Below are 117,072 nucleotides of genomic sequence, written 5' to 3'. Positions count from 1 at the left end.
TACTGAACTTCTTTGATGGGGAATTCACATGCTGCCGTTTCACATAACTGCCCTGAGTTTGGCTTGTAGAGCTGACACCATGTCTCACCACCTGTAATGATGGGATGCAGAAAACGGTCACCTTCAGCTTTCTTTCTGTCATTTATGTTCCTTTGTGAGCATTTATTTGACCTTCTTGGCCTTTGTGACATTTCAACATTGTTTCTAGTTCACTGAAGCTGATATTCAGCTCCACACAGGGTTCCCTGCTTGTAATCTGCTAGTTTCCATGGAGAACATGACTGAAACTACTTTGTGGCATGACAGCTGTGCATGGCCATCCAGAATACGGCTCATCTTTCACACTGCTGCTGCTGCCACTGCTGCAATGCATACACTCACTGTGCTCACATACACTGTTTGGTTTCCATCAATGTCCAACAAGGGTTGATGGATGTCCATGGGTGCTCCTTTCTCTACATGGAGGAACTCAGTTCTGCTTCATCTGCACTCCCATGTCAGACGCCATTCTGTCAGACTGCCCCTCTGCTGCCATCTGTCACGCAGCAACAACACGGAGGAGCATATGGGTGGGAAGGTTCCACCCCTACTGCCATCCCACCAACATCTGCCTCTGACATCAAGGGCCAACACAGTAACATAGGAGGCATTACTTTTGGAACACCCCTCATCTATACACCTAGGTTGTTCCACATGGTTCATTCAACACTTATATTCAATTTTTGCTTAAGTTAAATAAACTTGTACAAGGATAGGAAAACCACTGCATTCCTAAACTGTCAGGACACAGACAGACTAGAGCACAGCAAACACTCTATAAACATATACTTTGGCTGTGTTTGTTTAACTCTCCTTTCATCTGAGCCAGAACCACATCACTCCAGGCTGTTAAATGAAGAGCTGTGCATACCTAAAGCATTGGAACTGTGCACCTACTTAGCAGGCTAACCATTAGGTCACGAGGCTACTGTGACTACAAAGCTCACTCATCAGCTATGAGACTTTCCAGATAGCTCAGCAACATATGAAAAATACCCCTCTGTAAGAGGGCCATGTCTTATAAATGGTAGCATCAGCATTAACTTATTGGTAGTGAATAAGTTCAGCAGCCCAAGCTAGTGGGCTAAACAAGCACCTAAGATACGCTTAGCTTCATTATTACTCTTCACACTATACTGCTCTATTTTGTGTCTGCAACACCAGAGCGTAGTTTTGTTTATGTATGAACAGGAAAAGCTGCAGAAGGAATGCACTCTAGATTTTAAAGGTTTATTTGGTGCCTAAATCCCCTGCTCAGGCTACTATCACTCCTAACTTAGAAATGGAAATTCAGACATTTAACAAGTTATACACAGCCTTAAAATGTAACAGCTCATGCTTCTAATTTTATAGATATTCACGCCTCTATTCAGAGGCAATGGCTCCAATTAACAAGTAGCTTTCCTAAGTGTATGCATCAGAGTTAAAGAACAGCGATTGATTCCTCCCCTTAGGCAGTAAGTTTCTGAGCTTCCCCACAGTGAAAGCCTTGACAAAACTACCTGCAGCATACACAACTCAGCACAGCCCTATAAGTTCTGACAGGGAGGTGCTCTACGAATCACAAGCCTAGCAGACATGAAGCACGACAGGCCTGAATGCAACTGTGGCTACTGCCAGTGTGAGGATGCCCTGACATAACATCTGCTTTTGTCAAAGTTGTCTTGAGTGCCATAGTTAGGTCATCTACTACAAGGAAGTAAACCCATAAAGTTAAAAGAGCATCATCTGTTACCTTACAGACAGGCAACTTGGTACTTCCTCCTGCATGATTACAGATTCTGAGAATCTGGACAGTTCACTTCTTATGCTTTTAAAGGAATGAAATCGGGTCTGTGGGGCTGCACCAGCAATGCCTGAAACTGCTACCAGTAGCTGCTTACATTCGTTATCTTTTGTATAATTAGCGTTCAATGAGCTTGGATACACCAACAACCCAAGCACAAAGCAGGTTCAAATGCACTCCAGGCATGGAAGACGTTACTGGATAATTACTTCTGCCTTCACCTTATGTCTTAAATGTTTTATAAGCTTCTCAGGTGCTAAGTAAAGCTTTACTGCTAAGCAAGTACGGGCCTTCTGAGTTAAAAGAGTAAGTTGTGCGGATAATGCATTTCAACTACTGACAGTCAAACACATCACCCTATACTAAGCAGCTCAAGTCTCTGCAAATGCCCTTGAAACACTTGAGACAGCTACATCAGGTAGTTCACCATTAATTTTAGAATTCTTTCATATTCTTACAATAAATAAACAAGATCCCTGAAATACAGCTTTCCCCTTTATTACTACTACATTCAGGCAATGAATAGTGCAGAGGCAGCCCAGAACTCCAAGTGAAGTTCCAGCTAACATTCTCCTCAACCACACTTCTGAGATCAGTCCTTCCTTGCAACAGACACCTTTGTCCCTACAAGATTAAGGATGTCAGACATTCACTGCCAAGTGGATTTAGGCAATCCTGACTGGAGTTTCTTCCACACACTACTGAGAACAAACTCGAACTTCAAGTGAGACAGGATCTCTTCTTACCTTCCATTCAGATCTACAAGCTATTGCAGCCTCTTACAAAGCCTGGAATTACATTTACTGACCATGGAAGTAAATCAGACAAACATAAAACCGCTATATAGCTTTCCGTGAATGCTAAATCCTAGCAAGTCTGCTGCACTGACAACAAGTACCAGGAAACTGTTGAAATCAATACCTGCTTCAGTCAAAGAGGTGGAAGACGTGGCTGACAGCAGGGTTAATTAAGAAAGAATAGGTGTAGCTGTCACCCTCTTACTCCAAGTCCCCTTTTGCTTTCTTCTTAGACAAGAGACCAAGAACGTATCCAATAATTGCTAAGAAGGAAGATAAAACAGCCACTCACTAATGATACCTACTATCTTCAAGGATTTCATTGGGCAAATACAACCATATGTAGTAAGTGAAATGCAACTGCTTCACTTTGCCTTGCCAAGTTCCAATAACACCCAGGTTAGGTTATTTGTAGTTGTTTTGTTTCTTTGTTTTAAATAAACCAAAGATTTCTGCTATGGAATAATAATAATAATAATAATAATAATAATAATAATAATAATAATAATAATAATAATAATAATAATAATAATAATAATAATAATGTATATGTTTTTATGTTACGTTTATAACAAGGCTTTTAAAGAAAATAGTTACAGGTATTCGACTGCATCAGACTTCAAAAGAAAAAAAGATTACACGTACAATACAAAAATACAAAAAATATTTTTTTAGAACATACAAACTCAAAGGTCTACGTGGTCAGAGCTTTCCTAAAATTCAAATAAAAAAAGAAATACCACTTTAGATGCACTTTCCTTTCTGCGCTTGCAGGTTGAAATTGAGCGTGAAGAAAGGCTTTAGAGAAGGGATGAAAGCAATTAATATATCGAGTTCTACAGTCAGTTCCAGGTTAGAATGAAAGTAGCTGTTGATGCTATCAGGTATTGGAGTCCAGAAAGAACCTTAGGTTTTTTTCAAGCTCTTTTGTTGTTGTTGTAGCTGTTACTTCATCGTTTTTCCTAATTACTGCAAAAGGCAGACAGACAGGAAGAGGATGCCTTTTATTTCTAGTTGATACCACACGCATTAGCACTGCAAAACCATGGGTCTCAAACCCATGCAAGTCACAGGCATCGAGGCATTTTGTTTTACAGGGCAAGACAGGGAAAGTGCATCTTAAGGTTTTTCATACTTAAGCAGTGAGTTATTGATTTTTTGGTGTGGCTTTTATTCCTTCTAGGCATAGTAAAGAAAAAGATTTCAACCAAACGGGAAGCTTAACGTACATTATCTTGTCCTTTTGGTAGTGGCCTTTGTGTACCACTCATTACTGCATTTAATATTAGTCTCTATTTAATTCACAAGGAAATGCTAACAAGCACTACTCAAGGCTAATGACTTAAAGAGGAGCACATTGAAAATACTGATTTAACCTTGTAGTGAATATTCTTTACAGACTGTATCTAATATACAGACAAGGCCCATTTCCTCAGGATGAAAACAGGCCACAGAATGTTACACATCCTACATGAAGTTTTAAACAAAATTAGAGCTAAGTTACCAGAGCCACTCAGAGCAACATAATTCCTAGTTTGCAAAGACTTAACAAAAAATTAACTGCAAGGGGGGAGGGAGGGGGAAAAGAAATCCAGGTTCTTAATGTTTCCTGTTTAAGTTCTCATTCAAATTAATAGTCCAGTAACACTTCTAGCACAAGACAATGCTCACTCTTTAGCAGTATTCCCAGGAACCAACTGTTTCTCCTGTTAGGAAGAGGGAGCCAGAAATAAGAATGCAAGAGCACTCTATGTTAACCTGATTAAAGAGACAGTAACCTTTTTCCTCCATCTTAATCACTGACAAAAAATAAAAATTAAAAAAAAAAATCTAAAAAAGGTACCACTCCAATTTCTTTATTATCTGTAACCTTTTGAAACTAATCACATGGAACTACAAAATTAGCAAATGCCTTGAGATCTGTATACAAAACATAAATTACCTCTAATTTCAAACTCAGTTATTAGTGTACCACTCAAAATCTTAAAAAAGTGGCTCCAAAGATAGTCTTACACCATTCTTAAAAAAGGAGACTGTTCCTTTAATGTTACACCCTCCCCTCCCCCCAGACACCCAAATCTCAATCCACGTTGTTTAGTTATTCTCTTGGTCATGGATATTTCCAAGATGAGATTTTATATTTCGCTCCCATAGCTTCTGGTTGTCAGAAAACCCATGCTTTCCTTTATTGAAGGAATTTGGTCCGGCTGAGGTTGGTGTATCCCTGTGAAAAGCAAAACAGCATCAGTTGAGAAAGTCATTTTAACGACAGTAATTTGTGCAACGGGGCACTGAAAATATCAATTTCAAGTCCAACCTGCTGCCAGGAACTACCACACATTTCTTTATTTCAGTTATGTCAGGGGTCCTAACTATTAGCAACTGTTAGTTGGTGAAAAAAACTCATCTGTCTGTGGTACGTGATGGGGCAGCAGAGGGAGTGGAAAGGCAGCAACTGCTGCCAGCTGTGAAGAATTTGTGGTACAGGCCAAAAAGTCGAGGATCCAAATCTACTGTTGGAGAGAAAAATCCACTGAGCAGCAGTAAACCTGCACTTAGCAGTAAGTCAAGTCAGGGACCTGACTTAAAAAGCAATCTATATTGATGAACAACTTTAAAACATATATGCTCTAGATCAACCTCTTGCTTAAGCGAAGCCTTCCCTCTATTTAAGATAGACCCTAATGTGCCTCAAAGTGTCATGGTCACCCTTCTTCAAACCACAGTTCACAGCTGACCTACCTTCCAATGTTCTTCATACGCATCTTAGCTTCTGGAGGCATTTCTTCTGGTTCACTCTACAGTGGAAAAAGGAAAAAGGGAGTTCAGAGTGCAGCTGGCCACTGTCTTATGAACATTTCAATGCTATGTTATGAAATGCAGCCTTACAGGAAAGCAACATGATTTAGAAAAACAACACAAAACCAAACAATTCCTCTGATCATCTCTTGCAAGAAGCAATAGTAACACGACAATGAAACACTTAAGAAACCAAAAGGAGCGCAACTTCGCTTTGCCTGCCTTTTAGCAAGCCCAGAGAAAGCAACCAGTAATTCAAATGATGTGTATTTTGTTTTCAGGGAAAAGTCATTGGTATATTTAACCATTTCTTGAACCTGTGGAGTAGTACAGAATTGTACATCCTTAAACAGAATATAAGGAGATGCTTATAAGCTGAAAATCCCTGTCACTTACATTAAAAAAAAAAAATTAAACGACTTGCTATCTCCTCCTATGTCTGACCTGCACCAATGGGACTTTAAGTTGTGTTAATCACCAGCTTATTACTCACATCTTCATCTTCATTGAAAGCCGCTGCTACAGAAAGGGTTTTTGGAGCAAGGGTTGGAACGGGCTCTTTAGGCTTCTGAAAGAGATCAAATACATGAGTAAAGTAAGTCTACTAACTCAAAAATAAAGTAATAATAAAAAGAAAGCAAGCACCCATTGCATTCTCAATAACACGGTAAAACAAAGTCAAACATTTTCACTGGAACTGAAGGGGGCAACAAGGAGGAAAAGTATTTTATTCTGAATCAGAAGAGATGAAAGTTTCTCTCTAATGAAAAGGAAAATGGCTGCTCATCTATGCAAAAAACTCTCTGAAAAGCTGGTTGAGCCTTCTCAGATTACAGCTCCCCACAAGTAAATCTCAACTTACTGGCACACTGCAGGGACACACGGCCACTGGCGCATAACATGAACAATTAGATCAGAACCCAAATAAGCTGCTGTGTTCTGAATTTTACTACACTACTGTTTTCATTATTCTTTTGGAGTACTGTTATTCGTTAATGCCAGGAAGTTGAACACATTTATTTTCTTGTTTGTTTTTTTTTTCCCACAGATTAACAGCTTTCTGGCTTAGAACAATCTGAACTGTTTTAACCAGGATCACTCACACTATGAAGGCCTGAGCAGTATAAGGGTCCTCTGAAAAAGTAATCTTTAAATTTCTGGTAAATAACCTCCACTATTTCAAGCACATCAAGCTATTGAACTCATGACTGCCACACGTAATCGTGTTACTTCTGATGTCTTCTCTGCAAGACCACAAAGGAAGTGCTGAATTGTCAATAACAGCTTGCTTCAACAGCACTTTTATCTAAACCAATTATATGCAGTGCTCCATCCATCATCACTTTATCGGCTATTATTCTGTATACATTCACATTTTGGAAGCTGATACTGCAGAATAATGAGCCTACAGCTCATCCGATATCCTACAGTATATAAATATTGTGTCATCTTTAAATGTATCAGCTCCAGAAGAATGAGTAGCGTACGAAGAAAAAAGGAAAAAAACTAAACTCAAAGGAAATAGGCTGAGCTACAGCACTGTCAAAAATGCTGTCAATCACCCACTAAACTCAGTGAGCCAGAAATCCTGAGATAAATTTACTGCCACTGGAAATAGCTTCCTACATGAGAAATCTGAGTTTGCTAGTAGCTCCGAAGGCAGATTTGCCTATTTTTCAAAGTCTGATCTGATCTAATTGTGTTTATACCCTGGAATGCTACCAGCCCATGTCTCCTTCCCATGTGAAAATAACAGACCACTCTTTTCATCTTCTGCAGATCCGCACAATCCTGGCACTGCAGGTACAACCCTTTCATGATTACAGTCTGAACTTAATCCAGACAAGGATCTATAACCCATCCATCACAGTGGAATGTATAAAGTATAAGGGAAACACACGTGAACCATTTAATACAGAGAGAGCATCTGGCTTTTCCTTGCTTGAGCTAGTAGAGGTCTACTTTGTAGTAGGGAGAAGCATCAGGTTCTGATGCTGAGAAGCATAAGGGTTACCTTCACTGTTTATCACAGAGCATAAGAATTCTTAGAGACCTATGTAATTAGGTCTCATCTCTTGCCTATTATTTCTTTCCAAATCAATCCTTCAACAAGGTTACAAAAAATGCAGCAGCAAATGAATCACACTGACCTTGCAAGTAACAAGCTGAGTTACAAAAACAAACTATACTTCCCCATACAAAAACAAGATCTTCAGAGCGGATGACTTACTAGGCCACCTTGGAGAGCACTTGCTTTCATGAAGCTTTAAGCACCCCATGCAATGAAGCTCCCAGCTCTCATTTCAAAGCGACTTGTTGAGAGTCTTTAACGAGTCTGCTCATTTCCCTCAGGAAATTATTCCAGACTATCAAATTTCATTACAAAAATTCTTGTGAGTATTCAGAGATCTACAGTTAATTTCCACCAGGTCTTACGCTTCCTTAGACAACTGACCTGGTATTAATCACCTTGAAGTACTTACATGTGCATGACTAAGTGGCTCTGCAACGCTTTCTTAATCTTCATCCAAGTTACCCCCATTTCATTCAAGACTTGCCTTCTGCAAGGAAGCCTCCCCACAGTACATCCCCTTTTCCTTAAAATTAAAAGCCCTCAGACAACTTACATTTGCTGCTAGTTTGATGGATATTGCAGATGCCTTCTTTGATGTCTGACTGCCTATGGAAAATCCAAACTTGGACATTTTGGCAGGAGCAGGCTTTGTGGTGAAGTCTTCAGCTTCTTCATTAGCCGCCCGTTTCTCTGCGCTGCGACTCGAACTTTCCCCTCCATTACTGGAAGAAACAGTCTTAGTTTTCACAGGTTTTTCTGCCTCTTCTTCAGGTCCTGGTGAAGTCGAAACAACTTACCAAGATGAGCTATTTTTACTGAGCAGACTGATGGGAGCAGCAACCTCAAAAAGCATTATATACTTTGAGTGCAATAGGTTAGGTGCTTTTAGTGACAGCAGCTGTCACCAACGTACATTTAGTGGACAGCAAAACACAAAGAGCAGATGAAATCACAAGCACTCCACTATTAATACACAACTTCTCATGTACGAGCCAGGAAAACAATCTTGAAGCACAATCTATTTATTTAGTATGGAAGTCAAAGTTCACGTAGTAAATTAAGTGCAGATGACTAAATCTCTTTAGGGTTTAAGTTGTAATAGATAAAGTTTCACAACTAGAATCCCAATTCCAAAGCTAGAGCAGGTTATCTAAGTTAAAATTAATTCTACTGAACTTTTATTATATGTCCATGTCTCTTGGCCTGTCTGGCACAACTCTAAGACCAGGGAAGTGACTACAGTGAGGCCGGTTGTCTCAGTCATGTTTCAAGTCACTGCTTGTCCGCATCTCATCTGTAATAAATTTGCCAAGCTCTGCTTGAGGAAGGAATCAGCACTGAAAAAACATATATATATATAGATAGATAGATTTCATCTTTTCTATTCTTGCATAAAATCACAGAAGAACGCAGTAGTTGAACAGTGGTCCACAGAAGAATGACTTGAATCACATTTTCATTTTCTATAGACGCGGCTGCCTCAGCTACGCCAAGGGACAAAGGTGCCCTTGGAACACTCATAGTGAACATAGCAAACACTTCAGCAAAAATACATTTCTCTGCTGCTGCAATGAGCAAATCACTGCAGTAGCAGATGGGAGGGTAAAAAAAAATGCATTAAATAAAGGACAGGCAAGTGCTCATACTATCAGCCTAAGAAAAACTAGCAATGGTTTCTTGTTGTATCAAGTTGAGAAAAAGACTGTCCACAATCAGCAAACTCAGCCTGTGAGGGAAGAAAAGTTCTTGGTATTGCTCTCTAGCAATAAAAAGCAGGTAAATAAAGCAGAGCAATGGGGGAGAAGCTAGTCTGAACTTGGGGGTCACAAGAGCGTAGCTCTGAGATAAAAAAGAAAGAAAAAAGCAAAGAGTGTCAGGAGGAAGGAAAATTAAGGACATGAGGAAACCTTGAAGAGAAAAATGAAATAGGTATGCTCCAGTTTGGCAGGTATGTTGGGTCAGGTTGTGGTAGTGGTAGTTATTTATTTTGTTTTTAATTGCCTTAATTTTCACAGCTGCTCAATATTGACATCTTTCAGGCATCCATTCAGTACAATTACTACATATCTACCACCTCAGTATTGCTGTTTCCTAAATCACAAGCCTTGTCTCAGTGTATAGACTTTCAACCCTAATGTGCTAGTTGTCAAGACAGTGAGAGACAATGAAGACAAAAGAGAAACAGGCACCATTTTCAATAGCGACCTTGGGTTCTGGTGGCTGTCTTAGCACAGCTTTTCAACAGCACTCTCCAGCGCTATGAGAAGCTGTTTACAGCTTGTCCATGAAGCAGCATGAATAGAATATTCAATTACTAGTCTAATGTAGGTACATCGTAGCTTGTAAGGTGATGTGAGGGCAGGGAGCAAAAAGCTCTGGGATGGCTGATCTAGAAGCCTGCCTCTAAGACAACCACAACAGCCCAGACCTCAGGTCACACTGGACCATTCCAGGCTCCTAAGCTCATGCTGTCTTGAAGCTAAATCAAATTATGCTACAGCTTACTAATTTGACTGCAATTTCTAGAACATTATTAAGCAAAACATGAAGCCTGAGACCATCTAGAGTTGGCTGTACCAACTCCCACACACATTTTCTCACCCTTCTCCAGGGAATGTTAAATAGCCTCCCTCTCAAAAATCAGATCCTCCTGCCATTGCTTCAGGCAGGCTCTACTTAGGACAAACTGCAGAATGCTGGAAGAAATGGTTTCCTTACAAAAACTTGCTCCATGAAGTTCATGGCTCAACCATGAACCGTTGTACTCTTCTATTTCCAGAGGAAACAGAAATGAAGATGTAGATCATTCCTTAAACAGGTCTCTGTTATTTCCTTGGCCAATGCAGACATATTTTTAAAATGGTTTTTGCTATTTCCTAGAAATTTCTCGATGGTCCTGTTTCACCTTCCACAAGCACCATTGCTATTCAGAAATCTACTCTGAGCAGTGCTTTGTTCATGGGTCACAGGAGCAATACTCTCCCTGATGACAGCAACAGGATCCAAGGGATCAGTGTAGAGCTGTGTCAGGGGAGAGGCAGCTGGGGGTTAGAGACAGGTTGTGCACCAGAGGGCAGCGCTCTCAGACACAGGCTTTGAATTTTGGTTGATGCTGTGTGGAACTGTGTCCAGGTGTGGAGCCCTCGGTACAAAAAAGACATGGAGATTTTGGAAAGAGTCCAGAGGAGGGCCACAAAGATGATGCTGGAGCACCTGCCCTATGAGGACAGGATGAGGGAGTTGGGTTTGTTCAGCCTAGAGAAGAGAAGGTTGCGGGGTGACCTCATTGCAGCCTTTCAATACCTGAAGGGAACTTACTCCCAGGAGGGGAGTAAACTCTTCAAAGGGGTGACAATAGCAGGACACAGGGAAATGGTTTTAAGTTAAAAGAGGGAAGATTTAGGTTGGATGTTAGGGGGAAGTTCTTCACTAGGAGAGTGGTTAGGCCCTGGAACAGGCTGCCCAGGGAGGTTGTGGATGCCCCGTCCTTGGAGGTGTTCAAGGCCAGGTTGGACGGGGCCCTGGGCAACCTGATCTAGTTAATGTGTATGTTTGGAAGCCCTGCCAGGCAGGGGGGTTGGAACTACATGATCCTTGAGGTCCCTTCCAACCCGGGTCATTCTGTGATTCTGTGGAACCAGGAGTTGGACCTGATGATCCTTGTGAGCCCTTTCCATCTCAGGATACTCTATAATTCTACAATAAGAAGCCACACTGCTTCACATGGGAGTCTCCCTCACAAGCATCAACAAGCTGTGTGTACACATGTACATCTTTCACCATCTCGGTACTAGAAGTGACAAGCAAAACAAGGCTGGGTGCAGAGCATCTTACGATACCTCGCCCCAGGAGTGGGACCGAATGTCAACTATGTTAAGTCTGAGGTAAAATACATTGATTTTGGCAAAAACCAAAAGGCTCTAAATCGCTTTAAAATGTCACTTCCATTAAGGCCAATGTATCATAATTCATTAAGATCATGTTGCAGCACTCCAGAGAAGTAGGTGGTACAGTGTGGATATCAGACACAGTAATACTGGCCAGTTATAATACTGCACATAGAAAGGGAGAAATTAAATATATATGCATAAAAAGCAGAACATGAAAGAGTCCGGGGACCACCATTCATACTTTGGTGATTAGGCCTAATATTCATTCTTAATGCTCCTTATTTGGTTTACAAGCCAAATTAAATCTCCCAACGGATCAAATAAGGGCCCTCTGTTTCTAGTGATATTAATTCAAAACCAGGGAAGGAAAGCTTTAGCAAGTCACTGTTTTCTCAATTTTAAGTCATAGAAAAAAGAAATCAGGCAAGAAGGAAAGACATATGATTAAACATTCCAACACATGATAAGTAGTACATCTGCCTCTGAGGAGACAGGAAAATCTAAATAATATATAACTAAATAAAAACCTTGTAGGCTGCTGCGAAGCAAAAAAACGACAACAAAAAATACCCTGTGATGCTTAAGATGGCACACTGGGGATAGTCACTGTATCACTACTCCCCAGGTGCTACAGTTGTTAAAGCCAACGTTGAGGCGTTTCAATGGCAACCGTGAAATCTCTCTCAACACACGGCACAATTATTCCGTGTATTTTTCATTAAAACAAAATCAAGAAATAAGATAACGCTGCCAAAGCGAATTCGCCGGCTACAAGCGCTGCCATGAGGGCGAGGCGGCCCCACAAGCCGCACCCAGCCCAAGGCCTCCCCTCCCCTCCCGCTCAGCCCCTCATGCCCAGGCCGCCCCTCTCCCCACGGCCGGGCACACAGCGCAGCGCGGCCCAACCCACGCCGACCCGCCCGCCCGGGGGCGGCACACCAGCGCCCCCCACCCCCGGGGGACACCCCCGTTCCCAGCTCGTCCCACGGCCCCGCGGCGAGAGGCGCTGCACGTTCACCTCCTGCGGGCGGCGGCCGCCTCGCCTTCTCCCCCTCCGCTCTGCCGTCCGCCATTTTCCCCCGCCTCCACCTCCCGCGCTGCGCATGCGCGCCGCGATGCCGCGGCCCCAGCGCCTCCCGATCCTCCCACGGCCCTCCCTCCTGCTAACGTCACTGCCGCTTCCTCAAGGGAAAAAAATCAGAGGGCCCGGACACAAACCACTACGTGCTATCGGTAATTTGAAGCAGCAAGGTTGGCAACTGATGAAATCAAGAGGCTTTAACTGCGTGTGAAGGAATCCAGATGTTTCTCACAGTCATCAGTCACCCACTGACCCTGCAGACAAGAGTGTAAAGTGTTTTTTTTATCAGGCTCAAGAAACTTTCAGATATTCCATCCTAACTTTGGCTTCCTTTGTCCCAGAACAGTCAAAAACAAACCATGTAACTCCCACAACTCCCCACACTCACATTAAAATAGTAGAGAAGCATTAGCACAGGCTGCCCAGGGAGCTGGTAGGGTCACTATCCTTGGAAGTATCCAAGAACTGTGTGGATGTGGCACTGAGGAACTTGGAATATCAGCCCTATGAGGAGAGGCTGAGGGAGCTGGGACTGTTTAGTTTGGGGAAAAGGAGGCTGAGGGGAAACCTTATCACTCTCTTCCAGTACCTGAAAGGTGCTTACAGTGGGAGCAGAGCAAATCTCTTCTCACTGGTGACAAGTGACAGGACAAGGGGTAATGGCCTCAAGTTGCGCCAAGGTAATTTAGTTTGTACGTTAGGAAACACTTCTTTACAGAAAGGGAAGCTAAACACTGGAATAGGCTCCCCAGGGAGGTGGTTGAGTCACCATCCCTGGATGTGTTTGAGAGCCGTTTGGATGTGGTGCTTAGGGATATGATTTAGCAGAGGGTTGTTAGGGTACTATGGTTAGGCTGAGGATGGACTTGATGACCTTTGAGGTCTTTTCCATCCTGAGTAATTCTATGATTCTAAGACTGAACTGAACAGATTCATACTCTTTTTAACAGCATAATCTAATTTATCATGCTTAATTTCAAAAGTGCATGAGTAAATTCAAGCAGGCCCAATAACGCGGTCATTAAAAAGGAAAAACTCTATACAAGTGTTTTTGAACTAGTTTTTTTTAGTGGCAAATAGTAATTACAGAGTACAGTCCCAAAAGTCTCAAGAAACTGGTGCATTCAGGGCTATAGATTGCCTGTGAAATAATTCTCTATTTTTGTATTAGCCTCTTGGAGTAGTTGTTTGCAAACCGCTTTTGTAATTCTTCTGCTCTCTTTCCATGTTTAAGCATGTTGACCAAGTTTAAGGTTTTTTTTAGTTCGTGCAGAGGCTTGTTTACAAAGCCACAGTACTTCCTTCTTGGAACAAATTCCAGAGCCTTCTTCCAATCTCCAGTATCTTTCAAGGTTAATAAAATATGCATCATCTGATCCAGCGTGAGATTTTTAGCACCACAGTTCCAAAGCAAGTATTTCTCCAATGGAAGGGCCGCAGTCTCTAAGCCCAGTCGTTTTGCCTGTGCTAAAGAGACTCCTGTTTTTATACTCTTGTCAACCATAGAGCCAACGATGTAGATTTTGTCATGATCAAAAGTCTTCATTACTTTGGGAGAATCGGCAGTCAGATAGATAAGTTTATCCTTTGGAAAGATGTCTGTATAGCACTGGTCTGTCACAGTGATAAGCAGCTTGTCCCACGCTCCTCTGTAATGTTTGATAAATTCCTTATGATACAGACTGTCATCTTTGAAATTACAGAAGTGAATGTGGAATGGATCCGCAGACCTTCGATTGCAACCTTCACTTAATACCATCTGTTTCACTGCATTTGCTACTTCTCTGGCAGACATATACTTTTCATAAGACATATCGAACACCAGAGGCTGCCCAAAGATCATAGACTGAGCGACTCTCCAGTTGTACGCTCTATCCATTGAGCTGCCCCACAAACAAACAAACGAACTCTTCTTGGGCTTTTCACTTTCTGAAGCTCTCTCTTGTGCTTCCAGCCTCCTTTCCCTTTTCTCTTCCATCTTCCTTTTGTTATTTTTCTTGTGCTGTTCTTTAAGATGCAGATATTTTAAATACTTCTTTTGGGCTGATTTGGAAGGACATTCCATGAAAGCTTTCATCTGTTCATCAGTGATGTTTTCAGGAACAGGTCTACCAACTAACCTCCACAACTCCAAAGTCTCACGTGCAGCAGCCAAAGCCGAGAGCTCCTTAGGCTCAGAGACCGTCTCACTGACTTCTTGCAACCCAGACTTCATTACTTCCTTCCACGCATCTAAATCTACTTTTTCTGAGGAACTGCGTAAGTCGTCATCTTTCAGGCAAGGTGACAGAATCAGAGTTCTTCTAAGTGGAAACATATCCTGTTTCAGCCCATGTTGTATTGAAAATGAGAAGGCAGAACACCTTACGATTTTTTTCAGAAGCATATTAGCAGCCTGCATGCTTGAACATGTGCTCTGTTCAAACAGTTCTCTGCAGAAAAAAAAAGCACAAGAGGGGGAAGAACTTGTCAGGAGTCACGAAGAAAACACAGATGTTCATCCTTATAACTGCTCACAGACAGCAAGCTACATCCTGAGGAACACTAGGAATCCCTCCTTCCACTATTGCTTTTCTACTGTACTTAAAAACAACGTATATGACACTGTTTAGTTGTACTGCTTAAAACAGCTGGACCTAATGCAATACAAAATGCAGCCAGCCTCTCAGCGGCGTTTATTTTCATTTTGTCTACCATTTCATAAATACGACCTTTGCAACAAAAGCAAGCAAAACGCTGCATGGAGACTGAAAATAACATAAAACCACATAGAATCATTTAATTACCCAGGTTGGAAAAGACCTCGAAGATCATCAAGTCCAACCACAGCCTAACCAGTACCCTAACTCTAACAACCCTACACTAAATCATATCCCTAAGTACCACATCCAAACGGCTCTTAAACACAACCAGGGATGGCAATTCAACCACCTCCCTGGGGAGCCTATTCCAGTACCTAACTACTCTTTCTGTGAAGAAGTTCTTCCTAATATCCAACCTAAACTTGTCCTGGCGCAACTTGAGGCCATAACATCCAGATACCTAATTTTTTTTTTTTTATTTTAGTACTCAAGTTTTAATTCTTCTGTATAAAAGGACACTGAGCTACTGGAACTGCCACTGCTATAGTTTTGCAAAGCCAACAGTACTGCCAAGGAATGCTTATACCCCTTGAGACCCTTGTTCCTGGCTCTCTTAGCAGGGCAAGCACTCTGCACCACATGCTCCCAAGCCCAAATGAAAATCACAGCATCCCCCACCTAAGCGAGGCGGGCCTAGTTCACCGCTCCCAGCTCCGCACCCCCCGGTGTATGGCCCACCACAGAAAGGTTTCCTTCTCGCTCGCCCCTCAGCAGCCCGCACCTGCCCACACCGCGGCTCAGCCCCCACGATCTCCACCCGATTGCTCCTCTGAACTGCGCAGGAGAGCGCAGCTAACATTTATCACGCCCCGCCGAACCTCGCCGCCATCTCCTGCGCGCCCTGAAGGCAGGAAGGCCGCTCAGAGCGTGCGCGGGGAGGAGTCGGTCCGTTGCGCTTTCTTGCCCGGGTTCCGCTGGGGAATCTCGGTGTTGTGAGGGCTCTAACCAGACGTTCCGGCAATCATCTCCCCTAGATAACGCTCTGATCCCCGCGGCTGTTTCTCTTTGCACTTCTGGGCTCCCGCCGCGGGCGGGCTGGCTCGCTGATTTCATTTTGTCATCCTTTCTTTTGATCGTCAGGGGAGGGGGTCGGTGGAGGCTGCGCTCTGTCAGCATGAGTTTCCTGCTGCCCAAGCTGAGCTGTAAGAAGGAGGTGGATCAGGCCATAAAAAGCGTGGCGGAGAAGGTTTTGGTCCTCCGGTTCGGAAGAGATAACGATGCTGTCTGTCTGCAGCTCGATGATATTGTAAGAGCCTTTTTTTTTTTTTTTTTTTTTTTTTTTTTTAACCCCGATATAAGTAAATATACCTGTTTTACACAGGGGAATGCCATGGGTCGTGTTTGGGTGCCTGATGGAGATGGTGGTAGCGTTTGCAGCCGACACTTAAATGTAACACGAAATCATACCCTCAACAGTTTGACACTTAAGTGCATAGGCCGCTCTGTGTGTGTACAAAGTGTGCTGTGTGTGTGTACAAAGTGTGCTGTGTGTGTGTACAAAGTGCTGCAGGTAAATGGGACATTCCAACCCTGCTTAAATTGGGAGAATATAATAGAGATGGGCTTCATAAAGCTTGCTGCCTTTTTCTCCACTTCTGCCTCATTCCATTTTCTCCTTGTCTGCCTCATTCTTGCCAGCTTGCCAAGACAGCTCATGACCTAAGTAAGATGGCAGTCATCTACCTGGTGGATGTGAACAAGGTTCCTGTGTACACCCAATATTTTGACATCAGCTATATTCCATCCACAGTGTTTTTCTTCAATGGACAGCACATGAAGGTTGATTACGGGTATGTCATCCTGCCTGACATTGTCTGTTACATTTATAGTAATTTAACATCCTCTATGTTACCTTGTCTACAGCAGGTAATGCTTGAAAACTGTGTTGCTGTTGACAGAATCTGCATTGCTAACTGTGTGAGAAGGCAGCAGTACGTAACATTAAAAAATAGTTTGACAGATACTGACGTTTCAAGTAGCTGTGAAATACACCAGACTCTGCAAACAGAGTATGATTAAATCATTAAACACAACACTACACCTTTTTGGACTTTGGATATCAGCTCATAGTATAGTCCTGACTTGGTTATGCCATTATTGATGTGATTCTTTCAGAATCATCAAGTCAAAATCCTTAATTTCGTTATACTTTTCTTGTCTTTATTTTAAATGTTTCAATGTTACAATACTACTTTTCTTTTATGCTTATCTTTAGGTCTCCAGATCATACCAAATTTGTAGGAAGCTTCAAAACAAAGCAAGACTTCATAGATCTGATTGAAGTGATTTACCGTGGTGCCATGCGTGGAAAGCTTATTGTGAGAAGTCCTATTGATCCCAATAACATTCCTAAATATGACCTTCTTTACCAAGGAATTTAGCAGGCTGACCTGAGTTAAAGAACTACAGGAATGGCAGATATTCTTGATATGGTTTGTTTTTTGTTGTGGTTTTTTCCTGAGCATTTTTATCCACTGGTGATGCCATGGGATACTTCGAGCATTTATGGTGAAGGATCATATTGGTCTCCTTCTGAAGACAGACATTCTGTCACTTAGTACTTCTCCGACAAATAAAGCTACTTGTTAACATCTAGAATTTATGTAAGTGACTGTTCTTTGAGTTGCATGCTGACCAGCAGCTGTACAACAGACATGCTGCTTGTATGCACAATGATGGCATCAGCACAGTTTTCATAAGTGAACTAAACAGTTGGGTACTCTATTAAATGTCCAGTCAATGCTACTTTCATTCAAATATCAGCCAAGCTGTATTTAAAAAGCTGCAGTTGTTACTGAGAATACTAACCTCTCCGTGCCAACAGAATTTCATATTACTACCCATTGCTGAATAACGGTATGAAAGTTTTTTTAGTCAATGTATTACTAAAATCAGAACTAGGTGGAAATAATAATATAAAAGGAATTTACACTGATTTCTGTATCCAGAGTTACTGTTCAGCAATTATTTTTTTCTTAATAAGGTGGGGTCTGAAGATATAGGCCAAAATACTGGCACCTTTCAAAGCTGTTTCGCAGACATGGGCCACTTTTAAGTCCCACGCAATAAAACTGGAAATTCAGAACAGCTGTTTTTCTTACATATGTTTTTAAAACTATTTTGAATTCCTTGAATAAATTGCCAACCTTTAGCATGGACACTTAAACTGTTTCTATCAAAAAAATAAAGCAGCTGAGAGGAAACAGCTACACTATTCTCTTATATCAGTCTGATAACTGTAGGTTTCTAGCATATAACCCCAGCGGTTCACTCTGTGTAGCTTCACTGATTTTGTTGGATTTAAAATTGCAAATTTGCATACTTCGTGTATTCCAGAATTGTCCTTTTATGCACTTAAGAATTTAGAGCTTTGTTGATCATTTAGTCTAATTCCAAAGCTATCAATGCAGGAAGTCTAATTAAATATATATTTATATGTATATATATATATATGTGTGTGTGTTTATATATATAGATATATATACAGACAAGTGTTGATATACATTAACATCTTTATTTTGCATAGCTTTACATTTCACAGCTGGCTGAAGGGATATGTCTTAAAGCTTTCAAGAAGGCATTTTATTCCTCATGGTTCACTTGTATTTTTGTGTTTCTCAAAAACAAAGAGTCTTCAAACTTAAAACTGTAAGTCTCTCCATTGTGAAGGATCTTAGCTGCAGGGATGTTTATGAAGAGATTACTCTCAAACCCAAGTCAGTATACCTTCATTTACCAGCTTCCTTGTTTTTGCTGCTTCGAGTTGCAATAGGTGAACGCGTAAGGTCTGCTGTGTTCTTGGCTTTCAGTGTGCTGTTCAGGTACTTAAAGATGGAACGCAAGCAGTAGGAAGGTGCTAAGCTATAGTTTTCAGTTCCAGCAGAGACAGCTGGACAGTTCACTTTGACAAGGGAGCCCACAGCTGTACCTAGAGGCTTACTGTTTGATACCCATTCACGGCAGTGTTTCTGTATCCACCATTGTATTTGTGGATCATTTCTAGTCTGATGCTGTATATTGTGCATGGAATCGATGAATGCCACAGAGAAAACTTTATTCATCACTTCCCATTTTCTCTGCATGAGCAGATCAATAAACACCAAACCACCGTAGCCATGGGCAATGAAAGCCACGTTCTTGGCTGCACTTTTAGAAATGAAATGATCCCACACGTACATGGTATGTTCTTCAGGGTTACTGCTGCACCGCCTGGGGATCCACTGGCAGGAATGCTTAGAAATTGGTGATTCTTCTCTGGTAGAAAAGCTTAGATTCTCCCTTTCAGTCTTCAAATCAACGAGATTGTCATTGGGATTCAGTACAATCACTCCCCCATGGCTTTGAAGGGCCATTTTGATGAACGGTATTTGTGTTCCATGGTACAGGCCCTCCCTGATGATTGTCTTTTGCCCCCACTGGCCAGCATGAAAAACTCCACGGTCCTGAAGAAGGACAATGATGCTAGAAGAACTTGTTAGTGCTTTCTCACTCATAAAAAAGAAACTTCTTGGTTCATCCTCTGTAGCATCAGAAGGAATGTAAACTTTCTGCAGTGTGCAGACTCTTTCCAGGAGCTCATAAACATACTGGGTAATCATACGTCCCAAAACTTGATAGCGTTCGTGATTCTTCTCATGGGTGTTTTTGTAGTAATTGAAAACAAAGGGATCATTTGTATCCAGATGTCTCAGTTCCCCTCTTACATTAAAATTGTACTTCAGTTCCTCTTCATAATCTGAACCCTCTACTAGTTTCCTCAAGCTTAGTTCACATCCTGTTTGTAACCACTGCAAATTAAGAAAACTATGTCAGTGTAATTATAGACCACCATACAACAGTTACAAAAGGCATGCTGTATTGCAGTCAATATTTACAAGTGGTTACACACAAAGCATTCATTGCTTTTGGTGGGCCGTAGTAAACCAGCTGCTTGAAAAGCCAGATTCCATTTGCAAGCTTAATTAGTATTTGCACAGAACTTAACACATTATAAACATCACTGAAGTATAAATCACATAAATAATACCCTGTATGAGAGCTGCCATTCAATAGAGCTTATTCTAGTAAGACCAGACATTACCTACCGTATGTACTTCTGTAAAGTCTGCCATCATCACAGAAGAAAATCTTTCTGACTCAGCGACTGTAGGCAATTTCTCTGTGTGAAGAAAATAAGTTCCACGTAAGTTAAGGTTTCATTATTTTACATATATTAGTCCTGGGTATTTCTCTGAAATATATCATTTGCTAACAGCTAAGGTAATTTCAAACACTTCAGATAGTTCCAAGCTAACATCCTACATTTGTATTTTACACCTAAACAGAAGTTAAAGCTAAGACTGTTTTGCACATAACTAAACAATTTTTGCATATAACTAAACAATTGTTAAACCAGCTTTGCATAGACTCCTACTACTTGATATAAAGGTATTATGCTAACAAACAGAGAAAAGAGTTGTTTTTACTTCAGAAAACCACACACCAAACTTACAGTTCTAAAGCTGCTTTAGAAAGAAGATCTTTGTCTTTATATAAAAGGATTTTCAAGGCCACCAGCTGGAAATCATTGCATCAGCTGAGTTTGTTACCCTGCTGCATGCTGAGCTGGAGCCAGCCTACTCAGCTGCAGAAGTTTTTAGGTTTCAACAAAAAGGGGTGGCCAGCAGGGAGAGGGAGGTGATTGTCCCCCTCTACTCAGCTCTTGTGAGGCCCCACTTGGAGTACTCTGTCCATGCCTGGGGCCCCCAGCACAGGAAAAACACGGAGCTCTTGGAGCAGGTCCAGAGGAGGGCTATTAAGATGATAAGAGGGCTGGAGCACCTCTACTATGAGGAAAGGTTGAGGGAACTGAACTTGTTTTGTGTGGGAAACAGAAGGCTCCAGGGAGAGCTGGTGTTCCCGTACTTGAAGGGAGTGTATGAACAGAAGGGGGATATAGCTGTTTACAAGGGCGGACAGTGATAAGACAAGGGGGAATGGTTTTAAACTGAGACAGGAGAGGCTTATGTTGGATATTATGGGGAAGTTTTTCACTCAGAGGGTGGTGACGCACTGGAACAGGTTGCCCAAGGAGGCTGTGGATGCCCCATCCTTGGAGGCCTTCAAGGCCAGGCTGGATGTGGCTCTGGGCAGCCTGGTCTGCTGGTTGGTGACCCTGCACATAGCAGGGGGATGGAACTACATGATCATTGTGGTCCTTTTCAACCCTGGCTGTTCTGTGACATGGTATGATATAGGGCTATGAGAGTTCTGGCAATATATATGCGATACTTGGGGGAGAGGCAGTGCAAATTGAGGTGTATTGAAGCTCTTAATCCACCTTCAGGATTAATACAGACTGGGGGTCGGCGAGGTGCAATTTAAACTCCGTTTCGTTTGGTTAGAAATTACTGAAAAACAACCAGACAACTGACGTTTTCCGTAGCGTTCCCTCAGCGATCGGTTTCCCCTCCTTTAGCACTAGTTTCCTTCATCCCCGCTGTATTTACACACGCACTCTGGCCTCCACATGCTCTACACCACGCTTGCTTTCCCCTCTAGGTCCCTATAGGGCTAAAAGAGAAAGTTAAAGCCCGGCTCTGTCACATCTGCCGAGGGCGGGGCGCTGCTGTGGGCGGTCCTGGGGCTGGCCTTATGGGCAGCCATAGCCGAGCAGGCGGGGCCGGTTCGCCCGGCTCGGGCGGGCCCCTACCCGGAAGTAATCGGCGGTGTTGCGCAGGGGGCGGAACAGGCGTTAGCGAACGGCAGCAGCACCGGTAGCAACAACGAGGGCCACGGTACGGCTGTGGGTGCTGGGGAGGGCAGGCAGCGTGTGCTTGGCGCTGCCCTGCAGGCGGGGCACAAGGAGCTCTTTAATTGGTGGGGGGGGGGCTGGAGGGAAATAACGGAATCCGGTAGTGAGCCCCAGCACCGGTGGGTGGGTGTCTGCGTCATTCCCCCGTTCAGCGATCGCGAAACCGCGAGGGAGAAGGGCGGAGCGGTCGGCTTCGGGCGGTAGCGTTGTTACGCTTTGTTAAGGGCCGTTCTTCAGTCGGGAGCTGTCGGTATGGCGTTGGGCTAGGCGATGGCCGGGCCCTCTTATGTATGCTGCACATATCGCTCTTATCCAACTTAGGCTGAAAAGCTGTTGACCGAAACAAAACTGCCCATGCTTTAAGGGTGATCTAAGCTACTTGAGTTAGGTGTGAGGTCTTATGACCTCTCTGTGTCTCCGTACGGAGTATTTGTAAACAGAACAAGTGGCTTGGAATGCTTGAGGTTCTGAAGCTCAGTTCCTCTGATGAGAAAGAAGTTTATCAGTTAACAGATTGAATTATACTGAATCAAATTATATTACCTTACTACTGCAATTGTTATAGTGTTACAGATGTATTTCTGTGACTCTTTATAATCGAAGACTAACTTACGCTCAGGCAAGCAGGCAGCATAACTATACATACACTTCAGGGTAAATACTTTCCTTCAAGACAAGTTATGGTGAAAACTTGTTAGCGAGTCCACACACACACACTGATAATAGAGAGCCCTGCTGAAGCCCATGTCTCTTGCATTGTGGCTATCCATGAGCTTGTGTTGTGCTAGCTGCCTGAAAAGAGGTGTTTTTGATTTTGCTTGCTGCCTGCAATTCTAATTGCTTCTGAATAAATGAAATACAAATTACTAAGCTTGTTTTGCCTGTATGTGTATATAGTTATGTGTATGGGAAATTGGTAATCACAGCCTGAACCTCTGATTAATCAGCTGAGGCAAGTGTTGGGTCAGCTGTTGGAGCACAGGTGAGAGTAATTGAGCTGTGCTCCCGGAAGGGGTGGAGCTTGGCTCCACCTCCTCTAGACCTCATTTAAGGGCTGACCACCACTAAGGCAGCATCTCTTGGAGATTGCTCCTTGGTGGAGGTTGCCTCAGCAGTTCCCAACAGACCAAAGGCTTCCATGTGGGTGAGTTTTTCTTGTAAATAACCTTTTGGGTATTTACAACTACCATCTTTTCATTATTGTCACCATACAGTTGTGCCTTTCTTTTCTAGAGGAGAGAGTCATGGAAAGAAGATCGTCACTTTCAAGTCATGTCGGTGTAAGTCTTTTACAATTTACAACAAGTAGCTTTCAGGCTGTGGGGATGCTGAGGTGTTCTGGCTGTACTTATGTAACCAGTCATTCTCTAAGAGTCCTGCTTTCCCTTTGTTGGAACAGCTTTCTTGAGAACTACCTTATGCTAGCAGCAATCAATAGCAATATCTACTGCTGAACGTGTTATTACAATATAGGTTAACATTTAACATAAACTGAGTACTTTTCAAGGCCATATTAAGCCCTCAGTAACATTTAAATATTAATACTCAAGGGAATGAGCTGCGTAACTGATTAATCTTTGGTTGTCTACTGAGATGTGTGTAAGAATCCATATAGTAGTGCTTTTTTTTCTTCTTAAAATATCCATGTTAGCTGTAGTTTGGAGCAATGGAGGCACAAGTGAAAACAAACTGTAGGCATGTGATCCAGGTAAGGCCTGTCTGGTATTTTAGGAATGTTTCCAGCGCATTGTTCATTTGTATTCTTTGACTTTTGCTTCTACAAGTGTGAACTTCCAGATAGATTTCAAATACTACCGATTTAGATGAGGAATCTACAAAGCGCATATATGGGTTGATTCATCTGCTTTCTGTGAAGGGAAAGCTGATGCAGCTTGCATACACTGCACTTCATGTTCGTCCTGTATGTTAATTGCAGCTATTGCTAACCAACATTTTAATGAGTACAAACGAAATGAGGATATGGTGCACTGAGGTGGAAATCTTGCTGATGAAATGTATCTTATGCTTTTTCTCCCTCTGTCTTCTGATTGTCTGTTTCTGTTCTGTGAGTCTGACCTTATCTGTTCTCAGTGTTGTGTTATTACAGAAGTTGTCTGAAGCTCTGTGACACAAAACACTTATTTAAATTTTACACAACTCTGTGCTGTCAGGAGTTTTATAGTCTGCTTCTTACCTGGTGATTTCGGAGTGTTTTAGAAAGAGAAATCGGTAGCGCACCATTAATGTATGGGTTTGAAGAAAGCATCCTGATTGATTAAAATTTAAGTCATTTATCCAGACAACAACATACCTCTTCTTGCAGGCATTTTAAATGATAATAATTAAAAAAAAAAAAGGAGATACTTTTAGTAAAAGCATTGCCTGTATGTAACATTTGACCTTTATGACTCGAGGCATCTGGTATTGTATTTGTATTTAAACATTGAAAGGAGCTTGAGGTACTGTACAGAAATTCAGACCTAGAGAAAGACCTAGACATAGAGAAAAATAAGAGTAGTAGTGATTTAAGTTGAAAAATGGAAGGATTATCTAATTGGCGGTGCAATATGCTTCAGTTATGATCTGAAGGACTGCATACAGAGCTAATGAATGAAGCTTCTATGTTAATTAAGTTATTGACCTCACACTTTTCTAGAATACTGACTTGTGATTTCATCTTGCAAAGCAGTATATCAGGCAGTTTGCAAATAAAGCTCACAATGTGCTTTATAGTAGCTGTCATGTGAAATCTCTTTTACCTTTTTTCTTGGGCTTATGCAATTAATTAATTGAAAGATACCAGTACTGTGTTCCGTACCTACTGTGTTTGAATCTAGTCCCTTTTGCAGCTTATGATTTTGCTAATCAAGATGCCTGAAGAAATGTCTAGGTTTCCATTCTTAAGGTTATTTCTTGTACTGGCAGATTGCTAAGAATTACTAACAGCCCAGAGAAGCAGTGAATGCCCCATCACTGGAGATATTCAAGGTCAGGATGGAGGGGCTCTAAGCAACCTGATCTAGCTGTAGATGTCCCTACTCATTGCAGGGCTGTTGGATAGATGACCTTTAAAGGTCCTTTCCAACTCAAACAACTGTATGATTCTTTATTTTCAATACTTATTTTTGATAAGGTTGGTAATGACAACAGGTAATACTATTTTGTGGACATTAGAGTATGCTATTGCTAAATAATCATATTTAAACACTAGTACTATGATAAATGTTCTTTGTTTATTTTTGGAGAGCAAACAGCATAATTCAGCTGTTTTGTTTTTGAAGATTAAATTAGAGTTTTAGAAAGTTAGAGAGAGCCAAGAATATGGAGTAATAGTAGGTTGGTTTTGTTCTCACCTCTTGGACACATATTTGAGGTTGTTGTGAAATGAATGACGTAAGATTAGTTTTTTTTCTTGGTGTTCATCTGTTAAAACCAGCTCCTGATAGAATGACAGCAATTTATGGTGAAACATGAATGAGAATGCTTCTAAGTAACAGGTCAGTGCTTTGCTTGCAACTTTGTTTTACCTGATGATTATAGAAACTTTGCATCTGGCAGTATGAGCTCCTAGCACCAGAGGGTAATTTAGTTTTATCATGTGTGTAACGTCCTCTATTTTCAGTTTCGTATTCCAAAGAAGAAACCAAACAAGTCAGATGATGTTCAAGTTCAGTCCCCTTTGGCAAGGCTCCCAGGCTCTCAGCATTGGGACTACCCTCTAAGAGAGGTAAAGAGAAGTTCTCTGCAGTGTAAAGTGCATAGGAGAGTTCTATGGGATTTTTTTGGTTTGTTTGTTTTAACTTTTCTTTTTTAAGTACCAAGTGCTGCCTTGTACCTATTTGATCAGTACCTGACCCACCTTTCCTGGGAAGGTCAAGTGTGTAGATCTGAAATGTGTCTGCAAATGTTAGAGCTACGGTAAGGGAAATCTGTGCTGTATCACCAGGCTGTATCATTAAAAAGCAGAGCTGGTTCTCAGATATAGTTTGACAGGTTTCCATAGTAATCTCAGGTACTGAAGTTAACTTTTAACTGAAGAGTTTGAAGGCAAGTGTGTTTATGTGCAGTTTTTCTGTAGTTTGTGGTTTTTGGATTCCTGGACCTGCAGGTAATATTCAGTTTGCTTATCCAAATTGTTCTCACTATACTATGGAAGTAACTTTTTTGTTGAATTTTGGTTGTTATTTTGTATCTAAGAGCTGAAACTCTTAAGAATAGGTGAAAAAGAGCATGACTTTGTAGAATAATAATAATAGAATAACTCATTTTAATAGGTTAAAAGATTATACACGATCATTTATGCTAATGCTATTTAAGAACATCTCAGTCATGTGTAGAAATAAATATTTAGGGAATTTCAAGCAGATTTGTATGCTAAATGTTTTTAAAAGCCAAATCTTGGAAATGTGTTTTGTCATTCTTGACTGCTTCAATGCAGCTTGAAGTTTTTGCCAGTTTTGTTGCTTTCAGAACTGTAGGACAGGTCAAACAGGCTCCCCTACAGAGAAGGCTAGTGAGGGAAATTCTTTTGATTTGCAAGAGTGCTGACAGTGTGACCCATTTCTTATGGTAGGTCTGGACGTTTGATTGTTCTGCAATATAGACTTGCTGTATTATGTTCTTTACTAGTAAAGTGAGCAGAACATCCAGTTGAATTCCTGCTTTGAAGCAGGAGGCAGTGTAACCTTAAGTCACAAGCAGCAGCCTCTTGCTGAGCCAGGTAACATGTGTAGAACTCTGTCTTTCTCTCTGCCTCCATAAGAGCAATGACTGGACTAGATGTATTGGAGAATCACTTCTTACTTCCTGAATTTTGTCTTGCTTTCCATTTATTGTTTTTCTTACTGGTGTGTATATGACATTTTTCAATGCAGTTGAGGCCTTTTGAAACGCTGCCTAGTCTTCATACGCTCTTGCAAAAGAGAAAATTGAGGTGTGGACATGAATCTTTCAGATGCCCTTTCACAGCACACTTACACAGCATTGCATATATCTCTATGTGGTTTCAGACTGACTGATATCGTTTTCCAACCTCAGTTTGGTTTTGATGTGAGTTGAGAGTAGAAAGTAGTGGCAGGAGATAGATTTCTGGAATTGCAGAAACAGTTGTATGTTTTTGTGGAGTTTTTGTTTCTTTAATTTGAAAATACAATTACATTTTGTAAGGTAAGAGAACTGAAAGGGAAAGAAGAATTACTAGTTTTGTAAGTTTTGCTGTACTGTGCCGGTGTAAAGCCTTCAGATTCCTGTTGCTTTGCAGAATTGTGTGTTTTTTGAATGGAATATTGGTTAAATTCATGGCGTTAAATAAGAAGATATCTAACATTACTGTGGTTATCTGGAACAGACCTAATGTTTAAGTCTTCATTTGGGACAGTGCTACCTTAAATGCAGAAGTAATTAAATTGTCTTGTACTGTTGCAGAGGAAAAATGAAGCAAGTTCCTGGTAACCCCACTAGTACACACATAGTAAACAAATCCATATGTTACAGAATTGTTGTTCATATTCTTTGTGTCTCTGCTCTATCTGGTCAATTGCACTGTTTCAATGCCTGGCCTTGTTCCATTTTTCTTATGTAATGTCCAATATGACACTTAAGTGTGTTGCAGTGTTCCACTATTGTTTGTTTTATTTCAGTGGCGATTAAGTGCCAGCAACAGGGAGACTTCTACAACAGGAAGAAAGCAAAGGGACTGTGATAGATGCAGCTCTAATGATGAAGAATCAATTGGGTACGAAGTTATCTCAAAATGAATTATTCTGTTTGTATGTTCTGAAATTAATAACCTTTACTGATTTGGATATTTTTGGTCTTCAGTTAATTGGGTCCTTTGAAATGGTTTTCAAGGTTTTGACCCATCTTTAGATGTTCATGTTTGAGTGATTTATTGACCAATGAATTATGAAACAACCATGCTTTTTTTGTTGTTGTTTTTTGTCTGCTTAAATACAAGGCTGCAAAATCAGAATGAAAATGCAATACTGACTAGAGAAATTACTGCATGGAATCTTGAAAGGTGTTTGTTACTCTTTGTAAGTTATCATTTTAGCCCAAGGTATTTTAGTTCCTTAAGGCTTCCAGACTGTCCTTTGTATGTCACTCTGCTCTGCAGCCCATTCTTGTTAAGGATACTTCAACTGTTAAAACAAACAAACAGGTGTAATGATAAGTAGGAAAATTAAAAACAAACAACAAAAAATCCCAACCAAAATTAGAGGCATCTCACCTCTGTCTTCAAGGCACCTAAATGAATAAAGAACTGTTGAATGTGGTGCTTCTTAATACTCTGTTGTCAGAAGCAAATGTGTTGATTTCTTTGAGGTTGTGGCAGATTATTTAAAACTACCTTCTGTGAAGCTATCAGCTAGATAACAGTTTACCCAAAAAAGTTTAAAACTTTATTGCCTATGTAGTCAAATGAAAACGTAGGTTTATATTCACTGGCACTAGCTAGGAAATATATTGACTTCATAGTAAAATTAATTATATTCATGGTCATGAAGCAACCACAAATCATGCAAGTATAAGCAAGTAATCCTCTGCCTCATTTTCTGACTAGAACTTGATCAATGGTGATTTATTGGCAGTAGAGGCTGCTAGAAACAAAGTTTACAGGTTGTGAGAACGCTTAGTGGCATCTGTGATCAGTTACAAATATCCAACCTGAACTGAGGCCATTCCCTTTAGTCCTATCACTGTTACATGGGAGAAGAGGCTCACCCCACCTTACCACAACTTCCTTTCAGGTAGTTGTTGAGAGTGGTAATGTCTCCGCAAAGCCTCCTTTTCTCCAAACTAAGCAATCCCACTTCTCTTAGTCACTCCCTGTAAGAGTTTTGATCCTGACTGTTCACCTACTTTGCACTTCTCTGGATGTGCTCCATGGCTTCAATGTCTTTTTGTAGTGGGGTGCCCAAAACTGATCACAATATTTGAGCTGCAGCCTCACCAGTGCCGTGTACCTTCTGTAGTCCTGCTTGCTACAGTATTTCTGATGTGAGCTGGAATGCCCTTTACCTTCTTTGCCATGTGGTCACTTTGCTGGCTCATATTCAGCTGGCTGTCAACTCCTACCCTGTAAGGATAGGGGGCAGCAGGTACAGTTGCCTTTAACCAGTTTCAGATCACCCAAGAAAGGTAGTGGTCACAATCCAGTAATAAAGAAGAAATAGTTCAGCCTTTTCCAAGGATATGGGCTCACTGGAAACTCCCAGAGGAGGCAGTCTTCAAGTAGAGATGCTTCCCTTTTGGTTGCCAGCCCTTAAATGGGGTTAAGGAGGGGCGGACCAGGGGTCCCCCCCTTCTGGTTGCAGGGCTGGCCATACCCCTTCACCAGGTGCCCAATAATTGGTTCAGACCATAACCTAACAGCTCCTGTACATGCCCTCTGATACTTCTGTGTAGCTTTCTAGCCACTCTCCTGCCCCAACCCTGTAGTGTTGCATGGGGGATGTTGTGACCAAAGTGTAGGATTTGTTCACTTGGTCTTGTTAGAGCTCATATGAGTGGCATCAATCTTTCCAGTTTCTTCTGTATGGCCTCCTTACAGGCAGATCAATACGTCCTTTCAACTTGGTGTAATATGCAAACTTGGTGAGGGCGTACTCAGTCCCTTCACCCACATCATCAATAAAAGTATTAAACAGAACCAGCCTTTCCATCTGTGGCTTTTCCCTCATCCACTAGACAAGTTACCTGGTCATAAAAGGAAATGAGTTGTGTTGAGCAGGACCTGCCTTTCATCAGTCTGTGCTGGCTAGGCCTGGTACCTTAGTTGTCCAGCACATACTGTGTGATTGCACTCAATGTGATATCTGCTCCATGACCTCCCCTGGTAGTGAGGGTCAGGTATGCTACAAATCTTTCTAATGCAAAAGTTTATCTCTTCCTTCTTCCTAATGAGGACTCTTATTTATATTGAGAGGTAGGAAATAAGACTTAGTAACAAACTCTTAGCTCCTTATTTTTTCTTATAAAGTATAATTTTCTTCATTGATGGGAGCTAATATTAAATATTTAAGGAGTTATATTTCCTCTAAAGTATTACTTGAGCATTGTTATTGACTCTCTAATTTTAGTCAGAAGGGACTAGCTGAGTGCGTTAGAACAAACTCACGTTTGCTCACAGTCTAACTAAAATTCTGAATTGCAAAATTTGGTAGTTTCTTGCTTCTATCCCTCCTACTGTGAGAAAGGGCCACGAGGGTAGGAAGCTGTGTTGTAAACCATCATTTCTTACATTTGAACACCACAGCTCAGGACTTTGTGAAAAGTTGCTCTCAGGTGATTTGTTTGTGTTACCTAGACAGGGTTTGAAGGGAGTTCACTAGCCCTTCTCATATGTGGGTGGTCTCTTACATGTTGCTGTGATTGTGCTAAAACAGTTTAGGACTGTTACTAGATACAAACAGTCCAATTTATTAGCATCTTTGCAGAAAGATAGTAATCATATTTATGTAACTGGTCTATTAAAGTTTTGCATACCCTTTTTGTTTTTTACTTTTGAGGAAGGGAATGACCTGGTTTGTAGGTCACTGCTTGGAAGTGGAGCTTAGAGACATCCGCTTGTCTCAGCTGTGTTACTCTTGGGTTGTCCAAGAGGAAAATAAAAACAAATTAAAAAATCTAACAACAAAAGACTAAATAGAAAGGCATGATTCTTTCACACTGGTATTTTAAACATTAATTGTAATATATATCATAGCTGAATCAAGTGCTACCCTGAGACAGCCATTTACATACTCTTTCCCCCTTGCCCTGATCGAAGTGGTTGTAACTTCCAAGACCAGCAAAGCAATGTTCACTTTTGCTCTTAAAACATTGACTTGTAATGGAATGATGAAATATCAAGGCCTTGAAGTAGGAGGATAAGGACAACACACAGAAGTTCTCTTCTTTGAATGATATGGTTGTTGAATGTGGCAATGAAGTTCCCATTACCTGTTGATATTTGATTTATTCTTTGAGGCTCTTTAAGGGCCAAGGACCATGTGGGCTGTGTACAAACTGCAGAAGCTCGGATGGATGAATGCACAGCAAGATTGTCAAGTGGCTTTGTTTTGTAAACTCAGCTGTTATGGGACTTGAAGGGGGACCTTCCCATGGCATGTGGCATGCCACCATTAAAATACTTGTACAAAATTTGGGCTTATGAGTAGAAGAACGTAGGCAGTGAAAATAATTACCTAGGCAATTGCCATTAATTTACTCAAAAAAGAAGTCAGTAACTTCCAGGTCTGATTTTGATCTCTAATACAAACTTGAACAAACCAGAACTAGTGGTATACATACATATATATACATATATATGTAATCATTGAGATAGGAGCTGATTCTGGGAGCTCCAATTCCTTAGTGCAGTAGAAGTCAGACATTATCTCTCAGTTGATAGAAATAAACTATAGGTTTTGATCCTGTGCTTTGTAAGGTAGGATGGTGTTGTGGGGCCTTTTTCTTTGCCTGTGAAATGATTTAGGACTTAAGGGGAACAACCAGCAGCATTCTTCCTGTTGCTATTTTCTTTTTAATTGTCTTTTTAATTTTATTTTTTTTTTTCTGTTTTGTTGAAGTAGACAAGAGGGGTTAGGACAGGTGTTTGCATTAGAAACAAAAATATACGGTTTTGGTTTTCCTTCACAAGATGCCTCCAGTCTTATGTTGTACATGTTCCTTTTTGTGTCTGCCAGTGGAACATGGCTTTGGTGCATATTTTGCTTGCTTTTTTTCTGCTTTACATCAGTTTTTCCTTTGCAGTTTCTTTTGCATGGCTTGCTTGCATTATTCTGTGGACAGAATAATTCTGTGTGTTGTTTCTGTAGTGAAAGTGAAGAAACATCATCAGTTGAACCTTCAAAACTGTGAATTACATCTTATTTGATTCTATTTTACAGCAATATCGTATTCTGAATTTTAATATGGAAACCAATAGTATTTATGGTTCTAAAACAAGATGCCACAGCATGAATAGTTAATATTGTACCCTAAAAATACTCAAGCGTATATTTTTTTGAATAGTTTATAAGGCCATGATGATACTACTTATGACATTCTGTGTTAAGAAATGTTCACTGCAATTTCCTTGCCCCTGCACAGAAGGTTTACCACTTCAGAATCACTTATGGATCTATCAGTCACTGATACTAGCTTGAAGAAGAAACCCAGAAAGGATGTGCTGATAAGAGATGCAGTTATGATTCCTTCCTACAGAGAGAATTACTTTGTAAATTGCTGAGAAAATGATGTCAATACCATTGAAGATAAAAGATATGATGCAGAGACAGGGAACTCACGGAAAAGCTTTTTTTTTGCATTTGTGTGACTTAATAAGCTCTCAACACCCTATTATTAATTTGTTATTATATGCATGGCAGGCAACCCAAAGTTATCTTGACGAATGTCCTGAGGACGAAAATAGGAAGAAAGTACACACAGGCACAACCTATAACTGATGCTAATTTTTCTGATGCTGGCAAGCTGCAGTCAAATCAACCACCCTCATCATCTGTTGCCAGCCTAAAGATATGGCAAATTTTAAACCCTGCTCTCCACAGCCCTTTTCTGTCTAAAAGGTATGTTGTCTTTGCCTTACATCACTAAACAAAATCATTTTCCTTGCAGTTTTTTTTTCATGACAAAGTATTCTATCTTGTGTCACAGCTGTCTTGTTCATTTTTATTCAAATTCCTATATTATTTGACTTGATTGAATTCCACTGTATCTGCTCCCTTTTGATGATCTTTGGGAGAGATGGTGCTTGGTTCACTGTAATGAGATTTCTGATCAGATGGCTGGTCAGTGATCCTGTACTGTCAAGATCAATTCATTCTGTTTCAGTCATTAGAATCTCAAAAAGAAGTTTTTTTTTTTTTTTAAACTAATTGTGAAAAAAAGAACACACTTGTATTTAATGACCCTGTTTATCAGGCAAGGTTGCAAATGTATTGTCACTGTTTCAGACTACTCATGAAAATATGAAAACAGGCATAAAAATCAGAAGAGAAGCATATCAAGCCCAGTTTCTTTTAGTTGCAGATACCTAGGAAAATATATTGCTAAAGTTAATGTCTGTTTCACCAATGTTTCTCTCTGAGCTTCTGATGTTTAGGGAATTCCTTTATTGGAGTTTGCATCCAGACTGTGATATTCTTTTGCATCAGATTTCCATTATATCATATTTATAATAATAAGTCATTGCATATCACCTGTAGGCCTCTGCAACAGCTTGTCTTTAGTATAGCCTCCTGATTAAAATTAGGTTTACAACTCGGTGAAGGAACAGATCTGAGCACTCCCCTCTGTGGAGTCTATACTGGAGTGTGTTTTGTGAAGACAACAGATGTACTCAGTAGAGACCCAAAAGACAACATAGTTTGTCATGGCAAAAAATACCATGAGAATACATCATAATCCTAAATAACTTAGAATGGAGCAATTAAATCCCAGTTTGACAAATAAAAAGGGAATAAAAAGGCTATAAAGCAGTAAGTTGTGCTGCTGCTATGTTTGTGGTTGAGTGGATAGTTGCATATTCATAGTTTTAGTTAGCTTATATTTGTAATTCTCTTCTAACCCTTAGAGAAGATATTTTTTTTCCTGAGCCTTGCTTTTGCTATGTTGTACAGTGTCACCTGGGAGTTGAGGAAGGGAACAAAATCTCATGCTACCTTCTTGTGTATGTGCTGCTTCTTAACTATTGACTAATTGCTTGGGAGAGTTCAGTCTGTTTTACTGGAGGCTTCTTGTTCACAGGAAAATCAAGATTGCTTGCTCCAGAATTGAGAGAAATGTACACAGCTATTGCTACTTAGAGATAGACATGAGTTATTAAACTTTATTTTACTTTTATGATGCATTAGAGGTGATGTAGTGTGAATTGTATTTGGTTAAGTTGAAATTTTCTCACTGGCCTTTCACTGTATGGATTCTTACCTGTATGTTTTGTGCTTATCTGCTTACCCTGGATTTTAAGTTCCATAATGGGATTTTGTTTTATGTCTCCGACATAAATATTGAGATAATATTGAGAAAAGAGTAATGATGTTTGCTGATATGGGGCATCGTGCAGCTTCTAAGATGCATGAATTCAACATGAAACTTCTTTCCCTAGATCTCAGTGCAGTATTTATGATTTACTGTTATATATATGGCAGGCAACCTCAAGTTATCTTGACCAATGTCCTGAGGACGAGAATTGGAAGGAAATACATGGACAGTCACATATTAATTGATTCTAATTTATCTGATGCTGAGAAATTACAATTGGGTCAACTAGCTTCATCATCTGTTGCCAGCGCACAAACATGTCAAATATTAAGTTCTCCTCATGAAAGTTCTTTTCTGTCTGAAAGGTATGTTACTCCATGCTGATTTTTTTCAGTCTTCCTGAAATGATACAGCTTCACAATGGATAAGAATTGTCCTAAAACAATTATTATATTCCTGCCTTGAAGCATTTCAGTGTTCTTGAATGAAAACTAACGTCTCCAACAAACCAATTTAACATTGCATTTATTCTGATTTGTGCTGTACCTGATATTAATGGACTAGTTTTCTCTTGTAGAAATTTCCATTTTCAGTAGTGTTTTTGATTTGTGAGGGTTGCCATGCAATTCAAACATATTTTGCTCTTGCTTTGCTGCTGCTCTTAATATGTTCTTCCACAATTTCAATTAACATTGCAGTTTTGGCAGATTCCTCTTTGTTCATTTATTTTCTCATTCATCCACCAGAGGTCGCAATCTCATCAGCAGACTGGCACAGTTTAAGGACCATATGTGTGTGTATTTTGTTGCTTAGCAAATGCTTTCTTTCTCTTTCTTATGTTAATGTTGACTATCATAGCAAAGTTGGATGTGCTATACTAGCAGATAGTTGAATTACACAATGTTTGTTTCAGTACAGGGTGACATTTGAAGTTGAAGTAAGTTCTTGCCCTTTATGGCCTTTGCTCAGTAGCAAAGTATTCAAAACAAAAAAACAAAAAAACACCAAGAAGTTTATGGGGAAAAAAAACAGAATGAGAAAGGAAAAGAAGAATGACTGGTGGCTGCGGGAATAATCAACAGTTTCCAGCTTTAAGAAACCTTACACATTCTTGAGAAAATTAAGTCTTGTTCCTCATTCTGCTATATAAACTTGTTAGTGAGCCTGAATTAGTAGCAGCTGTTTTCTCTTTTACTGTTGGGATCTCTGTTACTATTTAAATTAATCTGACAAAGTTGCAATTTAAAGAAGAGATTTAGAACACTTCATTAAACTGTTAAGTGTCAATCTAGAATTATTGCATCTTTTCATAGTTTGGGATGGACTAAGTGTTAATAAGTTTGGAATTTTCTGTTGTTATTACTTTATTTTACAAAATATTTAAAATCTCTAATTTTTAGAATTCTATTTTTCTTCTTGGTATTCTTTTGGACAGGAGGAGTTAGTGCATTCATAGAGAGGAAAGCATAACCTTTTAAATATAATTCTCAAAATCTGAGGAAGCATTTTGCATAGTCTTTTATGATCACAGTTGAAGGCTGGCTGTCAGTTTTATCCTGATAACTGTTCTGCTTTATGTAACCCTTGGAGAGAATAATGCTCAATGACAGAAATGCATTAGAGATATACCAGTAAATTCAGACTTTTTAGGTAAGGGTGGAAGTAAATCTATATATTGATTAAAAAAAATATATCTATTTTTAGTTGACCTCTTTTCACTAAAAGGGGTCTGAATAATTTGTTTTAATGAGTAAGAGGAGTAATTTACTCCTCTTACTTTAGATTTGGTGTTGAAGGATTAATTTTCTAACACACTAATGTGTGAAGAGAAAAACTTGTTACTAGAAAGCAGGAATGTTAGGAGGATTTTGCACCTCTCCCTTTCTCTCACCCTCCCAGTGACCTCAGGGTATTAGTGTGAGTTTTAATAGCTACCACGTGGAAAATGGAGAACTTATGATTATTTCCAACAAAGACATTGATCCTTTTCACCTTTCAGAGGTTAATGTCTGTGTTTAGAATACACCTGGCATTGATTCTGTAGAGGTCTTTCCTCTCAGAGCAGTTTAAAAGCTCCCCCCTTGTGAATATACATACACGGCCGTATTGACATTCTCTGTTACCATCAAAATAGCTAGAATATGGATTCATCCATACTGAAAATTGTTCCTTTCTTGTACTATGGAAGTCACAAAGTAAATTCTCATCAAGAATTGTGTGTTATCAAAACAGGGTGGTAATAAGTTAACAGTTTTCTGTCAGCTAGAATTTAATGAGTTCCCTGATTCCTTTCTTGCTTTTAATGTTAAAGAATTAGTGGATTTTGCATTGCTTTTTCTGCAGCTAGTGTGAAATGCATTTGTTTAAGTCGTGGTCAGCATAATGAATTTAAGGTGTGTGTTAAATATAAAGAAATTCAGGGTTGTTGATAGATTTATTTCATACTCTTTTCTTATGGCTGTTGAGAACAACTGAAGTATCATCGTTCAAAGCAGTCAAATTAAATAGTAGTTCTGCATACAAACATTGAGAGATATGTTGGTTCCAGAATAAGTTTTCTACAGTAAGGCTATAGCTATTCCCTAACTAGAGCTGCCTCACCTATGGAAGACTTTGTCTTCTTCACTATACAGAGAGAATAATATTGCTTCTGTATGTTTACACATTTGGTGCATATGGACACGTTTGTGGTTCATCATGAAAGGAAAGAGAATTAGTAATTTCTTCATGGTACATATGTAGCATTCAGCACTGTAATATCAGAGCAGTTTGGACATCTTTATGTATCTTCACAGCATTCCCAAAGAGCTGTGATAATGCAGTTTACAGATATGGCACTGCAGATTAGGCACCTGCTCAAAAACAATTTTGACTGTCTAGTTAAAGATGTCGATAGTATTTTTTCCTGTGTTTCATGATGTTCTTGTCTGAACTCAGTTGTTAGTGATTTCAGCCATTATGGTAATCAGTTAGCTCTTTGTAGATTGGACTGCAAAATTCCAAGTTATAAAATTATTAACCCCAAATCATTTTGTACTGAAGGAAATGGCAGAAGGAGTAATGGAATGAGTTTTCCAGAGCAGCATTAAACTGCTTCATCTATGAAATCTTAAAATTGTTTTCTTACATTCCGATGCTCACGGCAAATAAAGGAGAGGTCACAAAGGTTAGTTTTCTATTAAATTTTCAGAAGAGAAGTCATATATACTGAATGTACTTAAATACATCCACCGTCCCTAAGAGCCATTTGGATGTGGTGCTCACAGACATGATTTAGCAGAGGGTTGTTATAGTTAGGATACTGTGGTTAGGCTGTGATTGGACTTATCTTTGAGTAATTTTATGATTCTATGAAGTTGTTCTAAGAAAATATCATATGAATATATAATTAAATATAGTATCTTAGTGCGTACACTAGAAACCAAAGCATAGTTACATAGACTTTTAAAATCTGTTTTTAATGTAATTTTAATCTTCCAGAGAAGTTGGAGGTGTATTTACAAGGTCCGGACGCAAATGTAGGGATGTCACACTGTTCAGACTATAGCACATCCTGAATAAATTCTCCAATTTATTAAAAACAAACATGCAATCAACAGTAAAAAACCAACTGATTACTTTCCTGGAAGTTTTTCTTTTTAGAAGGAGATTACAAACTCAGATGAACTCCTGTAGCTTTTCTAGTTTTCCACACTGTAGATCCTGCCTCTTTTCTGTTTATTCCTCATTTACATTCCTTCACCTCCCTTTACTCCCTTTCAGCATTACTGTTTCAGGCTCTTTCGAGCAGGAATTTCTATTTCAAGTCTCTTCTCATTGCAGGATCTTATCCAGTGGACTCTATTATCAGTTCTAAATCTAAATAAAAAGTATACTACTTTGCCTCATTCCTTCTGCATTCATGACAAAGGCAAGGATACAATCAGCTGACACATTCTCTTTAAAAAAATTTGTTTTATATTCTCGTGGCATTTATGCTTTGCAGCAAAATAATATTTCAGTGTCCAATATCAAAACATTTCAGATCTTCGTTCCTTGCATCCATTTCATTAGCAATGTCAGAGTATCTTAGTATTTTCATAATGGGAACTGGATTAGTTTGCATTTCATCTGCCAAGATCCACGTACTTATCGGAGAGGTAAAAGTTTCTCTGAATAAGTTGTTTCTGCTGAGATTTTTGTTCAGTATTCTTTCAGAATGAAAGATAAATTTTCATTAATGTTTTTCACAGGTCAGACCGTTGCTTGACAAAGTCAGATGGCAATATTTCTAAGGACCCAGAAAGAGGTAACATTGTCCTGGCTTTTAGAAGACGAAAGCTGGAGAAGAAAGGTTTGTAGTGAGCAATAATCTAGCATTTAAATATGAATTCTTGAGAGTTTTTTGGGAGTCTTTATTTAATCTAGTATTATGAAGACAGCAAAGAAATAATCTAATTGGGTTTTTTTGCATGAAGTATATATATTTCCTCAAAGCCAAGTTTTTACAAGTATGCTAAAATGTAGTAACTGTGTTTTTAAATAAGAATTGAGCAATGATGAATCAAATTTGTGAACAAAAGGAAACTGAGAGAAGCATAACTACACCATTAAATAATGATGGTGTGTTATAGGTGTGTTATAGGTGTGAAATCTTATATTAATTCTTGAATTGTGATCCCCACTGAAATTTCGTAAGTATTTGATTTTTCTTATTGAAAATAATGAGTTCTCTGCTGATTCTCTAGGAGGGATATGCAATCTTTTGAACACTGTTTAGTAGTATTTGCTGATTCAAGCAAGAATTGCAGAATGTTGTATCCAGCAGAAACGAAAAGAAAATCTGTGGAATGTAGAGTGCTGATCCATATGTGGGAATTCTAAATTTGGTTACATTCTCATCAATTCTTGTGGTAACAATCTTTACCATATTATGCTAGGTAATACATTCTGGCAAGCACACACAATTGTGAAAGGGAAGAACTCATCTCTTACGGAAGGTGTCTATTTCCATGCATTTAATATAAAACATAGCAAATATGAAGGTTTTTAAGGATAACCCCTTAAATTACTTATATTCTGACACAGAAAACAAGAGCTCTGATGAACTGGGTAAGAAGAGAAAAAACATGAACTCTACTAGTTGGAAGGGATCAAGCTCTTTGGATTCTGAGAAAAGGAAAAGAAGATTTAGTGGCCATACTTCTGATGATTGTAAAGAACACATTCCAGAAAAATCACTTCTACAGTCTGTAAGTTGTGTTTAATTTTAATGTTAATTTTAATGTGCACGTGCGCCCACACTAAATGCACGAGTGCTTCTGTAGCCACAGTAACATTCAAAATATGAGAGTTGTACTATTAAGTAGGGTGTCTAGCAATATTGTTACATTTTTGAGGGAAAGGATGATGTGATGCTTCAAGAAAAGTGAATGTAAGTTCTTCAGTTCACAATACCAGAATATGCTTTTTGAAGCAGAAAGGTCACAAAGGATGAAAGATTACATTTCCTTCAGACTGGAGCATGGAGGAAAACAAAATTGGATATAGGACACCTAGATAAGTTTCTTTCATGGATGGTATAGAACTGATTAGGAAACTTTGGTATAAGACCTCAAAAGTATACTCTGACTTACTGAAATTTTGTGGATGCCATATTCCTTTCTCCTCATCTTCTATCATGCCCCTCCCTAAAGTTTTCTTCTTTTCAGTCAATAAGATTTGGAGGAAAAAAGAAAAAAAAGGAAAAGATTTGGTCTGACTGAAACAGTCAAGTAAATGTTATGGTTTCTATTTAAGCATTTGAATACGATAAAGGTAGATCTGTGACTTTCTGATTTAAAAACCCACAGAAGTTGGACCAAAACACACCTTTGCAAAGTAACAAATGTTGCTGTTGCTTGATCTTTCCCTGTCAAATACTGGGAGAGATACTAAAAATCAGAAATAGTTTCTTGTTCAGTTTGAAGGGGTTTTGAGTTGGCTTTGAACAGGTTGTTTCCCCTGTCTATTTGTAGTAATAAATACAGGGAGAAAGAAATTACAGTTTTCAGCTCTAAGGGCAGTCTCCTTAAGCTATGATTATGTATTTTATCTAGAATGTATCAGATACTCAATTATTACTAATCTGAACCATCGTAGAAAGATTAAGGAATAAATAAATACCCTTTGATTCCTGTTTTCTAGAAAGAGCAAAGATTAAGTTCAACTCACTCTTCTGGCTGCAGAACTCCTTGTGAAGATGAACAAGATCACAGATCTAACCTGGTACAGGATTGCGTTGCTCAGACATTGGAGAGAGACTGTAAAGACCCTCCTACCAACAACCAATTAAGACCTGTTCACAGCTGTTCAGAGGAGGCTGGCTCTGAGTCTGCTCCCAGTAATTTGTCAGAAAAACAGCTTTTTACTACTATAGTTTCACCTCGAGTTAGTACGATCAAGAAGCTAAAGATGGACACATCACAGTACTCAAGCAAGTTGAGGAACAGAATCTCCAGGAGTAATCGGCCACTTGTTTCAATTGATCCAAGTATGTTCTGTATCTGTGTTGCTGGCATTTATTATTGGCATGCTTAGTCACTCATACATGGCTGACTAGTTGAAATATATACAACCAAAGATTGAGGACACATATTATGTTGTTTGTAATGTGTTCTGCAGATCAGAGAACAATGCCCAGTTTAGTCTAGCAGAGTATTTTGTACTTGATAAACAGAGCAGAGAGCAGCATTTTCAAATTCCAGACTGTATTCTGCAGCTGACTTTGAACCCATAGAAAAGCAATCTTGGATGTTTTCATAACCTTTAAATTAAGTAAAATACTTTTTTATTTGTTGAAGTAGGTATTTTGTGTCTTCTCACTTTTGGGAGTCAAGCAGTTTTGAAGAAGAGGTACAAAGTGATAGTAAATATATAAAACTACTTCTTACAGACACCTTCACACATACAGCTGTTGGCTAGCTGGGATAACATACTTCAGTATTATATACTGGAAGAGAAAGATCTTTTTGCTCATCTGAAATATGCAGTGAAATATTCTCAAGTCTGAATCCTGTAGTATATTTTTTTCATTCTCTAGTTGTCCTCTCCAGTGATGATGAAGATAGATCTTCTGAACCAAAGGCTGAAGAAGGACTTTCTGAACCAAAATGCATGGAACAAATGCAAGATAATATTGCTGATGTCCAAGAAATTGACCAAAAGTCTGATGACCATTTTTCTGAAGAGCTATTGGAAGACAATGTGGAAAGTCATACAGAGCAGGTAGTGCAGTTCTTGAGCTGTATATCATTATCTCAGACCATTTATTTATTCACTATTTATTTTTTCTTGACATTGGGACAACTGTGAAATGATTAGAGTAGGATATGACTAGTTGCAACCAAACAATAGCTATATTTCACAGTAGTTTCATTTGTTTTCTCGTCTTCTGTTCTAACTTTTGCTGCATGGAGAAGTTAAAATGTCTCTCTGGACAGCAGGAGGTGAGGTGAAGTTCCATTTCCAATGTGGCTTGCAGTAGAATTTGAATCTAAATCTAACTGTGACAGTTGTTGCCGCGTTTTGGACTTGATGAGCCTTGTTTTGTCTTTGTAATCCCAAAACAGGCCATGAGAGTCATCACTGTTTTGTCTCACAAATGCGTTGTTACTATAATAAGTATTGAATTGGATCTGTACCTTTGATATCAAAAAGGGAATATTTTCTGTTGCACCATTGTTTGAGTTTTTGCTTGGGTGTAGATGGCAAAGTGTCCAGGTTATGTCTTAGCATTGGGAAATGAGTGTAAGAATTTGTAAGACTACAGAATGGAAATAACTCATTTAAAGAAACTCATATACCACCCCATTTTTTTCCTCAGCTTTTAATAAAGTCAGATGAAGACAAATGTCCTACGAACTTGCCTTCTGGAACCATACGTAGTGAACAGGTGAAACCAGGATTAGATTTTGAATTTGATAGCCTATACATTGGGAAATTTAAGTGGTCATCAACAGGTCCTGTTAGGGTAAGTTTGTCTATTGTGGTTACATTTGAGAATATTTAAAAAACAAAATTCTGTTTAAATAAAGCCAGTGGAATTTAGTGTGGATGCACTTTCTGATTATCACTGCATCACACTGCTTTGGCTAAAATATATTTGTCTGTTTGGATTGCTGTCTGTAGAGAAGTTAACTGCAGTTTTGTATAGCTCTAGTTTTCAGAGGTAAAGATTCTGGTAAATGTTGTGTTGGGACAGAAATCATTCTGGGGCAGTTTTTAATGAATTGTAACAGCAAATAATGGCTGTGGTAGAGTAGATGTCAATGAGAAATGAAATCAGTTTTCTTAACAATAGTATAGATATTAGAGTAAGATAACCATAGTTCACATGTATAATATACATTAATCGACATTTAAACAGGACGTTGTTTGTTTTGTAGCTTCAAAGAGCTGTAAAACGATACTAAAAGCATTAATTGGCATAGGTAACATACTGCTCAACAGAGTGTAGAAATGTAAGTGAAGGTGGGAACTTAATATGGTTCCTATATTAAATGATAAAATAATTCTGTAGATGATTTGGAATAGAACACTTCTAGGTGGAAAGAGAAAGTTTTCCCTGGGGGACAAACAAGTTTATTCTTTGTGTATAATCAGATAAGGGAAGAGAAACCTCTCAGCACATATTACAACCTTCAGTAAAAGTGACAATAAAATGTTCTTTATTTAGCTAAGCTTTTCTAAAACAGTGACAATGAACATAGAAACTTTAAAGGCATTTTATTCAAAGATTAGTTTAAATACCAAGGTAATGTGCCAGTGTTCACATACATGACAAACATGACAGTTTACATAGCATCCTTTGTTCAAGTAGTGCAGCTGACAGTCTTTATCAAAGTATACTTCCTTAAATTCTTTAAGTGTTAGTCTTTCTTTATTTTTCTTTTTTTTAAGAATCTGAATGTAACTTAACATTCATAATATGCAATAAGGAACTTTGTTTTATGTGAAAGAGTCATATATCAAATTAGGCATATTATTTTCAGTTTATTTGGCTATAAGCAAGGGAGGTAATAAAACATTCAACCTGTAGAAAGTGAGCTCATTTATACTGTTTTTCTATCTTGTTTCAGTTTATGACCAAGTATATTACAATACCATTTCAAGGTAAGGCAAACTTTTATTTAGCCTTTTCTTAACTTTAATCTTTAGAGTATTACATGATACTCAACATATATTATTTTATTGATAATTTATAGTCTTTCACAAAGACACAAAAGACTTTTGAAATAAACATTTTTCAATAAATGGATGTAGCGTTATCTGTAGTATAAGCATTGACAACAGCTACTTTTTGCGCTTCTAAGGTGAACTTGCAGTTTTAGTGGCCTTGTTTGTGCATTCCTGCATATGGTGTTAAACTGTATTAAATGTCACTATTTCACGTATTTCAAACTAATCCTTTCATATCAGGGATTTTAGACCCTCAGATTTATTTAAAATGTATGAGTTGATTAAAACCAAGAGGAATGTAACTGTAGATTTGCATTCATTGTTTTCCCAAGATGATGCATGGTTTACTGTATCTCAGAGGAAAAGCTTTCTGAGCAGTTCTGAGTTGGATTGACTGAAAGAAAATAATACGTTTTTGGTGTTACGGTTTGATAACTTTGTTTTATGTAATTTAGATGATTTGAGTACTGAACTCTCAACACATTTTTATGTTAGTGTCAGGAATAAAATATACAAGTACAGTTTTAAAAAATTCTGATGATGTGTATATATCTTAGTATGTAGTAACTTTAACTATTTGTAATGTGACATGTGTAGGTTTCTCTTTTACAGACACAAATAGTTACTTTAAATCCTATTATCTTACAGTGGCACTTAATAAGAATATTAAGCTGACTGTGGATACCCTGGATGTGAGAAGATTTGGCTTGTGGAGAAACGATGATGATTGTTCTTCAGCTGTAATTTTCATTTGGTTGTCTGTGGATTATCTAGAAAAGATTGAAACCCAATTAGGAAAATGTCTTAACAGCGAACCATGTGAGTACTCTTGCCCTGTGTCCCAGCATGAGTGCCGTGCTCCTCAGCAGCAAACTCCTTCTATCCATAAGGCTCTAGCATCAACTCATCTGGATGGGATTCACACCTAGACTTGAAGCTCTCCTGGGACAGCCCTGGGAAGAGCCTAGATGGGGATGTTCCATTTTTCAAGTCCTCAATTATGGTTTTTGCCTGCCGTTGTGCCTTTGTGCTTCTCTGGGCTTGTGGAGTTGGGCTTCTGATGGGCTGATGGGCCTCTATGATGAACCCAGGAAGGATATTATTTGGGCTTCTGCTGTTGTTTCTCTGTGCTTCTTTGTGGGTGTGCGGATGAACTTTTGTCATACAGCTAAATTGTTAACAATATCCATTCTTTCCTTTTTCCAGCCAAATCTAGTGAATTTATTTTTCTTGAACTGTCCCAACCACTCACAGAAAAAGAATTCGCCAGACTGTCTGAATTAATTACAGAGATAAGCAAGAAGAACAGAGCACCAGATCTCCCTGAACTGTTGTCTTTTAAGCAAGCTTTACTCTTGTTTAAGGACTTGTCTCCTGAAGAGAGCTCTTTTATAAGTTCCAGTGAGGATCTGCTAAAGCAATGTGCATCAAAAGAGAGTATCTCATTTGCTCAAGAGCCTAAATTTCAGGTTAGTGAATAGGTTGCTTGATTCATCACCAGTTGTTGGTGTTCACATATTCCACTCAGTGCTGTATCAGACAGGTGCAGAAAACAAGTTTTGTATATCTCTAGTTAAAAAAAGAAAAACACAACAAAACACAGTTATGTTTCCTATTTATATCTTACAAAGGGGGACAATTTGTGATAAACTAGATGATATGTGTGAAGGGATAGTGTATAGAAACCTCATCAATAAGTGGCAAATACTCAAGCTTTTGATTGACTTATGACTGCTTATTCCCAGACCATGGGGATTCCCTGCCTTTGTGGTGTTGCCAGGGCAGCAAGTTAGGAGTTAGTCAAGTAAGAAGCAATGGAGCCATTTATCAGCTGAACTAGAAGTGAATGGTTGCAGTGGTGGAGGAACTGTGTGTATCTTGCCCATTCCAGACACCTCTTGACTTTCCTTGGGCCGCTCTGCAGCTTGAAATGCTGAATGATGTTGTGTGATACTTTTTCTCATTTTTTTCCTGATAGAAACCAAAACCAAAAGTGGCCAGGCCCAGTTATGCCCTTGCGAATAAGCAGAATAGTGGTTGCTATTGTATCTCTCTATCCTCTGCACCGAATGAAGAATGGAAAGAAGTAGGAGAAGCTGGAGCAGTTAAGAAGTATGTAATTTTCATTTCTAGTTGATTTCAGTGATGTGCTATAAATATAATATTGCTAGATATAAATGTAGTTATTCAAAATAGTTAACAGATGAGATGAGTGGATGAAATAGATACAGGATGAAATAGAATCTCAGAAATCAGGGCATACCTGTACTCATTAGAGAATGGGAACATGCAAATGTGTAATGCAGGTATTGTATGTTTAGTATGGCAAATATCAGTTGGAATAAATTGTTCTTAAAAACCTTTTGAGGGTATGTGCCCTAGTGTTTTCCCCAAGTTGTATAGTCATTCATCAGTTACTTTTATGAAAAGGAAAAAAGGGAGGAAAGGGTAAGAGTAAAAAAAATTCCTTTTCAGAAGCTTTCTCAAAATTCTAGTGTGCAGTGGGGGACATAAACACTCCTGTAAACATTCTTTTGCTGTTGAGTGCAAAGAACTTTTGAGATAGTTAAAGATTCTGAGAACGTGTACTTCACCAGGTTTTCTAGGAACTGTTTTCTATGTAGAATGACAGTATGAAGAAGTGTTGTGTAAAACATGGGTCTTTACTGTTATAACATGATTTGTGTTTTCTAGTCTGATTGTTTATCCACCTCCACCTGCAAAAGGAGGACTTGGAGTCACAAGAGAAGACCTAAAATGCTTAGAATACGGAGAGTTTCTTAATGATGTCATCATTGATTTCTATCTTAAGTAAGTAATCAAATGCTTACTTGTCCTCTTCTATCTGAGACTTGATCTGGACTTTGATGTAACTGTAAAAGTTGGTTGCTAGACATGGTATAATGACTTTAAAAATAACAGTATTATCAAGTTGCGTGTCTTTATTTAAAACTTTTTATACTCTGAAGCTTAATATGCTTAACTTACATTATTGTTGACCCTTAAAAGGGCTGTGATACACTCTGGAGATTATAGATCAAAAAGCTTTTGTGGGAAAAAAAGGCTGTGTGGGTGTCTCACAGAGCAGAAAGCGATGAGCAGTTTTCATCAGGTAGTTAAACAGAGAGATACTGGGTAGATTCTTTACTAGGTTTACTTGAAGTTGAGTATCTTCAACTATCAACTATTCTGTGTAAGAGTTCAGGGATTCTTCTGATATACGGCTCTTGCATAAAGCAACATAACAAACACTTTTGATGAAGGTGAGTTTACCTGCACTGTGCCATCCTACTAAGGTTGCTTGTGAAAGTAAGTGGTGTTAGAGGCATTCACTCTTTGTGCTGACTTAGACCTAAGTAGAATTCTGACTTTCTTTGAAGGTTAACTGCAGGAATTCCATTCAGCTTGTAATCAGCCATAGCTTCTGTAAACATGAGCAATAATGAGCCAGTTAAAACGTTCAGTCTAAATGAATGGGAAAGGAAACGGGTGTTTTCTTGTATTTTTACAACAAAACCCTTGTATGCTGTGCTAAACAACAGCAACAAAAATAATTCAGGGTAGCCCCTGTACTAACTGTAGCTCCTTTTTACCAGCAAAACAGGAAGTCTGAATACAGGAATTTAATGCAGTTATTGCAGAAACCCCCCCCTGCTGCTTAAATTTGTTGGACTTCTTCCCATAGTCTTGACTTTCATTGTGTTAACAGCTGTATGATACGTGACCGTGTTACATATTTCACGAAATGAAACTGGAGGCACCTTATGTAGTATTACTTAAATACTGAGAGCTTTGGACTTCTGAAGTGACAGAATTAAATACTCAAGCCATTGTTTATAGTAAAATGGTCAACAGTAAAATAATACTAAACGAGTATCTGTAGATACTCAACTTTCATGTGTCTAAATTGTAGAAGTCAAGTAGGCAATTTGAACTACTGACCTGTTTCATGCTTTTTATAAATAAAGAAGTATAACACTGCATAGTCTTATATTAGTCCTGGCTTTATTACAAGGCCTAGAAACATAGCTGTAAAAGTAAGGGTAGCAAAATTAATACTGTAGCACAAAGCTGAGATAAATGTATCTGTATTTTTAGTAGCTGTTTGGCCTTTTCAGTCTGTGATGATGTTCATCTGTGTAACCACATAATAAAATAGATAAAAAACAAAACAATTGTTAAGACAACTGATATTAAACATAATCTGAATATGCTAAGTCATTTAAATAATGGTTGTACTCTTCTTCGGTAAAGATACTTTCTAGAAAGGGAGTGTGCTGACTTCCATTTTTCTTTCTTTGATAGATACCTGTTGTTGGAGAAGGCACCAAAACATCTTGCTGAGCGTACACACATTTTTAGCAGCTTCTTCTATAAGTGCCTGACAAGGACAGAAAAATTCTCTGAGGAAGATCCCAAAGTTTCGTAAGTTCTTGTTAGATGACATAATGACCTTAATCAAGCTATTTGTTGCTGCTAGCACATAAAATATTTATCAGTGATCTCTAAAGGACTAGTGGTTAAATGTTGTAACTCACATTTGAAATATACTAATTAAAATCTGTGTGTTATTCAAACGGAATAGGAATAAAAGTGTGAAGTTGAAATTGTGGTTGTTGTGAACTTCTGTAGATCTGCTTTTACACTAACAGGTAGTTATATACAGTTTTTGCATTTGGTGTAGTAAATAATTAATAGTTACGTAATTGCAGCAAGTCCTTCAAATCAATGGATAGCTTACCAGATAAGTTTAAGATGGTTCAGAAATGGCTTGTTAGTTACTTGGGCTTAATGCTTTGCTGGTTTATTTTTTCTCTATCCAAAAATAAAGTCAAGAACAAATGAAAAACGCGGTGAGGTATTAGGAATATGTAGGAATACTAATCCTTATACATTAACAAACAAATCTTAATAGTAATTATCACTTTTTTTTTTTCAGAGTGGCACAAAGAAGACACAAAAGAGTAAGAACGTGGACTCGTCACATAAACATCTTCAGTAAAGATTATATTTTCGTACCTGTGAATGAGGAGTAAGTCTGTGTGTTTCAGACACCTTTTTTGATATTTAAAGATGTTAGTGTATGAATATTGTGGTGATCTTAAAGATTTATGGCTGGAGGCCATATGGCTGCTGGCTTGGATAATTGGAAATGAACACATTAGATTTTGAAATAGCAGCGAGGTATGGAACGAGGAAACTTGAAGTCTCTTCAAAGGTTAGTTTTCCTATTAATCAGTGCTGTTGTAAGTAAACTTTACATCTCTGTTCTTGGTTTTATCGAGAATTGCTTTTGTGTATTTCAGAATAGATTTTGTATCATGATGATTTCTATGCAAGTAATGCTTCTATAAAGAGTCTCAGTAACTCATGGGGTTAATGGTAAAAGGAGCAGGAGTAGCACTGTGACTGGGCCTGGCTGAGTAACTGACCTGCACATGGAAACTCCAGGAAAGCTGAAAAGTAATTGAGAATTACTGTTGAATACCTAAAAGAAGACATAAAGGCAGAGTCATGTTTAACTTGCAACCATATTCAAAGCTGGGATCACTGTTATTTGCAGTGGGATGGGTGGTAAGAGAGTGCTATAAATTGCTGTGGAAGGAATTTATACTTATTTCTGTTATGGCAGAATGTAAAGAAAAAAGTGAGTCAGAGAACTTATGTGTGATGCCGTGAGAGAACACTGCAGCAGCAGTTAACATGTAATTTATCAGTTGTCCACATGCCCTCAATGTTATAAAAAAACTTATATCCTTTTTAGAACCAAATGTTACAGAATTTTGACATTCTTCTTCCCCTTCTCCTCACTGTTGGACAGGTCTCATTGGTACATTGCAGTTATCTGTTTTCCTTGGTTAGAAGAAACTGTATATGAGGAGTGTCCCCACCAGACTTCATTTAATCTATCTCCGCTCCGGTCAGAGAACAAGAGTGAGGACTCTGTAGTTGGTTCAGTGTTGGCCTATCCTGAAGAAGAAACAGATGCAAACAGAACTTTATTCTCCAAAGGTAGATAATCTAAAAGAAAATTGTCAGTTCATACACAATTCTGATAGTTTACTAATCCTTGAAGGAGTGAAATAATGTATTAAAAGCGATTTCTTATCTTAAGTTGTAATATGTTTTTGTATTACTGTGCATAACAAGGACTGCACTGCATTGTTTGTTTGTTTTTTTCCCCACAACTCTGGAAAATAGTGGAAGAGATATAAAGCAGTGACCTATTTCCCATCAGGAGTTAAAGTTCTTGGATCTCATTAAGAGTATTATTAGGATGGTAGGCCCTATAAATCTGGTATTTGAATATTTAGAAGGGAAGGAAAATTCATTTATTTTTGAATGCTCATAATCACTAATTTGAAAATGAATATATTTCCGCTTTAAGGAAACTTTTCTTAATACTTAGTACATTTGTTCTTTTGTACTAGGTGGCAGTGAATCTGCTGCTTCTGCCTCGGTCCTGGATTCATGTTTTTCTAAAGTAAGTGCTTTTCTGTACTGACAGAGGATATGTATTGCTTCATTTCTGAAGGCTCTGAGACTTGAACAAATGATTGTATGTCATCTTTTTGCAGAAGCTGTCATTATTGATATGGTCTATGCAAGGCCATTTGAATTAGTCTGAAGTCCTCCTTTACCAGTTTACTTTGCTTTATGCTATTGTTTCACCTTTTAAAAGTTTTCATGTTGTTTTCTGTTTCTGCAAGGGAAGGCTATGGCTTTAAATCGGTAAAGACATTTCTTTTTATACTTGTAATTTTGTAAGGTTAATTTTATTTTCTCTTCTTCCAGATCTCCCTAAATAGTTCCAAAAGGCAAATCTGTAAAAGGTATGTTTCTGTTTTCATCTTATTTTTGTATCATTAAAGACCTTACTAAAATGATGATTGATTCAGGTATTTGTTGCATACGTGCAGCTGTAGGGACTTGTCTGTTTCCTTTCACATTTGTTTAGTTACTGATGCTCTTGTTAAGCTGTGCTAAAAGAAAAAATTGCTTCTATAGTGTTGGTAATGAAGGACTAAACTGACTTTGTTGTTGTTTACAGGCCTTGTATACTGATCTTAGATTCTTTGAAAGCTGGTTCTGTGCAGAAGACAGTTCAGGTTTTGAGAGAGTAAGTGACAACAGTTTCCATTTATTAGAAAGAAACACTGCTGGTCATATTTTGATGCTTAAAATACTTTTCTCTATGGAGTTGTACCTTTGTGTTGCAAAAGGGTAACTCACAAGCAGCCACAACTATTACTATAACAGCAATATAGAGGTTTGTGTGAGAAGTATGTCTTTGTTTTGCAGTCTAAGTGTAATGTAAAAGTTGTGAATTGGATGGTGAATTCACTTCTTTCTAAAGTTCAAAGTAAATAGTACTTGTATTTAAAATGAATACTTCAAAGTTGAAATGATACATTTTCCAAATGGCTGGCCTTCATTTTTTTTTTTTTATAGAGCTTTCAGAATTCCTGTGTTAAATCCACAGCAAAGTATGTACAAAAAACTAGAAACTACACTGATGCAGTCTACAAGTGTCATGTGGCAGGATAGTGAGATCAGAATGGTATTATATATTTTGAAAAGTGAGAGCCTTTTTTTCTGAAAAGGATGCAAGTTTTGGAAGAGTTCATGAAATTTACAGTTCTTTTATATACTCCTAATGACTTCAGTAGCTATCATAACATTTTTTAAAAGTTGCTAGTGTTCATTATTTGAAGATAAACAGAATTGATCTTTTTGTACTCTGTTGTATTCACTTCACTGGAAGAAGCAAAAATCTGTAAACCAGGTACTACACGGAAAAGATCCTTCTTGTCAACCAAAGGCATAGCCTTAGTAAAATCCAGAAAAAAATTTATCTGCTACCTTTCCTTCGTCCTGTGAGTGTGTGATCTTGTCATAAAACAATATCAAATTAGTGAGACAGAAATTTTTGTGTGAATCTTTGTTGATAAGACCTGATGACTGTGTTATTTTTGAATGCCTTTCAGTGACACCCAGGATAATCTTCTCAATAATCTTTTTCAATTACTGAAGTTAAACTAATGGGTTTGTGATTACCAGGGTCTTCTCTTTTACCCTTCTTGTAAACTGGAACAATGCTGGCTAGTTTCCAGTCAGAAAAGACCTCTCCAGATTCCGAGATCTTTTGTAGATAGTTGAGAAGATTCCTGAGTTCATTACAGTTTTAATAGCAACAAATAGAAAGTCACTGCTCCCCCAACTTACAGAACCGGGCAACAAAAAACCTGTCATTATTAAAGACCAGGGCAATCAAAACATTAAGTGCCTCTGCCTTTTCATTATCTCTATTCATAAAGTGACTAGCTTTACCCAGTAACATTCTAGTATTTTCCTTAGACTTTCTCTTGCTATTAGCATACTCTTAAAAGGACTGTTTTTGTTATCTGAAATGTTATTGGCCAATTTTAACTCTAGTTGAACCTTTCACATTTTCTTCCTGCGTATGCAAACTTCAGCTTTGTAATTTTCCTGTGTAGCCTGACCTAGCTTAAAGATCTGAATCCAAGTTAGTCAGACACTTGTGCCTTCAATCGCATTTTCAAAATCAGTAGTCAGTGAGCTACTACTGAAGCAAGAGAACAATATAAAAAAAGATGATAACAACTAAATTGAAATCATTAAAGAAATGATCCTTTTTTAACAAGTTATCCAACGCTTTATATCCTAATGGTCTCTGAGGGGTATAATGGTGTAATTATAGTTGAAGTTCAGAAAGTTAACTTAAAATTTTAACTTTAACAGCTTTCTAAATTTTTCACATTCTGAATTTTTTTGGCACAGAAAAGTACTGCTGGCTTTTTTGGATGAACACAATAATATCTGGGAAAGATCACTTGAACTCCTCCCCGATCTTAGGTTTAAAAATGATAAATAGCTTGAATAAACTCAATGCAGATGATGATAATCATTATTTTTAAATAATTTCATGTGTCTTTCCCACTTTGTGTATTGTATATTCTAAGACAGAACTGAATCTGTGTATGGTAGAATATCGGACAGTTGAAATTTTTACTTGTATGAATTTTTTTTATAGATTCTGTGAAATAAATTGGTTGAGGCCATCTTAATGTTTTGTCCAGCTCCAGAATAATAATAAGAAGCATCTCAAAATTCATTGAGCTTTGGAGTTATTTGAGTTATTTCTCAGATATTTAATCTATTCACTTTCTTTTATAGGTATCTCGAAGTGGAATGGGAAGCTAAAAGAAAAACGCATCGGGAATTTAGTAAATCAACGATGGTTGACTTTTATCCAAGAGTGCCTAAACAAGATAACAGTAGTGACTGTGGGGTGTATTTGCTACAATATGTGGAAAGCTTCTTCCAGGTAATAAAAGAATCTACTTTTCCTTTCCCCCAAAATCACCTCAAACCATTAACTGCTATTTCTGAGAGAAATACTCAGACAGAAAACTTGTGCTGCTTAGCATCTAACGTTGTCTAAGGTATTTGAGAAAGAGAGCATAAAAGCTGTTCTTTGTCTTGTGGCAGGAGGTCTTTGTATCTGAAACACAGACGTTTTTCTCCTCTGGGTTTCTTAGGCAGGCATTTCTAACCTTGTGGTTTAGTATTGCATTTACATTGACACATTCAAGGTCTGCAGCTGTATGGAGATTTATATATATATATTATGGATATATACTGTTTAGTTTATGCATTTCTGACCTACAGATGGTACAAAGACATGTTTTCTGTGTAGGTTCTCATGTTGCCTTTCAAGCTTTGTTCAGCTTTTCCTTTGGCCTTTGAATAGCATTGTCTGTGCAGGCAGCAGCTTCTGCAAAGAGATGGAAGTAGGATCCTTAAGAGACAATAAACAAAGCTAGGGGAAATTCTCTTACTTGTACTGAACATGTCATCTTCTTGATCCTTCCTCATACTAAATGTCATCTTCTTGATCCTTCCTCATGACCTACACTAGCAGCTCTGTGCCTTTCTTAAGCTGCAGGCCTCAGAGCTGAACACAGTGCTTCAGGTAGGATCTCATGAGCACTGAGTAGTGGGAGAGAATCAGCTCCTTTGATCTGCTAGCTACCCTTCTTTTGATTTAATCCATGGTAAAAAACAGAGCTGCAAGTGTCTGTTCTCAGTTCATGTCAAGCTTTTTGTCCCACAGTGCTCCCAAGTCCAGCAAAAGGCTCTGATCAACTAGCCTGCGATTGTGTGCAAGACCTTGCACCTAGCCTTGTTCAGTGGCAGTTAGTTTGCGTGGAGCCTACTAATCCCTCTGGAATCCCTCTGGATGGCATCCCATCCCTCCAACATGTCCATGGCACCTCTAAGCTTGGTGTCATCTGCAAAATTGCTGAGGGTGCACTAAATCCCCCTGTCCATATCACTGACAAAGATGTTAAATAGTACCAGTCCCAGTACCAATTCCTGAAGAACACCTCTTATCACTTATCTCCATTTGGACAGTGGAGCTGTTGACCGCAACTCTGTATGCAGCTCTCTAGCCAATTCTTTATTCACCAAGTGGTCTATCTATCAGATCCATGTCCCAGCAATTTAGAGTCAAAAATGTAGTGTGGGCTGTCTGCCCTATTTAGCCTTGCTTAAGTAGAGAGTTTGGTCTAGGTGACCTTCAGAATTCCCTTCCAGCCTCATCCATTCAGTGATTTTGTAATAGGGAGGTAGAAGAAGAATTTATTTGTTTTAATATTTGTACCAGTATTTTGAACTCCTCATTCTCTAACAATACAGAAGCGAGGTCAGGGTGAGGTCGTTTGTTGTTCTGAGCATACCAGGACTCATAGGCCATTCTCACCTTGCTTTTTGAATTTAACATGTGACTTTTCAAAGGAAGGGGAAGGTGAAAAGTAGGCATGGCAAAAGAATGATGGTAGGAGGAAGAAAAAAAAACTTGAGTTTTTTGTTTTGAGGCAGTTGAGATGTAGTGTTGTAATCTTATTGCCAGAACTAGCAATATCTCAGCCATTTGAATTTGCTTTCCTGTTTTGGTCCAAATTCTCCCCTCTCTATGTCCTGCTAGAATTGCTGGCAATACTCTTGCTTCTTTGTTGTCTTCTGTCAGACAGGTCAGGTCATGACAATAAAAATGTGCCTGAGACTTGCTTGCTTCCATGTGGTGTGATTGTACATGTGTGTTTTTTGACTGAAGTGCACTTGCCTCCTGTTAAGTATCAAGAGCATGTCAAACCGTATGAGAGTATGTAGAATCAACATTGAATATTAGCTTATATTAAAGTATCTTTAAGAGGAAGTGATGATAATCTGTTTTTTGTTTACCATGAGTAGCTCGCGTTATGTATGACTATAATTATAACAGAGGAACTGGAATTTAACTTAGATCTTGGCCATTGTATCTCGTGGTAACTTATTTATGCATGCTAGGTCTCAGCAGTATGGAAGGCGCTGGAATTCTGTTTGCAGGTTGTAATGGGAAATTCCTGCTGTAAATATTGTTTTTATTTCTTTCTCTTTTTACCAGAATCCCATAATTGACTTTGAACAGCCACTGCATCTGGAGAAGTGGTTTCCTCATCAGCTGATCAGAAGCAAAAGAGAAGAAATCCAAGACCTGATCTTGCAATTGCACTTTCAACAGCTCAGAGGCAGCAGAAGCTAATAAATCCCATCAGCCAGAACTGGCAAAGATGCTGTTGTATAAAGTACCTGGAACTCTGCTTAGCAGCATTTTGGCTCTGTCTGCCTTGTGTGGAAGAAAAAAGTGGTTTTTTTGTTTGTTTGTTCATTATGTATTTATGTAAATAATTATTTTACTTCGGATTTAGTGATGATAAAATGCCATGGGAAGGGGAGGAGGGAAGGGGTGGCGAAAGAGAAGATTGTAGATAAGTGTAAATATGTAAGTTAAAGCTCATACATGTGACTTGCTAATTGATTTTTTTTTTAACTTGGAATATGAGAATGCGTACAGGTATATGCAACGAAGATGTGAAAATATTTTGGACTTTTGGAGCCTGTTCTTTACAGTTCTATATAAACCTTACAGAGTTGGATGGGCACTTAGGAATCAGGCCCGAAGATGGGTTTTTGACCTTATACTGTGTCTCTTTCTACTTTGCAGTTCATACGGATAGAATGAATACTATGTATTGTTTTAATTTAAGGACATAATATTGATTCTCTCTAGAGATGCTTTTTTTGTTCTGTTTCTGATAATATACAGAAATAGTTTGCATTTATCAGAATATTCTGCTGGGATTTGACACTTCTGGGTTTTAATCCTTTTTCCTTTCTAGCATTTCCATCATAAAGATTAATTGGCTTGAGAGTGAATCTTGAAATCTTTTAAAGTCAGAAGTGGGCTCTTCTGAGTGTCCTTTATGATAACTCTTTTCTTATCAGATTTTAGAAATCTTGCTCTCAAAGTACGTGGTGGTACAGTACATGTAGGCAATAGATTTTTACTCCTAATTGCCTCATTTGGGGGAGTTACTCCTGTGAGTCTTAAAGGCATCATTTGCATTAGAAAAGCAAGTAAGTTGTGGCTCAATAAGATAAAGATATTTGAGAAATAAGGATGTTTTCATTTAGAAGGGATGTGGCTATATGTAATATATCTTTAAGATGTGTTACTTATATATGAGACATCCGGGATTTATACTTTATTTGGGAAGATTCAGTAAATGCACCCAAATATTTGAGTGTTTGAACTCAGGACTTACTGTGATAAACTCTAGTGCAAGTTTATCATAGTCTGTATATATATTTATTTAGTTTTTCTCAGACAGTTGCCATGGAAAAACTAATAACATTTTGATGTGTGCACCCTTTTTCCCATAGTTATAACCTGATAGATGGTGGCTGTTCTGAGAGGATGCTTTCTCCTGTTACACACAGGAAGAAGAACCCAGAGGAACCACATTGCAGATAGCCAGCAAAGCTATTTGTATTATAAGCAAAGCTGCAAAACTAGAGGTCTCAAAAGAGGTAGGTTAGAAAGTTGAAGTAAAAACTGAGGGCAACCCTAAAGATGTGGACAAATTTGTAGTGTTGCAGAATTCTCAGGGCCCCTTTCCTCATGGCAACTCTGATAACCTGGCATTTGGAAAATCCCGCCATTCCTTCAGGTTCTGCGCAGTTGTTCAAAAGTGAGAAAGAACAGCGTTGTTTCTCAAACCAGGGAGGAATCTTTCTGAAGAGCAGAAACTTCTCTCTGTGAAACATTTTTTGCTAAGTGCAGTTACTTTTTGTGTAACTGTGGGCAGCCTCGTGCATTTATCTTGAGGTTTTTTGCTTTGTTTCTAGTTCAACTCAGTAGTTTGTCACTGTTCCCACCAATATCCGTCACTCTCATCCCACAAATTGGTGTGACTTTCATCTCACAAACCTCATCACCACCATTTCTCCCTCCCAGGGATGATCTTTGTATTTATTGTAAGAGATAAATGGTACAATGCAGAAATGTGTGCTTTTTCTCTACACCTTTTTTTAATGGATGAAATATTTTCAATTTTCCCATATTAAAAATACTTTGGACTTTTTCTTACAGTAAAATTGGTTTATATCACAACACAATATTTATTCTCTTTTAGATTAACTGGTTTATATGTAGATATTTAAAAGTAAAAAGAGATGTATAAACTTTTCTAAATTGGTTTTATAACAGTAAAGGATTGACTTTGTAGGTTAATGTTAGTGATGTGCAATGGGGATGCCAATACATTTGATAATAAAAACCTCCAGAAGTAACTAAACATAATTGTCACCATTCTTTTTGCTTTTGCCACAGAGAACCGGTGAGCTGAATATGAGATAATCCATCTTCTTGCATTGAAAATATGTCCTCAGTCTCTTTTTCTTAACCCATTTTTTGATCAAAGCAATTAATTATTCTTCAGCCCATGCAGCTGTATTATAGCTTCTTGTGGCAAGCAAGATTACCTTTTGACTCAGCAGCCTTAGAGTTTTATCTAGTTGGGCTGAACAGTGTTGACAACCTGAATGACCAGCCTGGGAAATACCTGGGTCATGCAGCTGCAATCCACCCTGTTCCACCCATATCCATATAACAGACATGTGGTAAATGCTAGGAAGTGTTTGTGGATTAAGTTATGCTCCTGATATGGTGGAGAGGTGTGTTGCTTCAAAGCAAACCATTCTTTATAAGACCCTTTAACCTGTGCTCTGCAATTTGGTATCAAGGCATTGCATTGTGCTTATGGCATGCTAAACATGAAAGAAAATGCAATGTTCCAGCTCTGTGGGACTTGAAAATGGCTTCCATAAGGAAATCTGAGTCATGGAGATTGGTGCAAAGTGCTGTCGACAAACAAGAGACAAGAGAAAAATAACTTGTAGGATTTAGATCTTCCAAGAAAAAAAATTAAAAACCATTCTAACAGGAACTGGAAACTCCATTCAAAGATGAAGTAAGAGCACCAGGTTCATCTTTTACTGTTGAACAAGATATACTCACCTGAGGAGCAGTTCAGAAAAGGAGGAATGCAAGTGATAGATTCACATTACACATTATAGGCAGAGCAAAAAATTAAGTGTCTGATTAATTTGATCAGTCTCACTTTTCTGGTGTTTCTGTTTCCAAGTACTTTACAATGGTACATGATGGAAGATGACAGGCTGTGCTGGGCTGATACATTGGAAGGCTAGGTAGCCTCAGGCCTTGCTTAATGCATAATAAAATGGAAAATAAGAAAACTATTCAGGAAAGCTTTTTATTGGGTTTCATATTGTCACGGGTTACTTAGATTTACCTATGCCCGTGACAGGGGAAGCCACCCCGTGGCCCCCCCCCCGGGGCCCGGAAAGGAGGGGGAAAAGGGGAATGGAATAAAAACAGTGGCAATCTAAGGAGGAAAAACTTATTTTACTAAATATGATATCGAAATACAAGATAACACAATATAATATAATTGAGGCTAACAAATCCAACAAACAGAGAGAGAGAGAGAGTCCCCGAAAACCGAGAGGCCTACTGTGAACTCTAGGTAACACAGCTGGAACGCTTCCCACTCTCCGAGAAGTTCGAGAGAAGAAGGAGGGCACTCCAGCCTGGGAACGAGATTATACAGCGTCCTGGTCCTGTGACTTATTGTTACCCCTGTTGTTCTCTGGGATATGTAGTCTTCTTCTGTGGACTGCACATTCAATAGAAGTATCCATACTTTACATGATGTTATGATGTGGAATACTGATAGCAAAATTACAAAATTACAAAACCATGACACATATCTTGATGCTCATGCATTCTCTTCGCACTGGTGACAGGACGAGGGGAAATGGCCTCAAGTTGCGCCAAGGTAAGTTTAGGTTGGATGTTAGGAAGCATTTCTTTACAGAAAGGGTTGTGAAGTACTGGAATAGGCTCCCCAGGGAGGTGGTTGAGTTCACTGTCCCTGGATGTGTTTAAGAGCTGTTTGGATGTGGTGCTCAGAGATGTGTTTTAGCAGAGGGTTGTTAGAGTTAGGGTACTGTGGTTAGGCTGAGGTTTGGTCTTGATTATCCTTGAGGTCTTTTCCAACCTGAGTAATGTTATGATTCTGAGAATCTTCTCTAAATGCTGTTGCATTCATGAGGTAAGAGAGCCTTTGCCTTTGTAGGTTTGTATTTTGTTTCTTGTCTCTATTTGTTTGCATTCTTGCAGGTTAATGGAAGGAAGGCATTCATAGCATTGGAAGCTCCTGTGTCTGCAGAGAATGAAAAAAGTCTGGTCTATGTTTATCAATCTTGCATTATAGCATAGGCACCCAAACTGGTCTCAGAAGTGGCTCTCTTTGCCTACAGGTGCTCAGTAGGACTTGGAAGCAGTTTAAAGTAGAATCTTAGAATCATAGAATAGCCTGGGTTGAAAAGGATCTCAAAGATGATGTAGTTTCAACCCCCCTGTTATGTGCAGGGTCACCAACCAGCAGACCAGGCTGCCCAGAGCCACATCCAGCCTGGCCTTGAATGCCTCCAGGGATGGGGCATCCACAGCCTCCTTGGGCACAAGCGCAGCATTTCTGTGTGCTTCAGCTCCCCAGGATTGTTCAAGATACAGCTTCAGAGTGCTGCACTGCACACTTGCTGCTGCCAGCTGTGTAGTTACCTTGACAGAGCCAGCTGAGGTGAGGAGCGCTGGTCTGAGAACTCCAAAATGCAGCCTGTCAGAACAGCTCAGCGGTTTAATTTAAAGTGCAGTTTAGCAGTTTTGTGGGGAAAAAAAAAAAAAAGGCTTTGTTGTTTTGAAAATATTGACTGGAGTCTGTTACACATTAGAAGACAGAGAAGGAATAAAGGGTGGTTTTCTTTAACTCCTGTGAGTGTCCTGTTCTTAATATCCAGGATGTGCAAAGCAGTGAGCAGCAAGTCCTGAGCAGTGCCACCCATTAGGCAGCCCTGACATGGTTTTTCTTGTGGTCTGACTGCTGCCTGCCATTGCAGGCTGGCTTCCATACATGTATCTTCACTGAGCTGACTCCTGGAGAGGAGGGGAGCTGAGAATGCTGCTGTTTTCCTGCACCCTCTGTCCTGTCTGCAGCTCTCCTTAACCCACCATTTCTCCAGGTATCAGCACAAATCTGTTCTTAACGCTCATCTCAGATTACGTCTGAGCAGAGGTGAAAGAATCGCCATTTGCCCTGGTTTTATCCTGGGATGTGAAGGGCAGCGGTGTAGCGGCAGATCTGCTTTAGCTCAGACTCAAGCAGCAGGACTGTGTTACCTCTGTCACCAAATGACAACTACGGAATGATTGTTTCAGTCTTGCCTCTGTGCTCATCAGTGCTACAAGCAAGTCAGTGCATTCTTAGGTACATATATGAGTACAGACAGAAGGCAAAGCTCGTGGAGACCTTCCACTGGAGAGTAGTGTGCTCACACTGGTACTCTGTGGTCAGTGTGACTTTTAGAAACAGACAGAAATTGAAGGGCCTTTGAAAATACGTGGTTAATTAAGTGTGAAAGGTGCTGTCCTTGTTTGGACTGTCTGTTAATGGTATGACAAGCTGCAGTAAAGAGCTTAGCTGGCCAGATTAAAATTAAAAAATTGTCTCAGTCCATCTGGCAGCTCCGAGGCGTTTACTTCATCACCTTCCCTTGTTTCTTCACTGGGGTGGAATTCTTGCTTTGAAAAGATCATTTCCAGGATGTCTTGTTTGACTTTTTTAACCTAGTGTTTTATTTCCAAAGATAACTTGATGTGACGTCAAGACGTTTTCAAGAAGGGCGATGCTCTTGCTTGGCTTAAGGATACATTAAAGGCAACGACTCTCTTGCTGAAAAGGATTTTCTTTTTTTCTTGCCTATTGGTTTTTGGACACAAATAAATATGTTTGCCTTCCTTTGGAAAGCCTCTCTCTGCCTCTTGGTTTTGGGAATGCTTACAGGAGATCTTCAAGCAGTTGCAGGTAATGAAGACATCTTTCTTCTTTATATTCTTGTTTTCGGGGTTTTGCCTACAGTAGTGTGTAGGAAAAAAATGCCTCTTTGCCTTAATTAAAATGAAGGAGGCCAACACAAACATTTGGTCAAATCTGTGTTGTGATATCAGTGTTATAAATACAGAGTGATTTACGAGAAAGATTTGCTGTTGTTTTAAGAGCAGAATGTAGGCATGGGATGCAAGCGTTTCCAGCTTTGAAAGACATCAAATACTGATCAGCAAGCTTTTCCACTTGGTGGTTTTTGTTTTTTGTTTGTTTTTTTTTTCCTCTAGTAAGTTTGTATTAGATGACAAAATATATGTCTTCTGTATGGTCAATGAAAATGTGTCTGTTTGGGTAAAGATTGGTGTTTTGCCTTAGTGACCTTATTTGTTCCTTTCTCCCTCCAGTATATCATCTACTGTTGGCCTTCTGCTCTACAGCTATTATTAGCGTACCATCAGAATAGCCACGATCTTTATCCTTCAGTCATCAAAGTCAGAAATGCTATTGACTTTGAAGCTGCAGAATAAATTTACAATCTGTGGGGTAAAAAAAAAGAAAGAGCCATAAAACAATTACTGTTCCTTCTGTAATTAACAAAAAGCAATTACTGTTCCTTCTGTAATTAATTACTCATTTTGATTCTTCTTCATTTGTTTTCTGGGGAAATAGTGAAGGAAAAAAGTGGAATTAACTGATTTCAGATGAGCTGCCTGTGGAGGTTAGAGAATGACAGTCATACTAAAACCAAATAGATGCATTCTCCTCTTAGCTGTAAGTTGTTTGTTTCTTTGTTTTTCCAGAGGGATGTGGTACAACTCAGAGGAAATTAACAACAACAACAACAAAAAAAAGCAATAAGCTAAAGCTGAGACATCCTTTTTTTTTTTTTTTTTCTCTCTTTTTTTCCCCTCCTCCTGTCAGGGTGGGACCTGGTCTTTTAGTTCTAGAAAGGAAAGTTGCTAGTTGCCCATTCAGACAGCTTTCTTAAAGCATGGGACATAAATGTGGATAGAATGTATGGAATATAGGCACTTTAACTAATTACACTTTCTGTTCCTGGCCCAGAAAACTTCAAGCACATGATTATTGACGTGTATGGTCCCACTGACTTAAGCCAAATCCCAGAAGAGAAATCAAATACACAACATTAGCATTCACAGGGTCAGAGGTTTAATTTGATAACATGCTGTAAAAGAGGTTGAGTTTGTTTGTAATAGGACCATTACACAGAAAGGTTTAAGCTCGTTAACATAAAAAAAACCCACAACAGTTTGGTCCTCCACAGACCAGAGCAATGGCACTGAGATACATGTGACTGCATCTCTACTTCATCTGAGAACTTTATACGTGGTTTCAATTTTACAGCAGAAGAAAAACAGGCTACGGATGCTTCACCAACCCCTCAGCTCAGTGTCTGGCAGTTTGCAAGCCCCTCTCTGCCTCCTGAACTGAAAAAGCTTCATGGCATTGTGGAGGCTGAGCAATTCAACAGGCATTTGCTGCGTCGAAGGAAGCGCTCCATTCTGTTTCCCAGTGGAGTTAAGGTCTGCCCTGATGAATCTGTTGAACAGGCTATTGCCAACCATCTGAAGTACTTCAGGCTCAGAGGTAAGTGGGCACCAAGATCATAATCTCATGAGTAATTGATAACATTTATTTGTAAGTAAAAAATAATAGATGAAACTTTTAAATGTAATAGTACCATGCAACAGGAAATACACTGCTTCACAAGAAACTTAATTTCTTAGTGACAATCCTATGAGAGCTGTTCTGAGATTCTACTTTGATTTTATGTTCTTGAAATGCTGGTAGAATACAAAGAAGATGAGTAATGGCAGAAACATTGGACATCCGTGTGGCTTTTGGCTGTAGTTGTTTTTTTTCTCACCTAAAACAATCTCTTGCATGTGAGGCTGTGGTATAACAGCAATGAGGCCTTTGTATGAAGATGAAGAAGTTGGTGTAAATTAGCTTGCTCTGAAAATCTGAAATATACTCTGTAACAGCTTTGTCCATGCCTTGAAATATTACAGCAGTATGGTGTATTTTCACACTTGTATCTGACAGCATTGGAACGCATTGCTTTCTTCATTTATCATAGAATCATAGAAATGTTAAGGTTGGAAAAGATCACCAGGATTATCTAGTCCAACCATCAGCCCATTACTACCATAGGCCCGATAACCACATCCCTCCATGTCACATCTACATGGATGTTGAGCGCCTCCAGGAATGGTGACTCCACCACCTCCCTGGGCAGCCTGTTTACTGACATCCAACCTGTATTTCTGTACAGTTGCATTCAAACCCTTTATTGGGTGTTAGCATGTTCACCCAGAATCCATCAATGGAACAGGGAGAAGCTGCTCTCACTTAAGGAAGAAGGAAATGTCTTCAGAGACATATGCTCTTGCACTTCTAATTAACATTTATTAAGGAGTAACAAATGTAGCTTATTCAGAATTGAGAAGTCTTTTTCCAAGGCCTGTCGAGAATGAGAGGTTTGGCTTCACATAGTCTGAATCACGCATTTTGTATTTCTTCTCCCTTCAGAAAAAACAGTTACAGTCTGGAGCAGCTGAAAGTCTGTGTAAAAGTAAATACTACTAATGTATTTGGAGCACAAAAGAGAACTATGTGAGATCAGAGCTTCATCAAAATTGTTGACTTGTGCCAGCTTGAGAGAGGTGTTGACATTGATCACATAGTCTGACAGCTTTTGTGAGCTTCTTGTTTATGTCTGCTCAGTAGCACTCAGCTGGTATTTGTTTTGCTCCAAATTAATCCATATTATTCACTTTAACTGCAGCCATCCCTCAATTACACATGATACAGGAGCACAGGCAAACACCGAGTAAGCAAAAGTCTGAGTGAGAGTAAAGAAGAGACATCTGTAAGTTGTTTTGTAAAAGCTTATTTAGAACTTGATGATCTTAGCCTGAACCAAAGGCCCAATGAGTCCCTCTGCTTTCCTGTTCCACAGTCCCCTATGGCTTCTTGACCAGAGGTGCCATGGCCACCCTTAGCATCTTAGACTTTTGAAAAGGATCTCTGTAAGAAATAAGGATAACTTCAATTAGCTGCAAGTTAAGCATGGTCTGGTTTGAGCAACCTGTCATATTCATTCTGTTAGTGGCAATGCACTGCATCAAAACTATTTGGTGAGGTCTGGTTAATTACTTTCTGAGTAAATGCACCTGAAGCCACACTTTGAGTGCTGTGTTCAGTTTTGGGCATCTTGCTACAAGGAAGATATCGGGGCCCTGGAATGTGTTCAGAGAAGGGCAGTGAAGATGGTGAAGGGTCTGGAACACAAGTCTTATGAGGAGTGGCTGAGGGAGCTGGGATCGTTTGGTCTGGAGAAGAGGAGAACCAGGAGAGATCTCACTGCCCTCTAAAATTTTCTGAGAGGAGGATGAGTGAGGTAGGAGTCAGCCTTTTCTCCTTGGTAACAGAGACAGAATGGGAGGGAACTGCCTTGAGTTGTGCCAGTGGAGGTTTAGATTGGTTATTAGGAAACATTTCTTCTCAGGGTGGTGAAGCACTAGCGCAGGCTGCCCAGGGAGGTGGTGGATTCACCATCCCTGGAGGTGTTTCAAGAGCTGTGTAGTTGTGGCACTTAGGGACACAGTTGGTTACTGTTTTGATGTAAGAGCTTGTTAGAAAAAAAGATGCTTGCATGTTCTGGCTATGTGAGGTATATTTGCTCTATTTGTTATCTACCTAGGAAGGAAATGTGGGGATTTAATTACCTAGCTGTAGGTCCTCTTGCTTTACTTACTTTTGCTAGCTTGCTAAAGCTTTTACTAGTGTTAGGGACAGATGATCTAATTAATGATGTGGTTATTCACTACTAATTGTTACTGCTACTGCAGTAGTTAGAAACACCAGCCAAGAACAGAGCTGTTTGTGCCCGTTTCTCTATACCTACAGTCTAGAAGGCAGTTTTCTCATGCAATGATTTACTCCTACAGTCATTCGCACTGCAGAACAAACCAACATTTACGCTAGCGGTAGATACTATTTTTGGTCTGTTTTGAGCTGAGTCCAGGGTTATGGTTGTCTCTGCAGTCTCCAGTGTGATAAATAAATACTCTACACCTCCTGAAGCTGTGCATGGAAGTCACTGCTGTTGACCGCCCTTGTATTTCATTTCTTAGAGAATGTAGAGATGAAAATCAATCAGAGATGCATGTGGTTTGGGTACTACAGACCTGTGGTTTGGGTCTTTAATACATATCCTTTTAATAGGAGCAGTGATGCTGCTGGGAGGTCCGCGTAAATCTGATGGTGGTTCATAGCTGGATTGCTGTGATGAGCACAACATGTATCCAACAGACTGGAGGTTTCACAAAAGAGATTCAGTAGGAAATGAACTGTGGATTTCAGATAGCAAGTACGCCGAGTACAGTAATGTTGGAGTAATGTTTTTTACTCTTCACAAGCAGGCTATGGGCCAAGTCCCTGTTAACAGAAAATGATAATATTTGAAAAACAGTCATACCCACTTAGGCCAAAAGTCTGTCTTTTCCACTCTGGGCCATGAGACTGACCAGTCACTTTATGCTGACTGCCCATTTCCTTTGGTGTAAACTGTTAGTTGGCAGCTGAGAATGTAATAGACTTAAATGGCGGACTTGCCAGTGGAACAGAAACAAAGTAAGGGTCGCAAGGTTGATGGTATGTCCTGTTATCCCGGCACTGTACCTACCAACTGGGTAAAACAAAGGATGCTGGGTTTTGGCACTGTGGCTCAGGATTAGTACTGCTACTGTCCTTGGGATGGCTGAGATGTAGTTATTCCTGTGTCTATCATTCCTAATTTGCATTTGTGATTTTTCCTACTTTGATCCATGGCCTTCAGCAGTTCAGTGCATTGAGTTTCATGCAAGTAGATCAGATGGTGTCTCTGCCAGAACTGTTTTTGTCAGCCAGAGCTTCAGGTGAAGCTGAACATCTAAAGATAGCATTTAAAGATCCTGACCAGAGAATGAAGTAAACAGTGTTCTGGTGTGTCACAGCTAATGAGAGCCAAGAACATTTCAGTACTTTGGAAAGAATAAAATGAATTTCTCACAAATGAAGTTCTATTCATGATTATAATCAAGATTTGGTGATCTCAGGCAAAGGACTGAATTTATGACAGTAAAGATAGAATCCAAATTTTCTCCTCATTTCCTGAGTTGATTCAGATCTATTTACCGAAGCAGCAGAAATAATGATGTGATGCTCTGCACATGGATACAGCTAAGATTGGAGGTTCAATTTGATGTTGAAACGCTATGTGACATAAATTACGCAAATCTTGCTGAATAGTGATGAAAGCAAGAGGTCAAAATTCATGAAAGCTACCTGGCTGAAGCAGCATGCATTAAATCAAAGTACCTGTCCAAGTGGGCCTTTTCTCCTTGTTTTCCCCCCTTCCTTTTCACTCACCACACATAGCTCATACTCAGCCAATACATTTCTGAAGTTTATTTGTAAAAACTTCATTTCTGCCTCCCTCCACATTTGAATTATTAGATGCCAGCGTACACTCTCAAAATCTCAAGTGTTATCTTGAAAGACACACCTTTGTAGTTATTGAAATGTTGCCAGTGAGAATAGTTCTTGCTAGAGTTCAGTGTGTCAGCATTCATGGCAAACATCCTTAGTGTGGATTAGCTAACCGACTTTCAGCTATTTTAATTAAAAACCCTGGACTGCTACATGTGTTATTTAAAGGTTGTTGTGTTATAGCCTATAGACAACGGCATTTCAGCAACAGCTGAAGTGATTGCACTGCATGTGACTTTATTAGATTGTTTAGCAAGTTCTAATGAAATCTTTGCTGGAAAGATCTCCCCGTCAATCTCCTTCCTGCAATAGTCCTGATAAAAACCCACTGCCATTAAGTCTTCCAATTGTGGAGAAACTGCAAGGGAAGAGAAGGAATTGGCCTCAGGTTGCCTCAAAATAGAATATTCTGCCTGACTTGGTGCTCCTAGCCGCTGTACATGATTCAACGCTTAAGAAGCACTAATGGGATTTAACTGAGATTAAACTCCAGCGCTCTCCACTTACACAAATGGCCAGAAAGCCACCCTACCCCCCACTGGGTGCTGTCATGTGTTGCCTCTCCTATTAACCTCAGAAATCCCTGGGCACAGACTGAGATGTAATAGGCTAATTGTTTCTCATTTGAGAGATAAATGCATCCTGAATTGTAAAGCTAGAGCCAGAGAGGTGCTGTATGCTGCCCAGGTGCACGCGAGGTAGCCATATGGGAGAGTGTCAGACAGAGAGGTCGTCTCATCGTAGATCTTAGCTGGAGATTTTGAGAAGAACAATAAAGTCTTAAGAAAGTAAACTTCAATCACACCTTTTTTTTTTTTTTTCTCCACCCCCTTGCATATGTTTGTAGAACTGAAAAAAGCTTATGCCTACCTATTTGTTTTTTTGTTGTTGTTGAAACACAATTTGTTTTTGAGTTTTTCAAGATATTGTTTGTACGTGTTGAGTGTAAACACTAGATTTGGAGCAGATAAGCTCCAAGGGCTGGGCTTTTTGGCTTCTAGAGGAGAGATACTGAGATTCAGTGCCCTTGATATGTGTCCAGCTTTCTGAGAGGGCCGCTGGAACCTATTGTGGCCCTTAAAAATCAAAACTGTGCCTATAATACATTGCTCAAGTGGAAGTTTGCACAAGTGCATGGGCCAAATGTGCTGTTGCTCCAGTTTCCGGCCTTGGAAGGAAAATCTTTCACCTTGAAGATGAATATATTCCAGGGGTGAGTTAAGTGACTAAATTTCTGGGGACTTGTGTTATGCACATGCAGAATGTACACTGGGGAAAAAAAGAAATTGAAGATCAAGCCATCTGGTTTTCATTCTTTGTTTGAATTCTGATTCATCATGTCAGTCACACATCATCTATGTACTTGCTCACTCTTCTGAGGACAGCTGGAATGATCACATCTCTATAGTAGGGAGCTGTTATCTCATAAACGTACTTTTTTTTTTTATTATTATTATTATTTTTTTTTAGCAGATGAATTCTTCAGATGCAAATTGCAAAGCTGCTGAGCACTTAACACTAAAATGCAAGTTATTTATTACCAAGGCCATGGGATGAAGGAAGTTATTTCCTAGAGGAGCTTACCTTACCTTCCCACCCACGTGTAACTCCAAGGCTCTTAGCTCGTTGCCTTAAAAGATTGATCTCGATTTTATGATGGTTTTAATCAGTATTGTTTACCAGGGATTAGAGGCCGGATTGCAAATCCTGCCTTGTCCAGGGCCTGATGCTGCTAATGCTGTCCCATATACTCTGTGACTGTGGCTTCTCCTGCAGCAGGCCAGTGAAAGTACTGAGTGAGATGTAGTTGTAGGGATGGGCTCTCCTGTGCCCCGAGGGCTGCCCTGAAGTGACAGCACCACTGGGTCTGCTCAGAAGTTCCCTCGTAGTCCTGGCAGTGTTGTCTGGTTGGCTGCTTTGTTTTTAGGGTTCTGCAGCTAGTCTTCAAAACCCATCTCTGAGAAGATCGTAATGTAAGGCCTAAACACAAAAGTTCTTTTAATTAGCAGTTGGCAAGTCAGAAAGCATACAGGTAAACATGTGTTTTGACTAGATGCTTATTTTGTTTTCTGTTTTGGCTCAAAGAAGTTGGTATTTTACAGAATCACAGAGCTGTAGAGGTTAGAAGGGACTTCTGGAGAGTACTGAGTCCAACCCCCTTCCATAGCTGGTTCCCTACAGTTAGTTGCAGTAGGTTTATGAGATTTCAAATAATAGTTAAATGTTGCTTAATTTATGGTCATAATATGTAGATAGTACAAATGGCATGGGTAACACTGTGTTGCAGGAAGGTCATAAAGGAAAAACGGTGAATTATTTCTATGCAGTAAAATACAGCAGTTTCCTGAAGCTTCTACTCAAGTCAAATTAAACTTTATTTACTTATGACCTCAGGTTTTGCCTACATAATCTCAGCATACTTTTAACCGACTTATGAAAAACAAGGTTCTTCTTTCATGGGAGTTCTCAAAAATTTGTTGATAAGAACTTTGAACAACCTCCCTGGCCTGCAGGTAGTTGAACGCCTGCCACAGTGATGGGCTCCACCTTTAAACTGAAAGAAGGATATAAACACTTCTTATGGAACTGAATGCAACATGAGGGAGGTGTCTCTTCACTTCCTTGGGTGGTCACGTCAATAATGCCGTGGTAAGAACTCACTCTTACATCCTTCAAGGAATAGTTGGGAGATAGAATCATATTTGTTCTGTTCTTTATATAATATGAGTCATGTTGAAGAAACTGTGCCATTCTTTATCAGTGGCAACTTCCACTTAACTACTTAAACGTTGAAAAGGTATGTGAAAAAGAAAGACTAAAACAAAATCGGTTCTTTTTATAGTCAGGCTGTGGGTTTTCTCTTGAGCACCATTTAGATAAACATTCCTGGGAACGGTTCTTAGGTTGAGCCCCATGGAGTCTGGATTCATTGTCCTGCCAAGCAATCCCCTGCTTCCCAAATGGTCCAGTGGAATAAATGGGATGATGACAAGATGAGCTGTGTGTCAGAAAGGCTGGAACATGACATAGTATCAGTTTGTACCATTCTGTTTCATGTGTTACTGCTTTCACAGTGGAAATGGGAAGACAAGACAGAGGCTGTAGAGTACTCCTTAACCACATTCCCCTTTCATCCTTCTCTTGTAAATACAACCCTGTTCTGATAGCTTAGGTCTGATTAATGGGCTTGAAGCCCACAGATGGCACCAAAGCCTTTGGGTCTAGAATTCAATGGAGTGTCTAATTCCAAATGAAAGGGCACACAATAAAACTTTAATCTACTGGGAGCTGATTGGGGCAACTGTTCATACAGCAGCAGCTTGTATTCAGACAAGGCACACTCATCACATTCATTAATGAAAAGAAAAAAGAGATTAAACTACTTAATCTCAAGAGCAGTAAGGAAAACTGCCTACGATTATTACTGCTACTTACTACTTGCAGCTGTAAAGCCAGTCCTTTGCCTGCTGCCATTTGAAAATTAGGGTTAGACAGTGCCACAGCAGTGTGTTTGCGAGCTCTAGCCATAGTTTCATCTCTCACTGACAGTGTGCTGAAGGCTTGTCTAGCTACAGGGGATGATTACATTTCAGGGCTGTTGTTGTACACTATTGCACCTGGAGTACAAGGTCCATTAGTCAGAATGCAGGACATAAATTCCACCCAGAGAAGTCAGAGAAAGTGGTATCGCCTGGTATAGGCTTCTGGGTTTGAAACTAGATGTAGGTCTTTACTTGAACACACAACTCTTAGGAGTGGGATGGTAGAGGGGATACTACAGATGTCCTTCTGCTTCAGGAAGCTTATTAATACTCCAGCAGGATCCAGAAATCCTTGAGAAGGATTATGGGTTCATTGCCTGAGGTCTGTGCAGACTCTTATGGAAATGCAGCCTTTGCTTCTTCAGTTGCTGAGGCAGCCAGCATAACCTGAAGTGGGATGTGAGGGGACCAATTACTGTGCTTTACAGATAAAGATGTACAGATTACACCTGGAAGCTGGAGGGATGCTAGAGTAGTAATGTATTACAGAAAGTTAAATATGTAGAGTCTAAAGACCACATTCCTCACCATTCATACCTGTCAAGTGAGCAAGGCACCCCCATGTAGAAAAGCTGGCAGGAATGTGGTGCAGAAATCAGAAATACCTGTATATCTGTTGACAGTTCTACAGAGAGAATTGATCTCAGCTGCTATAATAAACTGAAATTGGAAGTGGAGAAAAGAGCTTTTTTTTTCCTGATGCCATCCAGCACCAAAATCAGCTGACCTTTTAGGTGTGACTGGGGACAGTTTCTTCAAGTTATTAATTATAAAGCTGTTGCATTTAAGAGAAATGCCCACCCCTTGGCTAGAAGAAGCAAAGTTTCAGTGTGGTTTAGGTGTTAAATTTAATCCATTTTGGAATTCACATTCACATGCATGTTTCAGAGTGTTACAGAGTACTGAGAGAAGAAGCAGTATTTTAAAAGATACCATTTTTGGTAGCCTAGATTGCAATTTAAAGCTTATTGGAAAAAATGAGTCTCTAAAGATAGATTCGCAGTCAGTCTCCTGTAGGGTTTTGCTTATGATGTCAAGACTTTCTCTGAATGCAGAGTGCACCTCTGCCAAACTATGCGTATATATTTAACTAGTGAAATCAGATTAAAGCTGAGAAGCAGGTTTGTTTGTGTGGTGCTACCCCAGGCTGGCACCTGCTGCAGCTGATTTTTAGAGCTGTTCTTCTTTTACTGTTGTTATCTTCCAGAATGCATGGAAAATCCTATATATCTTCATCTCCTCCACTTATTCTGGGTCACGGAGAGATTCTTGATTGAGCAAGTGGTGTGACCAACTGCTCTGACTGGCAAAGAGCACATTCAGGAGAGGGAGACTGAATCAGCTGGCACAAGATTATTCAACATTTAATTTGCAGGCTGTCTATTCAGTCACAGATCTTTCTCAGTGCATATATAGAGGAAAGTTAAGGACTGACTTCTTGCTCGACACGTTACATTGTTATGTTGTCATCATCCTGCCTTATTTTTCAGTGATTAATGCAATTATAATTTCTGAAATTTGTTTTAAATTATTTGTAATGTTGAATCCAAGGGACCTGTTACTGACTGAGCTTCTAAAGCTTTGTTCAGTGGAGCTACCAGTTTTTGGTCAAAGGCTATTCTTGTTGGTTGTCAGAAGATCAGTGATCTCACTTGGTCTCTACTTTTTCTTTAATAAAGTAATTACTTCAATAAAAATTCAGGATGTGAAGTAGTATGAGTAAGATCTACCAGATCTTCATTGTTGGTGCATTTTATGTCTTACACATTTACACATAGTGTGTATCATAGAATTGTTAGGGTTGGAGAAGACCACAAGGTCATTTAGTCCCACTGTCAGCCCCTCCCCACCATGTGCACTAACCAGATCTTTCAGTGCCACATCTACATGGCTGTTGAACACTTCTGGGGACAGTGACACACCACCACCTTCCTGGGCAGTATCTTCTAATGCCTCACCACCCTTGCTGAGAATAAATTATAAATGGATTAGCTCACAGATCTTTTCCAAAGAAGAGGATGTGATGTTTGGATGCTGATGAGAGAAAGATTTGGGCTGTGCTCTCTTTGGTGGGGCTCAGAACAAGAAGTTAACCTGAGCCCCTCACCCCCTGCACAACTTGAGACCATTCCCTCTCATTCCTACTGCTGATCACCATAATCAATATATTAATGTATTTAAAAGCATACAGCATTTGAGCAATATTGTGTTGACTACCTTTGCCACAGAAGGAAGCACTTCTGTTGTACTAACAGCAGACCTCTCTTATGCCTTCAGTGTGCCAGGAAACTGTCTGGGAGGTCTTCAAGACATTCTGGGATAGACTGCCAGAGCGTGAAGAGTATCACACCTGGATGAGCCTGTGTGAGGAAGGAACGATGAGCATCTTTGAAATGGGCATGAACTTCAGTCAATCTGAGGAGCACCGAAGTCTGATTGTGAAGGTGAGTGCAGCACCACGTCAGTGTTTTCTCCGAAGCAGGGGTATAATGTTCCATCACAAAAACCTGCTCGGCATATGGCAGGAGGTAATATGTGGGGGGCAGTTAAATTTTCTAGGTATCAATACTCCCAGCTTTTGGATCTATCATTCAGAGATCAGGCTGTCTTAAAGTGTATATTGGTTTATAGATTTTTCTTTAAAAATGATAATTTCTCCTGTTTTTGCAAACTAGATGAAACATAAGAGAAACCTTAAAAGTCTGATCAGAATCAGTAATGTTATGCTAGTATGGATGTGCTGTTGTTTTTCCTTTCTGGTGGACTCCTGTGCTAGGAATGTGCACTGAGGATATGAGTGTGGAAATCACTGTGGTTAATGGGGAGAGAATTTTTCTGATCCTGCACGCTACTCTTCACTGGTGGCTACTAGCCAAAGTTTGCCTCTGTGATGTTTTGTGGTACTGTTGTCCTTAGAAGACTTCGCAAAAAAGATGTGGACGCTTAAAAAGAACAGTGTGATATGTGAACAACTGGTTGACATGTCAGGCTCAAAGGATCAAATTAAACGGGGTTACATCAAACTGGTGGCCATTTACTAAGTGCAGTTCCCCAGGGCTCAGTTTTGAAGAGTACTGGCCCTGATGTTTTTATCAATGACTTGGATACATGGATTGAAGGTATATTGGGTAAATTTGTGGATTAGGAGGAGCTGTTGACTGCCTCAAAGGTAGAGAGGTCTTATGGAGAGATCTTGACAAATCAGAGGGCTGGTCAGTCACCATCTGCATGAAGTTTAACACAAGAAAGTGCTGGATTCTGCATCTGGGAAGGGCAGCCTTGGCTATATATAGTGACTGAGGAGTGATAGGCTGGAGAGGGGCTGTCTCACTCTGCTCTGCACTGTGCAGCCTCACTGAGAACACTGGGTGCAAGTGTGGGTGCCACAGTGTAAGAGGAACGTGAAACTATAGAGTGTCCAAAGGCAGGCTGCAAAGATGGGGGAGGGTCTGGAGAGTAAAAGGTGCATGGACTGAGCTGATGGAACACCAGTGTGTGCTAATGAGGATCTAATGCTGTCTCCGATATGTTTTATACAGAATATACCATATTTATCAGACAGCTTGAATGCAAACAAAAACAAAACCAAAAAAAGACAAAACAAAACAACAAAAGAAAAACACCCCATCAGCACCTCAATTTATATTTCAGCCAAACTGAAGGTGAGAGCACTCTGTCTCATCCCTGGCCAGACAGCTTCAAAAGGTCTCATGGTGTATTTTTTTTAATACAAATAGGTCAGTGTGGATTTAATTGCTATTCCTAGTACTGAGTCACTCTTTCTCATATGTGCTCATGCACAACTTGCTTGTCAGAGGGTGAAACCTCTTCAAAGCAGCTCTGAAAATATTAAGTCCAAACGGAGGCAGTGATACTGTTAAGGCAGTTTGTTTAAAAGCAAAAACAAACTCACAATATGCAGAATACACTCTAAGCATTCAGCTTATGTTGAAAGACACTGGTGGGTACTTTTTACCTTATTGCTATCTTGCAAATACTTTGATTGCTTATCTTTTTAATGGAGCCTCAAGTGATTTAACATTGGGAACCTGATGCATGTTTAATAGTATATATGGTAATTCAGCAAGAAATAATGACAGATCTTGTTATGAATATCCACGAATCCATAAATGTACTGCAATTACAAGTGGAGGAAAACTACATATTCTGGGGAAGAAAAAACAATCTTTACCAACTAATTATTATAAATGGATTAGCTCACAGATCTTTTCCAAAGAAGAGGATGTGATGTTTGGATGTTGATGAAAGATTTGGGCTGTGCTCTCTTTGGTGGGGCTCAGAACAAGAAGTTAAGCCAAGAGTTAGCCATAGAAAGGAGTTTGTAATACAGTTTTGTCTGAGAACCAACAGGCAGATAGGAAAGTGGAGAATCTCCAAGGTAGTGACAGGAGACAGCCACCAAAGTTCAGTTCAGAAAGCTCCCGGGCCAAGAAACAAAAGCTGTAGCTATGTGGACTCAGCAGCACACTTGTTTAGTATTGACCTTTCACAGTCTGTCAGCAGCTCTATCTGTTTTGGAGCATGGACTAGATGCTTCTGGATGCCACAGCAAAATGCCTCCTTAACATGCTGAAATGGGCACTGAACAATATCATTTGAGCTTGCCGGAATTCTGAGTTTCTTCAAAGTAATGAGCCAGCTACCCATTGCCATTTTTTAACCACTGCCTCCTATTTTTAACCTCTGATCATTTCATGCAGTAGGTGATTTTGTCTTCCTGTGAGGCAGAAAAACCTCTTCTGTCCATCTTCTGCCTATGCTGCATTCTTCCTTGTCAACATGTCCATCTCTGTTTAATCCAATGTCTTCATTACAGTTTTCAGTATATTTTGATAGCTAACTAATATAACTTTATATTTTTCTCCTTCAATAGTGTATCTCCAAGTTCTTCTACATCATAAAAAAGCAGATCCCTTCTACGCTTTCAGCACCTCCCCTTCCACTCTCTTTGCCTGCTTAAGGATACAAAAAACTTTCTTGCACTGCTCTCCTTAGAGCCGTTCTTTCAGATTTTCTTCATCCTCTTTCTTATCCCCACACTTATTGTTCTCCTATCCTCCTATTAACTCTGGCTCTTTTTGCATTGCAAGTCTTACACTTTTCTAATTTTAAACAAAACAAAGAAACTGAAACACTCAGAAAATGTCACCACGTGTTCAAATCAATAAACTCCAGTTCCTTCTCCAAGTCTTATTTCATCTTCCTCTCATCTCTTCAGCTCTTTCTGTGTGGATTCTCTCTCTGGTCATCCTCCTCCAGTTCCAGCCTAAATTTTCCTTTTTAATATCCCTTGACTGCAGACACAGCACAGAACCTGTCAGCCATGCGACCTGTGCTTACATCTTCAGGGCAGAGCTCAGAGTCAATACTTCATCCTCATCATCCTTGTCTGATCAGCTCTTCTACCTGGCAAATCTGCAGTTGTTCTTTGTTTTCTCTGTTTTGCAACTCAGTACTGCCTAAGACACACTGAGGAATCATTTCTGTCATGAGTGTTCACCTCTGCTTTAAAGTTAATTCCTCCTGGACAGACTTGACCTTCAGCTAATTTCTAACATTACATCATGGATCTCTAGTTTTTGCTTCCTAGTTGAATATGGCTAAAACATTTTCTGTTCCACCATGTTCCTCTGCTATCTTTCCTTTTTGCTCATTGTAGACCATCTTTGCACGTCAGCTGTCAGAGCATTGCTAACCATCCTGGCCTTTCCTACTAGCTTCCATTCTGGATTTTGTCATCCATCCCCCTGAATTCTCCCAGTGCCTCAGCCTTGCCCCTGAAGGAGGATGATTCTGTAATGCACTGTGGTGAGTGAGCAGGACAAGCAAAGAAGGAATATTTTCTTGGTATGACTTCCCTGTGGCAAGTAATGTGCACAGGTGAGTAGAATCACTTGGTACAATCCTACACAGATGGGATTAAACTAACATGAGTTTACTTAAGATTTCCTTGACATTCCCTCCACCTTTTTCTCCTGCTTGGAATTACCCCCAGGAAAGATATTTTGTCTACTGTGCATCAGGTTTGTCTCTTAGGATCAGGCAAAGGTATCCCATATAACTGCTTTTCAACAGTTCATGAGTTGAGAGCAGCTCATCCATCTGGTCAGTACTATGTGTGATTTACAGTGACTTACAGTTGGTCGTAGCCTGTGTATAATGCTATGGGCTGAATAATTTTTGATGGTTTTACGATACATAAAACTAACTGCAGGCTGTTGAGGAGGGTAAGCACCAGTGCAACTGACAAAAATTCATTTCCTAGCTTTAGAAGAATTGGTATGATAATGTTAGGAGATGACAGAGGCAGCTCCACTGAGCAAAGCCTTCCCTTGCAGTTGTGGTGTGGCTACTGCTGCTGTGTGTAGCTGCTTGTAGATAACTTCAAGTATTCAGTGGGTAAAGATATTAATCCCTGCAGGTTCCTTTGTGGTAGGTAGGAACATGTTTATAACACCCATCTTGCACATAATGGAACTGAGTCAGATAGGAGAGATGATTTGGCCTGGACTATTCTGTACTAAGTGAGAAACCAAGCCAGAAGGAGAGCTCCAGACTTCTAATTAGAGGGGAAAAGGTTTCTGTTTGCCATGAAATTCAAGTATTTGTCCTCACCCTAGACTGGAATGTAAATTTCTCATATAAAAGAGCAGAAAACAATCACTACAGAATGTTGCAGACTGTGCCAGCTTAGCCATAGAGGGATGCTTCATTTCCACATTCCAAGTTGGAAAAACAGAAAAACAACAAAAAACCCAACCTGAACATTTAATGTTACTCAAAAACAAGTCTTGTATTTCAGACTGGGTATTGAGATTATCCTTACCTTTTGAGTTTAGTGTAAAATGTCAGATTTTAAATGTGACAGAAAGCTGCAAGATGGCAACAATCCCTCTGCAAACTTTGTATTGGCATATGGGTTTTGAGGGATGCGTGATGTTTTATTGGCCAATCCATTTATAATTTACATTTAAGGTACAAAATTCTTCAGTCTTACTTAATTGCGCAAAAGATGTGGTGTGCTGTAAAGGGAACTGTTGATCACAGCCTGAACCTCTGATTAACCATCTGAAGCAAGCAATGAGTCAGCTGTGGGCGCACAGGTGAAGGTAATTCAGCTGTGCTCCTGGAAGGGGTGGAGCTTGACTCCATCTCTCCTAGATGCCATTTAAGGTCTGACCACCACTAAGGTAGCATCTCTTTCTGGAGAATGCTCCTTTGTGGAGTTTTTGTGGTGATCCTCAACATTTGCAAGCGTCCATCTCAACTGAAAGCCTTAGCACTGGTGAGTCTTTTCTTAAATACCTTCTGTCTATTTACCTTGTAATTACAACTATACACTTGTATTATTCCAACTATACATATACCGTGCAGAGAGAATATCCTGTTCTGAACTGGGTGAGTGAAGAAATAATCCAGCCATCATTCCCTTCATGCAGCACTAGGCTTTGCTAATTCACTACAAAACTAATGAAGACTGAGCTATTTGATACCTTTTAAAAAGGGAGATATGGAGACAAGATGTGTCATGTTTATTTGTTACAGAATCACAGAACTGTGGGGGCTGGTAGTGACCTAGAGGTCACTGAGTCTAACTTCCCTGCTAGACAGGTTGCCTACATCAGGCTGCATAGGAAAGCATCCAGACAGGGTAAGAATGTCGCCAAAGGAGACTCCACCACCTCTCTGGGCAGCCTGTGCACTGCTCCATCACCCTCACAGTACAGAAGTCCTTCTTGGTGTTTGTATGGGACTTCCTTTGTTCCAGTTTGTGCCTCTTGCTCCTTGTCCTGCAACTGGGTGCCACTGAAAAGAACCTGGCCCCATTCTAGGCCTTGGCCATCAGAATAATACTCAGGCATTTCATGCTTCATCATGAAATCATCCTTCTTATGGTTTATCAAACAGAAGATTTTTAATAGGAATTTGTTACCTGAGTGTAGAAAAGTGTGATGCCACCAGTTCCTTGGGGCACCGCGCCACAGAGCAGGGCCAGAGAGCCTCTTGTGGGGAGTCCTTCCTGCTCAACAAAATGATCAGGGTTATACTGACCTCTGCTGCCAAAGGCCTTTGTGGCTGGGCAAATGAAGCCTCTGGACACATACTATCCAGATGCAGAGCATCACCATTGTGCTTAGAAGAACATGGTTTTAAATCAACAGACAAGTAGCAGGAATAATGCATTTCTTAAGGTATCTTACTTGTAAAGGTCCTAGCTTCCACTGCAGTGAGAGATCATTGCTCCTGCAGGAAAAGGCAGAAAAGCAGAGCATCTTCTGCTGTACCTAGTGTTCTTACAGTCTCTGTTGTTGAGTTTCAGTTGTACTTTAGAAATGTAATATGCATTTTCAGCGAAGGCTTAATGAATAAATTCTGAACAAATTAACACAGAGTAAGTGAAAGATAATTGTTTTGGCATAGGAAAGAAACAGACATGAATTGTGTTTGAGCTTCTTTCCCTCTTATGTTTCAAATATAATTGGGGTTTGTTTGTTTGTTTTCCAGAAACTGTCCTATACAAAGGAAGCAATGGCTGGGTGAGTATGTTCCCTTAGTGTTTTAATCTGTCTGCAGTTAACAGCAGGGTTGAGTTGTGACATTTTGTGATGCTTTCTCTTTTTTCTTCTGTTTTTTTCTTGTCAGCTCCTGCACTGACTGGTCATGTGGGTAAGTCATTTTCCCTTTTTAAATAGGCTGCTGCTTAGTCCTTTCTCCAGTTCTTGTTGCTGCTGGAGTCGATGAGTGGAAGATGAACAGAGTTCACCTCTGTGCAAAATGGCTTATAGCAAAGCATGTTGTGTGGTGGAGAAATCCTGTGCTTCTTGCATGTGAGCCTCTCACAGGCTGTCCTAGCGTGCTTGGTGTGCTGAAAATATCTCAGCCAATCTGGGGCTTGCACTTTTGCTTAAGTATGTCATCACCTCATTGACAGTCAGACACGCAGGCAGGCAGTTGACCCGGAGAGGTTTAGTGGGGGAAATCTATTTTGGGAGAGTTGTATCCCCAGTTGCTTGTGTCAGTGTTCTGGCAGTCTTGTGAAACTTTTTCAAAGCTAGATCTGGTCATCAGTGTTAAAAAAAGAATACTTCTGAAATGCTTTTACAAAAAGGAAATCAAAATGAAAACTTGTCTGAATTCTGTCTTCTTTTTATCAAAGCTAAACACAATTTGAGCTATTATTTTCATATCTTTTCTTTTTGAAATGGAAGGAAAAGCTGTTCAGATTAGTACTACTGCGTTCTCATAGAACGTAATCTAAAACTGTTATTTTTAGAACAGCTCAAACCCAAACAACCTTGTGCTGAACTCCTCTGAAAACTCAGAAGATTGAATCCCCTGCTTTTACCAGCCATGTTAAAGCTATAATAAATGAGTGACTCATTTACGGGAGAGTGTTCACTTAACAGATTAAAACGAACAAACAAACACCACACCAAAAAAACCACCCAACGCTTAAGTTTACATTTAATCACCACAGTATTACACATTAAAATTAATAATGTGAGATGCGAAGGGCAAAGGTGATGCTTAAGAGGATTATTTTTTCTCTTTCCTTCTGAGCTGAACTTTCCTCTGACATGAGCACCCCTCTTAGCTCCTGTGTCAGTCTAGTAGTGTAAATCCATACAGAATTTAACACTGACCAAACTTTTATTGTGTTTTCTTTTTCAAAGAGAAAATATCAAAAATCAGGTGGATTTGCTCTGGATAATGGAGCATCAGAAAGAAATAAACATGATATAGTTTGAGGGTATTAAAAAAGTATCTCACTGGCATGCCATGGGTAGATGATGTCTCATCTAAATTTGGACATCCTCCATCAAGAGGAATGAGGGAGCAAGCTACCTCAGACCTGCCACCAGACAATGTTATTTCCTGCAAGAATATGTTAGACTTTCCAGTAGACATCAGAATAAATGGAAGACCTTTTTTACAAGTTTTCTTTAAGAAGTCAATGTATACAACTCAGGATCACCCAGTCCCCAAGGGGTGGCATGGGAAATGCAGCATCAAGACCCTCCTGCACAGGAAGAAATGTGAGTGCAGTTCTGCCATTTCCTGGGCAGTGCTGTAATTACCTATGAGATTTTCTGCAGCAGGTCTCACTGGGGCTGACCTACATGTACAGGACCTAGTGATCCTGTAGATATGTGTTCAGTGCAGGGAAATAAAGTGAATTGAATGTAGCTGTCTCACCACTTGGCTGTGATATCTCTGTCAGAATGGGGAATTGACCTGGTCTCATGTCTCAAGGGATGGAAGGACTATCCTAAAGAACCAGCTGTAGACATTTAAAGATGTTCAAATGAGGCTCCTCTAGTGCTTCCCCTGAAGATGCCTTGTGTGCTTTTGTCTATCCTCTAGACAAGAGTATCAAACTATGACTGTGATGAAATCTTTAAACAACTGAAGAATTGTGATTTCAAGCGTTTAATGTGCCCAATACAATCCTACCTATCAGTTCTGTGTTTTTATCTAGTTGGAAAAAGCTCGTTTCAGCTAGTTAAACACTAAGATAGTTTTGATGTAGCCTACAGAAAGGTGGCTTGCATTTGTGATTTATTTCCCAGAATAACTCACAATCCAGCATTACCGGCAATTACATAACAGCAGGATGAAAGTAGTTCCAGTAAGACTAACTCATGCACATAGGTTAAACACACAGCTAGCCTGGCTTTTTAAGGAAGTGAGGGATTAAACTAAATACCATGGTAAGAGAAAGCCTCAAAGGAAAGGTAATATATGGGAAACAATCTAGGTGTTTATAGAGCATCCCAGTGTAAATTTTATACATAACTTATAAATAAGTTTTTTTTCTTTGGTTGGAAGTGTGGGAACACTCCATCAACTACAGGCTTTTAATGATTTCTTTATTCATTAGGCCATTGCGACTCTGCATAATGAATTTCGCTCTTTTAATATTGGAGACTGCCACATATAGGACAGTTGTCCTGTCTAGTTCTTGGTGGGTCAAAAACCAGATTTTGAGAACCAACTGAAGGCAAAGAAGTAGCACAAAAATTCTGCAGTGAGAAGCCATTGCTTGTATGTCATAACCTTTCTCAAATGCTGTATGTGTAATAGCATCCTGTAGAAAACATAAGGAGTATGGGATAGTTGGGAAGGATGAACATAACACATGCTATTTTTTACTTCTTCTGACCTGCTTATTAATGTCAAATATAATGAAATAAGTAGGAACATTTGTTTCTACTTGCTGATTGTGGACTCACTGAAATTAGGCATTGGTTGTAGCAGCAATGGCTCATGACATATCAACTCAAATTTTGTACACTTTGCAAGCTTATTTAGCTCAATTAGTTACACTTCTGGTTAAAAGGTATTAGAAGAAGAAAATCAGATCACAAACATATATTCCTTTTTTCCTTTGAGAAAGTCTTTTTGAAGTGAGCATTGACACAATAATGTTTAAGAAATACTTGACAGCAATTTAGACTTTGGGACATTCAAATTGGTACATGAGCTGATGAATATTGAGAACTTGTAGTAGCGATCTGGAAGCAAACTTGTGCAGAAAGTTTGGTGACACCACAGTTTCTTAAAACAGCATTTTTATCCTCCTAAGATGAAAGTGATAGCTGTTACTGTGACCAAATTCAGTTCTTGACTGGTCTTCCTTGATTAGATTGATTAGGGTTACACGAGGCTTTGTTGAAGCCCTTGGCTTTTAATTTTCAGCCTAGTGTGAGGAAAAATTTGGTCAGAAAACCAGCTGTGCTTAGGGGACCTGTATTTGAAAGGTTGAAGGAGGACTAATGCTTTATGGTGGAGCAGGGGTTTCCTGAAGCTCATGGAGGACTTAGATAGGAGGAGGCAGATGTGTCCTCGGGAGCTGCAGCCCCTGGAGAGCCAGTGCTGAGTAGCAGAGTCAGGAAAGGAGGAGTGAAAATGGGCCTGGGAAGGGATGGAGAGAACAGTGGTGTTTTAATGTTTATCTGTTCCTCACTATGCAAATCTATTTTAATTAGCAGTAAACTAATTTAATCTCAGTCTGTTTTGCTTGTGATGGCAGTTGGTAAGCAATCTTCCTGTCTTTATCTCAAATGATCAACTTTCCCATCTTATTGCCTCCTCTGGCCTTTGTGAAGAGGGGGGGAGAGGGCCAGGGAATGGATGGGTGGGCATCTGACCCTTAGCCAGGCCTAACCCTGCACAAAGTTAGGTGCTCACTTGGGTGGGTTCAGTAGCCACTTGGGTCTTTGTGAGATGTCCCAAGATATAGAACACACCTGCAGAGAGCTGGCAGCTATAATGTAGGTTGAATCTGTGGGTGATTTGGTCAGAAAAGTCTGGAGGACTCTGTACGAAGTACCGATGTGTGGGTAGTGAACCAGAGTACTTCAGGTCTTGGGTTAAACTCTGAACCTGGTTAGTCAGCAAGTCACAATTCTGTCTGACCTCTTCTGAATAAATGGGGTTGATATGAGACTTTGTTGATGCATTTATATGAGTCTGAACACTTCAGAAGAACAGAATATTACAAGCCCTGTAGCAGAGTTGTTTCACTGCACATCACTGAGTCACAGAGTTTTTTTGGGGCTGGAAGGAACCTTATAAATGAACCTGTTTGACCCCCTGGTGAAGGGCAAGGGCATCTTTCTCTAGTAAGATTTGTCTTTCTACTCTTGGGAATCATTCCAATACATACTGAGGTTGCCAAAAAGCAGGAAGAGAGTTACCTTGTGCCGTGCTGGCTGAAAGCAGGTAGCAGTGTCCACGAGATGGAAGCAGACACAAATTCTTTGTGTACCTTTCAAAGCTTGCATAGTTTATAGGCTTTAGTTGTTTAAGAAAATGAAGCTACAGTTTAAATTCTTGAATCTGTGTTTTCTGCTTTGTTCGTCTGGAGATTATTTTACTTTTAGTTCATATTTTCTTTTTGTTACATAGGTTTCATTCTGGCAGCTTAATGTTTCTTGAACTTACTGTAGTGTGGCGTTTAGTCATTATGCACAAGATTAAGGCTGTGCCTCCCAGGAGAGGGTGGGTGAAAATGTTAATAGTTTAAATGGAAAATTGACCAGATTAATCTTATAGTCTGTTTATTGGTAAGTCTTGAACGTTTGAGAAAAGCAGGGGAAGAAGCAGTGTTTGAGGTTTTAGTTAATGGAAACTGTCACGTTTTGTCATATGCCTGTGCCCAGGCATCTCAGTATGCAACTTTGGGTATGTTTGGCTGGTACTGGAACCCTTTGTTTTTTGTGGAGATACAGTCTGGTTATAAATCTTGAAGAAGGCAAAATAGCCATCAACTGTGGTTTGAGTTTTGAGTACAGCCTGCAGGATCAATAATCTAGTCTAGTATGTGAATCAAAAATCAGACCTAGCAAGGCTAGGAAAGCATTGCTCAGGGAGTAAAGTAAGCACTCATGTGTGCAACAGTGAAGATTCACTGCTTCAGTATTTATTTTATGGTGCAAATATGTCCACCAATAACAATGAGTTCCTTTGGAAATGGAAGAAATATCTTAATACAATGAGCTTCACTGACCTTTAGAGCTCTTACTTTAGTGTTCAGTTTCTCTGCAGCACTTAAGTTACCAGTCTTACAAATTGAACTGTCTAGATTAAAATATATGACTAACTCAAAAAAATCAATTTTTCTTCATTCAGGAAGCACTTGTTTCTGTCAATATCTCTCACTTTTGGTAACTTGACAATTGCTCAGCGCTCGCTGAGTTGTCTCCAAGGAATTTAGTTTTACTCTTAGAGCAGTATCAGTTATTTGTTTTTCCTCAGACCAATGGTCTTCACAGTCTTCATCTGATTTTTGTTTGAAATACTTCTTCATATTTTGGCCTCGAGTTGGGAGTTGGTGGGTGTTTTTTTGGTGGGATTTTTCTTGGTGTGCATTTGTGTGTAAACGCAATAATTGGATTTGGGAGCTGGTACCTTTGAATGATGAGCATCTGCAAATGAGTAGAATTTATGATGAAATGCCCCATCATCTTGCAGTGATCTCAGTACAGCTAGGATGCTTTGGTGTGCTGCAGAGCATTTTTAAAATTGAAGTTTGTATAGGGCGCTACAGATATCTTTGTGTGGCCTTCACTTTTGCTTCATAGTAGGAACCACTGGAAGGCCAAATGCATTTTTTTGTGTGCTGGACTTCAGTTGAAATGAAAGAAGTTTTGTTGTCCTGGAGATGCAGTTGATGTATTGTGTGTTGCAAGTGACCTGATATCTAAGTTGCAGAAGATAAAAATTAAACTTTGCAATATTTCAGTTATGAAGATATCAGCAAAACACCACCATGAGAAGTTTCTTCTGCAAACATGCTTTTTGGTGCTGAAAGCAGAATTACAGAGAAAACAAAAACTGGTCATTTGCCTCACCATGCCCAACTTCAACATCTGGTTTTGTTTTTATTTAACAGTGGGACTCCAACTCCAGCTTCAGATGCTGATGTTACCACACTGAGAGGTCAGTTTTTATCTAAACCCCGTCAAAGCTGTTTTTTAATTACCTGAAGATGGAGTAATGTCTTGTGGATTTGTGAAAAAGCTGTGAATTTTTCCATCTCCAAATAATGCTGGTTCTGATCTGGTGTTCAGGGTGTGTGCTGACATTACTTTGTTACTAAATAAACTGTGAAAAATCCTACCTGAGAGATCAGTCCTGGGCAGTTTTTACTGCACTTACGTTGTGTTCCTAAAAATACTGCACTGCTTAGACAGCATATTAGCTTTTAATTCTGATTAGCATATCCAATACTTTTCCTGAGGCTCTTCAGGTGTTCCGTATATTGTTTTTCTCATGATGATGGAAATATGAATTAAGCGTTACTATTTGTGCTTGCTGAGCTCATGTGTGTATTTACATGTACATGAGAAAAAAATAAGTGCTTTTTTTTCAAATTCAGATGCAGCTGCCAATGTTCCTCCTCCTCATGAGGTATCAATTGAGAGTCCTCCAGGTGCTACCAGCCATGAGGTCGAAGATGCAGACACTACTGTGAGTATTTTTCTTTTTTTTTCAAGTTTCATTTGGTTTAGCATTCTCTTGCCTTTGCTAAAGAACATGGTGACCATTTTCATATTCTCGTACTTGAAGATGTTATGAAGCATAATGTGTTAACACAAAGAATTCATAAAAGCAGGGCATGAACCTTAGAAACTTATACATAACTTCCTGGGTAGGTATTATTCCATTTGCAGTGGTTTTGCAGCATGCCTTCTCAATCTGTGTGAGAGAATAAATGGGTTGTCAAACGAAGATTTTGTTGGTGATTAAACAGGACTAGATAGTGAGTGCTTATGGACTTTGAAAGCTCTGGGAAGGGTGTGTTGTTATTCCTATGGAAACATGATACACATTAAATTGCTGCCCTAGTGTTTGAAATGTCCAAGTAATGCAATTACCTTGGACTGTAGAGAGAGCCTGGGTAGCCTTGAAGATTCCTTCTAATTCTCCGTTCCTTTTCCTCTACTGCCATACGTGAATTTGTATTTTTTGTTTTAGAGTCACTCTTACCTTGATACCTAAAACACAACTCCCAATGCAGGGTAGCCTACAGCAAGTACTTTAAATGTATCTGTAAAAGCAAGCTGGCTTTCACAAGTGCTGACCACCAGACAGGTCCTGGGGGAGTATTTGCTTCCAGGAAAAAGCTCCTCTGGATTAAAACTTAAGCCCAAACTCTACATTCCAACTACAGAGTGCTCGAGCCTACCTGACCACCTCAGAAAATTTTTCGAAGTAGCCATATGAACCATCTGGCACTTGGTTTCCTATAAATGTGAAACTGTCACTGGATTTCCTGAGAAGCATACCAGGTTACATATGCTGCATATAATTGAAAGCTGATTTATGGTACCGGGCTTTAACTGTGCACCGTTTGGTAACCTAGTATGGCTGAGAAACAATGCCGGGCCAAACTCCAGACTTAATTCAAGAGCTTTCACGTGTGTCTGCTGAGCTCTGATATTGTGATTCCAGGAATAAACACAGAGTATAAAATAGACAGACAGCTTCTGACTCTGGTCCAGGGGCTGATTTTATATTTATATACCACAAACACTTGTCATGTGTGGTTTGGTCCCATGTACACCTTTTTTTTTTTTTTTTTTTTTTCCTGAAACAGAACTACCTGAGCAGAGAGTAGGACCACTCAGTAAATCAGAAAGAAATCAGAATTGGATTGCAGCTGCTATAGTGTTTTCACTCTCTACAGTTACCTCTCACCTCATCATTGCTCTGAGCAGCCAAAATGCACTGCAGATTACAAGACCAACAGTGAGCAAAGCTCATCTTCCACATTCATGAGTGTGCTTTTGTTTTTGGGGCACTGATAAATGATTGAAACTACATGGAGTTGCACACAGTCATGTAGCAGCAAAACATGTGCAAGCCAAGTATATATTTGTGAAATAATAGCTGGCTTTAAGCAGTGTACCCATCATTCTAGTTCTTAACAAAGTTATTTAGTCAAAAAGGGGTGGGTGAGGGAAGATAATTTAAGTAAAAAATCTAAGAGGGCCCTAAACAATATGCAAGTGCTCACTGGTGGCAGCCAAGCTTTCTGGAAGTGTTCCATTTCCTGCACCATACAGAGCACAGGCTGTGGTTTTGCCGAGAACGTCAGCTTTTCTGGCTCATTTTTAACTTTTTAGTAGGGAAAAGGCAACAGCTGCAAGTAAATAGCAAAATATGTTTTAATAAACGTAACCCAAATTTCAGACTTTTGTTCAAGAAACCATGAAACATGATCTGTTTTCCTTGTCATTCAGTATACCACAAGAAATATTATGCTGGTTGTAAAATAGTGGGGAATGCAATAGAAAGGGCTCTTCCTGTGTTGCTCATCGATTTAAGTTAGATGAATATTTGACTGGAATTCTCTGCTGCTCACAGCAGCTATGCTAGTTCCTGAAGCCAAATTATTGCTCAGGGTATCTGTACATGCTGTGCATGTAAAATGTAGAACTTGGTAAAGGTAAATTGTCTTCCAAGTGAGAAAGTAAGCAGAAGCCTTGTGATAAATGGGTAGATCAGCCCATTGCTGATTAGGCTCAGGTGAACCCTTGGTGCATCCACGGTTGCACTTCACATTGGCTCTGCTGGGCTTCTGTTTGTCAACTAGATAACCTTGCACTACGGCAAAGATGTGCAAGTGGAAAATAGAAGTAATAGCAATACAAAATACTAAATAAATATTCTGGCTCATTAGGTTTTCTTATTACCTTTCACTTGTGCCAGAAAGTCTCATGGACTCCTTTGTCGTGTATGGCAAAAGGTGTACTGATGGCTCAAGTCAGCACGCTCTGCTTTGGACTGCAGCTTCTGCATCATTAAGTACATTCATCGTGCCATCTGTCTGGCCTTCCAGTAGTGCCCTGAGATGTTCCTGTCCTTACAGCATTTATGAAGAGGGCTTATTTTTGTTTGCTACATCATGGGCCAGAGAACCCTCTGGGTCTGGGGAATTTTCTGGCCCTCACAAAAAAAAAAAAAAAAAAAGATGTTTGGACCCAGGCTGAGCAATGCAGTGTGCTGACAGCTGGCAGGACCAGATGTACATGCTGCCATATCTGGAGATGGTTTTCATGTGGAGTGAATCCAGGATAAGTAGGAATCTGGTCTGCAGTGGGTAAAAGGGATTTATTTCTTGGGAAAAAAGCCACAGTCAAGTGGGAAAATAAAAAGCACTAAATCACCTTTTGCTTTTCTCCCTTCTCTCTTTTCCTTCCAGATCAATAATGAGATAAAGAAGGAGGATGAGATTCCAGTGAGACCTGTAACTGAGCAGATGATTGAGTTCAGCATTGTGATTGCTGGAGAGAAGTACAGTGAGGAGCTGAGCGACCCAGACACTGCAAAGTATCAGCTGCTCTCTGAAGAATTTGTTTCTCAGGTGATTTACCTCCCCCGGATTCTTTTTCTTCTTGCTGGCTCCGCAGAGCAGTAGTAGCACATAGCATCTGTATTAGGACTGCTCTGCAGAACCAGCTTAGGACTTTTGTTGCCTGAGGCAGGCTGGAAAATATTCGTTATGTGAATGCTCTGCTTTTCTGACATGCTGCCTTTTTGAGATTGTAGGGTTGTGTCAGATATCACAGGTAGCACACCAGTTGCATAATGCTGACTTCAGTTTTCTACCCATGTTTCTTACGAAATAGCATGCTTTCATTTTTGCTAGCAAAAGAGGTAAAAGTAAGCTTCTGGGGAAATTATGCTGCACCCTGGATGGTTACTCCAAACAGAACAGCTTTCTGAGGCACTCCTTCCAACCCACTCTTTGTTTCAGAATTTTTAAACATCTCTTCCTGTCAGTGTTACAATAGTGGAGCTTTTGAAGTCATGCAGAAGTGACAAGATTCTTCATTGCCTCTTGATGCACCTTCATTAGTTCTTCAAGCTCTAAAACTTAAAAACCCTAACTTTTAAAGATATGTTTAGAATCATAGAATTTAACCTCTCTCTAGTGACCAATCTCTGTAGAGAATTTATTTCAGAGCTTGTTCAGGTTTGAATTCTTCCATCACATAGTTGATCTGAAACTCAGGAGTAAAAATATAGTTTGAGAGTGCTGGCAAACCAGTCTGCCCGTGCTCTTCAAATGACAGGACATGAATTGTCTGCAGCTCAGAGTCATCAGCCTGTGTAGGGGGCAGTGCTGGAAGGCAGCTCTAGTAATTCTAGTCCAGCACTGCAGAAGTATGAAGTGCCAGCAGAAGACAAACAGGTCCATCAGCATCTGCTCATGTGGGCATGCTCTGGGTGCCCTACAAAAGCTGAGCCCTTAAATGGGATTTAGAAATTCTTAATGATTACATAGTGTCCAGATTTTTGATTGCAGAAGTGAGTTGATAAGTGGGGAAGTCGCAAACAGCAGAACCACCTAGGAGCATTTCTTCCACCTAGGAGCAGCGTTTTGTTGAATGAATCATTCTACACTGCAGTGAGATGCTGTTTGAAATTTAGGCTACTGAGAAAACTCTTGTTCTTCATTAATGTCCATAATCAGCGGTGCATATGGACACATCTTTAAACCTTCCAACTTCAGAAAACTTCATGAACATGTGTTTAAATCCCACTGGATTCAGTGGAAATGAGCTGTAGTTTAGACTCTTAGAAGTGAGCTTCAAAGAAAAATACATTTGTGCTTGTATGTATGTATATACATATAAAAATGCAAATAACCATATATATATATATACACACACATATATGAATGATTTATTAAACCTTAATTTCAAGTTAATTTAATTTTGATTAAATTGAATGCTGTAATTTGTATACTAAATATAAAATTACCCACCAATATACAAAAATGTACTTAAGATACAATCTGCTACTGTCTCCTGAGTTACCGCTCCCTACTGTTTTCATTATTTTATTTATTTACTTTCCTTTTTATTTATAATGATGGCAGTCTTCTTGTCAACATTTTCTTGGGGCAGAGAGCTTGTCTTTCCTTTCTCCTGGGCAAAGCATCTGGGGTACTAAATGGTGGGATCATCTTTATTCTAGCTTTGTTTCCTTCTTAGTTTCATTTAGTTGGGGTTCTCTGTTGAATTCCTTTTACTGGGGCTAGCCCTGTGCCAGATCCTGGGCCAGATGGGAAAGAGATGTACTCTTCGACTTCAGCCAGGAAGCATCACCACAACTGTCACAAGTTGCTAGCCTAGGCTAGACATCTTAATTTTCCTAGTTGTGTGGCCAAGTAGCAATGCCACGGAGTGTGTGTGTGGAAGAAATGTCAGATGGGACAGAGTCCACCTGGCACATGGATGTTCCACTCCTTTGATCCCTAGCCTGGTTTTCTCTGTGCTTGGATGAAGAAGCTATTTAAAAAACAAAAAGAAAGAAAGTCAGCAGCACTCAGATTGTTTAAATCTCACCAGAGACTGTTTAAAAATAGGGAGACTAGGGAGGGGAAGAAGAATTTGAGGAGTAGAAAATAATTCTTGACTGACAAGGATCTTTTGGGAGGAAAAATACCAAAGCCAGCATGAACCTGTAGTATTCTGTTGCTTGCTTTTGTCAACACAATTAACTATTGAATTGGGCCTGGGCATGCTACCATTCTTCTGCTCTAGGTCTTCCTTTTTGAGTAGCACCACTAGTCACTCCTGAGCCCCGTCCGTATGTTTACAGCAGCAGAGACAAGCCATGTTTTGCACTGTGCTTTTGCATTTGGGCATCTTTGGAATCTGAGATCCCTGTACCTACAGTGGCTGTTACCACTTCCCTTGTATCTGGTTGCCAAGGTCCAAAGCATTTTTCCTGAATTTATTGAAATCCAAGGAGATTTAGGAGGTAATGGAATTTCTGGAAGCAAAAAAGGGTCTGTGGTGCATAAATAAGAGCGTGAATGTCATCTTTGCAGATGTTGTGCATATCTCTGCAGCATCTGTTTGAATTTTCCTCTCTTTTACTGTTTGCATACAATTCTTGGGGGATGCTTAGACGGTGTCCTTCACACTTCTGCTTTTCCTTTCATAATAATAAAACAGCACCAAAACTCTCCTGTAAAGAGTGTATTTAGAAATTATTATTTTTTCCCCCTATTAGAAATAGAATCTCAGATGTTTTTTTAGAATTTCAGAAAGTGTTGAAAATACTTTCCGATTTTTCACTACAAGGAGTAGATGGAGAAAACTTCTGTTAATCTTTTTTTTTCCCCTTCAAAATAGATCCAAAATGTTTTTGAAGGACTACCTGGATACAAAAATATCCATGTCCTGGAATTCAGGTAAGAAGATACAGATGTGAATGTTCTGGTTGAGACTCACCATGTCTGATGGTGCAGCACACTGGCACCACGCATAAAATCAGTGAGAGGGAATTTCTAGGGTGTGTTAATCAGAGAAAGAGGACTTCCATAATGATGTATGTGTACAGAGGTCAAAATAGACATATGGAATTGTATATAAATGCCTTAATCTCTTTTCTGCTCCTCACCCACTAGAGAACTTCACTTGACATGCTTGCTTTCATTTCAAGGCAAGTTATTTGGGAATCATACCTAAAATTAAAACAGATGTTTTCTAATTTCAAATCAATATCTGATGCTGTTGACATGTCCTGGTATTAAACAAGGAAGAACACGGAAATCCTTTTAGAAAATATGCTGTGTTTACTTTTCAACTTATTGATGTTAATTTGGGATGACTACAAAGATTGGTGCTTGAAGTATGTAACTTTGATTGAAGCAAAGGCAGGTGAATGCTTTAACTCTCTTTGGTCTCATAAATACTGTTTAACGAACTAGTTTTCTCAAATTGATTTATGATTCAGAATTATGCTTTAAGTTACTTTTGTGTATTATACATCAAACATCTGATTATGAGTTTTGATATATATACATATATATATCAAAAATTATGACTGCACTTGAATTGACTGGATATGACTTTCAGAATCCAGTGAGGCTTTTTGTGAATCAATCTAAATTGTGTTTTCTATGTGAGACTCTGTAAGCTGTATTCGTTAAAGTATTCCAGCCAACAAATTCTAACCAGAATACTTCCAGATAGCAAAACAGCTATAGTGAGGAAGTTTTTACGGTTGGAACCATATGGTTGGACACTGTTCCAATATTGTCAAAAAAAAGGATGGTATAGCAATCAAATTATGAAATGCTTGAAGCAACAAGGCAGGAATGTTCCCTGTGGATTGATGAACTCCACTTTGTTGTGGCTGTAAGACAATAATTACCTGACTTGATGAGATTGATTCATAGGTGTGTAGTAATTATCCCTGCATCTGCAAGGAAAACAGAATGACAGAATGTCTTCAGCCCTCACTGGAGCCCAAAGGCAGGTTTGTCTTTTCAGTTCCTCCTTTCACTTCTGGCTACGCTCACAACAAGCTGGGGCAATGACATGGGAAAACCCTGCTGAAGCTCTGCCTGGGAGGTTAAACCTTCCATCTCAGTGTTTGCAGTCTAATACATTTGCAAGCTCTCTCTTCATTTCAGAAGAAAAATCAAAGGCTGGTATTTCTGGCAGGGTACCAAAGCTGCTTTCTGTGCTTTGCTGTTCATGACGAGCAACATGTTTGTGAACTACCTTTGCACAGAACTGGGGAGCCTTGTTCCTTGCATTACTGGCAGAGCTATGGTTCTGCTCTGATACCTTGTGATCAATAGGAAGCATCTCAATTCAGTAAAAGCAGAGGAGTTTATAATGCAACTATGCAAATTTTCAAGTATGTGTGCCCTGCAGAATACAGAAGAGAATTTGGTAAAGTTAGACCTTAAGGAAATAATAACATTGATTTTTATTGTGTTTATTTCTCTGTTCAGCTCTCCTGAGGAGGACAGGTAAAGACAACATTTTTAATACATATTTGTATTATACGGATGAGAAGCACGTGTTAGCTGGAGGATGCTGTCTTGGGGATTTGTGGTTTTGGCTCCACCAAAGTCAGAAACCCAGCAAAAATACAGTGTGAGGGACTTCTACCAGAAACTACAAGTAACCACAGAATCACAGAATGACCCGGGTTGGAAGGGACCTCAGGGATCATGTAGTTCCAACCCCCCTGCCTGGCAGGGCCACCAAACATACACCTTTACTAGATCAGGTTGCCCAGGGCCCCGTCCAACCTGGCCTTGAACACCTCCAAGGACGGGGCATCCACAACCTCCCTGGGCAGCCTGTTCCAGGACCTAACCACTCTCCTAGTGAAGAACTTCCCCCTAACATCCAACCTAAATCTTCCCTCTTTTAACTTAAAACCATTTCCCTTAGTCCTGCTATTGTCAGCCCTTTCGAAGAGTTTACTCACCTCCTGGGAGTAAGTTCCCTTCAGGTATTGAAAGGCTGCAATGAGGTCACCCCACAACCTTCTCTTCTCTAGGCTGAACAAACCCAGCTCCCTCAGCCTGTCCTCATACCAATCTGGTTTGATTATGAATAAACATAATTTGCTTATTTAAAGGCTGCTTATCAGAAACTGCTTGAGGAAAACCCTTATAAACACAAGTCAGCCATTGGGCTGCCTTTTGTATAGAGACCTCTGGGGGAGAAAATAAAATTACTTAATGATTATTCACGGTCTTTCTAATTAGCAGTAAAATCTTAGGGAGACACGGGATGATTATTATTAGAGAAATTAAAATTGATAAGAAAGCCATAGTTTTCCAGCAAATGCAGTTGACTTAGCATTTTCAAGGCGATTGTTGCTGCACATCTTAGCAGTAATCTTGCACATGTTTCTTAGCAGAGTAACAGCATGAACAGCATGGACTTCTTTGGTAGACATGTCCAAGTTGAGCATCCAACATTTTCCTCTTTGATATTTGAGGAATTTTGCAGACAACAACAACAAAAAAATGAACCACAGCTTTAAATTACTAGTAGTATTACTTTATTCTGTGTATTCTTCAGCAAAGGTATTAGCAGTTTCCACAAACTGTTATATGGAGAATAAACATTCTAATTTAAGAATGGTACTGAGCAAATCTGATCACAATCAATACTGAGTGATAGCTATCCTCTGTTACTCTGCATTTCTGCAGAATAAGATGCATGCAACAATTCAGAAAGGTTGTGTTCCAAATACCAGACATTATAGCCGTTTCTAGATAGATGATGGTGTTGTTGTTATTAGCAGTTATTAACTGTAGCAGGTAATTAATACAACAGCAGTGTTGTATTAAATCTAAATGTTATTTTTTTACTAGAACACCGTATTCCATCTTTGCTTTGCTTCTTCACTACTGCAGTCCTTTTTCAATTACTCTACTGACACTCAGTACTCAGTGTGAGTCTACAGTGGGCTCATTTCAGTAACAGCTCCAGCAGCAAAACTTCATCAGGCTCCTGGTTTTAGTCAGTGTTTGCTGATTAAGTCTTTGTTGTGCCTGGCGCTGGGGCTTTAGAGACATCCCTGAACAGAGTTGTTACTTTAGCAATACAGTCCAGCTCTGTGGAATGAAGGAAACCTGTCTTTGGAGCACGTTTTCCTAGCACTTCATAGATTACTTCACTTTCTTGCTGTGGTCTCTGTACAGCCAAAGTATGCTGTATTTTCTAAGGCTCCCTTGAGCTTATGCTCAGTGTATGGTAAATCTGGTTGCTACCTAATTCTGTCACATAGAAGAGGACATCTAGGTGTATTTAGGCAAACACCAACAAGAAAATAGAAGAAAGTCAGTAGGAAAAAGCTAAGATGTTCACAGATATGAAACTTTCATAGAATAGCTTCAGTCAGAAGGGACCTTAAAGACTACCCATTTCCAGTCCCTTGGGTAGGGTTGCCATTCACTAGATCAGACTGTCCAGGGCCCCATCTTTGTTAGAGAGCAAATAATAATTCAGTCTAGAAAAACTTTCCCAATTACAAAGTGCATTAAATACCATCTAAGAGTGGCTAAAGGCATTATTTAATGCAGACTGACACTTCTCAGTGACAGTCATCAGGGCTTTTCTTACTTCAGAGCCATTCCTGTCATTGGCACAACCTTAAAAGAATCATTCACCATAGTCATGCTGTTGGGTCTACTGACATGCTAGCAGAGAGCCAATATTTTGGTCTCTTGATGATCCCTCTACCATCAGAAGTAGAAACACAGGGCTGGGACCAGACCAGATGTCATGCTTTGGTAATCTTTCCCTTGAGTACTTATCAGTGGTAGAAAACAGAGTCAGACAGATACAAGTGTGAAAAAAATTAAGTTATTTATAACATAGATTGCTTAAAAGCAGTACAATTAAATTATTATTTTTTTTTTTTCAAAGGGTACTGACACAGTTTCTGTGTCAAAAAAAGTATTGCATTTGCTATGCTTGAAAAACCTTGCAGTTCTCATCAGTGTTCTTTCTTTTTGTAAAACCAAAGTGGGGTGGAAGTTCACTATGCTGTTACATTTGATGGAGAAGCCATCAGCAATGCCACTTGGGACCTGATTAACCTTCATTCCAACAAGGTGGAGGACAACTCCTTTATGGGGATAGAAGATAATCCAACAGTTGTTTACACCATCAGTGATTTCCAAGATTATATTGCTGAAATCCTCCAGAAAAATGCCTTGCTTGAAAACCGTTCCTTGACATTAGACCCTAACTCTCTCCAGCTTATTAATGGTGAGTACTGTTTATGATTCATCAACCCTCTGAATAACTAAAAAGAAGCCATAAACACAAAGGTGTTGCAGTTTGTTTTGGTAACTCGGTCAAGTCATTAGGAGTAGTATCCCATGCTCAGTCCATTAGATTTGCCTTTTCAAATTCTTCTCTGACACCATTTGTAGAATGCAATTCCATTAATACTTCAGCAATTAACAGGAACAGAAAGGAGACGTAGTTCATGTGATGCATATTGCCTTCAACATGAAGATGACCTTCAGAAGAGTAATTTTGTATTTGCCTTGAGTAGCACGAAGGGAATACCTGGCTTATTGTTGAATACGAAATACGAAGATCCTGCCATAGCTGGTGGAGGATCGAGGGTGTCCCATCCTTCTGCTCTTTCTTTCTGTACTTCCTGTCAGTGATCTGGGGTTATTTCTAGAAACAAAATCTCTATGACAAACTTTCTGAAAAGGTCTCACAAATCAGTGATGAAAAATGGTTTTCCAGTCTAAACCAATTGTTCTAAAACATTTTCTCTTCACTACTACTGTGGTTTTTATAGTCTATGTGTTTATATTTTCCTAGTGAAAGAAATATTACACCCTACCCAAGAAGATCCATCCTGGATTACTGAGCATCCAACTGTGTTGGAGCATGTGGAGTTTGATGTGAGTATGGTTCTGAGCAGTGTCCTTTTAATTTGTCATCTGTCCTTGTCTCACATTCAGACAGCTGAATTAAGCAAGATGAAATTAAAACCAGTACTCAGAGCTTCTCTGTCTTATGGTTTATGTAAAGCATGCAGTTGGGAAAGCAAAACTTTCTGGTGAAATCTCCCATCTGATAATTTTCTATCTGTTGAACAACAGTTTCCTATGATCATCTTATATTACATAGCTGTCTAGCCATGACTTGCTCTTCAGGCTTCCTTTGTCTGTTTTTGCCATAATGTTTAGGCTGTAAATTGCTTTAAAGAAAAAATAAAATTGACTCACAGCACTACCTTCCTTTGGAAGTTGAGAAATAGTTGTAAGCACGAAAGCTGGCTGCTAGAAGAGGTAAAAGGGTAAGTTTTATATGCTACTTCTGTTACTGTTTTATTTTACCTGCAAGTTCTTTGTTCAGGTTTTAAAAGATGTCCATATCCTTGTTGCCAGTAAAGTGTCTTAGTTTCAGCTGGAATGGAACCGTTTTCTTCAGAAGGTCTAGTATGATGCTATGTTTTGTCCTAGGAGAAAAATAATGTTGATAACACACCATAACACGTCAGTGCTTACAGCTGCTGCTAAGCAGTGTTGTACAGAGCCAATTCTGCTCTCCATGAAGAGCCAAAGAAGTTGGGAGGGAACAGGATTAAGACAGCTGACTTAAACTGGCTAAGGGGATATTCCACACCATATGACATCATGCAGAAGGAGTTTTGAAGGGAGTGGGAGTTCTTCTGACTTGCTTCTGCTGCTTAGAGGCTAGCTGGGCATTCGGCAAGAGGTGGTGAGCAGTTGCTTGTACACCACTTGTCATGTACATCTATGTATGTAAATGATTATAGCTATTAGGTTTATCTTAACCCACAAGTTCCATTTGATTTATTTATTTATTTATTTTTGTTCTCACCCCCATCCCACTGAGAAAGGGGGCAGACAACTGAGTTGTATTGAGCTACCAGCGGACCACAGTGCAAAGAAAACTGAAAATTAGTAGGCACTGGTTTCTGGTCCTTCTTTTAAACATGTATAATTATCTCCTCTGAACACCTCTGGAACAATTCAGGACATAGACGAATGTTCCCTGTTGGACAGGAGAGTTAGTACTCCTGAACATGTCTGTACGACACATTGGGGCTTCAAGCAGAGATACCAAGTGAGGTGCCAGGGATGAAGAGATTCAATTAATTAATTCTGCTGGCAGCTGAATGTTGGGACATTGTCTGGGCCTAAGGATTTACCCAGTAGGTTTCTGCTCTGTTGTGTAACACACACATGCCTTCCAAAATTAAATGAGCACAACACAAGTTACAAAAAACAGGACCACCTATATTTACTGGTAGGTTTTCACTAAGCTCACTATGAGATGCTGTTATGAGCACAAACACACCTTATATCAGTCTGACTTCTGAAAAATTTATAGAAGCAAAATCCTTAGCAACTTCACAGAAGCCAGTGGTCACAGGTAGAATATCCTTAACTTTGTTGCCAGTTTTCCCTGATTTTTTTAAAACTATTAGTACTGAAAGTGCAAATTCATATGGATTTGCTGTACGTGGCTTAAACATGGCGTGGATTTAACTTTCAGGAAAGGGCTTTCTATTTACTAGATCTAACTTTATTGAAATGTTACGTATGTTTATTCTAGCAAGATGATTCTGCCATTTTTATACTGACATATACAGGCAAGAAGATTTTGTAGTAGAGGTGGTTCTGTGATGTCACTTAGTTTTAAACTAATTTTAGGGAATAGTATTTCTGGATGTGCACAGATAATCTAGGAAGTAATTTCAGATGAATTTAAGGAACTCATAAACTGCTTAAACAATAAACAAGGCTGAAATGATTAGTCAAGTATTTGCACAGATATCAAACTGCTGAGGTTCAAGTAGATATTGTTACGTAGAACTGTTACCTATGAAAAAGAGTTTGGCTATTACTTTTTGTGGCTGAATTGGGAATGAGTTGGATTTGTATAATCATACAGGGTCGTGACATAATATGGGACTATCATTACTTCATCTTATTGCTAGCAGATGGTACCAAGTAATCATTAATTCCTTTATTTGACTTTTACAAATCTCTTAAAAAATGAAGAAAAAAACAAGCCTAGCTTTTGAAAACCTGTATTTTCTTGTTATTTCAGTTGAGTTCCAACAGGTAGAATTCATTGGCTTATTGAACACAGTGTCTTTCTGGCAGCAGGAAATGGAAAATCAGGGAGGGTGTTCTGTGTTTGCAGTCATCTGTCATATTTGTAAGCCTTTCAAGACATTAGCAAAAAAGAACTTGCCAATATGATATTAAACTTGTTAATATAATATATAGCACTGTAACAAGAGTCTTTGAATAATGTTCGTTGTCATAGGAACATCTATCCACATTAAAATAAATGATGAAGTGCAATTTCTGGCAACGAATTGATGACATAAAAAATGTATTGAGCAGCTATTGCTGGTAGTCCTTTTTCATTCTTTATGGAATTTATATGTGTAATTTATTTCTAATCTTGCACAGTAACCTTTTTTCACGGTTTTATTTATAATAGTCAATTTTGCCAAGTAAGATAATTGCTGGAGCACATGTCTCTGTGGTGTATATGTTTTTCTACTGATTGTTACCATATACATTCAAAAATAAGAGAAGGCTGGGTGGCACAAGTGCCTATAAAAACCATTGTCAATTCTGGTAGACAAATAATTAGAGAGAAACACCTTCAATGCTTTATTCCTGAAGTGTTCAAATATAGTTTGAATGAAGATAAAAATTTAATTCACCTGCATCTCAACCAGGATTATAATTTCAGGACTGAGAAGTATTTAGGCTTCATTCATGCCAGAGAGAGATTAGAAGGGAACAGTGAGAGACAGAAATGTTTAAGTAGATAGTCTGGGATTTTTTTGTTTGTTTGTCTTGGACTGTCATATTTATTACCAAAACCTTTGTTAACTTTCTACTCAACTTTAGTAATCACCATCAGGAATTTGTTAATTCTCAGTAAGTTCTACTTTCTTCATTTGTCAGTTTTTCATACCTCAAGACTCTTTTGTTTGTCAGTTTCTGACTTATTGCACAGCATTCATAGCTGAACAGGTATCCGTGCAAAGCAGTAACTCCTGAGTTTAGGCAGGGAGCTTACTTTTGTAGCCTTGATTAAATAAGTTAATGTCTCCATTTATTCATTTATTGCAATATGTTTTCCTCATGAAACAACATGGGAGTGGATTAATCTTCAAGGACAAAATGTGCTCAGTATTATAACCAAATCATAACTGGGGTGTGGTCTTATAAGTAAATAGTGTGCAAATTGGAGGCTTCAAAATAAATTCTTTTCCTGCAGTTTATGTAATTGGCAAATTCCTTGTGCATACTCCTTGTTCATCATTACTGTTGATAGTTTTCTTTCCATATTGGCATCTCAACTTTGAGAGTGAAGTTATTCAAAGGTCTAAGCATTCTTGGTTACATTGTGATCAGTTTCCTTCCCAGGTTCTCAGACTCACAAATCAAAAGATAGTAATAAACAACCATAGGGCATATATACAGTCAAATTCAGTTTCTAAATGGGTTTTATACATACTAGCAACTATAATATCATAATTACTGTAATGATTATGAAGCTGATGAGTAATAGCTGTTAGGATCTCTTCATGCCTTCAGAAGGATGACAATATTGTGCGTATTTATCTTTGATTTAATTAGTAATGGACAGTTCAATTTATTCAGTAGGGAATATGTAAGGACACAGGGTGAGTATAGACTGTAAATCTCTAAGTACCATTACCTGAAGCTGCACCTGAAGAATTGGAATAACTTCTTTCCCTTTTTAGTGGTTATGACCAGATGCAAAATATGTGTCACAAGAATGTGCATTTTGCATGAACACTGAACCTTATTAGCAAAGAGTAGCAAAGAGTGCAAATTCTTCTAGTTGGGCCTCTCCTGCTGTTTTGCGTTACTTCCTCAGAGAAGCAAAAATACCAGATTTTGCTCCTGGTTAACACCTTCATATGTTCAGCCCAGTGTGGGCAGCCAATACTACCCCTGTAATAGAGGTTACGGTTTTGTTTCAGGATAACACCTTTTCAGCTGAACGGCCTTCAGCAGATGAATCAACTGTCAGCAATACCTTGCCCTTTGACTTCACCAAGCCAGATTCCACTTTAGATAGTGAAGAGTCCATTGACAACGAAATCCGACCAAGACCAGAAAGCTTTGACTCTGAAGTCAGTTTGATACCTGAAGCTCCACTTTCTTCAGAAGCTGATGTCACATCTTTGCCGGATGGGCTGAATTTAGAGGATGAGAATCAGATTCCTGCTTTGGTCACTGTACCGGTAATAGAGCATGATTCTTTGGACTCTCTGGAATGGCTTTCAGCCCCTGATTCTTCAGATGGTAAGGTCATTGACAGAAGTTTAAGTTTGTATATCAGTGTTTCTGAATACTCACTAAATATATAGTTTACCAAAATGGCTTTTCAGAAATGTCTATAAATTGGATATATTCCTCTAATTGTTTTTACCTTTACTGTGTACATGTATCCAAGAACAAGACACTATGATAACTTGCCTGTAACAACTGATAATACCTGTTTATCCCTCCAGCATGTTATGTGTACAAGATAATTCTTTAACTCAGCAGAAATATTTTCATATGGAGTATGTTTAGGTGATGCCATGCAAAGATAATTGATCTCTGAAACAGATATAGTTATCAGACAGTCTTCTAAGGACATGCTACACAGTACCTGCTTTATTGAGTACAGTCTTGATTTGGCTCATATAATATCAGAATGAAAAGAAGTGGAGAGGTCAACACACATCCTTTAGACTTCAGCATGCAAAGAGATCAGTATATATCACAGTAAACACAATGAATGCCTACCTACAGACAAAAAAAATGAACCATATTTTACTTTTTTGTATAAACAAAAAATAATTGAAAGCTCATTTTTATTTTTAGATTTTGAAGATACTGGACTATCTGATGACTTTCTTCTGCCTTCACGTCCCCCTTCTCACCTTGTGCCTGAAGATCCTCCATCTACAGATGATTACACAGCTCCCTTGCTTCCTGCACCAACAGTGGCCTCCTCATCTGTCATAGAGACGGATACAAAAAGAATAGTGACTGCTGAGAAGGAAGAAGTAACTCAGGGTAGTCCTGCAGACAGTAGCAATGCAGATTCTTTGTTGCATGACTCTGTGGAAGAAAGTCCTTTTCCCTTAGAAGTGCACCCAGAGGAAGGTGAAAATGATATTTATCTTGGAGGTAGAATTCTGTTTGATGATGGATCTGGTTCAGCTTTTGATGGTTCAGGAAAAGGAATGGAACCAAGCATTTGGCCTTGGGATGTGGCAACACTGGAACCAGTTTTCTATCCTGGTCCCGATAGCTGGCTTGATGATGATAATGATTCGTTGCTAATCAGAACTGAAGATATTCCTGAAGGTCTGATCTTAGATTATATTCTTAACTCTAGGAGTAAATTAGATGATGATACTTCCAAAGATGAGAATGAAGGTGTGGCCAGTATAAAAGAAGATTTCCTTGATGAGTCTGAAATATTTGTCTTTCCAGAGACTACAACTCAACAGGTACCTCTGCTACAGACAGGAGAACCGTTATTTGTGGAGCCATCTACACAGACAGAAACACTGAGCATGGATGATTCTTCTTTTGTTAAACCACCCTTTGTTTTGGAGCCATCAGAGGACTATTCCTTTGTAGACATGCCAACTGGAGAAGATCCTTCCTTAGCACACAGTACAGGTCTGCCAGTTGAAGACAGTCTCTTTACATCTACATTAACTCTTGGTATGGAGGATAGTCTCCTTACATCTACTGTAGCCCTCAGTGTAGAACAACCAGAAGAGTCCAGTGTAGGTCAGGAGATAATTTCTGTCGCAGTTGAACATCAAAGTGAAGACAGGCCAATAGTGGAAGAATTATTCACAGCAGGACAGTCAAATGTAGGTGAAGCCGCCACGGTACATTACTTGGACAAAAGCTCTTCAGAAACTGTTCTAACTGCAGAACCCTTTGAGGTACGCACTGATACTTCCACAGAAGAGCAGCAAACCCTAGATTCATCATTGGCAGGCGGAGACACCGGATTAGCAGTGAAGAAGCCATCTGATGTTTGGCCTACTGACAGGGTACTAGAGAAGACATTAGATCAGGCAATACAATCAGCAATACCAACTGCAGCTCAAGTTTCAACTACAGTTCCTTCTTTAATACATCCAGCCACTGCTCTAGAGGGCTTTGCTGGACAGGATGGTACAGAACATGACACACCTGTTTCCATGAGCATCAGCACCATTCTGGACTCCTACGTAACTGTAACAGCAGACACTGTTGAGCTTCCATCCCATCTCCCTCCCATGATGTCCACAGTATCATCATCAGTGGTTACCTCAGCAAAGCTGGGAGATGAAACAACAGGAGTCTTGGATGTGTCAGTGGACCTGGATCATGTGAGCATGGTCAGCTTTTCTCCTGAGCCAAGTGAGGAGGCAAAGAGCATGACTGACAGTCATGTGGAACTAACTACCCATGCCCACTCCACAGAGATGGCTGGTGTGGCTTGGCCTACGCATGAAAATCACAATAGCACTCCTGTTCCATCACGAGCTTTAGTTGTGTTTTTCAGTCTTCGGGTTACCAATATGATGTTTTCAGAAGATCTGTTCAATAAGAATTCCCCTGAATACAAAGCATTAGAGCAACGATTCTTGGAACTGGTAAGTATAATTTCTGTGCTAAATAACCATTTACATAGATAGAAATTGTTTGTAATTATGAGTTGGTCTGCAGTCCTTTGCAGAGAGTAACTCAAGACTGGTGTTTCCAGATGTTGTGTCCTTCTCTAGAAAAATGCTATCTGGAAACATGGGGGGAAGGGGACATCATCAGTTGTTTTTTGTTTTGTTTTCATTTTCTATTCAGTCAGTACTCTCTCTAATGATCTCATTATCTTAATTTTCTAGTGATACTGTCCAGATGTTCTGCTGGTGTCAGTAGATGCAGCAAATGTAGCTTAATTCAGTACAACGTTTCCTTAAATTGCTTGTGGTATGCTCTGAATTTAGTCTATGGGGAGAGAAGTAGTATATACACTGGGACTGTTGATAGCCTTTCTGCAACTCATTCAATCCATCCAAGTAAGAGGTAGTTTAGGGAAGTAAGATGTTTGTAAATTGACTGATCTCCTAAATAGTCAATGGCTAGCAAAGCCTCACAGAAGAAATACAGAAACAACTATCAAGTTTTAACCTGGAAATTCTCTTCTGTGTGTAATGAATATTTTCCTAAGGGAGACAGAGGGAATAAAGGAAAGAGATAGAAAAGGATAACATGCTTGAGGGAAATACCCTTTGAAATGACATGTGTATGTGTTGCTTTGGGCAAGGGAGAGCTCCACAACATACATCCCTATAACTGTGTGTCTGAACTGTAGAATAGGAACTTGTCAACAAATTGATATTTGGTGTGAAATACTCAGGACCCTGGCAAGATGCCTCAGTTGGGAAGAGTTTTAATACCCTTGCCATGGGATTTGGATGAACTAATTCAGACTCCTGCTGCCTGATGCAATACCAACTGGCTTGAGCATAGATTCAAGGATTAAGTTTTTGTGTCATTGTCCTTTGTTTTTCAGCTGGTGCCATACCTTCAGTCAAATCTAACAGGCTTCCAGAATCTGGAAATCCTGAACTTCAGAAATGGCAGCATTGTGGTGAACAGTCGAATGAAATTTGCCAAACCTGTGCCTCGAAATGTCACCAATGCTGTGTATATGATCCTGGAAGACTTCTGCAACACTGCATATCACACCATGAATCTGGCCATTGATAAATACTCTCTGGATGTGGAATCAGGTAAAGATGGCAGGGAAGTAGTTTGAAGCAAGGGATTCTGTTTTAACAGTCTACTAAGGATCCTAATTGCTCAGAGATTTCCAACTGCTTTTCACAAGCGGGGCTTTTCTAAAGCCCAGGACAGACTTTCATAGAGTTTAAGTAAACAGAAGTCTGTTATGGGACTAGAGAGAGGAACAACAAACTGGGACCCAGATTGAACAAATAATATGGGGCCCATATAGAAATATGGGATTCAAACTGGTTTACATAACTGTCACTTCACTTTCGTTGAGGAGTTACAGGAGGACTGGTCAGCAGGAACAGTAGTGCCCATCTCTATTGTGCTGGCTTTCACATGTGGTTTGACTTTCTCCATGTCCATGAGTGGTAGCCAGTTTAACTATGAGGTATCTACACAGAAAATTGTTGTTGACTTACTCTTCTACTCACAGCTTGATTGCAGTAAAACATTTCTGGCCCTCTTAGTCCATTTGTGATACAGGGAACTTTCCTTCCTGTCCAAGTTAGCCAGTAGTGTACCATAAAAGCAACCTGGAAATAGTTCTTTTGTTAAACAACACTGCTGACAAATGGCAGCTGTGCTTCCGAGGAAGCTCTGCTATAAAGGCAGTCCATTTAGCATGAAAAATCTTGTGATATTGATATTAAATTTCATGCCAGCCCTCTTAAGCTTGATATGCAAGACATCAGATATACAACCGGCTTGTGTTCCTTGCAGACAAAGGCACTTCACAAGTAGGGTCTGAGTGCCTAAAGTCCCCTTGCCCTTCTCTTTGTGCTGCCTAATTTTTTTGTGACAAGAAATACTGGAGATCAGCTGTGTTTTACTCATTTGCAAAATACAGTTCCAGCAGAGAGAAAACATCTGAGGTACAGTGTGTTCCAGTAAGAAAAAGAACACTTCTTATACTTGCCTTTTCAGTTGTCTTGCTGGGTGGTCTTAGCCATACCACTTAATGTGCACTGTGCAGAGGAACACATCTTAGTGCTTGTCCACCTTAGCACAGCCCTTTGAAACTCAGGAAAGACACTTGCTGCATTTTGGCAGATTATTTTAAGTAAAAAGTCATTTGAGAAAATGGCAACAGCGATCTGCCTTAAGTAATGTTCTCTCCTATTGCTCATATTTTCTGCTTTGGGGGTATTCCCAGGTGAGCAAGCAGATCCCTGCAAGTTCCAGGCCTGCAATGAGTTCTCTGAATGCTTAGTAAATCGCTGGAGTGGGGAAGCTGAGTGTGTCTGCAATCCTGGCTACCTGAGCATCGACGGGCTGCCCTGCAATAGCATTTGTGATCTGCAACCCAACTTCTGCCTGAATGATGGCAAGTGCGACATCAGCCCTGGGCAAGGGGCCATATGTAGGTAGGTTGTCTTCTGTTTGATGCATGTGTGTTCCTCTGTTCTAGCATTACATGGGATGTGTGCAAAATTCCCCCAAGATAACGTGTAACACTTGAGATGCTTGCAATAATCAACCATGTAACACTGTTGAGTGGAGGTCCCAGTTTTACTGTTATTTTTCTTAAGTAAAGCTCAAAAATGAGGCAGTAATTAGTTTCTTTCATAGAACAGAAATGTCAGGAGGTAAAGCTATCTAAAAAAGTAGAAGTAATGGTGTACACTGAGTTGTTCACTTCAGTTTCTTTGAATTGGAGGACAGAATTTCTAAGACAGAATTTCCGGAAGTTTTTCTAAGAAGAAAAATGTTAGATAATGTCATAAAAAATATATTAATTGACCCCAATATAAAAATCCAGATTTGAAAGGCTTCCTTGTTTAGCATAGATACATTAAATACAGTGCTCTTACTTAAGAGAAAGGTCCCAAAAGGAAAGAAAGCATTGGTAATTTGGGTAAAATACTGTGTGGTTCATAAGAAAATCAAGACACGTGCCTCAGATCAGTATTTTTTTGCCTTTCAAGGTTCAGATGTGCTTTAACAGATGTCTGTATTTCACAGGTAACTGAAATGGCACAATGTACTGATAAATTGATGTGCCCTCTGATACTGTGCTATTTTTTCCCCTTTTTATCAATGCAATAATCTGTTTTAATATCTAATTACACCTATCAACAAAAGGTAGAATTACTTTAAAAATACAATAGCGATAACTAGTTACAATTTATATTAGTTCATGTGATTTTATTTTAATAAAACTTATTTAGAACTTTAAGGAAGTTGATCTTAGGGGCTTAGCAGCTAACAGGAGAAACAATAAAATGTGAGTTTCTTTTTGCGATATGAAAACAGTTACTCTAACAGATGTGTATAATAGTATAAATTTTATCGTATTTGTCTAACAGTGCTAACAGGAAACACATGTGCTCAGGTATGCTCTGGCCAGTGCTTAGGAAGAAGCTTTTGAAAAAGCTGTAGTATCAGTTACTGCTTTTAGAAACTATTTCAGATATTTAGGTCAAAAGACTTAATTTACTGATGTTTTCTATTAATGAGGCTCACTGCTGTGAGTGGCTGTAATTCCTTGAGATTTTATAACAAAATGCTCCAAAGGCATGCAACGAAATATATTGTTTTTACTGGTATATTTTAAGTAAGTCTGTATACTTCAAAAGTCCGAAAGCTTTCATATTCAGAACTGCAGCAAAGCAGAAATTGTGAATGCTGATTAAGGAAGCAATTCCAAAGATTCAGTCTTGGAAGCAAGCTCCTTCTTTTATGCATTTCTTTAACCATTGTAGACTTTACACACTATGAGCATTTTGCTCGTTTAACACACATGCATGTGTATTGGCCTTACAATAGCATTAAAAGATTTTTTTCTACCTTTGTAGTGTTTAATAGATTACCTGCAAGGCTCTATCAGTGCATGAGTCTTTATTTAGTCTGAAGACTTCAGTTGTAGCATGTTACAGGATGCTCTAAATAGCAAGTTTGCCATCACAAATGCATTATCCTTTTCTTTTCTTTTCTTATTCTACCTATCTTCACTCAATTCAGCAATACCAAAAGGCTGTTGTCAATAATAATAAAAAAGTTGGTGCTCAAACTTGTGAAGGCATTTATTTGTTGAGGTAACTTAACTGAGGATATGTCACAAGAAGAAATTAAATACATTTATATGAATCAAAGTTGCAGTTGTTGTTGATGTTTACTATCCCGGCATTTGTTTTTTGCAGGTGTCGCGTAGGAGAGAACTGGTGGTACAGAGGGGAGCACTGTGAAGAATATGTGTCTGAGCCCCTGGTTGTGGGTATTGCCATTGCTTCTGTGGCAGGATTTCTTCTGGTGGCATCTGCTGTTATCTTCTTCTTGGCAAGGACCCTTCGAGACCAGTACACAAAGAGTGACACTGAGGTCTCACAGGGGTATGTGACACCATCTAATATTACAAAACACATCTGCCACAGTAAGGATAATTCATCATAAGCCTTATATCATGCAGCTGACCAGCAGCAGGGTTTGTGTGCACCTCTGAGTGCCAGGCTTCCTTAGTCTGTCTGCTGCCATTCTGGGCTGCAGAGAAGCTCACTGTTTGTTCATTGCTCCCCCAGGCAGGGTGACAGCCTCTCGTCCATTGAGAACGCAGTTAAATACAACCCCATGTATGAAAGTGATACGACTGGCTACAGCCATTATTATCGCAGATACCCTCAGCTAACGTCCTACAGTTCTACCAGTGCAGAGACATCCACCGACTACAGCAGTGAAGAGATAAGGCACATTTATGAAAACAGTGAGCTTACTAAGGAGGTAAATGACCTTGTTCTCATAATGCCATCAAAAAGATCTTGTGAAAAATACCAATATTTAACAATTGCAATTTGAGGCCTCAACCTTTCTCAAGAGTCTATGCTCTAGATAGATAAGTCACAACTACAGCTGCTGAAACTATTTAAAGAAGAAAGCAAGCATGGAAAGAAATCCTTTTTAACAGGTATACAGAAAGGAATGTATGTGTTCTGACTTGTAATGAATTTCACGTGATGAAAGAGCTGAATGCTTAAGTAACTGCACAGGGTTTGCTTTAGTGCTAGACATGGCCTTTAGCTTTTGATGCCAACTGACATGCAGGAATCAGCAATGCTGTAAAAACCTCCTGGCCTTTAGTACAGGGTTTTTAAAGCTTAGTACTTACTATAACCTGCAAGTTAGATCATACTGTCCTCCTACCTTGTTGTATAGGTGCTATCCAGGATTCACTGAAGAGGAGAAGGGATTTACATCCAGGAGCAAGCCACAAATCCTTAAGCAATTGTGAGAGGTGTGAATCCAGCCTGTAGCCAGGGCTGTGGGGAAAGTATCTATGAGAGAGAAATGTTTCTGTTCACGCCAGTTGAAATGTCACATTCTATCCAAACCCTGGTTTTAACAGTAAAATATGAGTAGATTCCAAAACTGAAGCACTTCGTTTTTAAAAATAGCACAAAGAAGAATTTTAGCCCTGGACTGTCCAATTTCAAGGTCTCCTCCTTGAAATAGCAAAGGATATGAGTTTTATTTTCCAAGAGAAAGAAATAGACAGTATTCTAATTTCTCTTACGTACCTAAAATTGTCTTTCTTGTATTCTAGGAAATTCAGGACAGAATTCGAATTATAGAGCTCTACGCTAAGGACCGTCAGTTTGCAGAGTTTGTTAGGCAGCATCAAATGTGAGTGAAATACCTTGTCTGCATAATTCCTTTGATGTTTTCTTATGCAACCTTTACTACATTGCTATATTTGTCTGGAAATGCTAGAGCACTACAAGATTTCAATACTTCCTGAAGAGGCTCAATGATTTTAAAGTACTTAATTTAATCACTGTTACAAGTAGGCAAGTACATTAAAAATGGTGAAGGGGAATCCCATAATTAACAGGTATCAGAAAAGCACTGACATCAATTTGGTCCTGAAAGCACAAATAGAACCTTCTTAGTGCTTTTAGTGTAGGTGCTGGTGCCACCTGTTTTATTAGGAAGAGAATTTTTTAAAAGCATGTTAAAATCTTGAGTTTGCAAGACTTGACTTGGCAGCTAACCCAGCAGGTCACTAGTGCAGTACTACCATCTGATATTGTGGGCATGTTATCAGAATAGAAAGTGTATGATTCTGAACAGTTAACCAAGATGAGCTGTGTGCTTTGATGAAAGTCAAGCATGGGAAAGGCTATCAAGGAATTAAGTGTCGGCATTCAGTCCCCTGCAAACTGGATTCTCACTGTAGCAATAAGAAAATCACTGATAGCTCTGTTCATTTGCAAGATTCTGAAGCACAGTTTCTTGGGAACAGGTTAAAAACAGCTACAGTAGCACAACCCCTGTGTTCCAAAGTCCTCAACTACAGTTTTGTTTTGTTTTTTTAATTGAAAATAACTGCAGTTCACATTTTTCCACGTCACTTGTTCATATTTTCATCTTGAGACAAATCGGCTTCTAAATTTTCCACAGCTGGAAAGTAGAAAGGGCTGCCTCATGTAAGTGTTGAATCCAAAGCTTGAAAGAGACTAACTTAATCATTGCTTCTCTGTTTTTCATTTCAGGAAGCTGCTTTAAGAAAATAAAAAGAAATCAGTAGAGAGCACATGGGAGATAAAGACTACCTTGTTGCCATAGCAAGGGGCTCAGATGTAACTGCAAAGTTACTTATAGTCTTAACATTGCATGGATGGATACAGATGTTTTCTAAATGAATGGCTGAAACGTACAGATGTCTGTTTGTCTCAGTTACCTCTGTCTTCTCTGCGTGAAGTGACAATTTTAAGAGGTGATCAGAAGTGGCAGAGGTTACGAAAGTTCATTTTACATTAACTCTGAAGTGGACAGTATACCAAAGCAAAAAAAAAAAAAAAAAAAAAAAAAATCTCCTCAGAAAAGAGAAGATACGTGCACAAACTGAAAATAAAAGGCACCTTTAAAATCCTGTCTGGTATTTATCCCCTCACTGGAGTCTACTGTAGTGAATTCACAAGTACAAAGTGCTAGTGGGAAGAATGTGGTTTGCATGTGAATGGTTTGTAGGAGAGAAGCACAGTGATAGAACGGCGTTAGCATTATTTTAAAGCATAAATATGAACATAACCTCATTGGAAATGCTGTTACTTTACACAACTGCCAGATTAAACTTTTGCCACCTGGCATTAGCAAAACAGCACAGTGCTGAGGCTGCAGCCCTCTGAAATGATCTCCCCTCACAGTAAGTGTCACCGCTGGCTTGCAGTGGCCACATCTGGTGCTGGAGCAAAGCAGGGCACTCCTTCTGCAATACAGTGTTATAATGTCACGATGGTTGGCAGTCCAGCTGTTCCTGCCAGAGACACAAGCAGGTCTTCTATCATGCAATCGTTGTATAAAGCTTAAGTGACTAACGTTGACTTTTTTATACATAGATAATCTGTTGTTAAGATGCATTGTTTCTTTGTTGTGTATTTCCTTACCAGCTTACTTTCAGAATGGACTGAACTGCTGAAATAGAAAGATGAGTAGGTTAATGATGAAATACTACAGTGATGTTTGTGCCCAACTTTTTTTAAAACCATAGTTAGTATTTAAACAGTGTTGAATTCAGCTAAATATTGATTTCATTTATTATTTCCTTTTCCCTGAACTGAGCAATACTGACCCACTATGAACTGTGTTTCAAAATCAAGCTGTGCTATTCATATGTATATGTATTTAGTGAATGACAATAGTTTCTAAGGGGGAAGGGCTAGACTCTCAGTGAGGGTAGCCTTCCTCCAGCAGATGCAGCCCTCCTGAAGCATTTTAGAGCAGCTAAATTCATATGGGGACCTCACAAAGTACAGAAATTGCATTTTATTGTGAAGTTCTGAAGGGAGCTTTGACCACTTGTTAATGTATGTGGAAGCTCTGGTTCGAGACAACGTTAGTTTTGTTAAGGCACTAGCACTGCAGTCAGGGCTACAGTAGCTTCTACCTGCAACCAAGTCCAAGCTGCTTGTTGTCTTTACAAAGATAATTGTAGCTCTCTGCCCACACGTGCCAACAGCCACATGGTAGTTTTAAAAGTTCAATGTTAGAATTACTTGTCTATAGGCTGATTTATCTAAGCAAGTAAAGATTTCAGTGCAATTCCTCTGTGTGTTCTGGAGAACCTTGTTGGATTGCTTGCACGCACGGTATCTTTTTGCCTTGAGGGGCAGCAAATAGCAGAGCTGCAAATCTGTCAAATAAAGGTTTACGGAAATCACTGTAACCCCAAACAATACAAGGCAGCGGCATACGGTGCAGCTTAATACTGTTGTGACCAAGTGTTACAAGACAGAGGTCACACAGTGTGACCCAGTGCTCTCAGGGCAGCTGGGATCAGGTACATCTTAATGGTACTTAACTACCTGCTGGGCACACTCTCAGTTACACTGAGCTTGTGGTATTTCAGTGTATATACAGTGTCTCTTTCCTGTTTGTGTGTGTGTACCTATAAGCATAATGATATTTTCACTACAATAAAATACTATTTCCAAAATGCTTTTTCTAGAAAATTGATGTGGAAACTGAGTTTGACACGACAAAACAAGGTATCTTAGCCATGAGGAGTTGTGCACACAGTGGCAGGAAGTTTGGTGTTTGACTTCTTTTAAGACTGAGTTGGTTAAGCTGTTGAGCTCACTGCTAGCACAAGTGCCGAGCATCATTCTTTATCACTTGCACAGTTATATTCTGAAAATACATGCTACAAAACATGTAATAGAGGGCTTTGCTTTCTACTATGATCTTTGCCCATTATAAAGCTGTGTTGGCACTAATTAAATAACCAAAACATGTTACTAAGGGGATCTTGATGTCTTAACAAAAACAAAGGACCCCTCCTCCCATGAACTCTGATGATGTATCTTACAATATGTCATGAAGGACTTAATGAACTGTCTTGTTGTAAAGAGTTTCCCAACCAAAGGCAGAGACAAAACACTCTAAATATCCTCAGAAAACCAAACCAAGCTCTTTATAAAAATCTATCGGTACTTGCTATTAATTAACATGAATTTTTTGCTTATAGAAAGTCAAAAAGCATGGGTCTGAATGACAGTTTAATTTAAGAGCACTCAAAGGCAGCTTTTGTTTGCTGATTGTGGGCAGGTCCATCAGCTTGTGCTGATTATCTATAGCCCTCAGGCTTGAAAAAGATGAACACATGGCTCTGCACAATGCTGCCAGCTTCCCCCTAACAGAGGCTCTCGAGCAGTACCCTCACATTTCACACCTCCAAAAAGCACCAGGAGTAAGCTCAGCCTTTACCAGTCAAGCCTGTCACTCATATCCTGATCAGACCTGCAGGAATGGCTCCTTGACGAGAGAGGCAGCACAAGAAGCAGGAGAGAACTCCAAGCTCTCTCCCACCCCATGCCTGTGGGCAGCAGGGATGCAAAGGTGCTACAGCTGCACAGCAGGGACAGGCATCTCTTCCTGGTAAAGCAAAAACTCAATGCCAGTATATCTCTATCTGTAAGCACTCCAGGACAGACACAGACTGACTTTGCACAGCATATGGAATTCAACAGAGTGTTGTTACTCTTTAAATACTGGTAGCTATGCACAGCAATTTCTTGGTGCTTTCTGGTTACTCCAAGTGTGCTACAGCACCAGCAGTGGTTCCACCTTGTCTTTCCACTGCTTGATCTGGTTTGGGATCAGCAGGCTGATGTTCTACATAATATCCATCCACATGCTTTTGTTTCTCAAATATAATAATAAAAAAGAATCCAAAGCTGTTTCTGAGACAGGAAAGGAATTCTTTATATAGGTCATTCCAAGCTGGGAAGTTTTGTTTTTGCCACATTCAACACTAGCTGGCTCTCCTGCTCCAGATTATGAACGACTCTAGGAATTTCAGCTCACTTCCCATCCTCTCGCGCTCTCCCTTGCTGCCTGTCACCCTCCCTCCCTTCTGCTTCACCCCTACACTTTGCAGTGGGAAACGCTCTTTCAGCAGACAGCTCTGGTTAGGAGATGACAGTGGGCTGTAGGACAGAAAGTGACAGCTCGCCTAAAGTGCTGCTGCTGGTTGGGAACAGCTGAACACCATTTCCAAACCTATGCTTTTAGTTTTCCTGCATTTTCAATTCAACATGAAGACAGGTTTCAAACCTTTCTCAGCCCCCCAGTGCTGGAATTTGCTGTAACACATGCCAATTTATGTTTTGAAAAATCAATTTTGCTGTCAGCACATCTAATGACTACATTAATGTATTTATTAAATATGTAGGTCACAGTCAGCTACAATTGAAGCCTGCCCTTTTCTTAAGGAGATCCCCTCACCAGGTGGTGTCATTTATACAACCCAAACAACAACAACAACTACAATCTGTCTTGAATCAGAGGAGGTGAAAATGTTAGCCAAAAGTCTCCTATTAAACACAAATCAGAGTTAGTGTTAACTGGAGTTGTGATTGCATCTCCACAGCTGATTACCAGATGGGGAAACTATGCGTTTCTGGAAAGGCTGACCTAGTTTGAACAGAAATGAAAGCAGTAACAATAAGGAATATGGCCATACGTCAAGGCTTTATGCAGTAATGCAGGCAAGCGACTGGATGAAAGAGGGCAAGAGCAAGGGCAGTCCCAGCAGTGTGCATACAAGCCATCCTGAGAGGATTACACAGCGACTGAATGACCTCTCATCCCAGAGAGGAAGAGGATGCAAAAGTGCTTTCAGCAGCGGCATGGAGCTCAAGCCTCCTTAGCATGACCTACAGGTAACAGCTGGCTGTGGTCCTTACTGTGACTGTGGTCCAGTCACCTGCTCAGTAAGGGAGAGTCTGTGATTCCCTTCCTTGTCTCCAGATGGTGTGTTAGCAGGTTTTGATCCACACAAATGGCTCCTTGGTAAACCACATACTGCCGCGTAGCATTTTTTTGCTTTCACACAAAATCACTTTGCTTTGTGTTGATTCTTAAGGTTCTGGTTAAAATCAGCAACAACGTCAACAAAAAGTCGCCTTCCCACAACTACTTTTTTAGGGCTCGCTTTCTGTCTTCTCCTCTAGACATAGTTGGAAGCTCACAGCCAACTGTGGTGGGAACACAGCGTGATTTAGGACAGCTCCTCCAAGAGACCTCATTGTGCCCATCTCCCTGCCACATCAGCATTTACAATGACAGCTCCTGCTTACCTGCATTACAGACATCAAACCCCCTGATAAACATCCTCCCAAGGCTTGAAGTGAGCAGGCACATGAAGGCTGACCTTTCAGAACAGTCCAGCTTCTTGTATTATGCACATAGGTCTGGATGGGAGCTGTCATGTATACTGCCAACACTGAATACACTGGACTAAAAGAAAGCAGAATCAGTGGGTAGATGACAGACTAAACTGATTTTGGGGCCATCTCTTAGGACTCCACATGACTCCATTGCTTTTTAAAAGGGTAAACCACAGAAGGCTTTGAGCTTACCTGCCAAAAAAAGGAAAAATGAAGCTGCTGGTAAGGAATTTGAAGCAGAGAGCAAGGCCACAGCCTGCAGGCGGCATAAACTAGTCTCCAGAAAGGGATCATTCAGCTGGAAAAGATGGAAGAAGGAAGGGTTAGGAGCTCGGCAGTAAATTGAGACATTGTTCTCTTTACTTCTTCTTTTATTTAAGAAGAGGAGAAATGTCCCAGAATCGCTGTAGTTTGGTACATGTTCAAATCAATAAGCAGCTCCTTGTTAAGTATCCTTAATGCTGATTTGTGAATGAGAGGCCCTCTGCAACCTACAGCAGCTAAGTGCAGAGACAAACAAGAGGAACTACCAAAAGTGTATCCAGCAAAGATGATTAACTGGGAAAGGCCAATTTTAATTATGAAAGAGTGAGTGATGTGCACAACTGAGTACATCAGAGCTCCTGCAGTCCCACTGCTCTGCACCTACTGGTGAATGGTCTTGCATCAGGTGCTCTCCGCAGCCCACAAACAAACTTGTAAGCCACCAGCTGTTCCTCTCCCAGACGCAGCATTACAAAGAGTGTTCCATGTCATGATATAAAAACCTAATTATCTGTGCTGACTGGTATGTTCCATAAACATTTAACAGAACTTCCCACTGTTGAATTACTTGTGTGCAAAAACCAGACGATTTTATAAAATGAAAAGCTTGAGCTGGCAGATGTTAGGGGAAATAGAACCACCCACAAGAAACCCCAGTAAAAATAGCAGAGAGATTCATTCCTGTAATAAAGAAAACCAAATCTATGAATTCTTCAACCCCACTAGTCCCCATGTGAATCTCTCACGAACATTTCTGAAAACAGCTCTAGCAAAATAAGCCTCTTGCAGTATGTTGTACAAAGGGCTGTGTGCAGCTCCCAGCCTGCTCTGAGAAATGGGAAAGCTCAAATCCAGCTAAGATCAGTTAGCAAACAGAGAACACATTTGTGGATCAAATTTGAAAACCAAGAATATTTATCCAGTTTTAAATGTCAGACTACACATAAAAAACACACGCAGTTCATTCTGAAGAGCAGTTTGCAGAGCAAAATAAAATTACCTGCTCTTTGATGGGATTCTCTAAGACCATCAGCTGCCTCTAAGACCATCAGCTGCCTCATCCAGCTAGAGTTACTTGATCATCTCTGGATGCCTCCTATCCTGCACAGTATTTGCTTCAGAACCTTTCCATTTCCTCCTGGTTAGTGGGAAAAATAATAGGAGTTTCAGTTTGGAAGGACCTGATCTAGAATCAGATGCCTGTTAATGAAGCCTTCAGCCTAGAACACAAACAATGCTATCTACTCTTGTATGGAAAACTGGTAACCACAGCCTGAACCTCTGATTAACCAGCTGAGGCAAGTGTTGGGTCAGCTGTGGGAGCACAGGTGAGAGTAATTGAGCTGTGCTCCCGGAAGGGGTGGAGCTTGACTCCATCTCCTCTAGACCTCATTTAAGGGCTGACCACCACTAAGGCAGCATCTCTTAGAATTGCTCCTCAGTGGGGATTTCCTGAGTGTTTCCTAGCTGACTAAAGGCTTCTATATGGGTGAGTTTTTCCTGTAAATAACCTTTTGAATATTTGCTACCATCTTTATGTTATTGTCACCATACAACAACCTTTTGGATATTTTCTACCATCTTTATGTTATTGTCACTGTACAACTCTATATCTGTGTCACTGTGATCTCACTTTGGGGTGCTTTCAAGGAAGCAAGAGGAACAGACCAAAGAATGGAAGATGATCAGACAAAACATGAGGTATGGTTACAGGCTGTGTCAGCAACTACAAATCAGAAACAAAAGTCTAGGCAAATCAGTTATGTTTGCTCCCCTGCCCCCAGAATCCACTTCTGCTTTCTTTTAAAGACAGTTTCTAAAGATAGGACAAGTGACAGATCTGTCTTCACAACAGTAGTGGTGGGAAAACAATTCCTCAAACTCTGGTGGAAACCTGGAGGGCCACTTGTGCTGGAGGACATGAGGAGCTCTAGGAAATATTTGTTTCTGCTTTGTCTGTTTGGTAAGTGCACTCAAACATCTGCTCTGCTTTTCCACATGCAGAGCATGGTAAAACCAGGGTTAAAAATCTAACCCCTGAAATGAACTGTGGAAGGAACTTGAGGCAAGCCAAAGCATACCTTCAGACAGAGGGAGGGAGAGCTGAGGGGAGAGCTCTGAAGTTTCTTACCAGTGCCAAAAGTGAATTTGAAATCTCTCCACCTTTCCATATTTTTTCCACTAAGACATAAAAAGTAAACACTGTTTCAGGTTTTCATAATGTAGGCTGTCCTCTTTTAATCTGCATAACAAACTTTTTACTGCTTATTTCTTATTATTTTTATTACTCCTTATCCACAACTATGGCATATTCAAACCCCTACTGCCAACCTCCCACCTTGCATGACAGTATGGAAAAGTTTTATCAGTGGCAGCTGCCAGCTACTGCTCTGAACTCAGGCTTCCTTCATTTTGAGGCTGAGAACAGAATATCTTGGGTGGTGCTGCATGAAGCCAGGAGTTGGACTCAATGATCCTTATGGGTCTCTTCCAACTTAGGATATTCTATAAGTCTATAATTCCATGGTCTTCCTATCTTCTTCAATCCAGTAGAGTCTTCATTTTCTTTTCTATTTTTTTTTTAAATAAAATATTGTAAGAGTTTTTTTCTTTCCAAAGCAGTACAGCAAAGGATTTTACTTAGACAAAGGACTGACTTATTCACAGCTATTATTTGAAATGCTGGATGTACAAAGCCCTTCTTGTATTTATCCTACTTCAAGGGAGAAGCTGTCAGCCTGCACTCCCTACAGCTGTTCATGTGGGGCAGAGATAATGTACTCCCTCCATGTTTATGGTGCCAGAAGGTGACCAGATTAGCCATGCCCATAGTCTTATTCTCCATCACAAGAAGCAAGAAGAGATGTCAGCCTACTCAAGCTACAAGGTTTTCAGTTTTCTCCAGCTGACCAAATCTTATCTTCAGCTGCTGTTGAAATACCATACTGGTATCAGCGGTTCTCCTCAATACCAGCAGAAAGGCCTGAAGCAATTGCAACCTGACAAATGACCATCAGCTCAGCAAGTTTGCTATATTATGTGCAGACCACAGTCAACACTATAATAGAATAGGCATATAGGTGGGGTTCAGACCAGTGGTCTACAGATAGAGGTCCTCACAGAGGGCACCAGAAGTGATGGCACCCATGCCTTGGTCAGTGACAGAGCTCTGGAAAACCAGGATGGCTGCAACTGTAGCAGAGGCTGTCTGTTCCTGGCCTGGGAAGGATGGTCATCCCACTGGAGTAATTAGCATCCCACTCCTCTGCGCTCCCAATGACAGGGGACTCTTCTCAGCAGGATCCTGTATGCTCCTTCCTGTGATGAGGTGGCTTTTTCAGGAATGCCAGAGCATGTAGAACCTCAGAGACTGTTTTGTCCTTTTGTGCCAGGAATCTGCCGAGAGATTTGTGCACTTGCTGTGCAAACT

General features: G+C 39.6%; 6 protein-coding genes and 1 long non-coding RNA gene across 51 annotated transcripts; 3 read left to right on the top strand and 4 right to left on the bottom strand.

Annotated features, from left to right (window-relative positions):
- Nucleotides 1-3,163: 3,163 nt before the first annotated feature.
- PCNP (PEST proteolytic signal containing nuclear protein) lies at nt 3,164-12,481 on the bottom strand. Of its 3 annotated transcripts, none has more exons than XM_015877220.2 (5): nt 12,404-12,481; nt 8,049-8,269; nt 5,915-5,989; nt 5,365-5,420; nt 3,164-4,846 (listed from the first exon to the last, which is right to left on the bottom strand). In XM_015877220.2, the coding sequence occupies exons 1-5, from the start codon at nt 12,456-12,458 to the stop codon at nt 4,717-4,719; spliced, it is 537 nt and encodes a 178-aa protein (XP_015732706.1). In that variant the 5' UTR covers nt 12,459-12,481; the 3' UTR covers nt 3,164-4,716. The 3 variants fall into 3 exon arrangements, with proteins under 3 accessions (XP_015732706.1, XP_085402082.1, XP_085402077.1); XM_085545956.1 differs by lacking the exon at nt 12,404-12,481 and adding an exon at nt 11,956-12,219 and having other exon boundaries at nt 8,049-8,217; XM_085545951.1 differs by lacking the exon at nt 12,404-12,481 and adding an exon at nt 11,956-12,195.
- A 1,031-nt stretch (nt 12,482-13,512) lies between these two features.
- TRMT10C (tRNA methyltransferase 10C, mitochondrial RNase P subunit) lies at nt 13,513-15,981 on the bottom strand. Of its 3 annotated transcripts, none has more exons than XM_085545932.1 (2): nt 15,727-15,981; nt 13,513-14,898 (listed from the first exon to the last, which is right to left on the bottom strand). In XM_085545932.1, exon 2 carries the CDS (start codon nt 14,865-14,867, stop codon nt 13,623-13,625), a length of 1,245 nt encoding a protein of 414 aa, XP_085402058.1. In that variant the 5' UTR covers nt 14,868-14,898; nt 15,727-15,981; the 3' UTR covers nt 13,513-13,622. The 3 variants fall into 3 exon arrangements, with proteins under 3 accessions (XP_085402058.1, XP_015732647.2, XP_015732642.2); XM_015877161.3 differs by having other exon boundaries at nt 15,830-15,981; XM_015877156.2 differs by having other exon boundaries at nt 15,927-15,981.
- A 53-nt stretch (nt 15,982-16,034) lies between these two features.
- Nucleotides 16,035-17,706, top strand: TXNL4B (thioredoxin like 4B). Its single transcript, XM_015877207.2, has 3 exons — nt 16,035-16,354; nt 16,747-16,898; nt 17,324-17,706. The coding sequence occupies exons 1-3, from the start codon at nt 16,223-16,225 to the stop codon at nt 17,487-17,489; spliced, it is 450 nt and encodes a 149-aa protein (XP_015732693.1). The 5' UTR covers nt 16,035-16,222; the 3' UTR covers nt 17,490-17,706.
- Nucleotides 17,707-18,602: 896 nt separating this feature from the next.
- Nucleotides 18,603-20,941, bottom strand: LOC107320883 (putative protein ARB2BP). Of its 2 annotated transcripts, none has more exons than XM_085545946.1 (3): nt 20,824-20,941; nt 20,193-20,266; nt 18,603-19,895 (listed from the first exon to the last, which is right to left on the bottom strand). In XM_085545946.1, exons 2-3 carry the CDS (start codon nt 20,220-20,222, stop codon nt 18,837-18,839), a joined length of 1,089 nt encoding a protein of 362 aa, XP_085402072.1. In that variant the 5' UTR covers nt 20,223-20,266; nt 20,824-20,941; the 3' UTR covers nt 18,603-18,836. The 2 variants fall into 2 exon arrangements, with proteins under 2 accessions (XP_085402072.1, XP_085402068.1); XM_085545942.1 differs by lacking the exon at nt 20,824-20,941 and adding an exon at nt 20,600-20,739.
- An 870-nt stretch (nt 20,942-21,811) lies between these two features.
- On the top strand, nt 21,812-56,790 carry SENP7 (SUMO specific peptidase 7). Of its 38 annotated transcripts, XM_085545810.1 has the most exons (26): nt 21,812-21,884; nt 23,135-23,181; nt 23,553-23,609; nt 25,338-25,398; nt 25,524-25,628; nt 27,541-27,635; nt 32,275-32,472; nt 34,054-34,251; nt 38,119-38,219; nt 38,954-39,117; nt 40,052-40,397; nt 40,926-41,131; nt 41,730-41,876; nt 42,985-43,018; nt 43,733-43,903; nt 44,291-44,553; nt 45,063-45,196; nt 45,779-45,895; nt 47,390-47,509; nt 48,024-48,116; nt 48,906-49,096; nt 49,516-49,568; nt 49,880-49,917; nt 50,136-50,204; nt 52,283-52,433; nt 54,558-56,790. In XM_085545810.1, exons 8-26 carry the CDS (start codon nt 34,109-34,111, stop codon nt 54,693-54,695), a joined length of 2,679 nt encoding a protein of 892 aa, XP_085401936.1. In that variant the 5' UTR covers nt 21,812-21,884; nt 23,135-23,181; nt 23,553-23,609; nt 25,338-25,398; nt 25,524-25,628; nt 27,541-27,635; nt 32,275-32,472; nt 34,054-34,108; the 3' UTR covers nt 54,696-56,790. The 38 variants fall into 38 exon arrangements, with proteins under 38 accessions (XP_085401936.1, XP_085401934.1, XP_015732554.2 ...); XM_085545808.1 differs by lacking the exon at nt 23,553-23,609; XM_015877068.2 differs by lacking the exons at nt 23,553-23,609; nt 25,338-25,398 and having other exon boundaries at nt 40,947-41,131.
- A 3,433-nt stretch (nt 56,791-60,223) lies between these two features.
- Nucleotides 60,224-108,995, top strand: IMPG2 (interphotoreceptor matrix proteoglycan 2). Of its 3 annotated transcripts, XM_015877056.3 has the most exons (20): nt 60,224-60,441; nt 61,828-62,070; nt 71,838-72,004; nt 78,087-78,118; nt 78,225-78,248; nt 83,980-84,026; nt 84,466-84,557; nt 87,295-87,456; nt 90,242-90,300; nt 91,855-91,872; nt 94,395-94,639; nt 95,213-95,295; nt 99,405-99,729; nt 100,297-102,080; nt 102,998-103,217; nt 104,372-104,582; nt 106,359-106,547; nt 106,734-106,932; nt 107,753-107,832; nt 108,702-108,995. In XM_015877056.3, exons 1-20 carry the CDS (start codon nt 60,363-60,365, stop codon nt 108,712-108,714), a joined length of 4,272 nt encoding a protein of 1,423 aa, XP_015732542.2. In that variant the 5' UTR covers nt 60,224-60,362; the 3' UTR covers nt 108,715-108,995. The 3 variants fall into 3 exon arrangements, with proteins under 3 accessions (XP_015732542.2, XP_085401809.1, XP_015732524.2); XM_085545683.1 differs by lacking the exon at nt 91,855-91,872; XM_015877038.3 differs by lacking the exons at nt 60,224-60,441; nt 61,828-62,070; nt 71,838-72,004 and adding an exon at nt 76,773-76,866.
- On the bottom strand, nt 94,925-107,485 carry LOC146762538 (uncharacterized). The gene is made up of 3 exons (XR_014945597.1): nt 107,353-107,485; nt 95,734-95,855; nt 94,925-95,062 (listed from the first exon to the last, which is right to left on the bottom strand). It is a non-coding gene; the product is annotated as an uncharacterized LOC146762538 (long non-coding RNA).
- Nucleotides 108,996-117,072: the final 8,077 nt, after the last annotated feature.

The sequence above is a fragment of the Coturnix japonica genome, chromosome 1, assembly GCF_054131305.1.
Source record: "Coturnix japonica strain WE chromosome 1, WE-NBRP24, whole genome shotgun sequence".
NCBI lineage: Eukaryota > Metazoa > Chordata > Aves > Galliformes > Phasianidae > Coturnix > Coturnix japonica.
The sequence above is the reverse complement of the archived record's forward strand: the minus strand, read 5'-3'. Positions and strand labels throughout refer to the sequence as shown.

Excerpts from the sequence above, each read along its gene's own strand:
- PCNP (XM_015877220.2), bottom strand. The coding sequence starts at position 12,458 with ATGGCGGACGGCAGAGCGGAGGGGGAGAAGGCGAGGCGGCCGCCGCCC. Across the intron at positions 8,270-12,403 it reads GCGGCCGCCGCCCGCAGGAG|GACCTGAAGAAGAGGCAGAA; the intron begins GTGAACGTGCAG and ends CGACTTCACCAG. Across the intron at positions 5,990-8,048 it reads CCATCAAACTAGCAGCAAAT|AAGCCTAAAGAGCCCGTTCC; the intron begins GTAAGTTGTCTG and ends GATCTCTTTCAG.
- SENP7 (XM_085545702.1), top strand. The coding sequence starts at position 23,146 with ATGGAAAGAAGATCGTCACTTTCAAGTCATGTCGGT. Across the intron at positions 41,132-41,729 it reads TGGAAAGTCATACAGAGCAG|CTTTTAATAAAGTCAGATGA; the intron begins GTAGTGCAGTTC and ends TTTTTTCCTCAG. Across the intron at positions 50,205-52,282 it reads ACAGTTCAGGTTTTGAGAGA|GTATCTCGAAGTGGAATGGG; the intron begins GTAAGTGACAAC and ends TTTCTTTTATAG.
- LOC107320883 (XM_085545946.1), bottom strand. The coding sequence starts at position 20,222 with ATGATGGCAGACTTTACAGAAGTACATACG. Across the intron at positions 19,896-20,192 it reads ACTTTACAGAAGTACATACG|TGGTTACAAACAGGATGTGA; the intron begins GTAGGTAATGTC and ends CTTAATTTGCAG.
- TXNL4B (XM_015877207.2), top strand. The coding sequence starts at position 16,223 with ATGAGTTTCCTGCTGCCCAAGCTGAGCTGTAAGAAGGAGGTGGATCAG. Across the intron at positions 16,355-16,746 it reads GTCTGCAGCTCGATGATATT|CTTGCCAAGACAGCTCATGA; the intron begins GTAAGAGCCTTT and ends CATTCTTGCCAG. Across the intron at positions 16,899-17,323 it reads CACATGAAGGTTGATTACGG|GTCTCCAGATCATACCAAAT; the intron begins GTATGTCATCCT and ends GCTTATCTTTAG.
- IMPG2 (XM_015877056.3), top strand. The coding sequence starts at position 60,363 with ATGTTTGCCTTCCTTTGGAAAGCCTCTCTCTGCCTCTTGGTTTTGGGA. Across the intron at positions 94,640-95,212 it reads CTCTCTCCAGCTTATTAATG|TGAAAGAAATATTACACCCT; the intron begins GTGAGTACTGTT and ends ATATTTTCCTAG. Across the intron at positions 106,933-107,752 it reads ACAGTGAGCTTACTAAGGAG|GAAATTCAGGACAGAATTCG; the intron begins GTAAATGACCTT and ends CTTGTATTCTAG.